Source organism: Vicugna pacos, chromosome 22, assembly GCF_048564905.1.
Source record: "Vicugna pacos chromosome 22, VicPac4, whole genome shotgun sequence".
In the NCBI taxonomy this organism is placed as follows: domain Eukaryota; kingdom Metazoa; phylum Chordata; class Mammalia; order Artiodactyla; family Camelidae; genus Vicugna; species Vicugna pacos.
The window spans coordinates 21764120-21881750 of NC_133008.1; the positions used below are offsets into that span (position 1 = coordinate 21764120).

General features: G+C 51.1%; 5 protein-coding genes across 19 annotated transcripts; 2 read left to right on the plus strand and 3 right to left on the minus strand.

Annotated features, from left to right (window-relative positions):
• The first annotated feature begins 3934 nt into the window (after positions 1-3934).
• JAK3 (Janus kinase 3) lies at positions 3935-18570 on the plus strand. Its single transcript, XM_006199068.4, has 24 exons — positions 3935-4025; positions 5951-6147; positions 6612-6735; positions 7086-7197; positions 7376-7521; positions 7896-8190; positions 8761-8883; positions 8977-9134; positions 9584-9695; positions 9907-10093; positions 10662-10789; positions 11020-11151; positions 11917-12001; positions 12630-12757; positions 13479-13611; positions 13691-13842; positions 13972-14122; positions 14749-14888; positions 14960-15149; positions 15619-15743; positions 16021-16193; positions 16622-16739; positions 17096-17206; positions 18134-18570. The coding sequence occupies exons 2-24, from the start codon at positions 5964-5966 to the stop codon at positions 18239-18241; spliced, it is 3315 nt and encodes a 1104-aa protein (XP_006199130.1). The 5' UTR covers positions 3935-4025; positions 5951-5963; the 3' UTR covers positions 18242-18570.
• Positions 18571-21676: 3106 nt separating this feature from the next.
• INSL3 (insulin like 3) lies at positions 21677-23315 on the plus strand. Its single transcript, XM_072947391.1, has 2 exons — positions 21677-21905; positions 22788-23315. Exons 1-2 carry the CDS (start codon positions 21716-21718, stop codon positions 22991-22993), a joined length of 396 nt encoding a protein of 131 aa, XP_072803492.1. The 5' UTR covers positions 21677-21715; the 3' UTR covers positions 22994-23315.
• A 2982-nt stretch (positions 23316-26297) lies between these two features.
• Positions 26298-41083, minus strand: B3GNT3 (UDP-GlcNAc:betaGal beta-1,3-N-acetylglucosaminyltransferase 3). Its single transcript, XM_006199069.4, has 4 exons — positions 40922-41083; positions 30247-30306; positions 28249-28892; positions 26298-26861 (listed from the first exon to the last, which is right to left on the minus strand). Exons 3-4 carry the CDS (start codon positions 28840-28842, stop codon positions 26310-26312), a joined length of 1146 nt encoding a protein of 381 aa, XP_006199131.2. The 5' UTR covers positions 28843-28892; positions 30247-30306; positions 40922-41083; the 3' UTR covers positions 26298-26309.
• Positions 41084-44769: 3686 nt separating this feature from the next.
• Positions 44770-71133, minus strand: FCHO1 (FCH and mu domain containing endocytic adaptor 1). 15 transcript variants are annotated; one of them, XM_072947401.1, is made up of 29 exons: positions 71063-71133; positions 66272-66316; positions 66008-66037; positions 65493-65567; positions 61418-61509; positions 60209-60283; positions 58917-59058; positions 57249-57401; positions 56931-57035; positions 55794-55892; positions 55604-55700; positions 54463-54507; positions 54269-54347; positions 53525-53549; positions 53091-53148; positions 52436-52614; positions 52329-52353; positions 51897-51948; positions 51242-51333; positions 50551-50826; positions 49065-49177; positions 48869-48956; positions 48611-48719; positions 47746-47901; positions 47287-47419; positions 46646-46845; positions 45971-46026; positions 45466-45630; positions 44770-45042 (listed from the first exon to the last, which is right to left on the minus strand). In XM_072947401.1, exons 4-29 carry the CDS (start codon positions 65517-65519, stop codon positions 45020-45022), a joined length of 2664 nt encoding a protein of 887 aa, XP_072803502.1. In that variant the 5' UTR covers positions 65520-65567; positions 66008-66037; positions 66272-66316; positions 71063-71133; the 3' UTR covers positions 44770-45019. The 15 variants fall into 15 exon arrangements, with proteins under 15 accessions (XP_072803502.1, XP_072803500.1, XP_072803499.1 ...); XM_072947399.1 differs by having other exon boundaries at positions 65493-65563; positions 65949-66037; XM_072947398.1 differs by having other exon boundaries at positions 65949-66037.
• An 8755-nt stretch (positions 71134-79888) lies between these two features.
• Positions 79889-101323, minus strand: MAP1S (microtubule associated protein 1S). Its single transcript, XM_072947403.1, has 7 exons — positions 101168-101323; positions 99824-99925; positions 98243-98325; positions 97286-97426; positions 94239-96594; positions 81091-81326; positions 79889-80131 (listed from the first exon to the last, which is right to left on the minus strand). Exons 1-7 carry the CDS (start codon positions 101286-101288, stop codon positions 79976-79978), a joined length of 3195 nt encoding a protein of 1064 aa, XP_072803504.1. The 5' UTR covers positions 101289-101323; the 3' UTR covers positions 79889-79975.
• Between the last annotated feature and the right edge of the window lie 16308 nt (positions 101324-117631).

Genomic DNA, 117631 nt, shown 5'->3' on the forward strand with positions numbered 1-117631 from the left:
CTGTAATCCTCAGTAAATCTTCTAATCTCCAGTTGCCTTGGTAGTGTCATCACCAGCCTTTTTTGGAGACAAACCCAGGGGACCGATCTTGGGGGCCAAGGCAGATGTGGCACCAACTTGTTGGCCATTCATATTTCTTCTTTGGTGAAGTGTCTATTCAAATCTGTTGCCCAATTTCTTATTGAGTCATTTGTCTTATATTATTGAGTTATAAGAATTATTTATATATTCTAGATACAAGTATTTTGTTTATTTAATATATGTATTGCAAATATTTTCTCCTGATCTGTGTCTTTTTAAAAAAATTTTTTTTGCAGGAGAGGTGATTAAGTTTATTTAATATATTTATGTACCATTATTTTTAATGGAGGTATGGGGATTGAACCCAGGACCTTGTGCATGCTAAGCACACACTCTACCACTGAGCTATATACTCCCCACCTCCAATCTGTATCTCACCTTTCTGTTTTCTCAGTGGTGTTATCTGAAGAGCACAATGATAAAGTCTAATTCATCAATGTTTTCCAGCTAAGATAACTTTGCCTACCGTAAGTTTGCAAAATTTTTCTACTATGGTTTTTTAAAATGTCTTATAGTTTTAGGTTTTGCATTCAGGTCTGTGATCGATTTTGAGTTAATTTTGTGTATGACGTGAAGTAAAGATTGATGTTAATTGCTTTCCATATGATGTCTAGTTGTTCCAACACTATCTGTTGAAAAGACTTTCCTTTCCTCCATTTAATTGTCTCAGTATCTGTGTCAAAAATCAACTGGCTATATTTATATGGGTCTATTACTCTAGTCTATTCTGTTTTGTTGATCCATCTTTTCATCAGTACCAAATTGTCTTGATTACTGTAACTCTGTAGTAAGCCTAGAAGTCAGGTAGAATAATTTCATCTTCTTTTTAAAAGTTACCCTGGCCCTTTTCAGTTCTATAGGAATTTTAAAGTCATTGACAGTTTCTACCCCCAAAAATTCTGCTGAATTTATATTGGAATTTCACTGAATCTATAGGTCAGAAGAAGAGAACTGATATCATAATACTATTGAGTTTTCCAATCCATGAACATGGTATATCTTCCTGTTTATTTAAATCTTGATAAATTTCTCTTAGCAGTATATGTAGCTTTTAGTGTAAAGATCTTAGACTTTTTTTGGTTGGATTTATTCCTAGGTATTTTATCTTTTTTGGTGCTGCTATAAATGGAATTTAATTTTTTTTCATTTTTCAATTGTTTTCTGCTATATATAAAAATTCAATTGATTTTTTAAGAAATTGGTGGATTGATTTAAAGAGAAGTACTGAGAACCATGCTATGCATGCACTCTACCACTGAACTATACCCTCCCCCCAAATGAATTTTATATATTAACTTTAAAAATTGAACTTGCTAAATTCATTTATTGGTTCTAGTAATTGTCACTGGATTCCCTTGGATTTTTTTTACATAAACAAAACATACTTTGTTTAGCATCTGCAGACAGGGACAAATTTACTTCCTCCTTTCCAATCTTTAAGCCTTTTTTTTCTTGCCTCATTACAATGGCCATGACCTCCAGAACAGTGTTGAATGGAAGAGGTGAGAATGGACATCGTTGTCTTTTCCCCAATCTCAGGAGGACACAATTCAGTCTTTTACATCAAGTATACTATTACTGGTAGATTTTTTTTTTTGGTAGGTTTTCCTTAGCAGATTGGGGAAGTTCCCATTTACACATGATTTCTAAGAATTTTTATCATGAATGAGTGTTGAATTTTGTCATTTCCTGCATCCATTAAAATAATCATATATTTTCACTGTACAGTTGATCTTTGAAGAACTCAGAGGTTAGGGGTGCTGACCCCTGTGCAGTCAAATATCTATGGATAACTTTACCGTAAGTCCTCCATATCTGAGGTTCTGCTGATTCAACCAACTGCAGATTGTGTAGTACATGTTTATCAAAAAATAATTGTGTATAAGTGGAACTTCATGATTCATATCTATGTTATTCAAGGGTCAACCCTACTTTTAATTTGCATTTCACCTGTTATGAGAAATGAGCATCTTTTTCTGGGTTTAAGAGCTATTTGTCCTTCATTTTTTTGTAATTTCTGGGTTCATATCCTGCTAAATCATTGGCATTTTCTTATTGTCTTCTAGGAACTGCTTATACAGTGAAGATATTTTATTCATGACACTAGTTTACCTTTGTTTCCAGTTTCATTTGTTTATTCTTTAACTGTGCTTATGGGCTTTTTGCCAGCAGGAAATTTTGGATGTTTGTATTATGAAGTTTCTAATTTATTCTTGGGCAAGCTCTGGGTTCTGCCGCCTGGAATCTCCTCATGGAGACTTCATATGCCGCTCTCTGGGGCTGACGGTGCCACCTTTGCCCTGACCCTGTTCTCCTCCTGCTCATTGTCAACAAACCACAGTTACAATGTCGATAGAGTTGTCAGGAGCCTAGAAACTCACTGTGGTTGCTGGAAGGCAGGAGCCTCTCTCTCAGGACCAGGGATGAGAGTACACAGTTACATTCCTCTCTGCTGAAGCCACCCAGGATATGAAAGAAAAATACTATGGCTAAGCCCCCATGCAGCACTTCCTGCCACAAGCCTGCTGTGACTCCCACTGTGCTGAGGACACAACCCATACCCCTTCCCTCCACCCACAAGTCCCTACTGCTGCCTCCAACCAAGTCTTAGCACACTGTGTCCCTGCCACCCTGCCCTTCTCAGGAATACTGTGACTTCATCGAGCGTCTCAGCCTTTGCCTGGGCTCTTCCTTTGCCAGAACTCCCCACATCTGCAGATCACTCTCTGGCTAATGCTACTTGTCCTTGGATTTCAACAGCAAAATCACTTCATCCAGGAAGCCCTCCCAGACTGAGCATCTCTGCTAGCAGCCTCCCCCAAGGGCCACTGAAACACTTATTGGATAATTATTTGTTGCCATCACTCCCACTAGATTGTCAGCTCCACCAGGCAGAGACTAGATCTGCTCTGTCCCCTGCTGTGTCCCCAGTGCCCTGCACAGAGGAGGTGCCCAATAAGTGTCTATGGGTGATTGAATTAAAGTCAACAAAATACCTACCAAAGCCATTTTTGTGCCAGGACTTGTGATGGGATTACAGAGATGAAAGCATCCTCTAAAATCTGTCCCCAAAGCTCTACTTTCTGGGGTTTGTATCCTACTAAGGACCTTGGCCCAGGTCTCACCTGGACAGTGCCCCCAGCTTCCTCCTCCACCCATGATAGCCTCAGGGGTGTAAAAAAAATCACCAATTGGACCGCCCTGTAATCCAGGCCCTACTGACTGCTCTGCTGTCCCCCTCACTTCTCACCTTGTCCAACTATGACTTCTGGTCCTTCAACAGCTCAACCTCACTCCCCAGTCAGGGCCTTTGCACTTGCGGTGGGTGCCCTCCACCAGGAGTCTTCTTTCTTTGTCCTGCTTCAAATCCCTGCTCGAAGGATTATGACTTCTGCACAAAGTCCCCCAACCTCACCACCCCTGGGCCCCAGTCTGTGCCTGTCCTGACACCTTCGTTTTCTTTATTATCTATAATGATTAATTGCCTCCCTACCAGACCAGATAGTGAGGTGAGCCTGAGGGTCGGTCTGCTTGATTTTTGCTCTTTCTAGGGCTGGCCTTAGGGCAAGGAGCACAGAAGGGGCCGTTATCATGCCATGGGTGGGTAAACTGAGGCCCTGGGACCTAGGCCCTTGCCAGGGTCCCACAAGAGTGAGCCTGGAGCTTTTTGAGACCCCAGGTGAGATCTGGGCTCTTCTCTGTGCTGTCACCCCTTCCCTTAGGTCTGGGATCTCCAGCAGCCTGTCTGAGCAGGGCTGCTGCTGCAGAGTCTTCCGGAACTTTCTGCCCCTCCCCGCCCTCGTCCCCCACACAGCCCTGACTTTCGGTAAGTGACAGCAGCTCAGGAAGCCAAGGGGCCCACACAGGAAGCAGCGAGTGGGACTTTCCTCCCCTGCTGCCCAGCTCTGCCCTCCCTCCGTTGGCCCAGGGTCCCCATCCCCAAGGTAAGAGCTGGTGGTGCCACATGGCTCTGGCCAGGGGTTGGGGGGAGACTGTGTGGATGGCTGCAGCTGGGGACAAAGGCAAGTTTGCCTTTCAGGCCTCCGAGGAAACCCGCCAGATGTGAGCTGGGATGGCTGGCTGTGTGGCCTCTGGCAAACCGCTCCCCTCTCTGGGTCTCAGCTTTGTCCTGCATAAAATGAGGCCTTGAATTCCCAGCTCCCCGGACTTGCGAGAATCATCGCACATGTGCCCAGGGCTTGAGGTCCCTGGGGAGACAGTTCCCAGCTCCCACCCTTCCAGCCCTCAGGCCAGAGAATAGGTTGACCATCCAGGCATGTGGGACTTTTGGTGTTAAAACAGGGGCATTTTTCTAGGCTCCAAAAACCACCTCTGACTTTTTTTGTTTTACTTTCGATATTTTAAAAATCATGTTTTTTAAAGTTTTGTATTAAACAAAAGACGTGCTGTGTGATTCCATTTATATAAAGGCGCAAAGACAAGATCAGGGCAACTGTCAGAAATAGGATGGTAGTTCCCTCTGTGGGGAGTGACGGGGTCCGCAGAACTCCTGGGGCTGGGAGTGTTTTGATTCCTGGTCTGGGACTTGGTGACACCAGAGGGGGAAAGTTCTCTTTTCCCCACACCCTCCCTCCCTGACAGTAACCCCCAAACCACTGTGCCAAGGGACCTTCCTGTCTGATGTAGCTGGTATTTATCAAGTGCTTGCTGGGACTATCACCAAGGATTTGTGCCACTCATTGTGAGTTAAATGAGTTGACAGCTTGGGCTGGGCTCAGCAAACAACCTTAGGGAAACAGGTAGGAATCAGCCCATTTTACAGCTGGAAAAGTTGCGTCCCAGTAGTGGGAGTCCTGCCCAGGTCACAAAGCCAGGATATAGTGGGGCTGGGATTTGAACCCAGAGCCTTGGGTTTTCACCTATCCCCAGTCCCAGGCTTATATTCTGGGCATGTTATAAATCTCATTAATGCTGTCCACCACCCCTACCCCAGTGTTATTTTGGAACATAGTCTTTTTTACCCAACATTCTCTTTATATCCTCTTCATTCAGATCAATTTAAGTGGATCTTGTCCATTTGTCCCCACTCCCACCCCGTTCCTCACAGGGTTCAAAGCCCAACTTCTTCCTCTACCCAGTCAGGGGTCCTAAGCTCTGGGGTCCTCCCGGGTGACTGAGATCTGGTAGTTGACTGGTGTGGAATGCCTGGGAATAAGGCTGGCGGTTTTCTCCCAGGGAGGGCTTCCTATTATAGGGACCTAATGGTGGGAGTGATGAAGGGAACAGAGGTGGGGGAGCAGGGGAAACAGACACAGAAATCCCTGTCGACTGAGTCATCAGTTTGGGTCTGCCTCCCTCAACGTGCATCACATCAGGTGCAAAAGCTTCCAGCTCCAGCCCCAGAAGTGCTTGAATCCCCCAGACCCACAGGGAGGGTTGGCCACCCCTAGCTTCTTAAACACCTTTATGCACAAGCCATCTGCTTTCTGGTCAGCAAATCCCTATATCTGTGATCGATTGCTCCTGCTTGTCTGGAGAAGGGGTTGGAGGAACTGGTATATGGGAAGGCTGGAGATTGACTGGAGATGTCTGCCCTGAGCACCATAATAGTCTGGGATGTGAGTTCCCACAAACTGGTGTGAATATATTCCACTCCCCAAGCACAGCCCTCATCTGGGGGGTTATGGCTCTTCACCCACCTTGCACTCATCTCCCTCTCTCTGTCTCTCTGCATTTCTGTCTTGCTCTTTCTCTGTGTGTGTTTTTGTCCCTCTCTCCTCCCTCCCTCTCTCTCTGACTTCACCCCTACCTCACCCACAAGCATCTCTGCCCCCTACTCCACTCCCAGAAACGTTGTAGTCTTATCCCCTCTGGCCGCAACTGAGATGCTGCCTCTTTCTGTGTCCAGGCAGGCTGCAATCATGGCACCTCCAAGTGAGGAGATGCCCCTGATCCCTCAGCGTTCCTGCAGCCTCTCCTCTTCAGAGGCTGGCGCCCTGCACGTGCTGCTGCCCCCTCGGGGCCCTGGACCCCCGCAGCGCCTATCCTTCTCTTTTGGGGACCACTCAGCTGAAGAGCTGTGTGTTCGAGCTGCTAAGGCCAGTGGTGAGTGGGTCCCTAGAAGGCTTGGCTGGAGGGAGGGGTAGGGCTGTGGGGAACCCAGATTGGGAGCTGAAATAGCTGCCAAGTGGAGTCAGCATTGGAGCTGGGGCTTTGAAAGATGAGTAAGAGTCTGGTAAGAGTGTGCACAGGCAACGATATATGCAAAGACTCAGAAGTGTGATGACATATTAGGGGAAACAGCTGGTCATCCCTCAAGGTAAACTGTACAGTGGAAAGAGATGTTCTAGGGAGAGGGGCCGGGAGCCCTGAGAAGCAGGCTGAGTACATGACTGGCTTCTCTCCTAAGGGCAATGAGGAGCCTTGGAATGGGTGTGAGAAGGGGTGGGACATGGTGTCAGAGCTGAAGGTGAGACAAAGCCTGTTGGGGCTGCATAGGGATGACATGGCAGCCCTGCAGGGGACAGAAGGGGAGACTTGGGTGGGAGCTGATGGAGGTGTCCCCTCAGGTATCCTGCCCGTGTACCACTCCCTCTTTGCTCTGGCCACGGAGGACCTATCCTGTTGGTTCCCCCCGAGCCACATCTTCTCCGTGGAAGACGTGGGCACCCAGGTCCTTGTCTACAGGCTCCGGTAGGAAGTGTCCCCCTACAACCCTCCAGATCCCTCAGCAGATGTGGATTAAATGATACCAGGAGGGCATGCCTTTTGTTGAGGGCTTAGGGAATGGGAGTTTAAAACAACAGTGACCCTACAATCACCATCTCCCTGAACCTCCTGGTGGGTACCCCAGGGAGGGTGTGATCATTGCTTATTTGACAGTTGAGGAAACTGAAGCCAGAGTGGGTGGGTCACTTGTCCAAGGTCACACAGTAAGTCAATGACCTATTCTGAGCTCTGTGAAGTCTTCGCAGTTTAGGCTCCCCCAAGCCACAACACCACCATATTCCCACTCTAAGGTTCTCCCCTCCCCACCCCCACAGCTTTTACTTCCCCAACTGGTTTGGGCTAGAAAAGTGCCACCGCTTTGGGCTACGAAAGGACTTAGCCTGCGCCATCCTTGACCTGCCAGTCCTGGAGCACCTATTTGCTCAGGTAGGGATCTGTGTGAGGTTCAGCCCAGGGGTGGAGGTCCACAGGGCTATATCAGGGCTCAGGATTGGGCAGCCTTGGCTGACCCTGCCTGTGGCAGCCCTGGGGTGGAGGTCAGCCCGGGGGTGGGGGTCTACAGAGCAACATCGGGGCTCATGGTTGGACTGTGACTGGCCCCCAGCACCGAAATGATCTGGTGAGCGGCTGCCTCCCAGTGGGCCTCAGCCTCAAGGAGCAGGGTGAGTGTCTCAGCTTGGCCGTGCTGGACCTGGCCCGCATGGCTCTCGAGCAGGCTCAGCGGCCCGAGGAGCTGCTGAAGACAATCAGGTGAGGGCTTCCAGGCTGTGGTATCGTCAGAGTCCACCTTGAGGCTCCCCATCTAGAAGCCTGCTGTGCACTCATGTGACCCAGACCCCTGCCAACCCAGCCCTACCCTCCTACCCACACTGAGGTTCCATCACCAGGCCTCCTGCAGCTAAAAGGCCTATGTGTGTCCCTGTCTGTCCTATGGACCTCAATGGCCCTTCCCACACTGAGGCCCCGCTCCCATGCGTGTCCCTGGGTGTGTCTCCGTGTGCACTTTGTGCCCCCCTATTGAGGCCATACACCGGCCCATGAACTAAAGCCTGGGTTGGTGTGCATCCCTGTCCTCCCTTCGGAGACCCCTCCCCATACTGAGGGCCCCCTACCCCGACTCGCAGCTACAAGGTCTGCCTGCCCCCCGGCCTGCGCGACCTGATCCAGGGCCTGAGTTTCGTGACACGAAAGCGTATCCGAAGGACAGTGCGCAGGGCCTTGCGCCGCGTGGCCGCCTGCCAGGCTGACAGGCATTCACTCATGGCCAAGTACATCATGGATCTCGAACGGCTGGACCCAGGCAGGGCCGCCGAGACCTTCCGCGTGGGCCTCCCCGGGACGGCTGGTGGTCAGGATGCGCCAGGGCTGCTCCGCGTGGCTGGTGGCAGCGGCATAGCCTGGAGCCCAGGAGAACAAGAGGTGCAAAGGCGGCGGGGGCGGGGCCAAGGGGAGGAGCACGGTAGTGGGCGGGGCTTGAGGGGCGGGGTCAAAGGGAGGACGACTGTGAGAGAGCTTGGGCCCGCCCCGCCACCCCCGGAGGAGTGAGGTGGGGCTGAGCCAGGTAGAAGAATGAAATAGGCTACTAGTTGGGTGGGCGGGGCTCAGGCCAGGGTCAACAGCAGGTGGAGGGGAGAGACAGGACTGAGGAAGGGCGGGGATCCTGACTGGACTAAGGGAAACCGCGAGATAAGGTGCAGCTAAGTGAGGGAGGGGCTCAGGGTTGGTGAGGGGGACCAGCCGAGAAGGAGGTGGGGTTTGGCAGGGGTGGGGCGGCAGATATTTGGGGCTGAGCAGGGGAGGGGTTGAAAAGGGCGGGACTGACAGAAAGGGTGAGGACTGGCTGGCAGGTAGTAGGAGAGGGATGTGGCTGGGTGAGGCTGAGAGGGTAGGGTCTCATGAGTATGGGTTGGTGGGGTCCAAGTTTCCAAGAGGGACTTTGGACTCGGGGTTGGGGGCGGGATCCCCAACCTCAGTCCTCCTCCTTCCCAGGTCCTTCAGCCCTTCTGCGACTTTCCAGAAATTGTGGATATCAGCATCAAGCAGGCCCCGCGCTTTGGCCCGGCTGGGGAGCACCGCCTGGTCACCGTCACCAGGACGGACAACCAGATCCTGGTGGGTGCTGGACGGCCCCCTACCTTACCCGAGGGCGGGGACGTGGGACTGTCACCCTTGGGCCACAGCGTGTGCTGACGCGGATCCCCTCAGGAGGCCGAGTTCCCGGGGCTGCCTGCCGCCTTGTCCTTCGTGGCACTCGTGGATGGCTACTTCAGGCTGACCACCGACTCCCGGCACTTCTTCTGCAAGGAGGTGGCGCCGCCGCGGCTGCTGGAGGAGGTGGCTGAGCAGTGCTATGGCCCCATCACGTAAGGACCCGACCCCACTGTGGCCAGACCCACCTGGGACTGAGTCTCGGTCAGTCCCCTTCTCTGCTCCTCTGTGTCCTCACCTCTTAGGAGCTCTGAACAAGGAGTCTAGTGCTTGAACAGCGCCAGGTGCATAGGTGATGCCCAATGAGGCTGGAGTCTCCTTTCTGCTGCTGGGGCAGCTGCTTCCCTCCCTTTGACTCCTCCAGGCTCCAGGACCATTTCCTGGGGATGCAAACGGTGCCTAGCTTCACCTACAGCCTGCTCTTTAATTCCCTAAGCAGAAGCCCCGACTTGTGGCTCATTTTATACATGGGAGGGAATGTTACCTGATGAGGGTCCCAGAGGTTCAGAGAAATCAGGATTAGCCCAGGTCTAGTTTGGTTTCTCTGCTTCCATCTTTCTTTCTCTGTCTTTGACTCTCAGTTCCCTCCCTCCTTTCCTCACAGCCTGGATTTTGCCATCAACAAACTCAAGACTGGGGGCTCGCTTCCCGGCTCCTACGTTCTCCGTCGCAGCCCCCAGGATTTTGACAGCTTCCTCCTAACTATCTGTGTCCAGGTCAGTCTACCACTAGGGGCCAAGAGGACAAAGGAGGGCTTCCTGGAGGAGGTGACATTTAAGCTGAAAACTGAAAGATGAATCAGCATGGCTTCCTGAAGAAGGGGAGGGAAAAGGCATTCCCAGTGGATGGAACAGCATATGCAAAGGCTTGGAGATTTTGAGGGGATGGTGCTACCCACTCCCACTCAAGGGCCACTCCTTTTTGCAGACCCCCCTGGGCCCTGATTACAAGGGCTGCCTCATTCGGTGTGACCCTTCGGGAACTTTATCCCTGGCTGGCCTTGGCCGTCCCCACAGCAGTCTTCGAGAGCTCCTGGCAGCCTGTTGGAATAGTGGGTTGCATGTGGATGGGATTGAGCTGAACCTCACCTTCTGCTGCACCCCCAGACCCAAAGGTGAGCCAGCCCTCTTCCTTGAGCTGAGTGATTGATCTGGGACCCTGCCTTCTGTGTCTGCCACAGCTCTTGTGTGGCAAGTGGGAGAGACTGCAGGTCAAGGTAGTTTAGTGGGGAAAAAGGGTGATTTGAGGCTGCTAGGATAGATGTTGCTTTCAGGCATGGCTAGATCCAGGCACAGTTGGACTAGCACTTAGTCTTTCTCCATCTCTTGCCTCTTCCTCTGGGTGAATTTTGCTCTCAGACAAATCCCCCTTGGATGGGACAACTTTGAGGTGTGAATTCTCCGGAGTCTCCCAGAATCCCTAGCAGGACTGACACCAGGCTGCCCACAGCATCACCTGGTCGTTTGCACCCCTGCAGGGTTCCTTCCCTCTCTGTCTCCCTCCCGCACCCCCTACTGCAACTTCCTGGAGTCTCCTTTCAAATAATGCACATGCTCCTGGGTCCTCATCTCAGTGGGGGAGAGGGGTCACAAGAGACACTCCACTGAGACAGGGAGTAAGCAAAGCTTTGAGGACCTTTTACCTCTGACCTCTGGTTTTCTTCCTCCACTCACTCCCCATAGAAAAATCCAACCTGATCGTGGTCCGGAGAGGTTGCAGCCTGCCCACGTCATGCCCTGTTCAGCCCCAATCTCAATGCCAGCTGAGTCAGATGACGTTTCACAAGATCCCTGCTGACAGCCTGGAGTGGGTAAGGAGCCCCAAGGAATGGAGGTCAGGGATACCTCAGTTGTGAGCCAGAGACCATGTCTACATCCATCTCTGCTGTGTGGCCTCAGGCATGTGACATAACCTCCTTATGCCTGTTTCATCATCTATAAAATGCGGCCAGTGCCTGTGCCTGGCTCGGGCCAGGGCCAGAAAACTGGATCCCATGGGAGCCCCCTTACTGGCTTCTCCTGTTTCCCCCTCACTTTCCAGCATGAGAATCTGGGTCACGGGTCTTTCACCAAGATTTACCGCGGCTGTCGACATGAGACCGTGGATGGGGAGGCCCGGGAGACAGAGGTGCTGCTCAAAGTGATGGATGCCAAGCATAAGAACTGCATGGAGGTGAGCAGGGTGGGGACCAGGCCTTCTGGGTTCAGAGAAATTTAAAAACACATGGGGTCTTAAAACAACAGACATGTAGCCATAGCATCTCCAAACCATGAACTATAGAAGGGTCAGGGAATTTAGATACAAATAGAAAGAGTACACCAAACAGAGAGAACAGCCGGTGCAAAGGTCCTGAGGCTGGGCCAAGCCTGGCATGTTGAAGGAACATCAGGGAGGCCAGTGGGTTGGAGAGGAGGGAGCAAAGGAGAAGAGAAGAATGATGTGGATGGAGGCATCAGCAGGGGCTGGGCAACACAGGGGAAGGTTTGAGCACTTCTCAAATCCCAAGTCTCCCACTCGTGTGAGAGACTCAAGGTAGGCTACAGTGAGGACTTCCAGCCTCCATCAGAAAACCAAGATACAGTGGGGAAGGTATAACTCAGTGGTAAAGTGCATGCTCAGCATGCATGAGATCCTGGGTTCAATCCCCAAAACCTCCATTAAAACAAACAAACAAACAAACAAACACCTTTCTGGCAAAAAAAAAAAACCATGATACAAAAAAATATGTACACAATGTAAACAAGGCTGCATCTGAAAAAGAAAAAAGAAAAACATCGTGATACAGAGTGCTGTGTGCATTAATGGTTAATTCTGGAGCCGAAGGAGGCGTGTGGCTAGGTCTCTTAAGGCAGGTTTGGTAGCAGCAAGTTTGGGGTCCTTGGCCTGACCCTGGGGTGGGAGGAACCCATGCATCTTCTCTCCCTCTCCCTTCCCCAGTCATTCCTGGAAGCAGCGAGCTTGATGAGCCAAGTGTCATACCAGCATCTTGTGTTGCTCCATGGCGTGTGCATGGCTGGAGACAGTGAGAAACACTTCCTATCCCCACCCCTGCCCTACCTCATTGAGCCTAAATTTGAGCCTATCTATGGCAGCAATAGCGCCCCCTGCTGGGGCTCCGTTCCAACCAAGGGCCACAGTATCTCTCTAAGCTTCCATTTCATCAGTGTAACTCAACAGCTCTTGGGAGCCCAGAATGTGGCAGGAGCTGGGTGCATTGAGTAGAATATGCCAGGCTGAGCAGAGTGATAAATGATCGTGTGTGGCGGGGGCAGCACAGGGCACAGTGGGTGGTCAGGGGCTGCTAACTCAGCTTGGAGGTCAAGCAACAGGATTCTGAGTAGGTGAGGATCAGTTCTAGGCTGGAAAGGCAAGCATAAGTTGGTGATAGGGAAGAGGGAGAAGAGAGATGTTCTAGGCAGAAACACAGAATGTGCGAAGGGCTGGAAGTGAGTTATAGAGAGAGATTGGTACCTTCTAGGAATATCAGACAAATAGTTTGGAGGTGGGAAGTGGGGTAAGGCTGGAGGGGCAAGGGAGGGAAAAGTCAGAGCTGAGAGTTCAAGTGACCCTTGAAGGTGGGATGCGGGCAGAGCCTGTTGAACACAAGTACAGTCCTGCCTCCTAACCCTCCCCCTCCCTACTGCCACCAGGCATCATGGTGCAGGAGTTTGTACACCTGGGAGCGCTGGACATGTATCTGCGCAAGAGTGGCCACCTGGTGCCTGCCAGCTGGAAGCTACAGGTGGTCAAACAGCTGGCCTATGCCCTCAACTATCTGGTGAGTCCTCCTCCTCTGCCTGCTCCACTCTCCATTCACAGAGCGGAGGGGAATTGAGAGTGGGCGCTGTAGTATGGATAGAAGTTTGGCAAGGCTGCAAGGCAGATGACGTTGGGCATTTTAGACTGAGAGAACAGCACATGTACAGGCTCAGAGATATAAGAGTAGAAGAAGGGAACAACTGGTCATCCATGGACATCAAGGGGAATAGTGAGAAATGAGGCTGGGCAGGGAGGAAGTCTTCTGAGAAGAAGGAACGCTGGACCTGGGACCTTGAAGACTGAGTAGGAGTTCATCAAAGGAAGAAAGGAAGGAGGGCATGTCAGGCCAAGGCAACAGCCTGGGCAAAGGCTGCAGCTTAGATGGTGGGTTGCATGTCCTGAGGTGCATCAGCTGGTTTACTTGGCAGGGAACCAGGGTAGAGGTGTGGGAGAGAGAAGCTCACATAAAAAGCAAACAAGGGCTGGATCTCAAAGGGCCTTGAATGCCAGGCTGAGGACCTTTGACTTTACCCTAAAACGACTGAGGAGCCATGGAGTGGGAGAGCACTGTTTTGAGAGAGGGAGGGCCACAGGGGGTGGACTGCCAACAGTCTAGGGAAGATTCTAAAGTATGGTCTGAGCAGTCCCAGGTGGGCTTTGAAGAATGTGTAGGAGTTCACCAGCCAGACTACTCATTCATCAACCCCTCCTTGGCATTTCCCTATGCCTGGCTCGCTTAGGAAGATAAAGGTCTCCCTCATGGCAATGTCTCAGCCCGGAAAGTGCTCCTGGCCCGGGAGGGGGCTGATGGGAACCCACCCTTCATCAAACTGAGTGACCCTGGTGTCAGCCCCACTGTGCTAAGTCTGGAGAGTAAGTGCGGAGGGGTGGAGGAGGGAGGGGCCTAGTGGGTCACGGAAGCGGATCCCTGACCCCATCCCTGCTCCCACAGTGCTCACTGACAGGATTCCCTGGGTGGCCCCTGAGTGTCTTCAGGAGGCCCGGACACTTGGCTTGGAAGCTGACAAGTGGGGCTTTGGTGCCACAGTCTGGGAGGTGTTCAGCGGTGTCATGATGCCCGTCAGTACCCTGGATCCGGCCAAGGTCAGAGCACCGGCACTGGCCTCAAGAGCCCTCATTTGATAGAAGGGTAGACTGAAGTCCAGCTTGGGGAGGATGGGTGGGTCTGAGGGGGCTTTCTGAGGGTGCACCAGCTCTTCCTCCTGCCCTCAGAAGCTCCAGTTTTACGAGGAACGACAGCAGCTGCCCGCCCCCAAGTGGATGGAGCTGGCCCTGCTGATCCAACAGTGCATGGCATACGAGCCGGGCCAGAGGCCCTCCTTCCGTGCTGTCATCCGTGACCTGAACAGCCTCATCACTTCAGGTGCCCACTGGCACTGGGTCAGGTGTGGGGCAGGGCAGCGCTAGCCTGTCATATTGGGCCCAGTAGGAGAAGAGTGAGGGTCGCATTCAGAACCTGCCTGAGTTGGAGTGGTTTGTGACTGCAACAGCACAAGCTTCAGCAACTCCTGTAATAAACAGGCCCCTCAGCTCAAGCTTGAACATAGTGGATATTTGGTTCTCATTTGGTGAGGGTGTCCAGGTTAATAGGATCCTTTCCCTTTGTAGCTTCACCCATCCCATGGCCTTAGGCCCCTGTTGGATCCTCTGTAGGCAGGAGACAGGTGGGAGACGGTCCCATTCTAGGTTTCCATGGGCCAGGCCTGAAGTGACACCCAGGATATCTCTCCCCTCCATCAGTCTGAGCTCAGTCATGTGACCACCCCTCATGGGGGAAACTCCCTTCTGTCTGTGTACAGCGTACGCACTATGTAAGAGGTCTGCCTTTGCCCAGGGGCACCTTTTCCAGCCCCCACAAATTACCTTTTGGCTTGCAGTGGCCCTGCCATAATGTACAGAAAGGGTAAGCATGCAGATTGAAGTCACACAGCAAGTCAGTTTAGGAGTGGGGGCCCAGTATGCTGTTCATTTACTGCTCGTGTCCTCCAGATTATGAGCTCCTCTCAGATCCCACACCTGGTGCCTTGGCACCCCGTGACGGGCTTTGGAATGGTGCCCAGCTCTATGCCTGCCAGGACCCTACCATCTTTGAGGAGAGACACCTCAAGTATATCTCACAGCTGGGCAAGGTGAGGTGGGCTGGCTTGGGGTGGGTGGGGTAGCACCCATGCACGTGAACACCAGCCCTGCTGTTCCCCAGGGCAACTTTGGCAGCGTGGAACTATGCCGCTACGACCCACTGGGCGACAACACAGGCGCCCTGGTGGCTGTGAAGCAGCTGCAGCACAGCGGGCCAGAACAGCAGAAGGACTTCCAGCGGGAGATCCAGATCCTCAAAGCCCTGCACAGCGACTTCATTGTCAAGTACCGAGGTGTCAGCTATGGTCCAGGTGAGCCACCTCCCAGGTAGGTGCTCTTCAAATCACATCCTCATCCTCCTCCAGTACCATTTTAGGGTGATTTGAGAATGTCAGCTGTGGTGCTACTGATGTCTCTTGTTCATCCAGATTCAGATCGCTTTGGGGTTGTCAATTTCCCTACCTGAAAAGTGGGTCATTTATAAGGTTTAAAAGAATCAATGCCTATAGGGGGAGGAGGATATAGCTCAGTGGTAGAGAATGTGCTTAGCATGCACAGGGTCCTGGGATCAGTCCCCAGTAAAAACATCAATGTATATAATAGAAGGTACTCAAAAGACATTAGCGATAAGTGTCATTGTTACCGTTCCCATTTTATAGAGAGTAATATTGAGGCCAGGAGGGACTCAAGGTCCCATTCTTAATAGGGAAGAATGGGGAGGGGGACAAGACAGAGTTAGGCCCTGTGGTGACTCCTCCTTTCCTCCCCCACCTCCTCTAGGCCGCCAGAGCCTGCGGCTGGTCATGGAGTACCTGCCCAGCGGCTGTCTGCGCGACTTCCTGCAGCGGCATCGCGCCCGCCTCGACGCTGGCCGCCTGCTCCTCTTTGCCTCGCAGATCTGCAAGGTGCCAGGCCGGCGTGAGAGGGCGGGGCGCCTGGGGACCTGAGGGGGCTGAGCTGGCCCAGGCTGAGCCTGGGCAGGGTCTTCATAGATTCGCTGGGAAGGCTGTGGTCTGGTTGGAAGTGGGGTTGAGTTAGGGCTAAGGTCAGGACTGGAGTGCAGGATGGATCACGGATAGAGTGAGACTTGGGGGTCTGGGTTGGGGCTGGTGTAGGATACCAGGTCAGGCTTGGGGCCCGGGCCCAGTCATCCTGGGGCCCATGCCCCATGCCTGCCCTCAGGGCATGGAGTACCTGGGCTCCCGCCGCTGCGTGCACCGCGACCTGGCAGCCCGTAACATCCTGGTGGAGAGCGAGACGCACGTCAAGATCGCAGACTTCGGCCTCGCCAAGCTTCTGCCCCTCGACAAAGACTACTACGTGGTCCGCGAGCCCGGCCAAAGTCCCATCTTCTGGTGGGCACTCCGCCCCGGCCCCACCCTGACCATTCCCTTCCTCACGATTACCCAGGCCCCTTCCCCTGCACCCACTTTCCTGGCCGAGCCCCTCCTCCCACTGCCCTGGGCCCACCCTGGCCACGCCCCGCCAACCCTGGCCCCTCCCCGCTGTACTGGCTTCGCCCCCCCCGCCCCCCAGTCCTGCCCTGCTCCGCCCCTTGGCACTGGTCCCTCCCTTCCTTCAAATGCACCGCTCATCCCTGATCCCGCCCAGGCCTCACTCTGGCCCAACCTGGTGTTGGAGAATCCTCTCAACCCACGGTCTGGGGAACTAGAGACCTCGGATCTGGGACTGACCATCTCACAGCCTCCACCTTGACCAGCTCCCCAGCCCAAGGCTGCCCCCTTTCCCGTCCTCTGCCCAAGACCTCCTCGTCCCCCTCCAGGTATGCCCCAGAGTCCCTCTCAGATAACATCTTCTCGCGCCAGTCGGATGTCTGGAGCTTCGGGGTCGTCCTGTATGAGCTCTTCACCTACAGTGACAAGAGCTGTAGCCCCTCAGCTGTGAGTTGGCAGCCCCGGATCTCCAACACCCTCCTTCCCACAACCCCTTCATGGCCAATCCCTGTCCTGTTTGTACCTGCGTCCATCTTTTGCTTAGGATCACCTGGTCCCAACCTTAGAAGGCCCAGTAGGACGTCTTTTCGCTCTGGCTGACCCCTCCTCCCACCACAGGCAGCACCCCCCCCACCCCAGTCCATCACAGAGACTCCTCCTCTTTTAACGAGGACACTGTCCCTCTCTGTGGGTGATTCCCCTCCTCCCTTCACTCTGGCTGACTCCCTCAATCACGGATGGGCCCTACTCCCTTCATCATGAATGGCTCGTCCCCCAACATGCATGCTCCCCCTTGGTCCCAGGAGTTCCTGCGGATGATGGGATGTGAGCGAGATGTCCCAGCCCTCTGCCGCCTCCTGGAGCTGCTGGCTGAGGGCCAGAGGCTGCCCGCACCTCCTGCCTGCCCTGGTGAGGTGAGCGCTGGAGGGCCTGCCTCAGTTTCCCACTCTGTAGATGCACTGGGGGTCTTGAGCGAGCCTGCTGGCCCCTCTGGTTCTCTTAACCACTGATGTCTCTTGGCTAAGAGCAGAGGCCAGGACATGAGGCTGAAGGAGATTCTGTCCTCTACTTTGTTGCTCTCTATTTGGCAAGTCACAAACACTTTCAGGGCCTAAGTTATCCTATCTCCAAAATGGGAGTAACTGCCTTATTGGATGGGAGAGGATCAGACTAGTTAATGCCTCTCCAGTGTTCAGTTCTGAGCCTGGCACACAGTCGGCGCTCAATAAATGTTTGTGGCCTGAGCGAATTAATTTATAAATGATCAACCACATGTCTGACACTTGCACAAAAGTTGTGATGATAAACTGTGAGAGTCACTATCATTTACTGAGCACTGATGGTATGGGGACCCAGCAGGGGACAGAACAGATACTACCCCTCCCCCACTATAGCTTGTAGAAGCTAACAAGAACATTCTGATGGTGCTCAATGTCTGGAAAGAGATGGAGGATGTGGTCAGGGAGGGCCTCCTAGAGGGGGTGATGCCTGAAAGAGGAAGAGGATCCTGCTCTTGGGGAAAGCTGAGAGAGGACATTCTCAGTGGAGAACACAGCAGGTGCAAAGGCTCTGAGGTGGGAATGAGCTTGGTGTATTTAAAAACTGAGATGGGTGCAAATATGGCTGCATGGAATGAGAGAGGAGGTGATGGAGGGAGATGGTGGAGGGAGGGAGATAGGGGAGGGGATGAGATTTTGTTCTAAGATCCATAGGGAACCATGGGAGGCTCTGGAGCAAGCAAGGAAGAGATGGAGTCTAATTTATATTTTAAAACAATTAACAGGAGTTATGTCCTTCCTACCACTCACATGTGACCCTGTTGTCTCTTCCCACCCCCTCAGGTTCATGAGCTCATGAAGCTATGCTGGGCCCCTAGCCCACAAGACCGGCCACCATTCAGTGCTCTGGGCCCCCAGCTGGATGCACTGTGGAGTGGAAGCCGGGGATAGTGTCCAGAGGCATGAGATTTTCGCCTTCCCTGCTTGTCTGGAGGGCGAACCCCATTCACCATCATTTTTATATCTCCTGCACACAGACCTCTGGGTTCTGGTCTCCATGGACTGGCTGTGTGACTTCGGGCAGGGAGCTGAACCTCTCTGGGTTTCCTGTTTCAGAGACTCCCTCATGGGGCAAATGACATTGCACTTAGGGGCTTGTAGAGCAAGAGTAGTCTTGTGGCCTTTGAAACTTGTAAAGATTCAAGACAGATGCAATGGTGGGGTCTACTGAGCTCCCCCCACCCCCGAATCAAGGAATAAATTTAAGCCTCTTTCATCTTCCCATCTTCTCATGGCTTGGCCCTGAGCTTCTTATCTCATTTCCAGAAGGAACATTATGTAGCTTTAAATATATGATCTCAGGCTTCTTTTCCCTCTTCCCTCTTTAGCTGGAGGAAGCCAAGGACAAGAGCAGCTGCCCTGGCTGAAATTCATTTTTGGGGGGAACCTGTGTGACTGGGATTGTGTAAGAGGCCAGAGAAGGCTGAGGTCCTGGTCGACCCTAACCGAACCTGAGTGTCCCAGGGCTTCAGTTTTTCTGCCTACACACTAGAGCCCTTTCTATCCTGACCAGAGGATCGCACAACTGATGACAATGGAGGCTGACAGAAACTTTTCAGCAGTTGAAGGAAGGAAAGGCAGTCTTGGTAGAGGGAACAGCATGGCGAGAGTAAGGAGGCTCTGAGTATACAGGTTAAGAGCTCAGGTGTTGGAGCCCATGGTTCTGCCACTTATTTGGTCTGTGATGGTGGGTGAGTTGTTTCTCCTCTCTGAGCCTCTGTTCCATCCTCTTACAATGGGCAATAGTGTTGGCCCTTCGGTGGTACAAAGTCAACTTCTGGAGGCTTGTGAAAAGGCATTTTGTGCAGGTTAAGCCCCCATTGCTTCTTCACACCTGCCAGCAATGCTTTTCTGCCACTTTTGCCTCTTTGGAAAACTTTTATTCACCTCTCAAAACCCCAGCTATCACCTCCCTGCAGCTCTCCCTGGGGTTCTCCCACAACTGCCAGCCAGCCCTGTACTTCCTTCTGACCCTTGGACAGGGGTGGGGTCTGCATTCAGCTCTGTCTCCTCTGACCTGGAGGCTCCTTGGGGGCTGGGTTGGGGTGGGCAGAGAGAGGACTCTGGAAGTGTTTGTTGAATGAATAAAGAAGTTCAGGGGTTGGAGGAGGGTATAGCTCAGTGGTAAAGTGTGTGCTTAGTATGCATGAGGTCTTGGGTTCAATTCTCCAGTACCTCCATTAAAAAGTAATAATAATAAATAAATAAACGAACCTAATTACCACCTCCCAAATAATAAAAATATAAAAAGAATAACAAATTTTAATGTTCAGTGGAAAGGATGGGTTGTTGCTGGACTTGGGCAGTGGGGATCCTTAGAGATGTGCAAGCCGGGAAGGAATGTGCTTATGGCTGGGGGAGAGAGATCCCTGGGGGCCACAGACCCCTCAGGGCAGGCTGGCAGCGGAGGGGCAGGAGGATGGGGTTTGAAGGACAGAAGCCCTCCCCCCAGCCCCAGCTGCTGGCCTTGGCTCAGTCCTGGGGAGCTGATTACAGGCTCTTCTTGGTGGGTGGAGGGAACAGGCTGCTCTCGGGGGGGTCAGAGGGCGAGGCTGGATTAGGAGGGCGAGGCCATGCAGCTGGGTCCAACATCAGTAGAGGCCAGGCTAGTCCCCTCCACATCTGCTGGAAAGATTAGGAGAGTGACAGAGACAGAGAGAGATAGAGAAGGAGAGAGAAAGGCCAAGACTCAGGGGGAGACAGGCAAGCAAGGGAGAGACAGAGATAGAGATCTCTGCGCCTACTCTCCTAGCCTAGGTAAAGCTGCCTGCTTTGGTGAAAGGGGGGCGGGATGGCTCTGGGCTCAAGCAAGAAAGGAGTTTTCAGCTCAGTGTCTCCCCTGAGTTGGGTTGAGTAACCGTCCTCTCTGCCTTAGTTTCCCTCCTTGGTAAAACAGGGTCATAAGGCTTCCTGGGCTCATACCCGGCAGATGCTGCACGATTGCAGCCGGCTTCATTCTGGGTCCCCCAGACCCTGCCCAGCCCAAGGAGGCCGATGTGGGAGAGGCAGAGCCGACCAACACGCCAGCCCCAGGGCATACCCAGCCTCTTGTGGTCTTGGGCAAGTGTGGCGTCCCCTCTCTGAGCTTCAATTTTCCTTCTTTGTACAATAATAAGGACAAGAAGATTCTGGGCTTCGTGTTTTTTTTTTAGCAGAGGTACCGGGGATTGAACCCAGGACCTTGTGCATGCTAAGCATGCTCTCTGCCACACTCTACCATTGAGCTAGACTCTCCCCCTGAAGACAACAAGATTCTGTAGTGTTTTTTGTTTTTGTTTGGGGGGAGGGAGGAGGTAATTAGGCTTATTTATTTTTTTATTTAATGGAGGTACTGGGGATTGAACCCAGGACCTCTTGCATGCTAGGCACACATTCTACCACTGAGCTATACCCCTACTCCTACAAGATTCTGAATGTCCCTGGTCTCAGCTGTCTGCCTGCCTGCCACCAGCATCCTGCGGAATGATTATTTCTCAGTTCATTTCTTTCACCTCTTTAAAATGGTTAAAAAAAAAAAAAGACTCCACAACCAGTGGTCCCCTGGGAGAGATGTGCCCAAGGAAGGAGGAGAAACCATGGTGGTTTTGCGCTCATTTCAGCCTTTCTATTATCAGTGTTGTGGCTGGATCAGCTCTTGGAGTTCTTATTACGACTGCAAGATGCCCTTCAGCAACAACCAACAGGAAACTTGGAGAAAATCAAAATGTATTACGTACAGGACGTGGAAATTAGACAGCACACCTGGGGCCATAGAACCAGGTCACAGGTAGACAGAGAGCATTATGGGCTTGGGGTCCTGCTTTTATTAGGGTCAAAAGTGAGGGCCTAGTGTCCCCAGACTCAATCTTTATTGGTGAACTTATTTAAGAAAAGTTTTTGGAGGGGAGGTAATTAGGTTTATACATTTATGTTTTAAATGGAGGTACTGGGGATTGAACCCAGGACCTCATGCATGCTAAGAATGCGCTCTACCACTGAGCTATAACCTGCCCCGCCACTGGGGAATTTAAATGTGAGAATGGGGATTTCAAACACAAGGAGAGGAAAAATCAAGTGGTGAGTTATGGAAATCAACCAAGATGTCTGAAACAAAGGCAGCTGAGTTGAAGAAGGTGGCCTGGCTCTGTGTAGTGACATTGGAGGGCCATCTTTGAAGCTAATGCCCCAGCAATCAAAGCTTAAGTCAGGTACTCCTTTTACAAGAAAGAGAAAACCCAGCATCAGGGGTTCCCTGACCCTGCCCTTGGCCTTGTCCCTGGGCCGATCTCCGAGAATGCTTTGTCCCTTCTCCAAGGCCCCCAGCTGGGGCGGGCTGGGCTCCTATAACAGGGGGATCCTCACTGGGGCCGGGTACCTCCCGCCGCCATGGACCCCCGCCGGCTCTCCTGGGCGCTGGTGCTGCTGGGCCCGGCCCTGGAGCTTGCCCTGGGCTCTGCGCCCGCCCAGGAGGCCCCCGAAAAGCTGTGCGGCCACCACTTCGTGCGCGCGCTGGTGCGGCTGTGCGGGGGCCCGCGCTGGTCCCCCGAGGACGGGCGACCTGTGGCTGGTGGCGACCGTGAGTGAGGGCGGGCGAGGACTGTGCTCTGGGGCCTCTGGGTGTGTTGGGGGTGGGTGCATGCGGGCGTAGATGGAGATTGGGGCAAGCGGGAGGGTCTGCATGTATGTTCGGGGGTCCACTTGCCAATTGCAGGGTGTGCGGTCCCCTGCCCTGGGGGAATCAGTGCGAGGCGAACCAGGCAGAATCTTAACAAGTGTACAGTTAGATCTTGTCTTTATTTACAATTTCAATATTTTGAGCATCACGAATTTTTGTGTTAATTTTGATTTTTAAATATTGCATTAAAACATAATTGATCTTGGTTGTTGAGGTTTTTTGGCGCCCCCTTAAACTGTGCACTGGAGGCCAGAGACTGGTTCTCCTCGCCCTAGTCCTGGCCCTGGTGCAGAGGGTATCAAACAGGTTTGTGCGCACGTCTGTCACACGCGTGTGTGTCCGGTGTGTGTGAGTCTGTGTGACACAGGTACAGATGGGTGTGCAGGGGCACACGTGGAGGGGATGTGAGGGTGTGTGCCTGCGTCTATGTGTGCCCACTGCCTGCACACGCTGCACATGTATGTTATGTGTCCCCTGTCCCACTGTCCCCTTACTATCTTCTGCTCTGTGAAGTGCCTGTGCGGTCTTATGCTGGGTGGCACATGGGAATGGCCATAGCTGGGGACTTGAGTGTGGGTGTGGGTGGAGAGTGCACACATCTGGACAGGGGATTCAATCCGTGCCTGCTATACAGTAGGTGCTTCATAAATGGTCAGTCTACTTATGTGCATGATGAGTGTTTGGTGGGTCACACAGCAGGGTGTGAGCTGCAGTTGTGTGTGCAGTGTATGTGTGGGGTCCTCTGGGGTACCCGCTCCATGCTGAATTCCTCCCTGTCCCCAGGTGAGCTGCTACGGTGGCTGGAAGGAAAACATCTCCTCCATGGGCTGGTGGCCAATGGGGACCCCATGCTGATACTCGCCTCACCGCCCCTGCCCCAGGCCTCTCACCATCACCACCACCGCCGGGCAGCTGCCACCAACCCTGCCCGCCACTGCTGCCTCAGTGGCTGTACCCGGCAAGACCTGCTGGCCCTCTGTCCCCACTGAACCCTTCTGGGGCGTGGCTTTGGAGGCACCTGAGACCTAAAGGAATCTGGTCTGGCAAGCTCCTGATGCCACATAACACCATGAAGCACCATGTCTGGGAGGAGGCTGTTGGTTACCTCTCAAAACAAGGTGCTCACCACCTCCCCCAGGCCACCTGTCCTCTCTGGGGCCAACTTGGAGGATCCTTGGGTTTTTGGAGACGCCAGATACCAAAGTTCAAACATTCTCACCTCAGAGGAGCCCCAAGTGCCCCACTCCCTTGCATTTGTTGACACCCCATTTGCTGTCTCCTCCATAGTAAATAAATAAGATGCCTGCAGAATCCAAAGCAACTTTTTGCATTTTCTCAAGACAACGGGACCAGCCACAGGCCACAGTCAGCCTTCACGTGGGACTGTCCTCCCGGCAGCCACAGACCCACCAACACTTACAGAAACTTAACAATTGGATGGTCATCACAATACAAAGTAGGGAAGCTGAGGTCTAGGGAGGTAGCTGCTTGCCAAGGTCAGACAAGGAGGGAATGGCCAAGTGCAGGATTTGAAGCCAAGTCTCTGTCATGATTCATGTGTCATAACCTCACTTAATGCCCACTTATCAGTAGACATACCACACAGCCGTCTGAATGAGTCACAGTAAATATTTATTCATCCAACTCTCACCATTCTTTTCACTTGCATCCTCCCTTCATCCTGAGATGGGAACTGGACATACGACCCTCTTGAAAAAAATGACAAGGCATTTGAAGACGTCATCTGTTCACATGTATATTAACTTTCCTAAGGCTTCTGTAAGCTCTGCCTCCACCTTCACGTCGTCTTCTTTCCTGTGCCTCTCTCTGTGTTCATTTCCTTCTTTTTAAATTTTATTTATTTTATTTTGGGGGGGAGTACTTAGGTTTTTATTTATTTTAACAGAAGGACTGGGGATTGAACCCAGGACCTCCTGCATGCTGAGAACACACTCTACCACTGAGCTATACTCTCCCCTCTCATTTCTGCCTCTTATAAAGATACTCTTATTGGATTCAGAGCCCACCTCAATCCAAGATGATCACATCTCCATCTCCACCTCAATCACATCTGCAAAGACCCTATTTCCAAATAAAGCCATATTCTGAGGTTCTGGGTGAACGTGAAATTTTGTGAGGCACTATTCAATCCAGTACAGCTGGGGAGAAGCACGCTCGCCCGAGGGCAATGGGGAGCCACAGACGGTGTGCAATCAGGGGCAGGATGAGTTCAGATCTACCTGGTAGAAACCCCTGCAGCCCCTGCCTCATCCAGATTTGCCTCCTCTTGCTTGGATGATGCCTCAGCCTCCACCATCCTTCCCAACAGTCCCCACAGGAGCCACAGGGCTTCTTTAAACTTAAAAATCAATCATGTCATTTCCTTGCTCCAAAGGTGCCATCACCTTCAAAATAATCCTGTCTCTCTTCACCCCAGCCCACAAAGCCCCACGTGGCTAGTTGCTGTGACCTCCTGTCCCCTCTTCCTGCATCTCCTCCTCACTCACCAAGCTCCAGCCACAGCCTCCTGGCTGCAATTTGAATGCTTCCAGATCATCCCACCTCAGGGCCTTGCCGTGCCCTCTGTCTAGAACATCCTTCTTCCACTTCTCCCCAAGGCCATAGCCTCCTCCTTCAGTCCCAGTCCCTTGACCTCCTGGCTAGCACTTGACCCGATCACTGTGTGTCTTCATTTTAATTCTCCTCAAAGCTCTTACCATTTATGGTAACTTCCTATTTGATAGTTCACAGGTTTGTTTCATCACAATAAGCTGAGTCAGTGCCCAGTGACCTTTCCCATGGGGCTAGGAGGAGGCGTACAGGGCAAGGTGTTTAGCACACAGTAGGTATACAATCAATACTGAAAGAAGGGAGGTAAGGAAGCGGATAGAGAACAACAGAATTGCTGTCTCAGCAGGAGAGGTGAGCCCGGTGAAGAGAGGGGAGGTGGGTGGTGGCTGGCGTGGGATTCAGAAGATGTCTTGCCAGAAGCAGGTGGGACCAGGCAGCCAGGAGCTGTTTCACCCCTGTGCCAATCTCTCTTGAGCCTGCCATCAGTCTTGGGAGAGGATGAGCTGGGGGCAATAGGGAGCCATGGAGGGTGTGTGAGCAGGGGAAGGATGATGTCAGACCTGCCTGATAGAAACTTTGATATCCCTTACTTTATCCATATCCTGTTTTCACTCCTGTGTATTTTCTTCTGGAAATGAGAATTTTATGGATAAATGTAGACTGATCTGTATTAAAACTTGTAAATCACTAAAAAAGAAAAAAAAGACCTCTAAGTCTTCACAAAACATTTTATTCCCTGAGGACCTACTCGCCATGCTCACTCTGACATCTGAGGTTCCCCTCGCCACTGCCCCAACGCCTGCGAAGCCTAAGTCTCAGGCACCTGTCTGATCCCAGGAGGGCTGGGGGTCAGGGGTTACCAGCTCACCTGGATCTCCTCAATCTGAAAGATACACTGGGGTGGGGGCCAGTCCTAGGTCCAGAGAGCTAAGGTCCCCCAAGTACTTGAATCTCCCTCTTTTCTGGGCACTGAGGTGAGTCTGTGCACATGCTCTGGCCCCAGTACTGTTCCCTGAATTCTTGGGGCACACATGTGTGGAGACTGGGTCCTGCCACGGACTACAGAAATTCTAAGCTCCGTAGCCTGAGACAGATAACTGCCCAGTGCTTCTACCATTTGAGCACTTGATGCCACAAGCAGGGAGGGGGCGGTCCTGTTCACAGCCCCTCTGGTGGCTCCTACCATCTGAGGGGTCCTAGACCTGGGAGGGAGGGAAAACAGAACCCCTCTTTCCCCAGCTGAAAAGTGCTTATCATTTCAGCTACACATGGACCCAGGAGTTCTCAATTGGCCTTGAACGTGGCCGGCACTCACTCACCATGGCAGGTTCACCACCAAGGAGAGGCTGGTCACTGCTTAGGGTCCAGCCCATGATCAAGGTCAGGGCTGGAAAGTGGGACATCGCCTGAAATGGAATGGACGCAGCAGCAGCAGCAGCAGCTGGGACCCTGGCAGAAGTGCGTCTGCCATTAGCTGCCAGGGAAAAAGACGACCCCTCCAGCTGAGAGTCTAGGGAGGATGATGGAACACAGCGTGGGTAGTACTAGGGGGCGGGGTTTGAAGGATGTGTAGGAATTTACCAGCCAGACAATTCACTCATCTAACCCTCCCTGGTGCTCTCCTAGGCCCCGCCCACTTAGGAGGACAAAGGTCTTAGCTTCCTGGGAGGAAGATGTTGCCCTTCTCATGGGGATGGAGACAAGAGCCTTGAGGCCTGGGGCCCTGACACCACCTCAGTAGATCTGTGTCCGCTTGCCACAGGTGAGGTTGGGCTGGCTCAGCGCATCCCACATAAGCAGCATCTCATAAGGCAAGAAGCGATGTACCAGCAGCAGCTCTCGGTAGAAGCAGGGGTCAAAGGAGGACAGGCGGCTGGAGGGGGCCTGAACGCCAGATGTGCGGATACCACTATGTGAAGCAGGCTGCAGGCCCTCCTGCTTCAGGCACATGCCCAGGAAGACATCATCAATGGGGAAGAGTTCGAGGGTGGGGGCAGCCCGGCGCAGGGCGGTGGCCGTGAAGCGGGACAACAGGAAGCCACCCCCCCCACAGTAGGGTGGGTAGTGTTCCTCCTTTGTCACCACCTTTGGCACATAGTACTTGCTCCAGGGAGACCGGATAGGGCCCACATCGTGGATCAGTTGTCCCACGAAGAGGTGGTGGTCGGGGTCATGGTCCTGCAGGTAGGAGACCATGTTGTCTGTGTGTGCAAAGACGTCATCATCTCCATTGAGCACGAAGCTGGCATTGGTGCACCGCGTCTCCTGCCACTGTAGGAAGAGCACCTGCAGGTGGGGTGGACAGGGTATGCAAGCATGATGCCTGGGATCATCAGTTTTGGGTCTCTGTTGGCCATCCCAGCCCAGTTAGACCAAGCAAGGCTAGCCCCACTCTGGGGTGGCCTTTGCAACTAATTGCCCCTCTATGCCTCGGTTTCCAATTTACTAGACAGGACTCATTGTAGGAACCGCTTCCAGGTGTTGGGGATCTACAGAGATGATGCTCCACAAAGCACCAAGAAGTGCTCAAAAATTGTTACATTTACATTTATTGCTATTCCTTCTGACTGCCTGGCCAAGCACTGCTGTTAAATAATTACTTATATGATTGTTATTTAACATCTACTTCCCCCACCAAATTCTGGGCTCCTCCTGCATGGGGGCTGTGTCTCTCCTCTGTGTCATCTTCCCAGGACTCAGGGTGGGGTCAACATTTCATAGGCACTGGATTCATATTTGTCAAGTTGACGTTATATCACATGCTTGTGTTTTGAGTTAAGAACAAGCCATGTTGGGAGGTGCTGAGCTCTCTGCTCACCTTGGCTTCATGACCTCTATAACTTTTGCTGCATGCAGAGCACTGTCCTCAGTGCCCACCCTATCTTGAATCCCTAATACAATTTTAGGAGGCAGGTGTGGTCCTCAACCCCTTTTACAGATGAGAAAGTAGAGGCTCTCCAGGGAAGGTGCCTTGAGCAAGGTTATACAACAGACAAGTTGTAACTCAAGGTCTTGAACCCAGACCTGTCTGTACTTACTATGAGCAGGAACCTGCACTGGCCCCTCAACTCTCGGCTCTACTCAGCTTGGCCCACTCCCACCTGGGTGGGTCCTTGGAGCCTTCACTTCCTCCTCTGTGAATGCACAGGATTCTCTACCTCTCATGGTTTCCTGTCCACCTACTGCACAGATCTGGGCCTCATGGGGAGACAGACCAGAACAAAGAAATAAAATGTCTGTTCAGTGCTCCCCTGCCCCCACCCCATTGCCAAAGTTATTTGAGCACTTGGCACTGGTTCAGGTGCCTTAGAAATAATCATCTCATGTAATCCACACAGCATCCTTCAGAGGTGGGTGGGTCAAACTAATATCCCCTTTCCCTGATGAGGAGACTGAGGCACAGAGACAAACAGCTAGTAAGAAGCAGAGCCTGGATTTGAATTCAGGTCATCAAGCCTTCGAGAACCAGGCTTGTAAGCTCCCACCACTCAGTCCCTTCTCCCTGCTCCTCCTAGAGGAAGAAGACTTCAGGTCACCATGAGGACAGTAGAGGGGACGGGGTGAGGTTGATGGGGGCTTCTGGTCCCCAGGGTCCCTAAGAGGAGGTGGTGGCAATTTGGGCAGGAAGCCTGGGTGGCCCCTATCAGGTTACCGCCCCCCACCCCGAGCCCACCTGCTTGAGCGTGAGGTTGAAGAATGAGTCATAGAAATCCCACTGCAGGATGTCACCATGGGTCTGCGCCTCTATGGCCAACAGCCGGTTGACCTTGCGGGCCTCCAGTGGGTTGGGGTCTGTGCCCACGAGGAAAATGCGGCGCAGCTGGACGCCGTGCACCTGGCGTTCGTGGCCCCACGTGCGCCGCACCAGCTCCCGGCGCTCGTAATTCCTGGGCGAGGACTTGATCACTAGCAGCAGGAAGACTGGCTGTGCACACTTGTCCGGCGGCACGTCCAGCAGCAGCTGGAAGTGGCGGCAGTGTTTGTACAGCAGGAAGTTGCGTATGTGCTGCGGCTGCCCCGCAAAGTCCTGCAGGGCCGCCATGGAGGTGTTGGCCAGGCAGGGGGCAGGTGGTGGGCGGGAGGGTGGCGAGGGCCAGACCAGAGCCATGGGGGTGACCGGCGGCGCAGACGGCGGCAGAGACAGTGGCTCCTTCAGGCCCAGGCAGGTGGGTGGTGACGTGTGCAGACTGAAGACGAGGAGGAGGATGAAGGCGCTCAGAGCCACAACCAGGCCCACCTCTACCCGCAGAGGCCGGAGATACCTCATCCTGGTCAGCGCAGGTTTGGGGTTGGTCTGCAGAGACCGCTGGGCAGCTCCTGCAGACAAACAGTCACTGAAGATGCCGGAAGCTGCCAGATGGGCCAAGCACTTTTCCTGAGCTATCTGGGACCCCAATACCTGGTGGCAGCTGTACAGTTGCTCTGGTTGGTAAAATATTGAAATTCATCCCCACAGATTACCCACCTGCACCTCCTCCAGGACCCCATATTGGCTCTGATGGTTGCCCAGGCCCTTCTGGGGTTCAATATTTACACAGAGAGCTGAGGCATGGTGATGCCTAGGTAAGCTCCCCAGATGCCATGTGCCTAGAATCCCTCCATCCAACCTGGTCTTCTTCCTGTCTGCCACCTCAGAGATGGCCCAGGAGCCTTCCTGAGGGAGACAGAGCACGCCCTTTTTAGCCATTGAGAGCTGCTGGCATCCTTCCAGCATCCCTTTTCTCCCGCCCCACCCACCCCCCCTCTGGGGGGTGGCGCTCTGAGCTTCTGGGATTCTGCTATAACCATCATTTATTCTTCCTGACTATTTTTAAGGGTCCTGTGAGCTGAGCATGAGCCCTGGCTCTTCACAGACCCCTCAGGCCCAGCATGTCTCAAAGATATCTTCCTTGGGAAACTCCTATTCATCCTTTAAAACCCATCTCAAATTACTGTCTCTGAGAAGCCCTCTTTGATCCCTCAGGAAGAGTCCTGTTTTCCTACTTGGCACCTCTAGCCCCACATCCCTCTCTGGCTCAGTCATGATTCCATGGGGGTATCTGAGTCTGACTTTTTCTTCCCAAGATTGAGGGCTTCTTGAGGATCCTGGCACTTTCCAGCATGAGACAGACACATGAGGGAAGCAGGGAGTGTGCAAATGAATTTATGAATAAAAGTACATTCATTAAGTTTCTCTCTGGCAAGCTCTTATTTATCCTTCAAAACCCTTCCTCTTAGAAGACTTCCTTTCCCATATCTAGGCAGAGCCCTTGGACTCCTGCCCAGATCCCTTTCACAGGTTTCCTTGGACTCCCTTAGTGTCCTTTTGTCTGGAAAAAGTGGTATCTGTGCTGTTTCCCAGCCTTAAATTTTAGGATCAATTTTCCAGTGCAGCATGAAAGTACCAGATTAGACCCAAGGCAGGACTTACCCATTCAGCAAACATTTATTGGCTTACCCCAGCGGGGTGCAGACTCTGGAGCCCAATTCCTGGATTTAAATCCTGACTCCATCACTCCCTGGTTGTGTGCCCTCCATACTCTGGGCCTCGGTTTCTTCAGCTTTAAAGGGGGCATCTGAACAATCCCCAACTCACTAGGTTGTGCAGATGTGAAGGGAGCTCCCAGCACCTAGTACCTAGTGGGCATTCGATGACTGTTTATTGAATGAATATGTGAACTTCAGCACTTACCTTAGATTGCCTCAGGGTGTCCGTGCTGGTCTGAGGTCTCCTTGTTCTCCCCGCTGGTATCTGAAACATGGTGGGGCAGTCAGTGGATTCTGGTAGGCCCCTCCAGCTCGAAGCAACCCCACCCAGCTATTGTCAGGGAAGAAGAAAAGAGTAGCTTCCCATTTCAGCAAACTAGTGCTGCTGTTGGGGACGGGGCCTCCTTTGCTGATCCATGAGGCCATTTCCCCATCACTGTTTCTGCACACTGCTTGGCCAAGGCCTCCCCAGTTAGGCATCTCCAGGAAGCAGGGCTCAGATCCCACTCTACAAGTTCTGCTGTGTGAACTTGGGAAAGAAGCTTGACCTCTCTGAGCTTCAAAGTAAACTGAGAAGTAAGTCTATGTAAGAGTACTGTTGGGATTTTAACCTCAAACATACTAGGCATGGTCCTGCCTCAGGATCTTTGCACAGGTTGTCTCCTCTGCCTGCTTTCCCATATTTCCACACAACTCCCTCCTTCATCTGCATCCTGTCTTTGTTCAAATATCCCCTTCTCAGGGAGACCTCCTCAGGATACACCATCTCACTGGCAGCCCTGATCTCCAATCTTAGCCCACTTTTTCTTTCTTCCACAGCACTTTTCACCTCCTAAAATACATGATAGAACTTAAAAAATGGACTGTTTCTCATCCAACTTCCCCACCAGAACACGAGCTCCATGCAGTTATCTCCAGCCCCCAGAACTGTGCTTGGAGCAAAGTAGGTGCTCAATATATGCGTTGAATGAATGAATGAATGAATGAATGCTGGAATATCACAGCATCTGAAAAACTACTGACTCTCAGAATGAATTTATACACTCATTCATTCAAGTCAATATTTATTGAGCTTCTGAGTGCCAGACACCTCCTGGGAGCTGGGGACACAGTGGCACACCGGCACGGGATACCTAAATGTCTCTGTCATGTTGGAACCCACACTCTTGAGGGGGAACAGACACTAAATGAAAATCTCAATGAAATGATGGGAGGAAACAAGGTCTGGTGGCAGGTGTGGATTTTGATGTCTGGTTGACATATTAAGCTGGGATACGAGTGGCATTGAGAAGCCACCATGGCTGAGGTCCAGGGAAAAGATCCCAGGTGGGGGAAAGAGCAGATGCAAAGGCCCTGAAGTGGGACTGAGCTGGTGGAGCCTGAGCAGCTGGGGACCCTGCCTGCAGGCAGCACGGAGCCTTTCTTGTTGCTGTGGCGTCCCTGGCTGCCAGCCTGGTGGGGGTGGACACTTTCTGGAGGACTAAGAGACGCAAAAAGGCAAATCACAATCTTGAGAGGAGACCGAACTGACAAATGTGATGCAGGGATGAACAGACTCCTAGAAGGACATTTTCCTGAAGAGGGGCCCGAGTCCAGGGTGGACCACAAGAAGGCACATTCCCAGGCAAACCTGGCAGATCCTTGAGCTCTAAGGTTGGGAAAGAACTCATGAGCTGCCACAGAAAGACCAAGTCACCAAAAAGGAAATCAGATTAGAAGTGTCACAGGTGACACTCGTGGCCAGAGACCCACAGATGCTGGAAGGCAAGAGTGTTCCTGGCACCCCAACTCCTGGCCAAGGGACACTCTCATTAAGATCCTGTGAAAATTTAAGGGGAGGATATAGCTCAGTGGTGGTGTGCACAGTTAGCATGCATGAGGTCCTGGGTTCAATCCCCAGTACCTCCATTAAAATGAATAAATAAACCTAATTACCCACCTCCCAGAAGTAAACAAATAAGTAAAAAATTTAAAACGTTAAAAAATAAGTTTAAAAAGTGAAACCTTTAAAAAAAAAGTACTTTGCAAAAAAGAAAAGAATTTGTGAAAATTTAGAGGGTGATTCACCCCCAACCCCCTCTGAAGTTAAGGGTCTGAATCAGTTTTCAGTCAGGAGTTATTCTGCTCCCAAGGGATAGCAGTGTCTGCAGACATTTTTGGCTGTACATGATTTGGGCAGAGTGGAGATATGGGACTGCTAATGGCAGCATCGAGTGTGTGGAGGCCAGGGATGCAGCTTAAATTAACATCCTAAATGTCACAGGATAACCCCACCACAGAGGATGACCCAGCCCCAAATGCTACATTGTCAAGATTGAGAAATCCTGGTTTAAACAAATACAGAAACCGGAATAGAGAACTCAGAAGGAGGAAGGATCAGAAGAAGAAGATCAGGGACTGAACAAAGAAGCTTGATACAGGTTTAGATAAATTCATCCTATGGAGCATTTATGAGATTTATTATTGTTTATTTCTATATTACTTCTCTATTTAGGAAACATTTATTAAATAATAGGACATCAAAGCTAAATGGCCAAGGATCAGTTTGCTGGGAATGTGTTTGTTAGTTCCAAACAAGAGCTCCAAAACAAAGCTATCTCAGCAAACAGGAAATTTACAACCCAGCCCAACCTGGGCACTGGGGAGGAAGACGGTGTGAGAAGAGGTAAAATGACTAACCAGCTCATATTACTAAAATCAGGGTGTCTGGGGTGGCCATTTGGTCTTAAATAATTCCATTAATGCCTGCTCTTTTCCTTGCATTTTCCTTCTTGTTTATTTGTAAGAACTCTTTGCATATGGAATGCCTGCTCTTTGTTGGCTACCTGCATTCCTGACTTCTTGCCAGGGCTCTGGTTTCTCTAAATGGAAGGATCTCACAGCAACTCCACCCTCCCAGCCCCCATGAGGTTCCTGACTGGGGTCTGAGAGCTTAAATATTGGGAGGCAGGGTGGTGATGGAAGCTCACTTCTCCCCCATCTACCAGACTTCTATGAAAGCATCCAAGATCCCTTTCCCTTTTCTATCCACCAAGGCCCCTGCTAACTCAGGGCCCCTTAAAACTTCAAGCAGGAAATTTCCCCAAACTCACAAGATCCCACAACCACACTAGTATAAGAAAGAATCTTTGGGTCCCACTTTCAGCCAGGCTGAGAGAACTGGGGATTCACTGGTCCGGGAAACCTTGCTGGGTGCCTCAGAGGGCTGCACCCCAGGTAGTCACCAACCTCTCCTTACAGGCCTTACCGTCTGAAGGGACTGGGACCCCATGCCTACTGTGGGAGAGGCTGGGGCTTAAGCGCTTGGCTTCGCCAGGGAGGGGATGCCTCTTGGCATTACTTCCTCCAAGCAACTGTGCAGCAACTCTGAGGCCTTTGCTGGTGGAGCTGGGTGGTTGATGAGAAGTTCTTCTTAGGCCTGCTTCTGATTCCCTGACCCCCACCCAAGATTCTGCCCTCTCCCTTCCCTAGTTCTCATTGTAAAATGGAACTACTGGGCTTGTGTAAGTCCAAATAGCTGCTCACTCTGAAGTTTGCAGAGTCTGAATAACTCTGGGGGAATCTCCACCTCCATTTTACAGATGAGGAGGTAGAGTTCAGAGAGTGGTCCCCAAAGTGACCGAGAGGCTGTCTCTCATTACCATAGAAACCCACATTGTCTCCAAATCCTTCAACCTGGAGAAGCGTCTCAGCGGCTCTTATCCCAAAACACACATATGAAAACTTTTCACTCATTCACTCAATCATTCAATCATTCATTCAACAAACAGGTTCTGGAGAAACTGAGAAGCCTCAATCCTGAGCCTGGCCCCCTAGAAGCCCTCAGTCTGGGGGAGACAAATCCAGACACCTGTGTGATCAGGGCTAGGCCAGAAGAAGACACAAGGATATTGAAGCTGAGGCTTTGAAGAATGCATATGAGTTTACCAAGGGGAGTTCAGGTAGAGAAGAGAGCAAATACAAAAGCAAGGAAGGGGAGTGGAAAGCAAGAGAGAGAAAGAAAACAAAGCCTATCCAAGGAATTGTGTGTAGTTTATTTTGCTGAAAAGCAGAATTTGGAGAGGGAGTGAGTTCTGAGGCTAGGGGGGTGGGGCCAGGCACTGTAAAGGCCTTGAACGCCAGACTGAGAAGTGGGGCTGTTTTCTGGGGGAAAGAGGGAGCCATGAAGGGTGTGGGAGCAGGGAGTAGAGAAGTCAGATTCCTTGTCGAATGTTCTGTCTTTGCTCTGAGTTAACCTTGGTGGGTTACTTCTCCTTGAGAGTCTGTTTCCTCTCAAGACGTGGAAGTGCTGAGAACACTCCCCTCCCTGCACACACACTCAATGGGTCACTTCTGACTGAGCAACAAAGGGTTTGTCATGCACTGACTATGCAGCGACAACCTTGGTGACCTTAACTCATTATCCTTTGGTGCCATCAGAGCCCCCACTTACAGAAAAGAATATTGAGGTTCAGCATAAAGCAGGATTGGAACCCCAAACTCCAATGGGTGGGGTCTGTCCACCCCCTAGTTTTCCACGATACAGAGTTGCGGGAGATTCCCCACCTGGACATCAGAGCCTTCCAGAATCTGCCACAAGGAACCATACACTAAACATCTGATGAAGGACAGAGAACCCCAGGGCCCAGGCTGGCCATCACTGCCCTGCTGGGCCATCCTGGGGTGAGGTGGGGTGGGGGAGATTGGTGAGTAAATCTACAAACATGCACGAATCCAACTGTTTAACCTGTTGCACTGACTCATGGGTCATAGAGTATTTACTGAGCACTTACTGGGGATGCAGCCATGGCCAAACCAGCCCCTCCCTTATGATAGTAATACATGATGTAATGATTAGTTTAGTAGCAACTGTGATAAATGCTGTTGAAGAAGGAGAGATCTGTGGCAGAGGAGGGACCTGACTGGCCTGGGGACATCCTGAAGGATGACAGGAAGTCACCTGAGCAGAGTCTTGGGGGAAGGGCGTCCTAGGCAGAGGGCACACTAAGTGCAAAGGCCCTAAGGCGGGTATTGAAGGGAGAGGAGGTGGTGTGGCTGGAGCAGAGGAAGAGGAGAGAGATGATGCCAGGGTTGCCAGATGATGCCAGGGAGAGGATTGGGAAATGGGGCAGACCATGAATAAGCTCTTATGTTGCAGGTGAGGAGCAATAAGGAGCTATGGAGAGTGTGTGAGCAGGGACAAGATTGATTTACGCTTTTTTTATTTTCAATTTTTTGGTTTGTTTTCAGGGGAGGGGATAATTAAGTTTATTTATTCATTTATTTTAATAGAGGTACTGGGGATTGAACCCAGGACCTCATGCATGCTAGGCATGCACTCTACCACTGAGCTATACCCTCCCTGACCCCTGATTTATGCTTTTAAGAAGTCCTCTGTGGTCATGGAAGGGGAAAGGATAATCAAGGCAGGAGTAGGGGCCAGGGCAGCGATAGGCAGAAGAATTTCGGGGCCTGGATAGGAGCTGGCTAGCGAAGGGCAGGAACATGGGTGAGTTCAGCAAATAGGTTGAAGGAAGTCATCCATGTTTACAGCCTGGATGTGGGGGATGGAGTAGGATGGACCAGGGAGAACAGAATGTGAGATGTCACTGAGCCTTTCACATGGGGACGTTATGGGGTAGCAAGTGACCTAACTGTGGTGTCTGGGTCTGGCAGGTAAACCAGGAAGGCCCATCAGGCATTTGATGGACGAGCACATCCATATATCGCTTGCACCTGGCAGGGCTTCCTCTGCATTCCTCCTTACCGACCATAGTGCCACTATGTCATAGCAGTGACATCTGGGCTGACTCTCAGGGCCCCTCACCCTGCACCCTGCAATACCAGCCAATCCTGTTCCGGGCTGTTTGCCCTCCATGCACTGTTGCAATTTCATTACTCAGTGCCTGTTTCCTCCAGTACACACAACAAAGCCACTTGTTTTCATTGGCTAAGACTGAAGAGCCTCCCCCTGGGGTTTGCTCAACTTCCTTCTCCCCCAGCCTCAATGACCTCTGCCCCCTCTTCTCCACTCCAGTCACACCAGCCTCTTCACAGGTACTTTAAACCCCCAGGCTCAGCCCTGCCACAGGGCCTTTGCACCTGCCATTCCATCCACCTGGGATGCCTTTCCCTCCTGCTCCTCCCTCTGGTTTTCCTTGATCATCAGGCCTCATCTCCTTAGAGGCCCCAATCTCACAGCTAAAACACCCCACCCAGGCTCTGCTATCCTCTGCTACTCCTACCACCATTGGACAAATCTCACTTCTCTCCTGTCCATCTTCCCCACCAGCCTAGAGCCCCAGAGGCGGGGCCCAGCGTCTTGTCCCCGACAGCTGTGTGGCCAGGTGACACTCACTGCTGTTTATTGCACAAGGGGAAAATGCTAATAATGACTCACATATTGGCTATTTCCTTATGCCTCACATCAGCGGCCACTGTTCCCTACCTGGAACCTTGTGGGCCTTGGAGGATGACGGTGATTCAGTCCTGATAAGGCAGCAAGCACATCCGTGGAGCCAAGAGGCATAGAATATTCTTGGTTCCACATATCCCTAATGTGCTAAAGAGCCAGATATTCACAGCACTGAAATATTCATGATGCATTTAATGAGCAAGAAGCGCTAAATGTTAGTGAAGTGCTAAATATTAATGATCTGCTAAATATGCAGGAGGTATTCAGTATTTATAATGTATGAAATAGTTGTAAGGCAACAATTAATAGTTGCAAGGCACATCTGTGATGCATGAATGAATGTTAACATTATCATGATGAATGTGATATGAACAAGCCACTAAACAGCCCTGAAGCATCAATAGACATGGTCACTGAATATTCATGATTTATTGCATATACACACATTACTAAACATTAATACATCATTGAATATTAATGAGACACTAGATGTACAGAAGGGGCTGACCACTTAGCAGAATTAATAAGGGACCCTGCCTGCTGGTGACAGTGCTCTGGTCCCCCATCCTCTACCTACAGCCCCAAGGGACAGCCAAGGCCTGGTAAGGCCCCAGGCATGTATGGCTCCAGGCATCTCTGTCCTCCTCATCTTGTTCTTGTCACTGTCCCTTGGGAGGCCAGGAAGGCACAGAGGCTGAGACACATGGGGAAGTGAGACTGTCACACAGTCCAGATGGCAAGGCTCCGCCTGCTAGCACCCTTGGGGCCTGGACCAGAACCCCGCTACTGCCCTGCACTAGTCCACACACAGTGGGAGCCCACCTGACACTGACTTGGAAGCCTCTGTCACATGATTCCCCATGTGACACCCTCAATTTCCAGATGAGGAAACTGAGGCTTGGAGAGGGTGAATCCTGGGTCCCTCTCCAGGCCTGTCAGACACACACCCACCTCCCCATCTCCCAACCACAGCCTCGGGGACCCACACGCCTGGGTGCCCCACAACCAGCCCAGCCGCTGGAACTCAGTTTCCGAATTCAGAAAATGAGAGCTCATTCCCCACTTCACCCTGCAGCCTTCAGGACAGAGAGAGATGATGGCCTGGGGGAAGGAAATCCTGGCTGCTGACCATCCGCCAACTCAGGGCAGGTAGCTGGGCTCCTATCCCCTCGCCTCAGCATTCTCGTCTGCAAAGCCGGCTGGTGTCAGCTGCTCACGGTTCACCGCCCCCCTGGTGCTAGATATCAGCTCCACTGCAGTCTTCAGTGCTCCTCCATGCCTCACCTACACTCAGCTGGGCTGTGGATGGGGATGGGGGCACGGAATATTCTGGGGCTGCCAAAAAGCAAGGCGAGGGGTAGGGGGTGACAGGAGAACCTCATTTGTGTGCATAATGGCCCAAGCCCTTGGAAAGGCTAGAGGACCATGCGGTGGCCTCCTCTCCAAGTCACAGATGTATGAAGCACCGCCAATGACGACCAGCAGTTACTGTTAACCACTCGCACACCTGCAACTGCTATGCGCTGAGCGTCTGGTTTGTGCCATGCCTTGATCTAGGTTCTGGGCACCCAGCCAAGATGATAGAGGGAAACCACAGTGGAGCTGATGGGCTCGTGCAGGACAGAGGCAGCAAATAAGCCAGTTTTCACCAGAGAAGGGCAAGTTCTGGGGTTGGAGATTCAACGACAAGGGAGAGTCGAGAGAGTGTGAACCACTGGCCTGCGGACGAGCCCCTGTGACTCTTACTGAGCCTCTCAAGGAGGCCCCCGGGTCCAGTTCCCAGGTGGGAAAGGTAGGCACAGGGAGGGAGCCCACCTACCAGGGAACAGGTGGCTGGGATTTGAGCCCTGAGCAGCTGGACTGGAGAGTGATCCCTCACCAGTTCACACCGGCTTGCCCCTTTTTATGAGGAGCATGAGGTACGTACGTAAACAGGGAAAGAAAAGAAGGAAAAGTCCAATAAAGATAATTTCTTAGAAGGGCTTATTATCGGCTGACCCTCCTTTAGTAAAACGATGTGTGCAAAAAGATTTTATGCAAACATACACCCAACATTTGCTTCAGTGAACCCCTGGGCGTGGAAGAAGTGTTGGGGGTGGGGGAAGGGTAACACACTCCTTTTAGACCCTCAAGTCCTCAGTTTCCAGGTCCCAGGGCTCGTACTGGATGACTCACTGGATGAGCCGAGCTTTCCCCACTGCAGAAACTTCCGAGGTCTGGGATGGGTCCAGGAAGGGATCTAGGGCTGGACATAGACCCCTGATTAAATGCCAGCCTGGCCACAGCTGAGCCTCAAAGGGCATCTCTTTCCTAGATGGGGAAATGAAGGCCGGGGGAGGCAGGCTGTGCATCACAGTTCAGCCTTGGACTCTTCCCGTGATCCTGGGCTGACTCAGGAAATTGGACCTCTGGGAAGCTCCTGGAGGACACCCATAACTTCAGCCTGGTCAGGCCTTGTACCACATTATTTTCTCTCATGCAAAGAGAAACCTCACTAATGACACCCAACGAGTCATGTAATCAAGATTAGAGTTAACACACCAGGTCATGTACAACCTTTCTACTAAGAGCTTACTTACACTCCACACTTGCAGAAACTGAGAGGTAGGGCTGTTTGCCTCATTGTTATGGCTAGGTAAACAGGCACACAGAGGCCAAGGAACTCATTCAAGAAAGGTCAAGTGGGAGCCCAATTCCTGCCTTTAACTACCCCCTTGGTGGGACCCCCTTCAGTTCGCCATGTTGGTAGTGAATTACCCATCATGGGGGTGGGCAATCAAGTGGAGCCAGACTCCCATCAGGCAGAGGGACCACAACGGGCATCCTTCCTGGCTCATAAGGAGTAGCGGGCAAGTTGTTGCCCACTCTGGGCCTCAGAGGCCAGTAGCAGGAAAAGATGATACTCGGTGATGGGTCCCTGGGCCAAGCCAGCTTGTCTAGAAATTCCTCAGGCTCTGGTCTGGAGCAGAGAAGGTTCAAGGTCCCTCCTTGGTTCCCCCACACCCACAGTACCTTGCAGGAATCAATCTCCTCACCCTGGGTGTGAGGGAGAGGGAAAGGGAGGGTGTCCAGTCTGGGCTGGGCAAACATGAGCTGTCACCTAGGCAGCTAAGAGAGGGAGGCCCAGTGACTTGACGCAGCGGCCACACCTCTTCCTCTGAATTCTTCAGCCTGGTGTGGTGGTCACCTTGGGAACTGACAGGGCAGCCAGAAGTGGTGGCACCCTATTTAAAAAAACAACTTTTTTTTAAGGAAAAATGAGGTGAGGGATATAGCTCAGTTGGTAGAGTGCATGGTAGCATGCACAAGGTACTTGGTTCGATCCCCAGTACCTCCATTAAAAAGAAAAGAAGTGGTGGTCCCAGGGTCAGCCTCAAAACCAGAGAACTCCCTCTAGGCCCTCAATCCCAGATCTGAGTGACAGGAGGCCCTGCCTGGGGCAAGGGCAGGGAAGGGGAGAGGAAGTGGGTCCTCAATTTTCCCATCTGCAAAGTGGCCATGAAAAAACAAATCTGACTCAGAGGGAAAGTTGGTCCAGAACCTGGGAAGGTGGCTAATGATGTAATTGTAATAATAATTATTATTAATATAATTAAGGTGATGGCAGACATTCTGTGGGCCCAAGTGAGTGAACGTCTGACATTTCACTTTCATCACAATTCCATACCATGAAGTCCATTTGACACATAACAAAACTGAAGCTCAGAGACCTAAAGCCACTTGCTTGAGGTTCCCCAGGGGCCAGAAGTGTCCCATCATAAAAGCTTTCACTGGCTAACACCTCAGACATTCTCACAAAAGCCAAGTCATTGTCCTCCCTCACAGAGGGGAAACTGAGGTGCATTCAGAGACCAGGAGCAACCAGAAGCAAGCCACACAGCCAGGCAATGGCTGAGCAGGAATCAGAATCCCAGGGGAATCCGTGAGCTGGGGTCCCCAGGCCAGACCCTGGCCCAGCCCCTGGCAGGGCTGGGGGTCAGCGGTGGTCCCCTCAAGAAACAATAATAAACCCAACCTGAGAACCCGGCTGCTGTTCCCAGACTCTGCCAATCGGCGCGCTAACAATCTCAAAGAGAACAGTAACAGTAATGGCCGGTGCAGACCAAGTGCCCGCCGCTCCTCAGTTCAGATCCCACCCTATCCTGGGAGAAGGGAGGGAGGCGGGGGTCCAGGGTCCTTCACTGTGTCCACGGCTGCAACGGGACAGTGCCCGGGATCAGAGATGCCACAGCCCCAGATGGCCTCGGTCTCCTCCCATTACCCAGGCGTGAGTGACCGAGCGCACCTTGGGATGCTGGCGACTACTATTACCGACAGGTGAGGGCGACGGAGTTACTGAGACCAGGGGCTCCAGGATCTCCCGGCCTCTTCAGGGTAAACGCGGCGGAGACCCGACCCAAGGGACCTACCAAGGCTTCGCTAGAGCCCCGACTCCCCCACCCCACAACAGGGTTCCGCCAGATCCTCACGGGCTCCCAGTACTCACCCTCAGGCAATTTTCCAGCCTTTGACCCCTTATACCTAACTCCTCTTGGCTCGCGAGCAGGAGGAAGAGTTTCACCTGAGCTCGAGCCCCCGCCCTTCCCGGCTTTGCTTCTTCCGCCCGCCCGCGTTCCCTCCCTCCCGCCGGGCCCCCGACTCGCCGCTGTGCCGAGTTTCTCGGGCTCTCCCGCCGGCCCCTCCCTTCTTCCTTCCCCGGCCCCGCCCCTTCCCCCTCGGGCCAGGTCGCGCCCCAGCGGACCGCTTCCACCCTCCCCTGCCTTTGTCCGGGCTCAGAACCACACCCGGGTCCCGCCCACTCTAGAGAGTGAGCTCCCCGCGGCTAGAGGTGTGCAAGTATCTCCTTCCTAACCCTGGCCCAGGGCCCCGTGCAGGGTTGGTCCAACGTGCGTTCCATGAAGACTGACAAGTTGGGCAGGGAGGCAGGTTGAACCCAGGGGCTCTTCAGGTCTTCAGGGAGTTCGAATATTCCAGAACCTGAAAATCTGTGCAGAGCCCCCAGAAATCCGAATGCCGTGAGCTGGCATTCGGAAAGTTGCAAGTCAGATTTGAAGATTGTTGGGGTTGGGGTTGGTGAAGATTCGAACCCGGTCAGGTCCGGGCTGCGTCTGAGTCTCTAGAAGTTTCTAGTTTTAACATGTTAGGGTCCGGAGCTCTGGGGTGGGCCGGGAGAGCCAGGTCCACAGGTGTGAGCCAAGTAATTGTTCAAGCCATGCCGTGCTTCCTCCCCCATCCCAATTTCTTCCCAAGGAGGAAAAGGGGCAGAACCTGGCTGTGCTTCAGTTTCCTCTTCTGCAAAGTGAAAGAATGAAGCCCCTGGCTTCTCTGGTTGGCAGAGATCTGGGGAGCAAGTTCAACTCTGAGTGTGTTTAAAGGGCAAAGACATTAAATGTCTGCATCAAATGGGGGCCCTCAGGCCTGAGAGGCGCTGTGCAGACGTCCGTGAACTTTGGAGTCCACTGAGGTCTTCTGGGTTTTAAGTTCCTCTTTTCCCCCCCGGGGCCCCCTAGGGTTTCCTGAGTTATGGGTCTCCCAAAGGAGCGGCAATCAAACGCTGTATCTGGTTGCTATGGCCCCACCCATTGGGTTGGCTTCAGGAAAGGGCCACTTCCTGTGTCACTACCCCTCTTCCCACAAAAGTGAGCAGGCCCTAATCCCGAGCTCAGGGTGGAGGAAGCATCTGGGGGACACTGGATGGCCCTGCTTGCAATGTGGAAACTGAGGTCCAATGGGTCAAAATTTCCAATCTCCAGAGTGACTCAAAGAGCTTCCAGGACAGATTTTGGAGATCAAGGGCCTGGGATCAATCCAGACTAGAATTCTATGACCCAGGAATTCCACTCCTAGGTATCTGCTCAAAAGAATTGAAGATAGGTGTTCAAACAAATCCTTGTACACCATATTCCCCAGCAGTGCTAGTCGCAATCACCAAAAGGTGGAAACAACCCAGAGGTCCATCAGCAGATGAGTGGATGAACAAAATGTGGTCCATCCCGAGGGGAGGGTCTAGCTCTGTGGTAGAGTGTGTGCTTAGCATGTATGAGGTCCTGGGTTCAATCCCCTGTACCTCCATTAAAAAATAAATAAACCTAATTGCCTCCCCCACCAACAACAAAGAAAGAATAAAATGTGGTCCATCCCTACAGTGGAATCTGATTCAGCCATAACAAGGAGTGAAGCTCTGACACACCCTACAATGGTGGAGGAACCCCCAAAATAAAATGTCATGATGAATGAAAGAAGCAAGACATGAGGGGCCATGTGACATGGGATCCCATTTAGGTGAATTGTCCAGAACAAGGAAATCCATAGAGTCAGAAAGCAGATTAGTGATCACCAGGAGCTGGTGGGAGTTGGAGAATGAGAGTGGGCTTCCTTTTGGGGTGATGGGAATGTTCTGGAACTAGACAGAGGTGATGGCTACACATTGTGAATGTGCTATATGCCACTGAATTGTTCACCTGAAACTTAATTTTCTGTTATGTGAATTTCACCTCAGTTGAAAAAAAATCCCTAACCCCCTTCACCTGCTGCGGGGTGGTCTCTGGATGGTTATGTAATTGCTTTGTGTCCCAAACTGAGGTTTTGGGGTCTGCCAGGTGTAGGAGAGGCCATGGTAAACCATCAAGTGACAGACTGCTTGCTTAGGGTTGGCCAGTTAAAGGGGCATCTCACCCTCCCTCCTGGGAGTCACCCTCCCCAGGAGGCCTGTGTCCCACCAGCTCTGGATGGTGGGACACTTAAGAGGCCACACCCCAAAATGCCATCGTTGTTTTAAACGTTGCCCAGTCTCACTTGTGACGCAAAGAAAGCAAATTAAAGCCACAGGAGGTGCCATTTCCCTGCCTCTTATCAGTTGGGCAAGAACTCAAACTCAGATTAAGGCTCCGAGCTGAGGAGGTGGTGGCCAGCAGACAGCGTCTCCTCTTACAGCGGCCCACGGCACAGAGAGGGCATCCTTAGCCACTTAGCCACGTAGGTCCAGCAAAGGGAGCAAGACGCTTGGAGGGATCAAAGCTGTTGAGAACGCACATGCGCAAAGACTAGGGATGGAGGGGATGATCCCATAGGCTCAGATGTTGGATTCCAGCTTCTTCATGGAGCTCACAGGGTCCCATAGGATGAGTGTGGGCTCTGATCTTGCAGCTGAGGAGCTGAAGGCCTGCCAGGGGAAGGACCCACTTTCACCGGCTCCAAAGTCCTGGCTGTTTGGGGCAGCAAAGTGCGGGTGCTGGTGCCGTCACTGCCTGAAATGCCCCCAGTTGGTGCAGCAAGTAACGCAGGCATTGTTGATCATGCCCTTGCTCTGCACTGGACACTCCCAAGATTGCTCCCAACTAGTGAATCCCCTGCCCCCATTTTACAGACGAGGAAACTGAGACATAGCTAGACCCCCACCCCCTTTTTGGAGGCCAGGGTGCGAGGATCAGCGCACACAGACCAAATCCTGCTTTCTGCTTCCTGAGCTCCATCTGGCCCTGGCTTGGTCCCTGGGATGTGCACGGCCTCAGGGTTAGGCCCCAAGGTCCCCACATGTCCACTGGGAGTCAGGACTTTCCACCAAGCTCAGACCTGCTCCCCACTACAGTATTCTGGTTACACCTGTCCTGGGCCCCCCTCAGGCCCCCCTATGCCCGCTTGCACCTGAGGTCCACCCTCCACCCCAGGCCCCCAATAAATAAAAGAATGCCAGCACTTCTGGAGTGCTTACTCTGTACCAGGTACTTTTTAAAGTGTGTGACCTCCTCACACCCACCCAGTGAAGTGGGTTACAGATGAAGCCTCAGGAGTTCAAGTCATTGGCTCAAAGTCACACAGCCACTGTTGGCCAAGCAGGCTCTAAACCCAGGCCTTCTGCCTTTCAAGAGCCATGTCCTGCTCACAGCCATGTCTCTTCTTCTTGGCATACAGTAGGTGCTCAGTCAATGTTTGTGGACTAATTGCTTTCTCATGGAACTCACAACTCACCATCCTTCTGCCTGGCATGCCCATACCCAGCCTGCAAATTCCTACTCAAACCTCAAAGCCCCATTTATAATGCTGTCTCCTTAGGAAGTCTTTCTGGCCCTCCTCTGGATTCCTCTAGTCCTTGTTCCCTTCTGCCAGCCGAGCTCTGAGGCCACAGGACTAGACTCCGTGGGGCTGGGGTTATCCATGTCTGACTTTTTCTCCCCCAGTATTGCCCTGCACAGCCTAGGTGAGGGTGCAGGTGGAGATGGAGGGGTAGGGATAAGGGACGCTAAGGATATTAGATCTCCCCTACCCACCCATCTTCTCTTCTTTTCCTTTCTGGCGATGTGAAGGAAACTTCCCAGAGCAGGAAAAGTCTTGTTATTTATTTTATTAGAAAATAGAGTGTTTATTCAAAGAACATTAAAAGGTCAAGGACCTTAGAGTTGGCGTGAGCAGGAGTGAATCTCAGGCTCAGCCAGACCGAGCATGGAGATCCTCTCCATGGAGTTGGGGCCTCAGGGGAGGCCAGGGTGGGGGACCCCTGGGTCCAGCAGGAGGGCAGGGAGCAGTCAGCGAGCACCAGGATGCAGTGCAGAGCTGGGGCCAGCGGTGCTGGTCGGCCTCTGCAGGCTCAACAGCTCACCAGGTACATCCCTGTGGGGGCAGGGCTGTGAGGACAGGAAGTGGGGACCCTTGCCCCTACCCTGGGATCCCCCAATCCTCCTCAGAACAGCCCAGTAATTCACTGTTCCTGCTGCCCTGTGGACCTCAACAGCCCCTGTGGGGGCAGGAGAAAAGGGTTGGGGTGAAGGTGGGGTGGGGCTTCCAGCTCTGTGCCTTGGATTCTTGCAAGGATGCCCTCCAGGGGACATTTCTTGACCCCTCCCATTGGGGCCCTGACCACCCCTCCCCACCTGTGCCCCGCCATCTTGGGTCTCCAGGCCCCAACACCCACCTATCCTCCCCACTCCCAAGTGCCTCCCCCAACCCCTGAACCCTGATAGAAGCAGGGAGTGGGGCTCGGAGCCCGCCATGGTCCTGGCTCCAGGGGTGCACAGCGGTAGAGCGGGGACGTACCTGTGGCGAACCTCCTCTTTACCAGTGACATGCGGTAGCCGTTGCCCACCAGCTCCAGGTCCACGCCGGACAGAGTGGCCCCCTCACTGGTGAACTGAGCGGCCACAGGGCTGGGTGTACTAGGCCCCGAGCATGGCTCCCAGCTGGCAGATAGGCGGCCAGAGCCTGGGGAGGCCTGAGGTCAGCTGTGCCCTGTCCCTGGCCCCAGTCCTGCTGTGACCTGGGCTCCTCCTTGGCCCTACACCTGAGCTCTTTGATCTGTGGCTCTGTGTGTTCCCTTTTCCTTTGACCCCTTGGGGCTATGTGTGGTTTGCCAATGAATCCTGCCTCAGAGCCTTTGCACCTCCTGTGCTCCGCCCCCCTCTCCTCCAGCTTTGTCAAAGCCCTTTCAAGCTTTCCTCCATGCCTACACTTCCCTACCCCCAGAACACCCCCAAGATTCCCCTAGTTTAAATAAACCTCTCCCACTTGAGACCCCCATCTCTCATGCATAACCATAACTCACCCCCTGCCTCAGACACATCCGGAAGCTTCCATAAGAACCGCTTCTCCTCCAGGTTCCTGGCGTCAAGAGAAGCTTGGTCAGGTCTTCCCCAGAAAGGACATTGGGAGCCCAGGGCCCCAGCTCAGTCAGTTCTCAGCTACATGACCCCAGCAAACCAGGTCCCCTCCCTTGCCTCAGTTTCCCTGCTTGTGAAACGGGAGTGGGGAATGAAGCAGTTGGTTTCTGAAGGCTCCACAGCCTTGCAGCACTGTTAGATGATGCATTGGGTCCTATAAGTCTGGCTTCTTCGTGGCAGGTTCTGCCTTTTGTACAAAACAAAGGCAGTGCTGTGCAGTGACTAAAAACCTGGGGCCACGAGTGGGCAGTTGGGTCCAAATCCTGGTGGGACCTCTGTGGGCCTCCAATCCCCTTCCATAAATGAGGATGATGATGGCTGGACCCCACCCCTTGAGGGATTGCTAAAAGCCCTGAGCCTTGTCAGTGTGTGCAGAGCACACAGAACAAGCCTGACATAGAAAGCTCTTGGTGTCATCATAACACCCTGAGCTCTAAGTAAGGTGATCCCACGGTGAATGGCCAGGCCTAGGATGGACCCTACAGTTGTGGCACCAAAGGGAGGTCTGCTAGATTCTAGGGGCGCTGCTGAGCCTCCCCTGGCCTCCTGCCCGCCCTCACCAGGTGGCAGCCGGCTGCAAGCGGACATTGGTCACAGGCTCCCCCACAGGCAGCAGGATCTGGACATTGGTGAGCGGCGTCGGCACGGCCGTGGCACCGGGCCGGTAGCTGTACTCCACCGAGACCTGAGTGAGGGCTGTCCCGCACTGCCAGTGGGCGCTCAGCTGCAGAGGCACTGACTGGAGACCTGGGCGGGAGAACTAGGGGGAGCAAGAACAGGAGAGAGGACATAGCTTGGGTCGTTCTGTCCTGCCAGACTGTGCACTATTCAACCACCCTGCCCCTGCCATGCCACCCTCCAGTCAACCAACCTGATTCTGCACTGCCAATGAAACGTTAAGAAGCTCTCTGAGGATGAGAGGCTGTATTACACCATGTCTCCAGCAGAGGGCAGGAGAGTGCCCCATTCTAACAAAGTCTTGTGGACAGATGTAAGGGCAGGGTCCTGGGATAGGGCCTCTTCTAATTTGCATAATGGGGCCTTCTGCACCAGTAGGGGCTTGGCCTTGCTACATTGTCCACCCTGCCTACCTCCTGCAGCTCGCCCAGCTCATCCCGCCTCCATTGCTGCTGCCTGCTTGCCCTTCCCCGGTCCCATCCCTCTCCCTGCCGCCTCTGCCCACCCCATACACCTGGCTCACCTGGTATCGCAGCAGCATTACATTGTAGTAGGAGGCGGCTGGATTTTGCTCTGCCTGGCGCTGCAGGGCCTCAGTCAGAGCTGCCATGTTGAGCCAGAAGTCTTTGGTCTCTGGGTCACTCTGGGAGGGGTCACTGCAGAGACCGGGAATAATCACCCCAACCCTCGGGAGATGCCTTCCCAAGGCCCCCAGCATCCCACCTACACCCAGGGCTTCCTAAAGATGCAGAGTCCCTGGCTTAACTTTGGGACCATTGAAAAATGGACCACCAGGGGAGTGGGCAGTGGGGTGGGAAGCAAAGGAGGGAAGGAAAGTGAGGTTCAGAGAGGGAGAGTGACTTGCCCAGGGTCACACAGCAAATCCTGGGGAGGCAGAAGAGGAATTCAGAGGTGGGGAGGTTCTGGCCCACACCAGCCTCTGGAACCCCTAACTCTGCCTGCCTACTTTCTCCAACAGTACCTGAAGAGCAGGTCAGCATTGGGCTGGAAGTGCTCGATGAGGGCTGTGTGCACGAGGCGGAAACTGAGGACGGGTGGGGGTGGGGTCCCGCTGAACACACGCACGATGCCGGCAGGGAAGGTCATGGTCAGCTCCCCAGTTACTCGAGCCAGGCAGCTGGGGTGGGGTTGAGGGAACTGGGCATTGGCTCAAGGCTGTGCCTGGCACTTCATCCTCCCTTCTCCTGGCTCTACTCCAGCCTGTGGCTCCGCAGGTCCCTCAGAATCAGCAAAGCTCTGACCATGCCCAGCATGCTTAGCCTCAACCTCCTCCCCTTATGTCCCTGCCTGGACAGCAATCCAGGCACCTGGAAGAATCCACTTTGGGCTGAGGAGGGCAAGAACACACCCTTCCCTGGTTCTCTTTTCCCCTCGACCACCAGGAAGCTCAATGTAAAACATTCAATTCTGTAACTTTCCTTAGCTTGGGGTTTGGGGTCTAAGACTCTCCTTCTCTTGGTGGTTTGATCTTAAGGTCGCTTCTGTTGGGCATTGCCCCTGGATTGTCCTTGACCCCTCAACTCACTCTTAACGCACCCCCTCCATGGCTCTGGCCTCTGATCTTGCTCCCTTCAGTTTGACGCCCACAGCAGCCTCAGGGAATTTCCTCTAAACCATGGCAACAATGCCAGCTCTGCTCAAATGCCCTCCATGGTTCCTACAGCCATCAGGCAGGCCTGGATGCTCAGCTCAGTGTCTGAGACTGTTCCATGGTAAAGAGGGTCATGAAATCTACCTGAAACCTGTCCTGCTGGAACCCAGATGCATAGCCCCCAGGGAGCCCTGTTTGCCTGTCACCATCTGCCCTGCATTCCCCCACTGTGTACCTGGGGCTGTGGCCACGGAAGTAGGCATGGACATACTCAGTGAAGGCGGTGGCTACAGGCAGGGCATCCTGGGAGCCCAGGACCACGGGGCTTGGGCCCCGGGAGACTCCTGGGGGTGACAAGGAAGGAATAGGGGACAGACAGAGTGAGCACAGGTCCCAGGCTCCAGAACCCACCCTTTGCCAACGTGGCCTCTGTTGTATCACTCAGCCACCCACCACTGGAGGTGAAACTGAGGCCCAGAGAGGGCCCACATACCATGTCCTGTCTGGGATGAGAAGCTGGGCCGTTCTGGGATACAGCTGGGGGCTGAAGAGCCCAAAGGGGAGGGGCTCAGGGAGCGAGACTAAAAAGGAAGGAGATAGGCCAGTCTGTGAACACCCCAACAGCAGTGCCCACTGCTGATCCTGGAGGGGACCCCCAGCCTGGCTCCTGCCCCTGCCCCTTGCCCTACCAGGTCCCCGTTGCTGCGCATGAGGGGACAGGATGTCTTCCTGGAGCGGGGTCTCCGGGGTGGGGCTGCCAGGCCCTCCCTGGCTGCAATGTCAGCAGGTACAGGCATCAAGTCTGAGGAATGAGCACGAGAACAGAGAGGGCTGAGATGCTGCCCTAGGCCTCTCAGATCTCCCAGGGGAGGACCTCAGCCCCACACTGGGAGTCAGGCTTATGTGGGGAGACCCCCTGACGATCAGAAGTCCTGGGGCTGCAGAGAAGGTGCTGGATAGGATTGCAGACACCATCTGCAACCCTGACTCTCCCAGACACCAGACTGATGCCTCAATAAGTGGTGGGCTCCCCGTCACTGGGGGCAAGCAAGGGCTGGATGCTCAGGGGACAGACACGCTAGAGGGGGATTTGGCAGAGGGCTTTTATCCAATATTCAGCAATTCCATGACCTACATCCTCTGGCCTGTGTCTGAGTTGCACCCTTTTAAATTAACAAAACATGGTGTAACACCTAAGTCCTCCTCCCTCTCCCGATTCTCTAGTGTCCCCGCTTTACTCCGTCTACAAATGTTTACTCACCCACCTCCCCTCCCACCTACACCCCAGGGTGTACTCTCTACCCCAGGGTTCTCAACAGGTTGGATCCTTCTCTGTGGTGAGGCCATCCTGTACACTGAAGGGTGTTGAACATCATCCCTGGCCTCCACCCCCCAGATGTCATGTGTACCTCCACCCCTCAAGTGGTGACAATCCAATATCTGTGATGACATTGCCAAGTGTCCCCTGGTGGGCAGAACTGACCCAGTTGAGAACCACAGTTCTATATGTAAAGCTCAGGCAAGTGGTTTACACTCGTGGTCTACACTCACTCCCCTGGGCCCTCCCTTGAGCCAGCTCCAACCAGGCTCTTTCTTTAACCAGGGATGGTCCCAAACATACGTGGTCACAGCGAGAGTCTACAATCCAAGCAGGCCCCACCCAGCCTCTGCTCATACTCCTCCCTCCCGTGGCTCTGATCTTGCTGGGGGTAAAACTCACATTTCTCCCTGGGACCACCAGGCCCTGCCTGGTCCTGTCTCCCTGCCGAGATATTCCCCCTCCTCTCCCTCCTCCGTCATCACTCTGTTCTAGCCACACCAGCTTTCTCGTTGTTCTTCAAAGGGCCTACCCTGCGTCCACCCCAGGGCCATTGCACTGGCTGTACCCTCTGCTGGGCACACCCTCCCCTCCATGGCCATATGGCTGCATTCTCATCTCCATCAAATCTCAGCTCAGATGTCCCCTCCTCGAGGAGGTCCTACACTTCTGAGTCTTAACGAGGCCTGCTTCCTCCTGCCTTGTTAAATATCTCATTGTCCCTGTGAGGGTGACGGTTTCTGCCTGCCTGGGTCCCGGCTGTATCCCCAGCACCCTGTTCAGGCTCTGGCCACGTAAGATGCTCTTTCCTCCCCCATGACTCAGATAACGCTCAGTATAGGGGCAGAGGCACTCACCTCCTCCAGCCACAGCCTCCAGCCTCCAGGGGCCCGGAGATGGAGCAAGGGGCTGTGGCGAGTCTGATGGTGGCAAGGGCTGTGTCCCTCTGGATTCTGGGGGCGGCGCCCTACAGGGAGGTGGGCTCTGTGGGGTGCCGGGGCGGGGGACCCAGGAATCCGGGGAGGGCCCAGGCACCGCGTGGGACGGTGAGTCCAGGCCGGAGTCCTCCACATTCTCGGGCGACGAGGAGGAAAAAGGCGAGGGGCTGGAGGTGAAGCCGAGGCTGCTGGAGCCTGGGGAAGGGAAGGGAAGCAGGGGCGCCGCTCCAGACCGCACTCACACGGAGTCCTGTCCATCCTCCCTCAGGCCACGCCCATGTCAAGGGAGGCCCGCCCCCATTCAAGGTCTTGCCCGCCCACCCCGCAGGCCGTGGCCTCCGGTTGCTTCCATCTCCACTTAATGTCTCGCCCATCCACTCACTGTTACCCCCGATTCCCACAAAAGCCGCATCTTCTCACCGGCTCCACCCATTCACACTGTGGCCCCGTTCACCGTCATATTGGCCTATAAAGGACCCCCACATCCTCCCTCCAGCCTGGACCACCATCCAGCCAGCCTGGGCTCCCTACCCCAGCCTCCTACCCTTGCGATGGCCCCACCCATCCTCCTACTGGCCACACCCATGCCCCTGAAGCCCCACCCCATCACCTGTAAAATCTTCGTGGTCAAAGGCGGACTCTAGCGGCGGCCCAAAGAGGTTCTTGGAAAACTGCTCATCCGATTGCAGCTTCTCTGCACAGCTGGCGACAGAGTGAACAGAGTGAACAGGTGGGTCGTTTTGTTTCCATGCCTCCTCTCATCTCAGGGTCTTTGCACATGTCGTTCTTGGGTCTTGAGCTCGGTCCCCTCAGCTCTCCCTACAGCCTCTTCAGGGCTCAGCTCAAAGTCCATCCGGCCTCCCCTGCTACCTTTCCACCACGGCCCCAGCCAGAATCGCCCGCTCCTACCTTCCATCACATTGCCTGCTTTAGTAATTCCTCACAGAACTTGGAAACATCGAATATTCTCTAATTTATTTACTCTTCTTAAAGTCTGAGTCACTAGAATGTGACTCTGAGGAGGATCTGTCATCGACCTCCAGAACTCAGAAGAGCAAAAGCACCCATCAGGCATTCAATAAATGTTCATCAAATTAATGACTAAATGGCCCCTCAAAAATGGCACACCCTTAACTTCCTGCCAGGGTAAAAGAAGGGGAGGCAGAGACATGGGGGAGGCAGTAAGGGAGGAGGAGAGAGGAGGTGGCAGGGACAGCCCCTACCTGCCCACTCATGGTGCAATGTCTCATCCCCGTTGAACCCACCTGCCGGCCCTTGGGGCAGATCGAGGCCTCTGTGGTTTCCCAGCAGTGTCCCCTACAAGAGATGTACCACCTTGAGCTTTCCCGTTGCCCTGCCTGCACCGGTCCCCACTCCACAGACCAGGAGACCAAGGCTTATAGCTGTCCAGCCAGCTGCCCAAGGTGACCAGCAAAGCAGGCAGAGAGGGATTCCAACCTGAACCAACCTGTCTGCAGGTTTTGGCTTCTTTCCTGGCCCTAGCTCTCTCTTTAGGCTCTTATTTAATTCTCATAATGACCCCATTTTATAAAAGGAGACTGAGAGTCAGAGTGGGTAAGCAGCCGGCCCTACGTTACACAGCAGAGCTGGGATTCGAACCCACACCCACACTCCAGGGCCAGCCTCCCTTCCACGGGTTCCTCGCCAAACTGAAGACCTCTTAAGAGGCTACTCACGTGAAGAATGGCGTTTCATGGTGCCCTATGGACAAAGGGATAGCATCAGGTCAGAGGGCATCTAGCCAGCCTCACCAGTCCCGGGGGCACCTCCCCTTACACCTCACCCCTGGGCCAGGAGGAAGGATGAGGCTGCCGGCCGTGGCCCTGAGCTGCGCCACAGCTGCCTCAGGGCTGCAGGCTGCGGCCCGGGGCGGGGCAGGCTTGATGTGCACGTAGAATTTGCGGGGCTCCTCGTCATCGAAATCAGAGTCGCTGGATGAGAAGCGGGAGGGCTCTGCTGTGCGTGCACCGTGGTCAAGGGGCCAAGTGGATCCCAACACGGGGTCTCCCTCTAGTCAGCCCTCAAATCCATCCCTTCCTGCCCTCTTCAAGGCGCTGCAAAATTCCATCTCTCACCCCTTGCCACCCTTGTCTTGGCATCATGTTTCTGCCTTTCCCCTCCCCCCAAAAGCCTTCGCATACACATGCTCTGCCCTAACTAGTAAACTTCTATTTAACTGCTAAAACCCAACACTGGTGACCTCTCCTTCAGGAGGCTTTCTTGGCTCCCTTCTCTGGGGTAACCCAACCCCCTCTCTCCCTCTTGCTCAGCCCTGACCCCACAGGGCAAGTGTCTGCATCTGAATCTTGTCTGGTCCACCCTGGAGGCTCCCCCCAGGATGTACACAGAGATGGTTGCTAACGGTGGGCGGATCATTGTGAACAGAGCTTTCTCCTTGCTGTGCCAACAACTGCCACTAGAGGGCGCCAGGAGGATATTGTTCTGGGTCACATCAGGCCGGACTGTGAAACCTTCTTCATCCACCTCTGGACACGTCTGGCAGGAACAAGTGGTAAGTTAGGCTCTCATGTACTGAACGTCCCATCTCACCCCACCAGGCTCCCCTCCTTCCTCTGGGCCTCTGACTCAGACTGAAAAACAACCCTGACGGCAATAACGATCTTCCCCCCAGGGTGTGGGCAGGTTCTTGGAGGAACAAAACATGCCACTGCCCATCCTGCAGGGCAAATTGAGGCTAAGTGGGGACGTTGACCCTTCCTATAAGGTCCATGGGAGCTTGTAGCCGAGGTGGGATTTGAACCTGGTCCCTAAGCTGTGCTATGTGTAGCCCCTTCAGCTCTAGGCTTGACTTCCAGACTTGGGGGGCCCCCTCCCACCTGCAGCTCAGTCTGGCCCCTCCCATGGTACTCACCCCAGAATCAGCCTCCAGGGAATCTCTGGGGATGGAGAAAGAGATGTCAGTGTCAGCTCCCCATCTCCTCTGGCCTTCCCCTCGGCCCCTAACACTGGACTCAGAACCTGGGGGCAACCCCGGGCTGCTACGTTGTCCTAAACCAGCCCTGCAGGTGGTTGGGCCTTGGGGCTTGCTTGGGGCTGGGGAGGCAGTGAATCTGGAGTTAGCCGAGTATAGTGGGGGGTGATTCTCAAACAGCTGGCAAGGGGAGGAACCCTAGAGCTAGTTTGAATGTAGAGGCTAAACTTGGCAGGGAAATAATGGGGCTAGCCTGGGCCAGGGGAATCCTGCGCTAGCCAGAGAAAAAACATGGACATGGAGAAGAATTTGGTACTGGTTTGGGCAGGGAGATTCTTGGGCTTGTCTTGGCAAAGTAAGAATTGCTTGGCTACATTAGGTGGGGAAACAGCCAGGCTAGCCTTGACAAAGAGAGAAATCCTGGGCCAGCCCAGGCAGGGGTAATCCTGGGTAGGTCTGAAACAGGCAGCCCCCAGTTTAGCCTTAGCAAAAGGAAGAATTCTGGACTAGCTTGGGCAGTGGTAATATTGAGCTAGTCTGGGACAGGTGTGCTCCTGGGCAAGCCTGAGTGGAGGGAATCTGGGGTGAGCCTGAAATAGGAATTCTCCTGGGCTACTCTAAGCAGGGGACTTCCAGGGATCCTGGGCTAGCCTGGGCCAGGGCTGGGTTGGGGTGCTTCCTCACACAGCTGCAGGTGGCTCCCTCTCCCGCCGGCTCAGTCCTGGGAGGCGAAAGGCCTTGGCTCCCCGTAAACGTTTCATGGCTGAGGACAGAGGAAGGGGGTGCAGCTGAGCCCTGGGGTTTGCCCTCTTCCCATTCAGATCTGCTTCCCTCATCCCTCTGGTCCAGCCTGGGCATCCAGGCCCAGACGTACTTGCCTTCCTGCAGGGCTGCCGCACTGTACGCCTCGAAGTCCAAAGGCCCTGAGACAGAAGATATTGAGAAACTCAGCTGGGCAGGAGGACTGGGCCTGGGAAGGGTAGCAATATACCCTTGGCCTCACAATAGCACCTAGATCTGAGCTCAAGGCCAGTCAGAGTCCGGGACATGAGCCAAGATGTTGAACCAGCCCCAGAGGCGGTCATGAGTGGGATGGGCCAAGGGTTCTGGTCCCACCTTGGACAGTTGCCACCTTGGGATGGACCAGAGGGGGTGATGCCTGAGTTACTTCTACTTCCAGCATTTCTGGGTGGAACTTTGGGTGGATCAGGGGACAGACCATAAGTCTGCAGTGGACTGTGCCTCAAGTGCAAGGATGAGGACCTGGGACTTTCTCCCAAGGGTGATGGGAAGCCATAGAGGTTATATGAGCAGGAGCAGGGCATGACAGATCTGGAGCCAGTGAAGGGCAAGAGTGGGGGCCCACACCAGGAGAAGTGTTCTGAGCCAGCAATGAGCTATAGAGACCCAAGGGAGAAAAGACAGACCCTTGTGGTTAACTCAACCTAGGGATGTCAAATATGTACCAGCATTTACTGAGTGCCTACTGTGTGCCAGGCACACACTCTGCCCTTTATCTGCATCAGATTACTGAGCATTTACAACACCATGAGGTGGGGGTTATTAGCATCCCCAATTTACAGATGAGGAAACTGAGACTCAGAGAAGGCATGACTGACATCCAAGGTCAAACTGTGAGCAACAAAGAAAAGACACAAACCCAGATGTGACCCTAAAAATCTTGCTCTCAACTCTTCTTTGACCCTGTATCTTGGACATTTTCAAATTAGTCTTTTGCTCAACAACCCTCAATGGCTCCCTTGGGCCCTTGGGGTAAAGTCTGAAAGGCTGAGCCTGGCATTCAAGACCCCTGTGGTATCTGGTGGTAAGAGATTTACGCATTAAGATCAGGCATCAAATCCTCTTCCTCTGTGGGCTGTTGAGTTAGATCTGTCATCAGCTCATTTTTCTGATGAGGAAAATGAGGCCCAGGAAGGTTCAGTCTCTTGCCTCTTGAGTTCTGTTTTTCCTCTGGCATTGTGGCTCCACAGCCCAACCTCTACAGATACCCCGACTCACCAGGCTTCTCCCGGCCTGTGCCCTTGCTCTCTGCAAACTTCCTCAGCAGCATCTCCACACTGACATTTTCTATGTTCTGCTTAAATTCCTCATGCACCTGGGCCAGGCAGATGGAGTGTGTAACCAGGCAGGGCCAGAGCCCTCTTGCCCGGCACCCACAGCCTTGTTCCCCACCCCTGACCCCACTCACCTGCCCAATCTGCACATGCGTGTCCTCCACTGAGTGGGCATAAGAGCCCAGCAGGGCCTTCATGTGCCGCAGATGGGCCTCCTCCATGGCTTGAAAGCGCTGAGGTGGGAGGGGAGGGGCAAATGGGAAGGTGAAGCCACAAAGAATGGCTATGTGACCCAGCCTGACCAATCAGAACCTTCCAACCCTCACTGGCCTCAGTGATTGACTTGGGGAAGAACCCCGGGACTTTTGCTGGAACTATAGGAAAAAAACACATCCATACCCTGAGTTAATGAGCTGGTGGATGCATGTGGGGGCTGCTTGTGGCTACTTTGCTATACACACACACACACACACACACACACACACACATACACAGAAAGGCATGTCTCCCTAGGATTAAAGCCCTCAGGGAGAAAAACAGACTTGAGAAGCAGAGAGGCATAACTTCCTGCCAACACCATTTGAGTACCTGGATCCAGCCATGCCTGATGCCCCTGCCCCCAAACTTTTCAGTTCCCTAAACTTATAAATCTCCTTGTCAGTTTGAATGAAGATTTCTATCACTTGCAACTTTCTATCACTGCAAAATCAGAAAAAAGTTCTGATTCTTAATCCTGAGATTCTAATCTACCTTTTGAACATTTGATGGACAGAGACCCAGAGAGCTGTTGTCAAAGGTTGCATAGCTGTGATAGATGGAGGCTGGACCAGGAATCCAGGCTTTTCAGCCACCATGACGTGTCAGGAGACCCTTAGCTTCTAAACCCTGCCCTGTCTTGTTCTAAAACCTCATCAATAATAATAGAAATAATAATAATATTTCATAGAGTGGATTCTATGCACCTGGTACTAGTCTGAAAACTTCACATATAGTGACTCATTTAATCTTCACAACAATTCTATCAGGCAGATATTATTACCGTCCCCATTTTACAGATGGGGAAACTAAGGCACAGAAATGGTTTGATTTTTGAAATAATAACAACATCAACGGCAATAACAATAGCTAACTGGCTCTAGAATTCTACAGCTTTAAGCCTGTGATTCTAAGGCTTCTGGGAGTCGGGGGTTTGGAAAGTTCTGGCTTGAGGCCCATAGCATCCTAGGCCCAAGAATGTGTAGGTCTCCAAGGTACAGATGCCCGGTTCTTACCAGAGCCGAGTCCAGCATCTTCTGCTCAAAGTCGGCACGGGCTGCGTTGTACTTCTCCACTGAACGCCGCAGGCTCTCTGCTGCCTTCTTGGTCTTGGTCTCTGCCTAGGAGGGACAGGGAGGGGATGGGGTTGGGAGGGGAACACTCAAGGCACTTTCCCTGGCCCCATCCTTAGCACATAAACTCCTTGGGGTGTCCAAGGTCATGGTTCCATAACATGTTTTCACTCTCCCATCAGGCAGCCCCGCCCACCATCGGCAAATTCCCCAGATGTGTGTGTGCCAGTGGTGGCTGGGGACCTGGAGCCCTGGACCCACCTTGTCCATCTCCTTCTGGCTGGTGCTCTCCCTCCGCAGCCGCTCCTGGTCCATGCAACGGTTCAGGTAGTTCTCGCGGGACTTGGGCAGGAGCTGGCTGACACCGGCAAGGACCTGCACCGCGTCCAGGGTGCCCACTGCTTCCTCTTTGCACTGTGAGGGTGGGGAAGGGGGCGCATGGGGGCCACCTGAAGCCCCTGATGGGGCGCAGGACCTAAGCAGATCCCAGGTGTACAGCGTGAAATTCCCAGCTTCCCAAACTTCTGAGGGATTCCAAGTCCTACAGAGTACTTTTTCTGAATATTCTATTAATTCCAAAATTTTAAGCTTTTAAAATAGGTAGTATCTACACATAATTCATATTTCAGAAAGTTTTAAGGGGTTAGCTCCGGTAACAACCTCCCACACTCTCATCTCCAGCCTTCCAGGACTCTACCTAGGAGTTTCCCATTATTACCAGGATACACCTGCAGAATAACTAGACAAGCAAATGTTCTTGTTTTTGTCCATTTTTAAATGACAAATGGCAACAGTCTGTTCAACTCGCTGCTTTTACCACTTAATAATCTATTCCCAAGACTTCCATATCAGCCCATAAAAAACTTTCTGTCCTCTAATTAAAAAATAATTGCAGAGGTAGGGAGAGTAATAGCTCAGTCACAGAGCACATGCTCAGCATGCACGAGGTCCTGGGTTCAATCCCCAGTACCTCCATTAAAAAAAGTGTAAATAATAATAATAATAATAATTGTGGTGAAACACACATAACATAAAATTTGCCACCTTAGCCATTTTTAAGTCTACAGTATTAAGTACTGCCAACTTCCCTTTCTAACAGGGGTTAAAAACTGCAGATTCTAGGGCCTTGTGAATGCAAAGCTTTGAATATTCTGGGATCCCGGGAGTCTCCTGTCTGAATCTTCCAGGATTCTAGGTTTGTTAAGAGTCTAGAAATGTCAAACAACGAGATCTGCAGCTCCTAGTGTGCTAGATCATGGTTTGGCAAACTTTTCTTGTAAAAGTTTCTGAGAGTAAATGGGTTCCACTCGTCCTGAACACTCAGCTCAGCCCTTGCAGCTGGAAAACCGCCACAGACAATACCTACGTGAATAGACGTGGCTGGGTGTCAACAGACCTTTATTTCTCAGCACTGAAATCTGAGTGTCATGCAATGTTCTTTTGATTTTTTTTCCTCAAACATTTAAAAATGTAGAAACTAGGGGGAGAGTATAGCTCAGTGGTGGAGAGTGTGCTTAGCATGCACGAGGTCCTGGGTTCAATCCCCGTTTTTTAATGGAGGTTTTTCCACCTCTGTTAAAAAAAAACAAACAAACAAAAACACCTAATTGCCTCCCCCCTAAAAATTTTTAAAAATTAAAAAAAAATTTTTTTTAACGTAGAAACCATCTTTAGCTCAAGGGCTGTACAAAAACAGGTAGGCTGGATGTGGCCTACGGGCTGTAGTTTGCAGACCGATGCTCTAGAATTTTCAGAGTCTGAAATTCAACAGTGTTCAGGCCTGTGAGATACTGGGTTTGCTGTCGTGGGATTAACAGAATTCTCAGAGGCACACACCAGGGGCTGGAGGTTCCAAGGCCCCAGAAGTGTTGGGACCTGGGGAGCTGCTGGGGTCCCCACCCAGCGGCCAGCTGCACGCACAGCACGCACCTTCTTGTGCGTCTTGAGCTGTTCGTCGCCGTAGCGGAGCACGTCCTTGATGAGGTCTTGCAGCTTCCGTGTCAGCTCCAGGTGACAGAGTGCTAGCTTGTCTGAGGAGACTCGGAAGACCTCCCAGAGTGGGGCGAAGGTTCTGGAAATGGGTAGGGTCACACCCTGGGCCCAGGAGGTCCAACCCCCCAGGGTCCCCTCAGACAGTATGACTGGCATTAGCTCAGGCACCTCATGTGTCCCAGGCCCCGCTAAGCATGAACATATATCAACTCATTGACTTCCCACTGCAATCGAAGGAGGCGGGTCTGTGGCAGATGGGGAAACTGAGGCACACGAGGCTCCATAACTCACCCCAGGCCCCTCAGCAAATGAACATAAGAGCTGGAATTTAAACCCAGGCTGAGGCCTCATAGTCTTCGCTCTGAACTCCAGGTCACACCTGATACTCATAGGCAGCTAAGTCTCAACCCGCCCAAACCAAGTTTGTGGGGCCTTCCCCCCTCAACAGAAGTCCCCTCTGGCCTCCCTGCTGCCTTCCCTCCTTGCTGCCTCTATTTCAGCCACCGACAGAACCTCCACCCCACGCAGGGAACTTTGCGATGCCAACAGGATCACATCTCATCCTTGTTTAAAAGTCACTTGTATGTCAGGTCCCTGTGGCCCCTTCCCCTCCATTTTCCCCCACCTCAACTCCATCTTGCCCAGGCCCTACAGCCATGCCAGCCTCTTTGCTCTTCCTTAAACATGCTTGGTGCATTGCTGCCTCAGGGCCTTTGCACTAGCCGAGCCACCTGCCTGGTTCTCTGTCCCCTAGACACACCCCCACCACCCGCCTCAGCTGATTCCTTCTCTTTATTGAGGTTTTGGCTCCAGAGATAGTGCCGAATCTCTAATGTTTCTATGTCATTCTCTTCCTAGCCCTTTTCACCCTGGGAAATAATTTAGTTCATGTTTGTGGTTAATATCTGTGTGTCACACATCCCATATACACACCATTTGAACATGGCATGAAGGTGACTGGAGGTTTTATCTGTCTTGATTGCCCCTGGGTCCCCTGATGCCTGGAACACAGTATGTGCTCAGTAAATACTTACTGAATGAATGAATGAACTAGTGAATGAATGAATGATCTATATATATTCCTCTGTCTGATTAGCCCCATGAGCAAGGGGATGACTCCCTGTTCCACATATCATGAGGCTGAAGAGATGTCCACTCAAGGGCAGGCTCTTGATGCCCCGAGGGCCACACCCCCTTGGCGACTCGTGCCCCACCCACAGCCCACTCACCCCATGGGGGTCCCATTGCTGGCCAGCTTGGAAAGTTTTGCCATCGCCTTCGAGTAGGTCTCCTCGATGGTGGCCCTGGGTAGAAGGATGCAGAAAGGATGGAGAAGGTTCTGGGCACACTTAGGAAAGGCCCCACACCCCTGGGCCTCGGTTTCCCCATCTCAAACATCTGAGCAGTGGCTCTCCGGGAGATGATACAGTCCCCTGGCAGGGGGATGTGCTTTGGAAATTCATGGGACAAGTTTTTATCTTTAAGTAATACATTTTACTAACAACAGTAGTAGTAGCAGCAGTAGCAGGTAAAAAAAAGTTGTTTTTTAAGCCAGGGCTGGGGGGTAGAGCTTAGCAAGCATGAGGTTCCAGATTCAATCCCTAGTACCTCCATTAAAAAGAATTTTTAAGCACATACTATATATGCTTTATATGCTTTTTCTCATTTAATTGTAGATGACAAACTCATAATTCCTTTTTTCCTCTAGACAAACACCACTAAATGCCTACCTAATATCACCTCACATCTTTATCCCAATAGAACCTCAAATTTGTTTGGGGTAGCAATGTACCCAGTTAAAACCAGTTACCTACTGGGGCAATTTTTGGATAGAGGCACCCATGGGGTACCATAGACAATCACTATCCAGGGTCTGAAGGCCCATAAAATAAAGAGTTGTCCCTGTCCTGTATGGCTGAGACAGGTCCCATGTGACCGCCACAAAGAGAAAAACCTGGTTAATAATCCTTGGACTCTGCCTGGATTTAACGGGTGTTCAGCTGCTGAGTGGCTGGGAAGCAGAGGCTGCCTTGCAATTTGAGTTTATTATGTTTTCTGGGACATTGGAGCATTTACATGCTGAAATGTAGATGATTTCATCATACATATATTTTTTTAAAAATCATACTCAGGACTCGAGATTTGAGTTTTCAAAATTTTCCTTGTAAGTAGGTCAGATTATCGTCTTTTCAGGAGAGGCGTTAGCAGCCTGGTGATTATTGTTTAAAATGGGGCATGAGGCTGACATTGTTCAGAACTGTTGGTTTGGAGGGTCTTCAAGCCCGTCTGGTTCCTGGAGACCCAAGGGATCTGGACCCTGCCGGGCAGGGTGTGATGTGGTGGTAAGGTGGGATGGGCAAGGGGAAAATTGGAGCCACCAGGTGGCTGTGTGGACTGTGGGGCGTGGCCAAGGGGTGGGTGGGGCTCGGGGACCTCACCTCTCCCGGATGAAGTCCGCCAGCTCCTTGGTGGAGATGGGCCCCTGCTTCACACTGTGGTACAGGACCTCAAAGCCTTGGTTTTTCTCTCCCTGCGGGGAATAGGGGTAGAGACTGAGAAAGAGGATGGAGAGGACATCAAGGTTGCCTACCAACAGAGGAGAGCCCCAGGAGCTAACCTGCAGAAGTCCATCCTCTTGGCTATAGGGATTGGTTCAGGCCTGAGCCAATCAGCCTAATGCATTTCCCCCAATCACCAGAATTAGTTCATGGGCCTTAATTTAACCCAATCAGAAAGAAGCCTAGGATTTTTGTCCTATAGTTGAGAGAGAGACAGTCTCATGCACTGGTTGTCTCTCTCTGTCACTATCTTTCTGTCTTTGTGTGTGTGTGTCTCTATGTGTATCTCTCTGCCTCTGTTTCTTTCTCTGTCAGTCTCTTCCCCTCTGTTTTTCTCTGTTTGTGTCTTCCCATAAATGAGGAATTATGTGATCACAGGAGATATTAGAAACTAAGTGGAAATCATGAAATTTGGAAAGAAGCTGAACCTGAGAGAGTCCGAATAAAAAGCATGTTGAGTAGAGTTGCTGGCTCAAACCAACCCTGAAGGCCACACTACCATACAACTTTTCAATTTTATTAAGCAATGTGACCTTTGTTGCTTAAATCACTGTAGTTGTCGCTTTTCTGTTTTCTTCAACATAGACACTCCCTCTCTGAGAACCCCACAAAGCAGGATGTGGGTCTGACGCCTCTCTCAGGACCCAGCAATGTCCAGTACAGGGCAGCGGCACAGAACGGGCATTTGAGTTTGTTGACTAGATGAACAAAAGTTATTTTGCTGTTACCTGGTACTGGTAGGAACAGAGCCTCCACCCTGGTGCCTGCTGATACCTCACACAAAACCTCTTTCCTCCTAGTGCTGGGGTCACCCTGGTAGGGGAGGCCAGGGCTGTGCTGTGTGATCCAGACCAGTCACTGTCCCTTTCTGAACCTGTAGTGGCTCCTTGTTAAGGTGGGGGCAGGGAGTCATCTATCCCTCATATGACGGTGAAGTAAATACCACGATGATCCATGTCAGGGTCCCCTAAAGCCCCAGCCGGATCCTGTCACATGTGAAGGGAAACATGTCTGAACACTGGGCTGTCAGTTAAAAAGGACATCAACTGGGTTTGGAGGAAAGTAGGAAACATTTTAGCACCAAATGGGGCCTTGTAATTAGGACTGAAAGAGGAAGCTCATGGAGGGATCCAATATTACTTATTTCCCAGCACAAATCACTGAAGCAATCTTTTGGGTAGCACTTCACAAGCCCTCCAGAAAGGATGGTTTCCTCCATCCTCTTTCAAACTGTAGGGTTCACCTTCCTAGTTACCTGGAAGTTCGAAAACCAAAGCCAGAAGTCACTGCCAGCTCAGCCCTCTTGCTGCACAAATGGAGAAAAAGAGGCCAAGACTGGGGCAGACCAAGGACAGCCTCAAGCCCAAATGTCCCAACAGATACTCCTCACTCTAGAATCATCGATGGCTCCCTATTGTCCATCAGCTGCTGAAGCCCAAAGTCTTTAGCCTGGAATTGCCTTTCCAACTTCACCTCCCAGCTTCCTCTTGGCCTCACCAGCAAAAGAGCCAACAGTGCAGAGACACACTGCGCCTTCCCACCACCGTATCTGTGCTGGGGGTGTTGCTGTCACCTGGCCCACTAGCCTGCATCCCTTTCAACCCACCAAATTCTTCCACCTCTCAAGGATCACTGCCAGACCCACCTCCTTCAGGAATCTTCTCAGACCCCCACTTCCTTAAAATTCACTGTTGATCCCTCCAGCTTCCCAGGAATATATTCTCTCTCTTCTCATGTCTAGAGTTGGATTTTCAAGGCTCAAGTGTCAAATCCTCCTTTTATGCACTAGGTCACTCTGGGACACTGACTTTACTCTCTGGGCCTCAGTTTCCTCATCTGACAAATGGTGACAATGACAGTGCTCACCTCCTCCCAAAGATCTTTGTGAGATGAGGCTGGTACAGGACACGGGGCCTCCTGCACATAGGGGTGAGGGCTCAGCAAACAGCCCCAGCAGCCCCCCACCCACCCTGTACAGGGGATCCTCGGGTGAGGCTGCACCAGGCACCGCCGCCCAGGCCAGCATCTGGAGCTGACTCAGAGCCAACTGCTGGCCTGTTTCCCAGACCTGGCAAAGCCCCCAGCAGTGTCTGACTCCCTTGGGCTGGGCTGGCAGCTGAGGGTCCTGGGAGGGGCTGTCTCGGGCCTGTGTCTCCTATCAGAATCTCTGGACTCCAATCTTGCTTCCATATCAGCCCCAGAGAGATCTTTCTAAGACAGCTGATCATATTCCTCTCCTGCTCACACCTCCCCCATGGCTCCCCAGTGCCCTCTGTGCCTCCAGCCCTGCCTTGGTCCAACAAGACTGGGGTATCCCTGTCTGGCTTATCTCCCCTGACTGGAGCCTCCTTCAGGCCAGTCAGGGCCCCAGTGTCACCCAACAAAGAGCCACCAATACTGACAATAGATTAAAAGAAACTGATGAAAAGAAATGGATATTCCAGGGGTACTCCCTGAGTCCTGGGGAAGCAGAAATTTCATCCCCCTTTCCCAAATGGGAAATTGAGGCTTTGAGATGCAAAGTCACTTGCCCAAGGGCCACCAGCAGAGAGAGCCCAATGCAAATTCCAAACTCAAAGCTCTTATCCACTGTGCACCAGGTTATCTTTGGAGGGGTGGGGGTGGGAGGGGGTGGCTTCTATTTTCTCTTTCCTGGTCTGAATTTTCTGCAGTGAGCTCGCATGCCTCATGCTATTAAAAAGAATTTAAAATAAATGTAAGTACCTCATGCTATTAAGAGAAATTTAAAATAAATGTAAGTACCACTTTCAGGGTTCCAAAATGTGAGCAACAACTGATCCGCAAATGATCAACCTCCTTACATGGAAGTGCCAATAGGGCCTCAGAAAGGGGCAGCCCCTCAATGGGGTCACACAGCCATTCAGAGGTAAATCCAGGGACCCTTGGAAAGGAGGTGGAGGTCAGGCCCTCCCTACCCCTTGCAGGTGGCAAGGGGCTGAGGCCCCTTTAAGAAGGCAAGTGCTAGTAAGAGGAGCCCCAGCTGGGGAGGGAGAAAGGCCTGTTGCCAGGGGCAACCAGATGCCTAGCAACGGGCTTCCTCTCTGCAAGCTCTGGGCCTGCAACTGAGGAAGGGGGTTTCTGCCCTGGTCCTTCCCTTATCCTGTTCACATATCCTCTGTGGCTCCCCATTAGCCTGGCCCTACAGAAGTCCTTGTGCCCTAAACTGGCTACCCAGAGTCACACCTCTGGATTTTTTCCCAGGCTGTTCCCCTGCCTGGAATACCTTTCAGACATCCTGAAACATCAGTCTTCAAAGCCCGTGTGTTTTGGCTCCTCCTCTGGACACACCCAAGGCTGGGCTCAGCCCTGACCCTGCAGGGCTGAAGGTGTCTGACTAGCCTGTGTCCCCCAGACTGGGGACTCCTCAGGGTAAAGTCTGGGATGGAGTCTCTTGGGTACCCCGGTATCTCCCAGAGCTAGCAGTGGGTGGGGTGGTGGTGACAGGGAGGGAGGGAGTGAATGAAGGAAAACATGTCTGTCTCACTTGTCCCTTGGGTCACAGACTGTGGTCCGCAGCCTGGAGGGCAGACAGGTAAGGGGTCTCCAGGGTCAAGTTAAGAAAACCCCTCAACTCTCCAGAATGGGAAAGATGTGGAAATTCCCTGGCTAGAGTGATCCTGGATCCTAGAAGTTCAGTCTGGCCCTGGGTTTGAGCCCTGACTCTGCACTTTCTCACTGGGCAACTTCAGGTGAGATTTCTACTCTGGGCCTCAGTCTCCCTGTTCAAGCTGTGACTTGCCCAAGGTCACAAAGCCTGTGAGGTCTGGAGATATAGATTCAAACCCAGCCTGACTCTTCCCACTTTAACTTCTACCCTCTGCAGGATCTCCATCTGCCCAAGATTGCCCACAAGCCACCAGGTCCCTCTATCTGCATAAAAGCCCCCACAGCCCTTCTGGGAGCCCCCACCAAAATAAGGGTAGATCTTACTTACCCAAAAATGCTCCCCAAAATACGACATTCTGATGGCCTCTGTGGAAACCCCCAAAGGCTCCTGTTCAGTGCCTGTCTGAAGAGAAAAGCAAGTTTGGGCTGTAGTCACAGACAGCTTGGGCCTGAGGAGGGGAAATTCCAACTGTCCTCCTTGTGGAGGAAGGAGAAAGAAGATGGAGGTGGAACCAAAAGCCCCAAGGCTGGGAGTATGCCAGGGCCCCTGAGATGACTCAGATTTGGATACAGATGCCCCCAGTCTGGGGTCAGAGCTGGACTAGATGGAGAGATAGGAGCTGGGAGAGCCGAGACTAGAGGAAGGGGCATGGGAGTTGGGGTTTTTAAGTGTGAATAGGAGTTCACAGTCGGGGTACAGGTGCTGGATGAGCCCCAGCCTGGGTAAAAAACTCAGATGGAAAAACTGAGCCCCCCACCCCACCACCAAGGGGAAGCCACTTGCCAAGGTCACACAGCCAGGAAGTGCCAGTGGATTTGCACTCAGGCCAGCTGAGTCCTGACCTGAGCACTCAGCTCCACACTGGGCAGCTCCTGTGGGAAAAGGGTCTGGTGAGAGATGGCCACTGGGACTGTGATCAGCCACATGGGAGTTGGGGTCCCCACAGTGTCCCCAAGTGTCCCTCGGGGTCTCCTGAATCCATCTGCAACAGTCCCCATGTCATGCACACTCCTGAGACGGAAAGCTCACCCTTCACTGTGGTGACCCAGCTGACACTGGTACTAGCATGAGTCCCAACCCTGCCTCCTGGAAGCCAGTGTGTTCACCTGGTGTCTGAGTCACTGTCCAGCTCTGTGCCTCTGTTTCCCCATCTGCAAAATAAGAAGGAATGCCTAGAAGGGGTCCTGCTGGGCCAAGCCACCAGCCGAAGGAGGGACACTTGGTGTCCTTGGCACATTCTCGAGGTTGGGCTTGTCACTGGAGCCCACAGGCCTCATCCATAATTCATGACCCTGCAGGCAACTCAACAGCAGCTGGGAGCCCAGGAGGCACCCTAGCAGCAGGGATGGGGCTGGAGACCGCAGGATGGGAAAGCTCCCCAGGCCTCACCAGGAAAGGACCGAGCAAGGAACTTGGACAAGGCTGCCCCTCACTGAGTCTCAGTTTTCTAATCTTGAAAGTGTTTAATTTGCCCCATTATCATCTAGCCCCTGGTCCCTTGCCTTCTGTAAGTCACCCAGCACCCACCATGTGCCACCTGGCTAGGACAGAGCCAGGGTCCATGCGATGATTCAACCCTGAGCCTGATCCCTGAGTAGCCCCCAGTTTAGAAGAACAGAGCTGAACACAGATACCTAGTCCTGCAGGGTTAGGGCTAGACCAAATGGAGGAACAAGGACTGGAGGAACCTGGACTAAAGGAGGGGCATGGGAGTTGGGGTTTTAAAGCATGAATAGAAGTTCACCAGGCAAACAATTATTTGATTCAACAAACATTCCCAACCACCACCCTGTGCTCAGCAGTGCTGGGGCCCCAGAGTAATTTCAGCCCTTGGTGTAGCTCCTGAGGAAACCCACTCTAGCTGGGGGCATGCTAAGCTGATATCCCAAGGTGGGAAAAGCCCTAAATTCTTAGTTTCTGGCTATGACCTAAACCCTGAACATCTCCAAATCCCTTGGAGCTATGCTAACTGATATGGGAACCACTAGTCCCGTGTGGCAACTTACTTGTAAACTTGGTAAAATGAAATACAATTAAACCCCAAGTTCTTCAGTTGTGCCAGCCTTGTTTTCAGGGCTCAGAAGCCAGATGGGACTGGTGGCCACAGTACTAGCCAGCACAGATAAAGTTCTGCTAGACAGTGCCGCTGTAGAGGATTCTAGCAGCTAGCAGGCCCAAGTTCCCCAGAAACCAAGAATCTTGTTACTGCTTTCACAACTCCCATTAGATCACCCCTCCCCTGAGTGCCAGTGTGTGTGCAGCACTGTGCCCAACTCATCACTGGTACCAGTTCATTTAAACTTCACAACCACAGTGTGGTTGCTCAATCACAACCTTAAAGATGAGGAAATTGAGGCCTCCCTGTCCCCTGGTCACTATGATTTTGTCCCCAACTTGTCTGCCAAAGAACTTCTGTCGGGACTACCAGATGTGGCTCTGGGGCTCTGCATTCCCACTACCACCTTGCCACCTGTCCCACTGCTCAGAGCCGGGATGAGGGGGCAGGGTGGCAAAGCAAACGGTGGCCCTGCGCAGGGCCCCGCCTGGCCCAGGAAGTGACAGCTACTGCTTCTCCCCAAAACCTGGACCAGGTAGAAGGGCCTCCCTTCTGTTGCTGAGGGGGGCCAAGGAGGAGCAATAGGGACCTACTGATTAGGGCTCAAACTTACCGGACAGCAAGTGGGACCAAACCCCTGTCAGACGGGGGCGGGCACCAGGAGATAGCCACGTGGCCCCTGCCACTTCCGTTAGCACCAAGCAGAGGCCTGTGTGCCTGGGGGACAGGAAGCTCATCCGCCCCGCCCACCGCCCAACCGCCACCTCACCTTCCCCGTAGACCAGCCCCCATGGGACCTTCCTGGAACCACGCAGGCCATGTGTGGGTAAACTGAGGCCTCTGCAGCTGAGGCCCCCAGCTGGGGCTTCTATCACCAAGCAAATTATCTTGACAATTGTGAAATAACAGCACCCACAAATTGAGCACCAGCCCTGGGCTAAACATTCCACATTTTCCCATTCTGAGGTGGGTCAATGATGTCTGTTTCACTAGGGGGGGAACCTGAGACTCAGAGAGTCCACGTGCCCAAGCTTCCACAGCCCATGATGGGAGCCCCAAGACTCGAACACAGGGCCTCATTAGGACTTTCATAGTCCTGAGGCACTTTTGCTTTCATGAGCCCCTTCCATCACTAAAAAAAAAAAAAAAAAAAAAAGAATTTAAACTATGTTTTACAACTGCATTTGTCATAGAGATGATGATATGTTAATACCATATATTAAATGTTTTTCTTTGATCCTCAAAGCTTGTTTTTTTTCCTTATGATTTTAAAAGAAGTTAAGACACCTTTATGGACTCCTAAAAGGATTGTGCCTGAGACACGGGGGTCATTGCATCTGATGGAGAGGTCAGCTCAAACCCAGGTCTCCCAGCCTCCGTAGCGCCAGGGCAAAACCCAGAGATGGACAGGGACTTGTCCAAGGTCACACAGTGTGACCCAGATGTCCTATCCTGTGGCTGCTGGAAGTGAGGGAAAGAGTCCTTTCCAGGGGTGTCTGATACAAGCTAGAGATCCAGCCTCCTCAGCACCAATTCCCAAAACACTGGGGCTTTGTGCTGGTCCGGCATTCGAGCAGGTCCAGGAGCAGATAAAACACGACAAGAACCAAGTCAGCAAAGAAGGCAGGACTTCTGCTCCTGATGGGTCATCTGGAGCCCCTGACTCTCACTGGGTCACCTTGGGCTGCCCCTGACCTCTCTGGGCATCCAGGGTCCTGTGAAACAGGATCTGTTATTTTGCCCCCTTACCCCCACCCTTGGACTCCAGACTGTTCACAGTTGGGCCAATTTGGTATTTTTCTCTTTCTTTCCAGTGATCAGCCTCTTGACTATGCTGTTTCAAGGACCAGCTCTGTCATGCGCTTCCTCTTCTCTAGGGCCGGCCACCAGGGCTGTGACCATTTACACAATCTGGCTTGATTCTCACAGTGGCACTTGGATGCAGTGTCTCATCTCAGCCATCACCCGTAATGAGGCAACTTAGGCACCAGCCCCATGTCCCACGGTGACTGAGCTGTCGAACGACATCTGACCTCATGCTCAGGAATTTTTCAGTCCTTCCCCACTGGTCTCCTCCCTCTCCATCACTTCACCTATTGATCATCAACTGTGTACCTGACTACTGAGCTCTGGAGACACAGCAGATAACACCCTTGCAGACTTTCCCCTCTCCTACCCCTGCCCCAACCTGGGTCAGCTGTGACCCCATTTATGCTCACTAATACTGTAACTAGTATTATAATTACAATATTGTAGTAATATAATATTGTATGATAATGATTATAGTATCATAGTGATAATGTCTGCATTTACAGATATCAAATGCTCCCGTTCTCCCAGTCTGCTCTGATCTTCCAAGGGGGGATTCAGCCCATTTCACAGAAGAACACACCAAGGGACAGGAGGAATAAAGCCACACACAGGAGAGCTGGATTTCAGCCTGGGAGTGTTGGACTCCCAGCCCCACCACAGGGATGGAGCTCCCAAGAACAGGGGATAGACTGGCCCAGCGCCTCCCACCTCCTCCTGCCCAGGATCCCGCCCAGGAACTGGCTTGTCCTTAGCGTGGGTGAAGGTATGTGGGTCAGGGTGTGCCCAGGGCCCCTATTCTGATGATAGCAGCTTGGTAATACATTTTATTGTCTGGCAGAGCAGCCCTCTTCAGCAATGGCAGAGTGTGACCATCAACCCATTATGCAGTGCAGTAAACTGAGGCCAGCAAGGCTTATGAGGGAAGGATCTCCAAACCCATTGGTCTCTCACCCTCAACCACTGACATCTTAAGCAAAAGGGTGGAGTCACAATCTGGCAAAAGATGGGGTGGGTGGGTTTCAGAATCTGTAGAATACAGGCACCAAAGCCTCAATCCCATTAAAACAAAACAAAAACAAGACTCAGGGAGGTCTGTAACCTGCCCAAGGTCACCAGTGAGGCAGGTCCATCTGAAGCCACCTCTTGGTCCCCACTGCAGTTGGGGCAGGTGAATTCTGGGATCCAAGGCAGATGGAGGGGCTGCCCACCTCCCAACCCTCCTCCGCACCCCACTCGCAATCAGCCTCCAGCGAGATCCTAATTTACCTCGATTTATTTTAATCCCTGGGAACAGATGCTCACTACCCACCCCCACTGAAGCAAGGACCACCCCCAAGTCCATGCTCCAGACTCTTCTAGGCCTGGCCTGGCCAGTCCCTGCCAGGCAAGAGACCTACCTCACATTGACCTCCTCCACAGAATTCCGACCTTGGGGTCCCTGAAGAGGATACCAGTGAAACTCTCCCCCCGTCCCATCCTTGTGGTAGGGGGCTGGGATAGGATACTCTAGAAGAGGGGCCAGGGGACCCTAAGCTTCTCAACCAGGCCTAGATAGGGGTTCACGGCAGAGAAAAGGGGAAGGGGGTTCTCGTCTCGTCCCCGGGGGTCTGCAGGCCGGAGCTGGGAAGAGGGAAATTGGGAGGTGGTCTCCACTTCAGCTTTCCTGGGTCCCAGGCTGGAAGGAGAGCGGCGCCCCCATCTTTGCAGCCCCCAAATCTAGACGCAGATCCAGGCTTAGAATAAAGGGATTTGGGGAGGGGTCTCGCTTCATAGTCGCTCCACTGCACGCTCCAGCTGTAGGCCAGGAGATGGCGGATTTGGGAGAGGTCTCTATCTCCCTTCGTGGACCCCCTATTATCACTGGGGGTTGGCTGGGACGCCCACCGCGCAGCCCCCCGCCCCCTGTTCGCCATCCCTCACGCCCCGCCGCGCCTTTGACCCCCGGGACCGGCGGGGCTGCCGGGCGCGGTGCGCATGGGAGGCTGCGCGAGCCAGGGGGTTTCGAGGGTGTCTCGGGGACAGCACTCACCTTCCGAGCTCCAGCCGAGCCCCGCGCCCGCCGCCACCTGCGGCTCGGTCGCTGACACCCGAGCCCGTCCCTCCCCTCCCTTCCCTCCGCGGCTGCGGCGCTGCCGCCAGCTGGCTCCGCCCCCCGGGCGTGGCCGAGATAGTCCCCACCTCCCGCGGCGGCCTGGGAGGCAGGGGCGGGCTCTGAGTGCGCGCGGCCGCCCATTGGGAAATTTAGGCGGCCTGCTCCGCCAGCCCAGCGCGCTGGTTGGCTGAGTCGGAGAAGCGGCTCCTTTTTTAATCTCTCCTGGCTCCACTACCCGCAATTATTTGCATAATTTAAAGCGATAGGCCCCGCTCCTTCCACCAGAGACCGGGTGGGAAGGGTGACTACAGTTTATTGAGCTCCCAGTGTGTGTCAGGCGCCGAGAAGGACTCATTTGATTTCCCCCTACAAGCCTGTGAGAAGGACATTATTGATCCTCGTTTTACAATTGGGGAAACTGAGGCTCAGAGAAGGCTCCTGGAGGCCACACAGCAAATCCACAGACTTATGAGGGCAGTCTCAGGATCTGGCCCCAGGAGTGGGGAGAACTACCCTTAAGAATGTTGTCATGTCACAAATCTGAAGGGCCCCCGTCGCCTTCAGCTGAGTCCTCGTATAATGAGATTTATACAGCGCCTGCTGGTCCTCCATTCAACCCTTCATTCAAATACCCGTATGATCTGACTGCCCCCAAGCTTACTCCCCCACCAGCCTCCCTGGCTTAGAAAGGCAGCTCAAGAGTGTGGCCAGAGGCCTGGGAGTCTCTGAGAGCCTTCTCTTCCCTTCATTATTCATGTTGGTTCTCCTGGCCCTAAGTCTCTGAAACACCCCCAATTTGCTCATTTTTCTGTACCCTGCGGTGGCCTGAGCCCAGGCCCAGTCATCTCCAGCCTGGATGCTGCCTGGGCTTCCTACTTGGGCCTCTTGTTGCCTCCATCTCTGCCCTAGACAATCCCTATTCTCCATGGCAACTATAGGTTGCAATTTTTTAAAATAAACTTCTTATTATAAAGCAATTTTTTGATTTACAGAATTATTGTGAAGATAATACAGAGGGTCCCTGTGTAACCCATACCCAATTTTCCCTATTACTAACATCTTACATTAATATGGTACATTTGTCACAGTTAGTGAACCAATCGATATTGAAATACTATTCTTAACTAAAATACATACATTATTCAGATTTCCACTGTTTCCCCTAATGTCTGTTTTCTGTCCCAAGATCCACATTACATTGAGTCATCATGTCTCTTCAGCCTCCACTGGGCTAAGAGAGTGTCTCAGACTTTCTTGATTTTGATGACCTTGACAGTTTTGAAGAGAACTGGTCAGACGTTTCATAGGCTGCCCCTCAATTGGGATTAAAAAAAAATTTTTTTTAAATTGAACTCTACTTGACATATAACATGGTGTCAAGTTAATGTGTAAACATGTTGATTTGATACATTTGTAATATGATACATTATAATATGATTGCCACAATTGGAATTTGTCTGAATTTTTTTCTCTGAGTTAGAATGAGGTGATGGGTTTGGAGAGGATCAGAGGTGAAATTCCCTTCTCATCACACCGTGCCCAGACCACATGCTCTCAATGTGAATTTTCACTGTGATGCCGAGATCACCTAAGGTCTGAGGTAGTGTCTGTCAGGACTGTAAAGTTACTCTTGTCCCCCTTTTCCTGCTGTACCTTGTGGAAGAAGTCTCTTTGCACAGCCCACATCTAAGGGATAAGGAATCACTCTCCCCCTCCTCGAGGGCAAAAATTATTTGGAATTCCTCTGATGAGAAATAGATCTCTTCTCCCCATTTCTTTTTCTATTCAATCATTCATATCAATGTGGACTCATGGATATTTATTTTACACTTTGGGTTATAATCCAATACTACTTAATTGATTTTCTTGCTCCAGTTCCAGCTTCAGCCACGGGAAGCTTATTCAATTGGCTCTCGTGTCCTTCTGACACGCCCCCCCATCTGCCACATCCTCTTTTTTCTTTCTTTCTTTCTTGCTTTTTTTTGTTGTTGTTGTTCTTGTTCTTGTTCTTGTTGACGTATAATCAGTTACAATGTGTCAATTTCTGGTGTACAACACAATGTCCCTGTCATGCATATATACATATATTCATTTTCATATTCTTTTTCGTTAAAAGCTATTACAAGATATTGACTATGGTTCCCTATACTAGTCAGAAGAAATTTGGTTTTTATCTGTTTTTATATATGGTGGTTAACATTTGCAAACCTCAAACACCCAAATTTATCCCTTCCCACCCCCCTTTCCCCGGTAACTATAAGATTTTTTACTATGTCTGCAAGTCTGTTTCTTTTGTAGATGAGATCATTAGTGTCTTCTTTTTTCTTCTTTTTCTTGGGTTTTTTTTGTTTGTTTGTTTGTTTTGTTTTAACACTTCCCTTACTTCGTCACTGCAAAATGCTCCAAGCTCATCTGGTATATTTCCTGCCCCAGTCCTAGTATCAGCCAAGGAGCAGCCCTGGTGCCTTTCTTTGGAGAATAATAGAAACCAAGATCTGAGCAGTAGGTCCCACTGGTCACTACTGGGGTGTTGCTTCTAGGCCCTCTCAGCTGACACAGCAAGGACATATACGTGTGTATACTAACCTGTGTCTGTACACAGATCTATATTTTCATCTGTAACCATATCTATTTGAGGTTAAACATGGGTTCATGCAGTTGTCTCCGCATGCAATCCATTACTAACTGGATCCTCCTAGCCTCCCTCCTTGACTGTCTGTAATCTCCCAACAGTGAAAAACCTAGCTCCCACCATCCACTCTCCATTTACTTCATTATTCCATTCAGGGGTGCAGGTATAGTGGCTTCAGGATGTGAATTTTTACCCACAGAGGGGTTTTCAAACAGAAACTGATCACCTACCTCTTCAGCTCCAAATTCTCCCCAGCAGCCTCAGTAAAGACCACACCCCATCCCCCTGTGCAGCCTGGCCATGCCCTCCTTGGGGCAGTCCCACCCAATCAGTCCCAACTCAGGACCTTTGCACCTGCTGTTCCTTCCGCCTGGAGTGCTCTCCTCCCAGCTTCCCATCTGACTGGTAACTTAGCTTTCATTTCCTACATGAAAGCTCTGGTCTGGCTTCATTACAGCCCAGTGCTGAACCCCCAGGGCTGAGGCGTTATGTTAGTCTTGGCCCTCTTCCCCTCCGTGGGCTGGCACCACCCATACCAGCCAGATGGGGTCTGAACTGCATTTATACCCTCATACACGCCTCCCTTAAGCCTGGGCCAGGGGCAAGGTGGGGAAGGGCCAGGGGCAAGGTGGGGAAGGGACAGGGGTAATTCTTGTTTTATAGGCAAGGGGACTGAGGCTGGTGGACAAGAGGCTACTCTCTGAAGTCACACAGTGGACATGTCAGAGGCAGGGCTTAACAGCTGCACTGGTGCTGAAATTCTCACCTGCCCTGCCCTTGGATCCCCAAAGATACTGTGGGGATGGGGAGGACAGGATGCAGAACAGGACTGTCTGGCCTTGGAAAAGGAAACTTGAGGGGTCCAGTCACCACCAACACAGCTCAAGGATACCTAGAGGTTCAGGCCAATTTTCTTCTTTCCAAGATTGGGTGTGGGGTGGGGTGGGGGTCCAGAGTGTTGTTACCTTCCCAAGGACACATTCCCAGTGCTGCCAAGCTGGGATATAACCAACATTTCTTGAGCACCTACTATGTGCCAGGGAGGGTAAAGGCACATACTGTGTGGGATTTGTCCTTGTCCGAGAAACAGCCCAGGTTATGGACTAGAAGGAAGCAAAAGAGGGTGACTTACTGGTAGACAGGGTGGCATTTTAAAGGGAGTCAGTCAGGAAGAACAGAAAGAGGGCCTAGGCTGGGGGTGGGGACCAGAGGGAAAGCAGGGAGGGCTTCCTGGAGAAAGGGCTCTAGTTGGTTGGCTAGGAAGATGAGAGGTTTTGTGCTGCTCTTTCCGGGAGAGGCTATCCCTCCCTCCTCTATCACAGCCTCCCAAGAGCCCACATCAGTCCAGAAAAGTGCCCTGGCCACGCTCCACTAGGGACCCGGTCTCCCTCAGCCCCACCCGGTATCGCCTCCAGAACCTCAATCGAACCTGGCCTGCTCGCAGCACCCCAGCTTGGCTCCGCCTCCCCGGCCCCACCCCCAGCCCTTGGAAGGGGAAGTCCCGACTACTCAGTAAGGTATCCAAGCAGCTACAGCTTTACCAGTCCCAACTTTACCAGTCTCCTTTCGGTTCCTCTAAAAGACCAAGACTGCCTGTGCGGGTCCCTCCGCCCACCATGCTCTCCCTCATTCCCTAGTGTGGCTTAATTCTTTCCATACTCATGAAGCTCTCTCCCATCCCCAGGCGTGTGGGGCTCCTGTGGCACCCCATGCCACCCACCACACCCCACAGCGTGGGTGGTTGTCCCCGCCTATGTGTCTGGCTCCCCTACTTGACACTGTTTGCCCCGTGAGGGGAGCATCCAATATTTGTTGACTGATGGATGGCTGGATGGTGGCATTCCAGGGAGGGAACACCAGCGGATGCAAAGGCCTGGAGGCGTGATCTGGTTGTTGAAGCAACACGAGAAACCAGGGGGCGGATCAGGCTCAGGGTGAGTATCTGGGAGGGGCTGCCGACGAGCAGGCGGCACAGAGAGTGGGTGCCCGGGCCAAGATCAGTACACCTGGCTCCTGCCACATGCTTGGGGGTCCCCAGGTGCTTCCGTGGCTACCGCCCAGATATTTTTAGTGCGTGCTCCTTAGAGGCTGGGCCAGACAGCTGTCAGGAGGGATTGGGGGAGAGGGAGGAAAACAGACAGACAGAGGAAAGAGAAGACGACGAGGGGGTGAGGAACTCCAGGCCCCAGACTGTTCTAGCAGGTAGATGGGAAAGAGTCAAGAGTAATACCCTAGACCAGGAGTTGGCAAACGACAGCCCAAAAACCAAATCCAGCCCACTAGCCTGTTTCTGTAAGTGAAGTTTTTTTGGAATACAGCTATTTTCGCTCGTTCTGCTGCAACAGCAGAGTTGAGGTCTGGACAGGCTGTGTGGCCGACAACACCAAAAAACAAACAAACTATCTGGTTTTTTACAGAAAAATCTTGCCAACCTCCTTCCAGGAGAAAAATCTTTGGGAGGAGGACTTGTCGGTAGTTATTCATTGATTGTCACCGCTATTTCTGATTCTCCTCCTTCCAGATGCAAGAGAGGAGTGTACCTTGCAACGCCTGAACTAGGCAGTCATGTGACTTGCTCTGGCCAATGAAATGAGGGTGCAAGTGGCACATAGCTTTCTGGTGGAAGCCTTAGGAGCTGGTGCCTGATTTGCCATGTCCCTTTCTCCTGTCCTGCCACCTCTGCCACCTGATGTTCTAGGTGGTGGAAGTTCTGTCACGATGGGCTGCTGAGTGAGGGCTATGAGAAAGACGGCAACATCATAAATCTAAAGGGCAGGGAAAGACCACCAAGTATTGAGGGCCAAAGCCCAGACCCTTACCCCCCCCATAAACCCCCACAATTGACTAAAATAAAAATATGAAGTGGAGCTCTTTCTAGGAATGTAAGGATAAATCAGTGTTAAAAAAAAGCCTATTAATAGGTAAAAAAACATAAACATTTCCCCCTAGTGGTTCTTAACTTTCTTTATTTTGAGGCCTCTATTAGGTGCACGTAAGTTTGGAACTGTGAAGTAAAAGTTTTGATATTCCTTATTTCTATTAATATACCAAAAATATAACCTTATTAATATGGGCATATCAGCTTTAATTTTTTTCTTTAGTATTTGTCAGGTTTGTTTTTTCCCATCCTTCACTTTCAAATTTTCAGTATCTTCATATTTAGATGTTTCTTGTAAACAGCATAAAATACGAATTAAAATAAATAGTCTGACAATCTTTTGTCTTTTAACTGGAGTTCTGGTCCATTTACATTTATTTAAATTACTGGCAAATGAATATGTATTTCCATTATCTTATTCTGTGCTTTCTAATTGTATCTCCTTCCCAATGGAAGCATTATTTCAGGTTATTTCTTTTTCCCCCTGTACTAATTTGGAAGTTATAAACTAGTTCTAGTCTTCCAGTATTTACTGAAACTATTAATATTCCTACTCTGCTGAACTAAGTAACATATTACTCTCCCCTCAAACAATACAAAGATTTAAAAACCTCTACTCCACTCAGCTCTTATTTATTTGCCATTGTTGCCTAAATTTAATTTACCTTTTAATCCTACATATTGGACATTATAATTCTTGTTAATGAGGGTGATATTTTTTTAATTTTCTTTTTCTGTGGGGGGTAGGTAATTAGGTTTATTTATTTAAATGGAGGTAGTGGGGATTGAACCCTGGACCTTGAACATGCTAAGCATGCACTCTACCACTGAATTACAGCTTCCCCCAGGGTGATGTTTCTTTAGCTGCACCCATGTATTTCCCACATTTTTTGCTGTTTCCTTCTGCAAGTCAGCCCTTCCACCTGGATCACATTTTTCTGCCTGAAAAAATTCTCTCAGAATTTCATTCAATGGGGTCTTCATTTCTCTCTCATCCTCCAAAGACATTTCTGTTGGGTGAGAACGTCTGGTTTGCTATTTTTTTTCTGTTTGAAGATGGTACCCCACTGTCCCTGACTTTCACGTTACGGGGCTGAGGAGCTGACTCTCAGTCTGCCGTTTTCCCTTTTCTTGTTGACTTTGGTTTTCTGTATTTTCAGTTATCTTTTCATACATCCTGCTTGGGATTTGGTTGGCTTTCTGAATATTGGTGAATTGATGCCTTTCATTAGTTCTAGAAAATTCTCCATCATCATCCCCTTCAGAGTCTGCCTCTGTTCACTCTCTTCTGCATTTAACCTCCTTTTTCTCTTCCCATATTTGGGAAATTAACTCAGTTTCATTTCCCAGTTCACCAATTTTCTTTCCAGCGATCTCAAATCCACTGTTGACCCAATCCAATTATTTGCTTTTTATTTTCTCTTAGTTCTAGTTGGCTTTTCTACAGATATTACTCTCTCTTGTTCTTTGTTCACATTTCAGGATTAAATACAGCAAAGACATCAGGATTAAAGATACCAGGTCTTTGCTGTTGGCATTGACAGGCTGTGAGTTTTGATGCTGGCTCATATCCCCTGGGATGTGATTGGAGGAATTTTTAAAGACTGAGGTTGAAGGTTCTTGCAGCAGAGCCCCAGGGTCACCACCATCCTGGACTACTTTAAAGCATGTCATCCACCCAAGTTTGCTTTCTATTCTTGAGAAGATCTTATTTTGAGTTCTACTTCTTGCTTTGAGGCCTTCACTTACCAGACACACCCTCTTGAAGGTCCATGAAAACGGAAGACCAAACCTGCCTTGTCTAACACAAAAGCTGCTTCCGTCCTGGGGCTTCTGTCTGCACTGACGTTGTGGCCTCTGACTGTTCCTTACTTTCTGGCTGCTCATTGATATGTTAGTCAAAACTGAACTCAACTTTACCCAGTAATTTTCGTTGTTTTTATTGGGAATCTAGCTCACTACCTGATTAGAAGCAGAGGCTGACAGCATTTCTTATGCATGTGTTCAGACCCCAACCCCCCACCCCCGTGGAGATGCTAGAACTCCAAGAGGAATGAGCGTGTAAAAACAACTTTTTATGAATGAAAAAAGTAAAATTAAGGAGAAAGAACCTGCCTGATGAGCTATGCCAATGAAATCAATAAGGAGATGACCAGAAAGGTTGGTGATGGATTAGAACAGATTTGGAAACAAACAATGCATGTGGCATCTTATTCAGGGAGAAGGAGTGTTTCAAATCTGAGAATCATAAAAAATAAAATGTTTGCAGCAAAACCGCTCATAAACAAAACTGAAAGGTAAATTTGGGAAAAAATTTACAACACAAAAGTTTATTAATGGTTAAGATGGTAAATTTTATGTTATGCGTTTTAAAAATTTTAACAAGTTTGTTGTCCCTATTGAAAAAAATATTATGATGTATGAATGAGCAAAAGACAAGCATCTAATAAAAAAAACTGAACCAGCCAATGAAAAATAAATACAAGAAAACTTCCAGAAATAAAATGAAAACAAGGAGACAGCACCTGTACTCAACAGTTTGCCCAAGATGAAAAATCAGGGTGATGTGGCCTCACGTACAAACAGTATCTTATCCTGCGATCCTGAACCAAGAAGTCCATCCTTATGGGAAAAGGCGGGTAGGTATTGGGGGCTAGGACTTGGTTGCATGTTTTTTAAGGTCACCATTCAACCCTGTACAAATGGCATCTTAATGAAAATGTTATCTAGATGTTTCTGTATGTGCAGGACATAGAGATCAGGGAGAGGGTTCATAAGGAAATTAATGTTTTATAACCTTAAGGTTCAGATTGCTTTTTAAGACTTTTCTGTGGAGTGAGACTTTCCTGCCATGAGTGCCGATTATCTCTAGGAACAGAAGGTAACTTTTGTTTAATGGCTTTGGATCATAGAGACTGGGGTTCAGATCTCACCTCAGCCACCAACTGGTTTGTGTGGCCAGGGTCTGGCAGCTGCCCTCCCAGTCTATAAAGCGGGCCCCTTAGGTGGCTAGGTTGGGCTGGAAGGCCGTGGTCAGCAGTGAGCTCCACTGGCCACAGGTCATTACTTAAGAGGCACTGCCTCCCCTGGTCCCGGGTTTTCCCATCTGGGACCTAGAGGCCAGAGAGTGCCTGACCTGGGGGCCACTGGGGATTCTGCAGAGCCTGTCCCCCTAGAACTGAGAACCCACATGGCAGCAATGATGGGCCTGGGTGCTAAGTCTCCCGCCAGCAGAAGGAACTGAGGCCACAGCTGAGCGGAGTACCTGGTTTATTTCCATCGCAGGTGAATCTCAGGACAGTGGCAGACTCTGGGCAGAGGGGCGGGGTTGGAGGCGGGGCTAGAACTCCACCTTGCAGGCAGGGAAGGCCTCGTCCTGCATGGACACGGTGCTGTTGCTGCCCAGCACCGTGATGCCCAGCGCCTGGTGCCGGGCATGTGTCTCCTCGTACCACTCATGCATCACCACTGAGTCGAAGGTGGGGATCAGGGTCACCTGTGGGTGGGACAGATGGACCAACGGTGAGGGGCAGCACCCTCTTCCCTCCCGCCCCAGCCCTATGGCCGCTGAGGCCCCTCTTCTCTGACCACCTTTGCTCTGCCTCCATTCTCTCTCGCTTGGATGTCTGTAGCCGCTGCCAGCCAGTCCTTGAAGTCCCTTCTCTTTCCCACAGCCCCCAAGGACCCTTCTACAATCCAGGAGACCAGACTACTCCTCTGTGAATTCCTCTCCATGCTTCCACCCACCCTCCACCACCACCCTCTCCCACTTTCACCCCCCAGGCCTCCCTCCAGCTCCTTGAATGCACCAAGCTTGCTCCCCACTTCGGCCTCTGCCTGTGCTGTGCCCTCGGCCCGGGACTCTCCCTCCCAGCTGCTCCGGAAACTGTGTGCCAGGCCAGGTGTCACACACTCAACCCCTGAGTGGGCAGCCAGGTACCTGGAGACTCCTACCTAAACTCGCCTCCCCCTTCAAGGTTCTACTTCAAAGCTTCCTGTGGAAATGACGCCAACCCTTGGGGCCAATTCTCAACTTTCTCAGCTGCATAGACACCACACACACTCCCTGTTTCCTCCTGGCCAATCCTCATAATGTTGGGGAGGTTAAGGGGCAGAGGTCAGGGGAGGTGATCAAACCAGCCCCATCCACGCCCTCATCCAGGTTTGCGCAGACACACAAGGAAGTGGATGTAACAGGAACGTAGTCCTGAGGGCTGGGAGGGACTCTGGCATTTGGCCTCACTGCCCCATGGCCATGGGGACATGGCTTAGTCTCTCTGAGCTCCGCTCCCTCCTCTGATGTGGGTGAAGGTCACTTCGACCTCACAGGACTGTGCGGGTTTAACAGGAAGACATCAGGAAGCATTGACCCCACCCTGTGCCAAGAGCTTAGGCAATGTCCCCCTGCCATCTGCTGCCCTCAGGACTGTCCTGAGGCCCCCGCTGGTCACTCACCTGGAGGTCCCGGTCCCACTGCTGCTTGCCAGCCAGGAGCGCATCTAGGACGGCCCGCATGCCCTCCTCCTTGTGCTGGTCCTGGCCACTGATGACGTAGCAGAGCGCACGCACCCGCCGGAAGAACTCCTCGTCCACCAGGCGGGCACTGCCCCCGCTGGGCAGGTAGGCCAGGTCGAGGTACACAGGGGAGCCGGGTGGGGCTGCTGACCCTCCTGGCCGACTGCCAGCTGACCCTGTGGGCAACAGGGATGGGGTCAGTCATGAGCTCCAGGGACAGGAAAGGGGCTGAGACCCAGGGCCCGAGATGAGGCTCCCAGCTCCACCTGCACCCCTCTTGAGTGGCTCCCTCCCTGGCAGAGGTCTGATCTCACCGTTTTATGGTTGACAAGCCCTCCCTGTGAGCGGCAGTTACTCAATGAACCCTGCAAACACCCTGGCCAACCCCTCAGTGCCTGGATCCTTCCTGGCTAGTCCCTGGACACAGACACCCCCAGGGCCTGTGGGAGGGGGCAACCAACAAGGACTTCCTGGAAGAGGGAGTTTTGGAGGTTGAGCCCCTAAAGCAGCAGTACCTGGAATGCTCTGCTGCTTCAGCAGCATCCATCTGTTCGATTACTCAAGGGGCATTTATCAGGTGTTTATCAAACCCTCCTGGGCACCATAGCCTAGGGACATGGCAGTGACTAGAACAAAAATTCCTGCCCTTAAGGGTGATGGGGAGCCAGAGTGGGTGTGGGAAGGACAGAGTTGCAAGTGGGAGAAGCAGGATGGGGCAGCCTGGATGGAGATAGGGCAGCTGCTCTCCAGGCCTTGTCAAGGGGGACAAGGCCACCACTCCTGGGCCAGGGAACTCATCAACTGATGGGAGGACAGAGCTGGGTCTTGGGCACAGGAAACCCTCCAGATGTTTGGCATCTTATGCTCATAAACACTACCCAGACCAGGATATAGCACCAGGGGGCATTTGCAGAATGAATGAAACCCCCAGCTTTGGGCAAGTAGCATCTCTTGCTCATAACTGGGGACGGTGGCATCAGGGATCCTGAGCGGAGCCTCAGGAAGGGAAAGCCACCATGGCTGTGGAAAGCAAGAGGGAGACAGGAGCAGCAGAAGGACAATAGCAAAGAGAAGATGAGGGGAACGTGGGCAGAAGCCGTGGGGCGCGAGGACAGGGGTAGAGTGGGACTGGCAAGCGACGGCAACCGCCTGCTTTTGTAAATATACACAGTTTTCCTAGAACACCCATTCGGGTACTTACTGAGCTGCTTTTGTGCTACAACAACTAGCTGAGTAGCTGGGACAGAGACCCTCTGGCCTGCAAAGCTGAAAATGTTTACCCCCTGGCCCTTTAAGACAGGCTTTGCTGACACTAGAATGGATGGTTGGTTTATTAGAATTAGTGGGAGCAGGAGACCCCCGAGTGGCCAAGACTGTGGCCTTTGGAAAGAGGCCAAATGCCCCGGCAGGATAGGGCCTCAGAACACCCCCAGCCTCCAGGTGCCAGCCTTGTCCGTGGGCTCTGGGGGACCCCCCTCTATCTCCCTGCCACTGTGCTGGGAACCCCTGACCCACCAAAGAACATAGGAGCCCGTCAGGCTTCTCCCTTGGAATCTGCCCAGGAAAGATGAGAGGTGGCGGCTCGGGGAGGGGGATAGAGGTGGCGCTGAGCTAGAAGACAATCAAGAAACCAGGAGTGGAGGACAGGCCACGCGAGGAGAGAAGTTGGAGATGTCTGTCAAATCTGGAGGGCAGAGCCTCTCCAAGCAACTAGAATAGGGCCCAGCCCTGGGCAAGCGCTCAGTGAACACAAGCTAAAGTTATGATTAGTCATGGCTGTCACTGCTTTCTCGCCATCCCTTCCTTGGTAAGTTTGAATATGCGCTGACGCAGGGACTGCCGAGTACTGGAACGTGTTGACTGTGAGCTAAGACAAGCTGGGAGTGCAAAGCACTACATCCCAAGATGTAGTGTGGAAAAGAGAAAAGGGGACTATCTAGTAATTTTTCATGTTGGTTACATGCTGCTGGGTTTCTACCAAACATTTAAAAAACTAATACCAAGCCTTCTCAAAATTTTCCAAAAAACTAAAGAACAGGAAATACTTCCCAACTCATTCTATGAGGCCAACATTGCCGATACCAAGGTCAGACAAAGACACTATGACAAAAGAAAACTAGTGACCAATAACTTTTATGAATATTGATGCAAAAATTCTTCACAAAATACTAGCAAACCAAATTCAGCAGATCATAAGGATCATACACCATGACCAAGTGGGATTTATTTCTGGGATGCAGGGATGGTTCAACATACAAAAATCAATCGATGTAACATACCATATTAACAGAATGAAGGAAAAAAAACACATGATCATCTCAATTGATGCAGAAAAGGCATTTGACAAAATTCAACACTCTTACATCATAAACATACTCAACAAAGTAGGAATAGAAGGAAAATATCTCAACATAATAAAAACCATATATGGAAAAACCCACAGATCATACCATAATTAATGGAGGAAGACTGAAAGCTTTTCCTCTAAGATCAGGAACAAGGCCAAGATACCTGTTTTAGCTACTTCTGATCAACAAAGTACTGGAAATTCTAGCCAGAGCAATTAGGCTAGAAAAAGAAACAAAAGGCATCTACATTAGAAAGGAATAAGTAAAGTTCTCTCTGTTCACAAATGATACAATGTTATGTGCAGAAAATGCTAACGATTCCACACACACAAAAAACCTATTAGAACTAATAGATGAATTTGGTGAAATATTTGTATACAGAAACTACAAAACACTGCTGAAAGAAACTAAAGAGGACATAAATTAATGGAAAGCTATCCCATATTCATGGATTGGAAGACCTAATATTGTTAAGATGCCAATACTACCCAAAGTGTTTCTACAGATTCAATGCAATTTCTATCAAAATTCTCAATGAATTTTTTTCTGCAGGTGTAGAATAATACATTCTAAAACTCATATGGAATCTCATAGGATCCCAAATGGCCAAGGCAATCTTGAAAAAGACAACAAAGGTGGAGGACCCACATATCCTGATTACTACAAAACTACAGTAATCAAGGCAATATGGTACTGGTATCAAGACAGACATATAGATCAATGGAACATAATAGAGAGCCCAGAAATAAACCGTCACGTATATGGTCAAATGATTTTTGACAAGGGTGCCAAGAACATTTAATGGGGGAAAGGGCAGTCTTTCAGCAAATGGTCCTGGGAAACTGGATATCCACATGCAAAAGAATGAAGTTCAATGCTTATTTAGCACCATACCCAAAAATTAACTCAAAATTGATCAAAGAGCAAAATATAAGAGTTAAACCTACAAAATTCTTAGAAGAAAACGTAAGGCAAAAGCTTCATGACACTGGATTTGGCAATGACACCAAAAAGCACCAGCAACAAAAAACAGACAAACTGGATTTTATGAAAAACTAAACTTTTGTGCATCAAAAGACACTAACAACAGAGTAAAAAAGGCAACCCACAGAATGGGAAAAATATTTGGAAATTGTATATCTGATAAGATATAGAGAGACAATACACAGAGAACTCTCAGAACCTAACCACAAAAAGACAAATAACCTGACTCAAAAATGGGCAAAGGACAGTCCCACAAAGATACACAAATATCTAAGAAGCACATGGAAAAGTGATCAATATGCCCACACTGTACAGCCATGTGGCTTATGCTATACACCTGCTTGCCCCTTTCTGGGGAGTCTGGAATTTTGGTGTATGCAATACTGTGATTTATAAGAAATCTATATACAGTTGGGTCATTCACAGATGTATTTGGTCTTCATCCACAGTTCCTATCTCACAGCTCCCCAAACCCTTGGATTTCCTGATCAGTAAGAGCAATGGAAGCATCTTCTGTTATAATATTTGGTTTCCTGGCCTCAGTTCCAGAAACTACTTCAGGGCCATAAAAGTGAAATAGGTGTCTTGTTATTCATAACAAGCCCTTTCCATCACAACTAGGTTTATGTTAATGAAGGTGACTTTGAATCCCATCCCAGGGTGGGAGCTAGTTGCCATGTGATTAGAAGGTTGGAACTTTCAGTCCTGCCCTCTTCCTCCCCAGTCTCTGGGGAGAGGAGAGGGCTGAGGTTGAATCAGTCGCCACTGGCCAATGATTCGGTCAATTATGACTGTAATGAAGCCTCCATAAAAGCCCCAAAGGAGAGCTTTTTGGCCCTTTTTCAAAGCTTCCACATCTGGGGACCAGAACACTTCTGCGTGCCACTGTGTGGGGCCCCAAGCTCCACAAGGACATCAGATCCCTTGTTCAGGACCTCATCCTATGCATCTCTTCATCTGTTTGTTGATTTGTATTCTTTAGTGTCATTTTATAATAATTGGTAATCTAGTGAGTAAATTGGTCTTCCTGAATTCTGTGAGCTGTGCTAGCAAATTAATCAAAGCCAAGACAGGGGTCATGGGAACCTCTTATTTATAACCAGTCAGTCGGAAGCATAGGTAACAAATTTGACTTGCAATGGCATCCTCAGTTGCAAGGTGTCGTTCAGAACCTCCAGTTTATAGCCAGTTGGTCAGAAGCACAAGTAGAAACCTGGGCTGTGACTGGTATCTGAAGAGGAAGGTGGTCTTGTGGGACTGAGCCCTTTACCTGTGGAATGTGATTCTATCTCCAGGTAGATAGTGTCAGAATTGAACTGAATTCTTAGACACCCTGAAAGTGTCCAAGAAGCTCCTCTACCCCTCAACACACACACACACACACACACACACACACAATGGAATTGGGTCCAGGAACCCTTTTTGGTTGGTGTCAGGCGTGGGATTTGTTAGAATGGTCCTGGTTTATGGAAACATGTGTTTTTTGAAGAGAAAGATAAAAGGGCGGACAATGAGGAAACTGACTCATGGATGGTTACCTGGTCACCCATAGTAAGAAACTGCAGCTGTGATATGATCAGTTACTAAAGGTAAAAGTTACCAGTGGAATGTAGAAATGGTAGTAGACCCAACTTCCAATGAGTTGGTTCATTGGATATATAAGAAGTGTCAAGTAATAAGCAGCATGCTACATATACAGTTTCCTGGCTATTGTTTCCTGTAATACCCTAAATGAAAGTTTAAAAAAGTGCTTGTTTGGGCCTTGATGCTGAACCAATTTCAGATTTGGGTCAATCTAGGCTTTGGCCATTAGCCTCAAAACTGCCCAGAAAGAGGGAAATTAGGCAGGGGCAAAAGGAAGTACCTCTAAGATTTCTGGTCACCAAGAAGGCAGTGAATATAGGGAGAGGGCAAAAGCATGAAACAACCAAAAGCAGGGGCTACAGTATGAAGAAACTGACTCATTTTGTGGATTAGTACCATCAGTTTCCTGAAGACCCTTTACCAAAACGGACTGCAAGAGTAACCAATTTGGAGGCTGTGGCTTTGGTTTTGAATGCTGCAGGGCAAAAGAGCGTGTTTGGGTTGACGTAGGACCTGCAGCTCCCTGCTGAACAATCAGCGACGGCTGTGTGTGATCCAGACACCCAGGAGGTTATCGTCAAAGGAACAGCCAGCCTGATGGACTGGACAAAAGCCACTGGAAAGTTTATCCTGTGGAGGAGGACTACCCGACTCCCACTATGAATGCCAGATAAAGTGGCTGAGATGCTTCCTAGGCAAGCCATGTGGGGTTGGTTTTGAGGTAACTGGGACATTCACCCACTGAACATGCCCATTACTCAGGTTATGGTAAATGCTGTGATGAAGGGAATCCCTGTTGCATGGGACACCCCCATGTAACTTTACTGCCACAAAACTGAACAATAGTTCAAGAAGCCTCATCAGATCTGCTGTCTCAGCTTCCCCTGTGGGTCTTACTGACACCAAAAACATTACAGAAAGAGACTCACAGACAGAGAAAACAAACTAAACTTATGGTTACCAAAGGGGAAAGGGGCCAGGGGAGGGATAAATTGGGAGTTTGGGATTAGCAGATACAAACCAATATATACAGAATAGATAGACAACGAGGTCCTACCATACAGCACAGGGAGCTATATTCAATAGCTTGTAGTAATCTATAGTGAAAAAGAGTATGAAAAAGAATATATAACTGAATCACTACGCTGTACACCAGAAACTAACACAACACTGTAAATCAACTATACTTCCAAAGAAAGAAGGAAAGAAAGAAAGGAAGGAAGGAAGGAAGGAAGGAAGGAAGGAAGGAAGGAAGCAGGGACAAAGGGGAGAGAAAGGGACTCGACACAGCAGAGTGGAACTCCTCAGACTGCTGTTGAAACATGGCATGAATAAAGCTGACATTGACAGAGTTGAAACAGGTGTCGACTTAGAACTATTAAAAGGCCCCAAACAAGTCCACTCTATTTATTTATCTATTTATTTGGAGGAGTTTAAAAACCTGGAAAGCAAAGGTTACAAAGAGAAACCTGACCAGGAATCCCCTGGGGTGATGATCAGGAAGATTAATCAAGATAAAGACTGAAGTAGAGGCCAGGGTCTTCTGGCCCCACCCCCAGGCAGGGACCCAGACATATGCACATGTGTGGATAAAACAGCCAGGAGAGGAGAGGAAACTTTCCTGGAACTCCTTGATACAGGAACCCAAAGCACTGTGATTCCAACACCTGTTGGTGAAGTCTTAGCAGGACCTAAGGTTAGACTGGGAGGAACTGTAAATGCAAATACAGTTGGGAGCAAGGTGAAATTTGGATGAAAACTGGGATGTTTATGAACAGATTTGTGTGAGGTGGTCAGATCTCCTTTACCTGAACATATTCTTGGGATGGGTACTATGTCTGGGGATTGCTACCCCTACTTCATATTGTAAAGCAGAGGCATGTAAGTCCGCCCTCCAGCTAACTGCCTAGGACAGGTGGCTAACTTGGAGCAATCTAGAACGCCTGGTAGACAAAAAGACACCCACTTTAATTCATGATATACTAGAAGCTGGAGTGCTGGTACCAAGGGGTTTGCAGTATGATAGTCCTGTGTGGCGGAGGGTTCATGGAGACTGAACAGTAGCCTATCAAGGCTCAAATTAAGTTGTACAGCCCATGGGCTCAGCAGTTCCGGACGTGGTTTCAATGCAAGGCGGCTACAGAAAACGCGAGGCGGCTGCTACTCCCCATCTCAGAAAAGAGCCAGCAGCAGCTGGCCTTCATGTGGGATGGATCCCAATTTACTTTTCCTGTGCTGCCGCAGGGGTATCTGAACTCACGGGCTTACTGTCACAATTTGGTCACAAGGGAAGGGACGTGACGTGGGTCTCCAGTGTCACAATAAATTGCATTGATGGTGTTATGATGGTAGTGGAAATGGAAGAACAGGCTGGGACTGATTTGAATTCAACGGTGACGCACATGACCACAGCGCGGGGTTGGGGGCAGTTTAGTAAATCCAGCAAAGGTCCTTGGGCCTGCCCAGACAGTCAAATTCTTAGGAAGAACCTGGGCAGGAGCCACCTGGGATCTTCCACAGAGACTAAAAATAAACTGCTGTCGCTACCCAGGCCCCGATCAAACAAGCAGCCCAGCGTTTGGTTGGCTTGGATTTCGGAGCATGCGTATTCCACATCTGGGAACACTGCTAGCTCCCACCTCTAAGACTACCTGAAAGAAAGCTGTATCTGAGTGGGGACCTGAATAAGGCAGTGTCTGAATTACAAAGGGAAGCAGACCTCTCAATGCCTTTGGGCCCTTATGACTCCGACTCCGACTTGATTTTGGGAGTGTCTGCCATCATCCTCTGCAGACTGGAGTTTATGGCAAAAGACCAGGAGTACCTCCCAGCAGTGACCACTGGGATTTGGGGCCAGAAGATTCCAAGATGCTGCTGCCCGTACAGTATTTGAGAGACAATTATTAGCCTGCAATTGGGCATTAACTGGAATTGCTTCAATGACTGATGGACATTAATTAATCATGAAACCTGAGATACCCACAATGCCTTGGGTGATGTCAGAGAAACCCTCTAATAAGGAAGGCAACACCCAGAAGAGTTTCAGAGTAAAACGGAAATGGTTCATACAGGAGCATGCTGCCAGGGGAAAGCAGGGAGATGCCTGCTGTATCATGATCAGGTAGCCTCTTTTCCTCTAGAACCGACTTTGGAGCCCCCTGAGGAGCTGCTGGAACAGACTGGCACGTGGACGTGCCCTGTGAACATCTCTCAACTGAACAACAAACTGCTGCTTGCTTTACAAAGGGCAGTTTCAAGATGAATGGACAATATGCCGTTTGGAAAGCAACCACATTAAGACTGGCGGATGCAAGACTGACTGAAGAAGGCAAGAACTGATCCGCTGAGTGGCCTGAACTGCACGCCGTTTTCCCAGCAGTGGTGGAAGAAATTGAGCAACAGTAAAAGCCCTTATGTTTGCGGTTTGACCGACTCATGGGCCACAGCCCGTGGCCTGGCCATATGGTCAGGTGGCTGGGCAATGGAAATCTGGACTATTAAAAGGGCGCCTGCAAGGGGCACAGCCCTATGGAAATCACTCTGGGAATTTAAGAGGTGCCTTAAAGCAGGACATGTCCATGCCCATCAGAAGAACCCCTTCCAGGTTTGGAAGGTGACTGAACCACCAAGCGGATCTTTTGGTGTGCTCCCTGAGGTGGCCATGGATCAGGGTCTGTGAATGACTGGACGTTGGGGAGGGGTGCAGCAATGCAGGGCGGGTGGCTAAACCCAGATATATTTGTCTGGCAGCCTGCAAGGCACAAAAGGCCAATAAGAACCGTCAACAAGAGAGAGAAACCACAGATGGCGATGGGGGAAACTCCCCGGGGGCAAGGCCTGGCCCAGAGCTGACAAGCGGATTACACTGGACCCATGCCAGTGGCCCCCGGGGTGGGATGAGGTGAGCACTATGAACGAGTCCTAACAGGAACAGACAGTCCGGGCTGGGTTTTCATACCTGATAGTAGATGCAAACGCTCAAGACAGTATTACGGGACTGGAACAGAAAACACCGTGACCATTTGAGCCACTGAGTTGTAATTCTTCGGACCGAGGGACACACTTTACAGCCCATATCGTCCAACAGTGGGCCAAGAGACCACACACCAGATGTGCTGTATTATCACCCTCAGAATGATGGTTTACTAGAAAATCGGAATGGGTGGCTGCCATGTTTGCTGTCTAAAATAGGGGGGAAGATAAAGCCATGAGAGGTGGGCTTAAACGCCTTCACAAGTGTGTGCTCATGCTTGACATCAGGGGGTTAAGGGGGGTCCCCACCGGATAGGTTCCTCCCCTTTTCTGGGGGATGTGGGGAAGTGGGGGTGGGGGAGGATGCTGACGCAACTGTCATTCTTCCCCACGTCACAGCAACTTTCTTTTTCCCTACTTGATGCAGTGGTCCCAGGACCAGGGATGCAAGTGTGGGTGCCAGAAGCAGGGATGACTCCTAAACCAGAAACGGGAACCACACCTTTAAATCTTCATGTCAGAGTTCCTAAGGGCCTGATGGAGGTGGGGCCTTCAGCCCTCAGGCAAAGCTGGGGCCACCAGTGAGTGCTGCTGTGCTGCCTGTGGTTCTGTACCCGCGTAACCCCACTCTACACGGGTGGCAGTGGACAGAGGGGGAGGCACTCGCTAGCCTGGTTTGCTGCCAGCCGTCTGGACCAGCACAGTGGCTGAACCTCCTGTCCCCGTCCAAGGGTGGAAAAGTTTGGGTAAAGATAAATGACAAGTGGAGAGAAGGAGAAATAATAGCTGAGGGTAAAGTGATGAATAAGTGGGTTATGCAACGAGGGAAATCCAACATTTTATTAATAGCTGGAGAGAGGCTCAGAGCAAGAGAATAATTCAATCTCTCAGCAGAAGCACACCAGATGCCCGGCAGGGTGAAGCTAGTTTGCTGAAGCCAGCCCTGCTTTGGGGACCTGACAAGACTGAATAGGCAGCCTGCTGATCTGAGCGGCATCACTCTAGGAGACATTCTGGTCTTAAGATATATTGATGAACAGGACCAACTGTTAATGACTAAATGGAATTCTGGTGATTCCAGCAATGTGCCTGGATCTTCTGACTCCTAGTTTTCAGGCTACATCTACTACCAAGGATATCATTTGGGGAGGAATTTCCAAGAACTGCTCCCTACTAAGACTTCAAACTATGTGGTGCGGGGCTCTGAGCTGACAGATCTATGTAATCACCGTGTAATTCTCAATCTTGATGACCAGGGAGAGGTAAATTAGGAATTTGGGATAGGCAGATACAACCTACTATATAAGAAATAGATAAAAAACAAAATCCATGGTGCATTCAACAACACTGGCCCCAAGACAGAAAAGAGCCTTAGGGGACATCAGTGCTAAATCTAGGTATCCTAGGACAAGTTGGATTCGCTCTTAATGAGCAGCAACATTCACTAGAAAAAGATTAACTGGAATAGGCAGATTAGAGGGAGGTCTCATCCAGGAAGGCAAAGGATGGGAGTCAGTCTGGAAAGAGAATGAGGTTTTAGCAAAGTGGGTCAGGCAGACTCAGCCAATAATGCTGGACGGGCTAGAACCCAGTGCTGGGAAGGGGCCTGTTCTCTGACCTAAAAAGGCCTCTCAACAAAATAGTATTTTGTATTAAAATAAATACAAACAGAGGCTGAAGTGGCCCCCCAATCCTAGCTGCTGAGGCTCAGGGGCACCCACACCTATGTTACGGCCCTTCAAGCTTAAGGAAACTCTCTGGGAGGATCTGTGGTTTACAAAGATGGACCCTGACTGCTCTCACCCCCAGTAAAGCTAGAAATAAAACATATCCTGTGGTCCAGTTAACAGGGACAGGAATATTCTAAATACCATTCATGTCTTCCCCGAGGGAGGTGGGCCCTGCTAAACAACACATGATGGAAACCAGACTCCACACAAGCCTGTGAGCTGAGACTGGGTGAGTGGCTTTGTCTTTGGTGACCTTGGAATCTGGAGCTAACTGACTCATGGCCAATTGTCACGACCCTTGTCCTTAATAATATCTGTCATATGTGCAAAGGCAGATTTTTCTGGGAAGGAAAAGTGAACATCTCTGTAGTTCTGATTTGCTCTGTAATCAAACTGAATTGTACCGTGACCATATTTCAATATGGTGTAACCCTGGAGTTGGTAAGATTCAACTACTTTAGGTAAATAAGTCTTGTGATAATGCTGACAGTGATGATCAGATGCATTGGGAGACTAAGTTAAGCCTCCTCTGGATGTAATACACATGGAAAAGGACTGGCCCAAGGAGCAACTGGATCGAGCGAATCACCAGCTGATTTCTGTGCTAAATAGCTCTGCACAAGTTTACCGCAAGTCCAAGTAGCAAATGACGTGTTTTTTTAAATTGATCCCTACCCAACACTGGCTTCTCCAAATGTTAGGCCTACTGGTGTTGGTACATCGGCAGGGGGCGGATAGGGATTAGGTTTGTTTATTTTTCAATGGGCGCTATCGGGGATTGAACACAGGACCTCATGCATGCCAGGCATGCGCTCTACCACTGAGCTGGACCCTCCCCGCAGTGTGGGTATACTATTGCTGTATCTGTTCTGTAACTGCTGTCCCATACACAGCTGCTGGGGTAGGTATGACTGTTTTGCCGTAAGGGATCTGTGTTCAAAGACCAGGGGGTGGACTGTGATATTGTGATTTATAAAAAATATATACACTTGGTCATTCTCAGACGTATTTGGTCTTCATCCACAATTCCTGGCTTACAGCTCCCCAAACCCTTGGAATTTTCTGCTCAGTGAGAGCAAAGGCAACATCTTGTTACATTTGGTCTCTTGTCCTCATTTCCAGAAAACACTTCGGGGCCAAAAAGGTGAAATGGGTGTCTTGTTATGATTCATAACAACCCTTTCCATCACAACTGGATTTATGTTAATGAAGGTGACCTTGGATCCCATCCCAAGGTGGGAGCTGGTTGCCAGGAGAACCAACCATGTGATTAGAGGGTTGGAACTTTCAGTTCTGCCCCCTGATTTCCAGGGAGGGGAAGAGGAGTTTGAGGTTGAATCAGTCACCATTGGTCTATCATTTAGTCAATCATGACTGCGTAATGAAGCCTTCATAAAAGCCCCAGAGGACAGCTTTTTGGCCCCTTTTCAGAGAGTTTCCACATCAGGGAAACAGAACACTTCTGTGTGCCACCGTGCAGGGCCTCAAGTCCCACAAGGACATCAGATCTCGTTTGGGACCTCACCCTATGTATCTCTTCATCTGTTTGTTGATTCGTATCCTTTAAGAGCCTTTTATAATACATAAGTAATCTAGTGAGTAAACAGGTTTTCCTGAGTTCTGTCATCTGCTCTGGCAAATTAACCGGACCCAAGGAGGGGGTCATGGGAACCTCTGATTTACAGCCATTTGGTCAGAAGCACCTGGACTTGTGACTGGCATCTGAAGTTGAGGGTGCTTGTGGGATGGAGCCCTTTACCTGTGGAACACGGGTCTATCTCTAGATAGTGTCAGAATTGAAGGGAATTGTAGGACACCCAGCTAGTGTCCAAGAACTGGATCCAGGAACCCTTTTCAGCGTACGTGTCAGGCAGAGGCTGCCTGCATGATCAGCCCCAACAGAAACCCTGGGTTCTGAGGTTCTAAGGAGTTTCCTTGGTGGACGGCACTTCACACGGGTCAGCAGAGCTCGTAGCTCAGAGAATGAAGCACATGGTGTGTAACTCCACTAGGAGAGGGCTCCAGAAGCTCGTGCCTGGTTTCCCTGGGACTCCCCCCTTGTCTTTTCCCTTCACTGATTCTACTCTGTATCCTTTTGTTGTAATAAATTTCAGCCATGAGTCTGACTCTACACCGAGGTCTCCTAGGCAATCCTGGAACCTGGGGGTGGTCTTGGGAACCTGGACACAAATGCATTCAATAAAATATACCATTAAAACTAGTTTTACCTGTTTCTGCTTAAGGTGACTACTGGAAAATTCAGGATGCTGGTTGTGCTCAAGTTCCATTGACAGTACTACTTGAGCACTTGGAATTATAAATGCTTAAAACAGTCAGGTCAGAGCTTCCATTTTATAGGAGAAAACTGAGGCCCAGAAAGGGTGGCGGGTGTGGCTGAGACCACATAGCAAGTAGGGAACAGGACTCAGGCAGGTAACCCACTGCAGGACTCCAGCCCCCAGGTACTTACCTGATGGACCCCGAGTGGTCATCTTCGGGACTGAGGCCTTTCTGGACAGGGGTGTCCGACTTCCTCTGTCACTGGGCTCGCTCCGGGTGCTGAGTGGCCGACTGGCCCGGTCCCCACTGGTCAGCCCCTTGGTTTTGGCAGTGGTCACTGAAGTGGCTTTGGGGGCAGCAGTGCCGGGGTTGGGGCGGCTGAGGGGCTTCCGGGTACGGCCGAGGCCCTCTCTCAGCCGGGCCTGCTCAGGAGGCAGCATCTCAGGGTCCACCATGCAGATACTAGGTGGGGTGGGCAGCGGTGGGGGGATCTTGAGGGGGTCAGGCAGTGGGTCACGGCGAGGGACCCCAAAGCCCTCTGTATCCTCATCTGAGTCCGCAGTGCCGGGGGCAGCTGGCAGGGGGTCTGAGTCAGACAGGGTGGGCAGGGACTCACTAACAGATGTGGGTGGTGTCTCCTCGGCCCCTGGAGCACTCGCCCGCTCCTGGGACCGGGCACTGCTGTCATTGGAGCTGCCAGGGGACGAGGGTGCTGGAGCCATGGGGACGGCCTTGCGGTGCTCAAACTCACAGGGTGACACCAGACACAGGTCCACGTCGTGCGGGGAGGCTGAGCGCCGCACCCGGGGGCCACAGAGTGGGAGGCTCAGCCCGGCTTCACTCGCAGTGGCAGGCGGTGGCGGGAGCACTTGCTCAAAGGAGACAGACAGAGACTCATCCACCTCTGTGGAGTGCGGGGAGCCCACCTCGGCAGGCAGCGAGGGCGTGGTCACTGTAGGGGACGCATCCGGCCCGGTCTCTCCACCCCGCAGCGGGCTCAGTGACAGTGGCCCACTGCTCTCAGCTGGGCCCTGGTGGGCTCCGGCGGGTGAGGGCGTGCATGGCTGGGGGGTGCTGGCGGCCAAGAGTAGCTCCAGGGTCTTCTCCTCCAAGCTGCCACCCTCTTCCCCAGCTGGGCTCAGCCCCAGCTCCAGGCTGCTCTCCTGGCTGGGTGTGGCCAGCAGCTGGGAGGCTGGAGAGCCACAGGCCTCTGTGGAGGGGCTGGCCTCTCCACAACGGAAGCTGGGGGGGCTGTGGGGCCCATTCTCTGTTGGTGGGACACCCAGGCGGGGTGTGTTCGGTTCTTTGCGGGGCTTGGGAGCCACCAGGGCACCTGCCTTCTTGCTGCTGACCACAGCAGGGGCCGTCCGGCGCACTTCCCGGGGCTGGGTCCGAGTGGTGTTCGGCTTGGGGTCTTTTTTTACCTCCCGGAGGTGCTTGGCTTCTTTCTCAGCCCTACGAGGGGCCTCAGCTCGTGGCGGCTCCTTCCGGGTCACCCCAGGGCGCTCTTGGGCAGACCTGGAGGGCGCTGCCAATCGACCCTCTTTCCTCAAGCTGTCCCGGGAGCCCACGCTCTCCTTGCTCTCGGCTCGCCGAGGCCCCATCAGGTCCTGGGGGGTCACCACAGGCTCCCGCAAGAATCCCAGGTGCTGTAGGCGGACCAGGCCATCCAGGAGGCGGGCAGGCGGCGTGCAGCCAGGGAACAGCACACGCACCACCTTCTCAGCGGGGCCCGCGGGGTGCCACACCAGCAGGGCGCACACGGAGGCCAGCGTGTGGTCGGCAGTGGCCGAAGGCGGGTGCAGCACGTACATGTCCAACCGGCCCACGCCCATCTTCTGGAAGAGCACGGTGGGCTCGGCTGGCAGTGGCCCCCGGTTCAGGGGCAGGGGCGTGATGCCCAGCCGGGCCAGGAGGCTCAGGGCCAGCTCCGCCTCATCCTCGCCGCGCACCAACCGTGAGGCAGCTGCCCGGGCATTGAGGAACACGACACCCAGGTTAGGGGAGATCAGCCTGCGCAGCCTGTCATCCCCGGAGCCCCCGCCAGCGGCTGCCTCCTCACGCTCTGCCAGCTTGCGCCGCAGCAGGCTGTTTAGGCCAGGGAGGCTGTCCGCACCCGCGTGGGTCACCAGCACAGCGTCCACCCGGTCCAGGTGCCGCACCAGTTTCCAGAAGCTCGACTTAGGGTTAGAGCCACCATTGACCAGCACGGTGAAGCCGTTGACGGCAAAAAAGGCAGCATCGCCGAGGCCACCAGGAAAAATGTAGCAGCAGGGCCGGGCAAGCCTGAGGAAGCCCACAGAGGCCGGAGGCTCAAGCAGCTCAAAGGGGGATGGTGGCTCCAGTGACTCGGCCACATACTCCAGGAACTCACGCAGGCCCTCAGCAGCTGGCAGCTGCACTGGAGGGTTCAGCCGCAGCTGGAGCACGCCCTGGAGGCCGGGCACTTCGGATGTCAGCTGGGCCCAGTCACCAAAGGTTGGGCAGGTGATGGTGAGCTTGGCTGGGCTGGCAGGTGGGGGTGTGGAGGCCAGGAGATCCCGGATCTATAGAGAGGGGGATGGTTAAGGGGTCACCTGCAGCCAGGCAACACCCAGCCCCTTGGGAAAACTAAGTGAGAACATCTCTGTTCTGCCTTCTGGGGCTAGAAGGGCCCTTTGCCTGCCCTTGTCACCCTCAGGACAAAACCCAGCCTTCCTCACAGTCCAGGAGGGCCTACTGTCCTGCTTCACCACCTGTCCCCCTTCCACTCATCCTACCCTCTCTCACTCTCCCTGCCCCAGGGCCTTTGCACTTGGTATTTTCACCTCCTAGAGAACAGCTCCTTCCAGGGAGGACTTCTATTAGTACCCACCCCCAACTCTGTGTACTGGCTCTTATCTTGCCATCACTACATCACTCACTACAATGTAAAAACATGGTCTGCCAGAGTTTTCTGCTTATCTACCCTATCCAGACTAAGGGATCCAAAAGGGGCCCCATCCAATTCTGTCCAAGATGGGAACTAGAATCTGGGGTGCCACTTGAGGCCTCTGAGACCTCTGGGTCTAAAGGTGCAGCCTCAAACCAAAGTGGGTGATGGGACTGGGCCCTGACAACAGGAGGAACACATGTTACCACCATCATTCCACAGAAGAGGAGGGGATGATGCTCGGGGGAACAGTGGGTTGCTGGGCCATTACAGCCCAGTGGGGATGAGGCAGGATTCAGAGGCAGGATGGGGAGGGGAAGGCTTACCTCTTTGTCCCCTAGGACCTGGAGGAAGTGGCGGGGTGAGAAGCCCCCTGTCTGGAGCAGCAGCTCCCCTGTCTCCTCCAGGCAGGGCCCAGCCAGCACCAGCAGCTTGTGAGAGGCAGGATCCAGCAGGAGGTTTCGGAGCTGAGGGAGGGGGAGAGTTTTCAAAGCTGTATTCCATGCAGTGAGATAGCTGACCCCCCACTTTGGGGGTAGTCCCCAGCCGCAAATCTGCATATAACCACCCCACTCCTGTCCCCACAATGGCCAGGCCAGTGCTAAACTAGAAGCTGGGATTATAGCCTGTGGACCTCCTTCTGGGCCCTGCCTGCACTCCTCCCCCCCAAATCCTGCTCATTCTACAAAGCCCAGCTCTAGTGCCCCCTCCACTTGGAAGTCCTGTATACCCTTTCTGGGCTCCCTCAAGCCCACCTCTCCCTCTGGCCCAGTCCCGACACCATGGGGAGGAGGGTACTGTGTCTGGCTCTGTCTCCTCCAGAGCCCCACCCAGGGAGCAAACAGGAGCATCTCTGATCAGAGAAATTGACCTGGACAAGGGTCTCTAGAGGGGTGTCTGGGGGCTCTATCTTGTTTCTCTTTCTCATGGAAAATTGGGAGAAGAGTGCAGATGTCCACAAGCTAGAAGTATTAAGAAGTCAATTCAGACAACTGCTGGGCCCCAGCCAGAAGGAACGCACAGGACGCAAATATCGGTCAGATCCTGCCCTCTTGCCTCCAGACTGTCCCTATCCCGTTCCTTCCTCCCCAACTCCCACCTTTTTTGATGCCACCCGCTCCCATCATCAGCTCTGAGGGAATAAATTGAGGCTGGAGCCATTGGGTGGGGGGGTGTCCAGAAGAGCATTTCAAGCAGTATGAAGTCAGGGATATAGGAGGTGAGGACAGAGGATGGCATCAGTCCCCGAAGCCTGCTCCCTGCAAAAGCCTACCCTCCCCTACCTCGTCACACAGGGATTTGTCTGATGGATTCAGGAGGACCAGCGTCTCCAGGGTGTCTCCACGGTGGTGCAGGCTCCGCTGGCCTATGGGGAAACCAGGCCCTGTGAGTTTAGGGCTGAGCCACGTGTGTGTGGGTCAGGCTGTCCTGGGGCCGAACCCTGCCCCACTGTGTGACCCCACGCAGCCACAAGCCTGTCTAGGACTTGGTTTCTCAGGAACCCCAGCCAGGGAGGTCATCCAGGGACAAACATGCCTGTGGTAGGGCCACAGGTCAGGATGAGGCCATAACAGGAAACCTGCCTTGGCAGCCCTGGAAACAGCCGTGACAACAGGCCTCTGCTGCATGCAGGGCCCAATTTTCAGCCCTGTGGGGGAGGCCACTGTCACCCTCATTTTATAGTCAAGGAGCCTGAGCCCAGGGAGGGCCAAGGAGGATTCACCAGGAAAAGGGCATAGCATGGGCAAGGGCCCTGAGGCAGGACTAAGCTCGGGGTGTCTGAGGATCAGGAGGTGGCAGGTGGGGCTGGAGCAAGGGGCTGCATGAGGGAGCCGAGGGCAGGGAGGTCTCACGGGCCACAGAGAGGGCAGTGGGGATGATTCTGGGAGCCTGACCCTGGTCTGTTCCCCAGAGCCCAGATATGTTTCAAACACAGAGCACCAGACCCTGAGTCTGGAGAGGCAAGGACCCTCCATGGCTGGTTACCCTTTATCCATTTATCACATACTTTTTATCATGTGTGGATGCTGACCCATTCAGGTGGAGAAACTAAGGCACAGAGAGAGGAAGCGGCTGCCAAGATCACTCAGAACAGGATTTCCAGCTTCCCCCTACTCCCCCGCCAATTCAGTGAGGGTCAGGAAGCTACCCAGAACCGATGGGACAATGAGGCAAGGTGACGGACACTTCCTTCCCCTCTGGCAGCAGCCAGGAGGTGACTCAACAGGCTGGCTGAGACAGGGGGAGCTGCAGGCAACACCCAGGCCCCACCCAGCAGCTGCTCAGTTCACCCCAGTCATCCAAAAATCCCCTGGGAGCCATGAGCAGTATGGGGCTGGCCCACGAATCCCAACCCCTTCCTTGATCCTGCCTTCTCAGATCCCCATCTACTGAGCATCTACTGTACAGGAATCACAGCCACGAACCAGACACAGCTTCTGCCTCACCAAGCCCATGCTCCACTCTCCAGTCCCGCTCAGCAGTCCCTCACTTTCCAAATGTCCTGTCCCTTTGCCTGGGGCTCTTCCCTCCACCCTCCACACCAACCGCAGCTGCTTCTCATCCAAAAGGACCCTCCTCAGAGGTCTCCCTGTCCCCTCCACCCCACCTCAGCTGCCTCATCTGTAAAATGGGGACAATAACACAAATTCTTGCCTTGTGGGTTGTTGACGACTGAGGGAGTTAGTGCTGGCTCAGGGCCTGCCCCTCCTCTGTACTCAGTAGATCGCAGCTGTATGATTAGTGTTGCTGTTTACAGTCATCCCCGAACCCCATGCCTGGTTCACAGCTGGCACTCAGAGAACACATGCCCAATGAATGAGCAGAAGGGGTGCAGCTACAGCAGGTGGGGTCCCTAACCTCACCTTTCACGATGTTGGAGAAGGTGGCTGAGTGTCGGGACACGAAGACTTTGAGCTGCTCATCGAGGCTGCAGACACCAGGGTCAATGTCCCAAGACCGGATGCCTGGTGAGGAGGGCAGGGGAAACAAGGAAGGAGCTCAGCTGGACTCCCCAGCTCCCAGAATACTTCACTAACTAGCATCTGGCAGGTGGGGGCCGCCACAGCCCCCTCCCCTCAACCTGCCTCTGCACAAGACAGCCTAGAGCCTCAGAACCACCCAACGTGCCTTTGGAGCTCATTGCTTCTACCGTCTGGGAACCCAAAGCATAACTCAGGCATTTTATAGAGAAGACACATGACATTAGTAAGAAAGCCCTGCCTCCTAAATAGTCATCTCCTTCCCTCATTATCCTCCTCACCCCCAGGTACAGTTCCCACCTCAGAGAAAGCTTTGCACAAACTGTTCCCATTGCCCGGAGGCACTTCTCCCTGCCTCCCCACCCTTCAGGTCCTCTCAGCTCTGTATCCTTCTGAGCACTCCTGAACCATTTGAGTTTAAAATTTGTTTCGTCTCCTTACTCACTATGGGTCAGCCTCTCCAAGCGCCCACCCCCACCAAAGACCACTAGCCTTGTGAGGGCACAGCTGAGCCTGCGGGTGGTCCCCACCCCATCTCTGCCCTGTGGGGTAACAGTCCCCAGCCACGTGAACCGAAATGGGTGCTGCCACCCCATTTTACAGGCCATGGACAGCAGGCCCTGCCAATCTGAGAGATGGGGAATGAATGAATGCCTTCCAACCACGGTGTGGGGTGCACAAGGCCCGCTGGGCCCACCGTGCCAAGCGGTTGCAGGTGAACCTTGCAGGTGCATCTATGACTCACCTTCCCAGCTGCCAAATCCCCTGGGCACCTGGGCCGCACCCTCCCACAGCCCAATTAGCAGTTCTTCATGGAGCAATGGAAAGTGGGCCCCGGGGCTCCAGGTCCAGCCTCCCTATCGCTGCTCCTCCCTCCAGAACGTCCAGGCTGCTAAGACTCGGGGATTCGGGGCGGGCCCGGAGGGTAGGAAGCGGAGCCGTTGCCCGTGTTGCCCAATCGCGTGGGTCCCAAAATCCGGGCCCATGTCCCTTCCCTGGTCTGCACCCTGTTCGGGGCGGAGCACCCCAGCCCGAGCCCGAACGCCGCTTCCTCCGCCGGCGCCTACGTCCACTGCCTGCGACATGTGCCTAAGGGTAAGGAGACTGGGTCCCTGGGCCCCCAGGATCAGCCGCCCCCCGCCCCCGCCGCTCCATCCCCCCGGCTCTCAGGCCGAGATGCGCGGCTGCGCCTGCCTCCCAGACCCCGCGTCTCTGGGCCAACCGGACCTCGTTCGAGCTCCTCCAGCACGTAGGCTAGCAGCCCCGGGCAGCCGCACTCGCCGCCCACCACAAGCAGCAGCGAGCTGGGAGTCTCCGCCGCCCCGGGCCCTTCCACTGCCGCCGCCATCTTCGCACCGCCCTGACGCTCCGAGCGCCCGCCCTGCTGTCCCCGCCCCTTAAAGGGGCCGGACCGGAAGGGCTGAAGACCCCGCCCGGAAGCCCCTCCTCTTTATGTGCATCCTCCCGCCCTTTGAGGTGATGGGAGATGGGCATACCCGCATGGAGAGGTTGATGGAGTCTTGGGTCGCCGTTTTGGGCATCCCTACCAAATGACCACTGATTCACTCATTCATTCACTCATTTATTCATTCTTTCATTCAACAAGCTCTGATTGCATGACTACTACATGCCAATCGGAGTCTCTGCCCTCTGGAAACTCACATCACATCACAATGGGCCCAATCAGAACCAGGTCCGAGATGGCCCCAGTTCCTTAGATCAGGGCTTAAACAGAGAAAAGAAGGGTATCTTTGAGGGCTTTGAGGGATGTAGGATTTTGCCAGGTGTGGTGATGGGGCAAGGACATGTGAGGCATAAGTTAGAGCAAATGCAAAGTATTAGAGGTAGAAAAGTACATGTGAATTTGGGACACATTCCAGAGCACTCTGGGCCTGGAGCAGGGCACATTTATTCTGCACCTCCTGTATGCCAGGTGTTTTACTCCATTAGCTCATTGAATACATGCATAAACCTATGAAGTCGTCACTGTTACTATGGTCATTACAGAGGAATGAAGAGGAAACAGACTTGGAGAGATGAAGTCACCAAGCCCATAAAGAGACAGAGCAGAGATACAAATCTTGGTGGATCTCATTCCAGATCCAGCCTGTGGCAGACACAGACTGCCTGGCTCACATGTGCACCCCTCCCTTTCCAATCACATTTAGCCCTTTTTACACATAGTGGCCACTACTTGAAAAATCATGTTGCATCAAACTTTATGGCAGTTGCCCATACCCAGGAAGGGCTGGGCTATCTCCCCCTAGGAGTGAGGTATATAAAACAAATCAATACAAATGAAAGGATCCAGGAAGCAGGATCAGCCTCCCACTGCCCTTCATTATCTGTTCAGCCCAACTTCCTCCCTGGTCAGTGTGCAACAGTTGCTTGCCACGTGCTGTCTAACATCTAATGTTTGAGTGCTCCACTTCCTCTCTGTCTTTTTGACCCTGGCATCCTTCCTCTATCCCAGTCCCTCCCTCTTGGCTCCCTTCCCTATTTCCTGGCTGCCTGTGATTTCTTCTATTATTGCTCTGATAATGGAAGTGGGAGCGTCTGTGTCAGGTTCTATCTCCTCCACCAGGAAAGGAGACGGTTGGAGGCCAGACCAGGCTGAGGTCTCTCTGGGGTCCTGGCCTTTTGCGTTTAGGCATCTGGAAAGTGAGTGATAAAGGGCTGTGGAATGCGTGAAAAACTCACCCATCCACCATTCATTCATTCATTCATATGTACTTACTGATTGGATCAGGACTGGAACCCAGGACCTTATGCATAAAGTCTATGCTCTTTCTTCTTCCCAATGCTATGAGTTATGATTGTCAATGTTCATTCTAGTTGGCCTTAAAGGGCCCTGAAGTGCCAAGATGTGTCTCTACCAGGGAGTCTGGGAGCTGATGTTCTGAGTGTTCTGGAGTCCTGAGGTTTCCTGTCCTCAGTCTGGGGTCTTTGGTGTGGAGAGTGTGGGAAGCATTTCCCAAGAGATAAAGAAGCATCTGGGGACCATTTCTGAAATCCCAGGCATCAGACCCTGGTCATTGCCCTCCTGACTTTATCCACACCTGGCCTGTTTGCAACTCATCTGCCCCAGAGGGGTCAGGTGATGGCATTTGTGGGGAAAAGAGAACCCTCAGCTCTCAGGACTGCTGGATGCTCTTGTCTTCTTCCTGTGGCAATTCTTTTTTCTTTTAAACATATTTGTTGAGATTTAACATGGGCATGGTCAGATTCATGCATGCCAGGAGTGAAGGCTGGTAGAGGTGATAACCCTTGGGTTGGGATCAAGGAAATCCCCAACCTCTGCCAGTTCCTTGGACCTTCTAGTTGACTCTGCCCTCCCTCAAGGTGACTACTACCTTAACCTCCATCACTCAAGGTGAGTTTTAGTTGATTTGGAACTTCACAGAAATAAGATCAACAGCAGGTGTCTATTCTTGGCTCTGGATTCTCTTGCTCCTCATATTGTTCAGAGCAGTCTCTTGTTCCTTTTCATGGCTATATAGTATTCCAGTGTGCCCTTTTGTTTTCTTTTTAAATTGTGGTAAAATAAATCTAACATATTACTTACCATTTTAACCATTTTGAAGTGTATAATTCAATGATATTTAGGACATTCAGGATGTTGCACGACCCTCACTAGTATCTAGCTCCAGAATAGTTAGAAGAACACCCCATGCCCATTAGCAGTCACTCCTATTTCCCTCCCTCCCAGCCACTGGAAACCACTAATCTGCTTTGTGTCCCTATGGATTTGCCTGTTTAGGACATTTCAGACAATATGTGGCCATTGCTACCTGGCTTCCTTCACTCAGCATAAAGTTTTCAAGCTGCATCCACGTTGTATCGTGTATGACCACTTTATCCCTATGTGTGGATCTACTGCATTTTGACGGTCCATTCATCTGTTGTTGATGTTTGGGTTGTTGCTACCTTTTTGCTATTGTGAATAGCGCTGCCGTGAACATGCATGTGCAAGATTTTGTTGAGCAGCTTTTGATGCTTTTGGGTCTATACCTAGGAGTGGAATTGCTGGGTCATAGGGTAAGTCTACATTTAGCTTTTGATGAACTTCCAGGCTGTTTTCCATAGCAGCTATAACATTTTACCTTCCCACTGATAGTGTTCCAATATCTCCACATCCTTGCAAACACTTGGTGTCTTTTCCTTTCTTATAACCGTTAGGTACGAATTTGCCACTATTTGTCCACTTTACCTGTTAATGGACATTTGGGTTATTTCCATTTTGGGACTACAGTGGATAAAGCTGTTTTGAACCTTTTTGTATGTGTCTCCTGGTGAACATACCCTTTTTACCCCCAGGGTTGGAATGGTATAGTCATGTGATAAGTAATGGCCAGGCTGTTTTCTCAAGTGGTCCATGAGAGAGGGAGTGCCACCCCATGTGGCACTTAGTTTTCAGCCATTTTAATATTTGCCTTTCTCTCCTTCTTCCCCAGCTGGCTCACCAACCCTGGTCATCACATTCATTAAGCACTTGTGTTAATAATATTCTAATTCTGGGTGCTGGGAGATGAACAAAGCTACTGATTCTGGGTGCAAATCACTCTCAGTCTGGGACAGGAGGGATCCTGAGGACCATACACTTTGTATGTCAGTTTATTTCATTCTTGCAACAAGTTGGGGCACAGGCTCTGAGTAATCTCATTTAATAAAAGGGGAAGGGAGATCTGGAGAGTCAAGGGACAGATTCAATGTTCAGCATCCAGCTGATATGTGAACCAGGATATGTGACTCCAAACCCTGCAACAGGCATTCATTCATTCATTCATTCATTCATTTTTTTCATTCATCCATTCAGTAAACACTTCCTGCCAACTTTCCTGTGCCCCCTAGAGGACTCAGTCCTAGTTCCCAAGGAGACCCTAGTCTGCAGGAGGAAGAGCCGCTGGCCACAGATGGAGTGGAGTCAGGGCTGGGGTAGAAGGTGGACCTGGAGCTGGAAGAATCAGGAGTGGGGGAATGAAGGTTTTGTGTAGGGAGACAGGGAAGGTGTCCTGAAAAAAGGGACATTGAGTGGGGGTAGGTAATAGCTCAGTAGTAGAGCACCTGCCTAGCTTGCAGGAGGTCCTGGGTTCAACACTCACACCTCCATTAAATAAAGAAATAAATAAATAAGTAAATCTTTTTAAAAACAGGGGGACATTGAGGCTGGGATTTTGAAGAATGCATAGGAGTTCATCAAGCAGATGATGTATTCATTAATTTGACAAACACCCTCAGCCAAATCCTCTGTGCTAACCTCACCCCAGCCTGGTCCCAAGTAGTCCCTAGGCTGGGGGAGACAGAACGAGACAGGACTTCCCAAAGAGTCATGGATGGGCAGGAAGGAGAGGTTGGGGCTGGAGGCACTCCAGATGGAGGAACATAGAAATTCTTCAGAGGACCAGCAGAGGTCTCTGGAGAGGAGGATATGGCTCCAATTTGCTCCCCCAGAGCAGAAAGAGCTGGTGCTGAATGTTTTTGCTTTGAACTATATTGCTTAGGTTCAATGAGGCCCAGACAACATGATTCTGCCTCAAAGAGATGCTTGGACCTGCTTCAAGCCACCTCCCAGCAATGGAGCCTCAGTTTTCCTGGGTGAGGTCTGTGGAAGGAAAAACATATCCACTTACCCATGAGCCTTGTATTATGGTAGTAATAGAGAAGGACTTCAAATTGTTGCCTGTTTGTGGAGGTCTACACATTTGAGGTAAACAGGGATCTGTGCATGGAACAGAGATGTATCAACCTGACCTGAAAAGATCTAGGAGGACTTTCTGGGGGAAATAGCTTTTGAGTCAGGGCCTGAGCACAAGTATGGGACAGCAAAAGGAAGAGCACATGGAGAAGGAAGAGCATCTCCTGTGGGGGAAGCAACATATGCAAAGGCCCTGAGGCCAGAATAAGCTGTGTGTGTTCCAAGACTAAAGAAGACCATGCGTGGCTGGCTGGTGTGACAGGGAGATGCAGAGGAGTGGAGCCAGGGAGGTTGGTGGGGGTTGGACTAGGCAGGTTCACCGGAAAGGGTGTGAGTTTTTACTCTGAGGACTATGGGAGCCATGGAAAGCGTGGGAGCAGAGGGGACATGAAAAGTGAACTGTAAAAAGGACAATGAACTGGTTTTAAACATTTGACAAGATTAACATGTAACTACCCATCCCATTTTACAGGTGGGGAAACAGAGGACTGCAGAGAGTAAGTCATATGCCCAGTATCACATAGACATCATGTGACAGACCCACGATTTGAATCCACGTGCCCTCAGTTTTAGGGGCTGGGCTCTTTCAGCACCATGCTATGGGGCAGAAACAAAAGAGGGATCTGGGAGCAGCCTGACCAAGGTGGGAACCCGCTTCCAATCAGTTTATTCCATAAAATCACCATGATGTGGTATGGGGGTGGGAGTGGAAGAGAGAGGCTGCATCTTGTTTATAATCCAGTCCTCTCTGGGTAGGGAATCTCACAGCCCCTCCTCATATCCCCTAGTTAGTGTGAAGATGCCCCCCAGAAATGATTGTTCTCGCTCCTCTCCTCTTGCCAGCTCAGGGTTCTGCCAAGCTCCAACCCCATGGTTTATTAGACAAGATGGCCCACTTTGGACACTTAACAGTGGCTCAGGATATGAATTTTCCCTTCCCCTCTTGGGCCACTCCAAACCCCACCTCAGGGCAGGTCCTAGATAGAGTGCAGGAAGGGAAGGAGTGACAAGCTGGAATGGCTTGGGTCTCTGGGAGCTGCAGAGGACCATGAAGTAGAGCCACAAACCACCATTGAACACATACTGTGCTCATCCTCAGAAATAACCTGCATCCCTTACCTCCTCCGTTCCACACACGTGTATTAAGTGCCAGGCCAGTAGCAAGTGAATCTCATCCTGCCCTTAGGAACTTTTAGCTCAGTGCTCCCTAGAATGTTACCAAACTGAACTCAGGTCTCCTTGCCTGACATGAAACAAAATCAATCTACTGATAATAGGTTGTGGTTAAGGAAAGTACGGTGTTTATTTGCAGGGTACCAAGCAAGGAGAACAGACAATGAATGCTCAAAAGACCCAAACTCCCTAATGTTGTCCAGGAAAGGGTTTTTAAAGGCAGCATTAGGGGGTGAGGGTCACAGGGTGTGTGATCAGCCCGTGGACATTTTTCTGATTCATCGATGGTGAGGTAACAGGGTGATTTTCAGGAATCTCAATCTCACAGTCTTCTGGCTGCTACCAGTTTAGGGTCTATATGTCCATGGTCAGCAGTTTCCATCTGGTGGGCTCTTGGTTTCTGTAAAAACACCTTAAAAATGTGGGTGAGAAGGTTATCCATATCCCTCAAGGAGTTCTGTGACTTTTATATCTGACCTATTATTTAAGTTATTATTACTTTTCCTGCTTGATTGCTTTTCCTTTGTACCTGCTTTTCCACTTCTCTAATCACTAACTTCTTGAGTCTGCTTTTGGAACTTGAGGAAGGTCTAGGAAACTAAAGCTTTTTCTATAAGCAAGAAACGGAACACAGGGGTCTGTCACTGGTAAGGCCCCATAGGGGCCAGTTCAGTTTCAAGAGGGCAGAGGGCTCCCTAATCTTTGACACCAGATTCATTCATTAAGTTTTCCAGTTGACATATATTTATTGAGCGCCTATTATACGTAGGCAATGGGGAGACAATGTTTTCTGAGACCCCCGGCTTGGCTTCTGGTTGGAAAATAGGCGAGGAAACCGACGAGAAAACTGGTATGAGAACACAAGATGCCGAGGGCCCAAAGGGCAGTCTCCATTCTGCCTTGGGGATCAGGGAAGGTTTCCCAGAGGAGGGGACGTTTCCGCTGAGTGCGAAAGAGAAAGCAGCTTTTACAGGAGAAGAGAGAGGAAGAGATGTTTCTGGCAGTGGGAACAGTTAGCGCGTGAAAAGCCTTCAGGCGAGGAGTGTCAGAGGAACTAAAGACATCTAGGGAAGTCCAGTCTGGAGGAGGATGCAAGAGGAGAAGGGAAGATCGGGAGCCAATCACCATGCAAGAAGTGCCTTGTGGGCAGAGCTTTCGATGTGCGCCCTCTCATTGGCTGCCAGCTGTCGTGTGAAGGACGGCCATAGCGATTACACCCGCCGTGGTCCAATCAGCGGCGGCCACCGGGGCGTGGTCGGGGCGGAGCTGCATCATCGAGGTCCAGAGAGGGAGGGAACCGGCCTTGAGTGACTTGCAGTCGCTGGAGGAAGGCGGGGATTGGAGGGGACCGAGATGAGTCCCAACCCGGTTTCCCACCTCCGTCGAGATCTGGACCCCCAGGCTACGCCGCGTCCTCACATCCAGACCCGAACTAAGTCAAATGGTCGCCATTGTATCCGCATCTCCGGTCCCACTAATGACGCTGCCGTGAAACACAGGCTGAGGACAACACAGGGGTCAAGGGTGCAGACCCCAAGTCTGGTGGAGTCCAAATCCCAGCTGTGTCCTCCAGCTCTTTGATCCCTCTGTGCCTCTGTTTCCCCATTACTTGAACCCGCATCATAACAGCCCCGCCTATTAGGGACGGCATTGGGATTAAACAAATTAAAACACACGGAACAGGAACCAGCCCCTGCACGTGCTAAGCGCTCACCCGTAATTTATCATTTTGCTCTGGAAATTGGCCACAGGCAGCTCTCCAGAGTAGAGAGCTGGAGGCGATCTACCTGGGTTCCTCCCAGGGAGAGCACTGCAAATCCAGGCCTGTTTCCAGGTGCATATATATTTTTTTAAGTCCAATAAAGTTGACATAATTAAACATCAATTCATTTGGACTTTGCAGTTCCCCTTTTACATTCTGGAGCCATAGTGTGTATGCATGTGGGTCTCAAACATTTTCATAGGGCTCTGGCATTCTTGGGACCCCAGGGCACGGTAGTGGGTGGGGGAGGCTGACACAGCCCGGCCTGACAGTGCCGTAGTTGTAGTCCTAGAGGCATAAGAGACTGAAGCCCTGGCTTTGAACTGTGCCTCATACTGCCTGGGCAGTTTGGGCAAATGCTATGGCATCTCTGATTGTCTTCCTACCTGTCAAAAATCACATCACTGAAGCCCCTTTGTCCAGTGTTCTCAGACCTCCCCCAGGCTGAGTGCGAGTCCATGGGATCTCCAGCCAGTCTCGGGTAGGGAAGCAGGACACGGAGGGGTGGCATGAATGAGGGTGCAGCTAGGAGTTGGGGCACGTCAAGGGGCTTGGCTAGGGCAGTGGTGACAGCAAGGGCCTGGAGGCTGGAGAGGAGAGGCTGGGGATTTGGGGGGCCCTCTGCCAAGCTGGACCCAGACCCAGTGGTGGACGACCCTCACAAGCTCTTGGAATTCTCACTTTGGGCATAGAACCACATCCGCTCCCAGAGTCACTTCTTCATGCCTCAGTTTTCTTCATCTGTAAAATGGAAATAATTGTACACATCTGGGGAGATGTAAGGTAAACAAGAAAAGCTCAAAAATTGTTGAGAGGGAGCCCTCACTTTTTTTTAAACTATCATTTTAGGGGGTTTGGGAGTGTAGTGGTTAAGGGCCCAAGCTGGACTGCTGGGATCTGCCACTTACCTGCAATGTGACCTTGGGTATATGACTTAAAATTTTCGTTCTCAGTTTCTTGCCTATAAAATTAATTATGGGGATTAAACGAGTGAATATTTGTAGAGTTATGCGCAGCGCCTGGCACACTGCAGGCACTTGCTAAATAAATTAACTCCCCTCTAGATGGTCCCTGGCTCTAGGTGATCCCCAGCCTTAGGATCGCCCATTGGCCCAGCGCTACCCCCTGCTGGTCACTCTGGGGACTTTGGGTTGAGCCCCGCCTCTGAGGCCGGAGCCCAACCGGCCACCTCATCTGAATCAGCCGCATTTCTTTGCCCCCTCGAGGCCTCATCATCTTGAACAATCCAATCGCTCTCTTTTATTATCAACCCTCCCCAGGCCAGTCCAATCCCTTCACTTCCTCTAGTTAGTCTCGCCCTACAGCGTTGTAGGTCAGGGCTGGGAACTCAAAAGGAATCAGCGCTGACCTTGTCCCATTGGTTCTCTAGGAAAAAAGGGTTTTTTTTGTTTTAATTTCCATGTTAAAGGAGATAAACCAAGATTGCCCTCATCAATTTCTCTTAGTCACTGCCAGCCTGAGAGCCACAAGTAGGTCCATTGGAAGGTCCAGCCTCAGAACATTTGCACTTGTGCTCTCTGCTAGGAACTCCCTTCATCCAAGTCCCATCATGCTTGGCGAGACCTCCTCACTCTTAAGCTTCCCCTCTTCCAGGAAGTCTTTCCCAACATCCCAATCTGACCCCCTTTCCCCCTTAGTCATCTCCCTTACTTTGTCCCAGCTTTTACCTTAGAGATTGGGTTCTGTTGCCCCACATCCTCCTCCCAGACTCCAGGTAGGACCCCAACCTTGGACGTTGCATGGAAATGCCTGTGGATCCAGGCTGTGTTTGTTGAGGGAGTAAATGACTACGTGAAGATCTGTGTTGCAGAAACAGCCTATTGTAAGAGTTGGTCCAGCCTCACTTCATATCCCAGCCTTGTCTCCCCAGTCTCTCAGTCTTCCTATCCATAAAATGAGCAGAGTATTGCACCCATCTCAGGTTGCAGACGATTAAGAGAAATAGCATATGGCAGGCACATAGCACATTGCCAAGTACACTGTAGGCCTTCAGGAATCACGTAAGTACTCTTCCCTCCAGTTATGAGAACCTCAGGCACAGGATTCATGTCCTACTTCGTCTGCTTCAGTACTCTCCCATCCCCCACCCTGCCCTAGTACCCAGGGCAAGGTCATTGACAACAGAACTGTCGGTGGGGTGGGGAGAAGATGAGAGTGTCCCAAGGACTCTGAATTCCATGTTCCCCACACATACCATTGCTTGCTATTCTGATAACAGGGACTGGAGTCAGAGATAGATAGACATGTGGAGGATGGACCCCTGGGTTTGATGTCTTGATTTTGGTCCTGGAAGCCAGGTGGCCCTTTACCGTCTGTCTACACTCTGGCCCCAAGTGGCTATACCCCATCTCATGTTGATGTCTATCCTGTTTGTATCACCAGCCCAACCTCTCCCCTGAGCTCCAACTCAAATGTGCAACTGTACTGGGTATTCTTATTGGGTGCCTTGTGAGCATCTCACATTTAGCAAGTTTCCCACCCTGAGATCTGCTTCTCCATCAGCATGGTGGAAGGCTCCGCCATCACCCAGCTGGCCAGGCCCCAAACTCTGGACCATTCTTGTCACATTCTTGACTCCACGTGTCCAGTCCATTTGTTGGTCCTCTAGGCTCAGACTCCAGAATGAACCCAAACCTCCCCAATACTCCCATGAGCCCAGCAATCTCATGTCTGGATGCTGCCCTGGACTTCTGCCACCTATACTCCTGCCCTGACCATCCCTGCTCTCCTAGGCAGTATCAGAGGGATTCTTAAAATTATAAATCAGATCATGTCCTTCCTCAGCTCAAAGCCTTCCCATGGCTGCCCACTGGCCTTTGAGTTAAGCCCACAATCCTCCTTGCGGCCAGGAGACCTCACAGGGACTGTACTCCAGCCCACAATCTCCTCCCTCCCTCCCTTCCTCTGACTTGTACTGACTCATTCACACTTATGGAATACCTATTGTGTGCTGACATCATTCTCAGCACAGGGTGGGTAGGTGGCCACCTCACTGACCATTGAAGTTGGGGCATCAGAGAGGGGTCTAGGGTTGTGGGGTTCATGGGTGAGGAAGGGACCTCCGTAGCTACAAGATGCTCATGGAGCCTTGGGTCCTGCTGGACCTATGTCCAGCCCCACAGGATCCCATCTCTCCCTCTCATTCACAGTTTCCCTCTCTTAGTGTCTTTCTCTGTATCTCAGACCCCTCTCGATATCCTTCAGTCTCCTCACAGCCCCCGATCATCTCCCCTCTCTCTCACTCTGCTTGCGCCACACCAGCCTCCTTGATATTCCTCCAACCAACCAGACACAATCTCACCTCAGGGCCTTTGCACCTGCTCTGCCCTCTGTCTTGAATGCCCCTCCCCCAGATCTCCCCATGCCTGGCTACTTCTCCTCCCTTGGGTCTCAGCTCATGGCTTGCCTCTTCCAGGACTCTCTCAGTGACCCTCTCCTCCACCATTTCTCTCTATCGTGGGACCCATCCTGTTTTCCTCATAATTTTCTTTGATTTTCTCTGTGCATGCTTATTTGTTTCCAACTCTCATGCTAGGGACCATGTCACTTGTTGGAACCTGTTGACGGGAGCAGTTCCCAGCATCCAGATGGTGCCAACAAATGTTTTGCAGAACAAATTGATTGACAGCTGATTCATATCTGTCTCCTCCATGGAGCTTCAGACAGTGTCAGAAATATGAGATGTATCCACTAAGGACTGGGAATTTATTTGAAAACCAAGCAGTGTGACCCTGAGTTGGGGCTTTAGAAGAAGCTCCATTTATTCCTCATTAAACAGCTGAGCTCAGGTGGGGAAGGTATAGCTCGGTGGTAGAGCTCATGCTTAGTATGCACGAGGTCCTGGGTTCAATCCCCAGTACCTCTATTAAATAAATAAACAAACCTAAATTACCTCCCCCACTCCCCCCAAAAAAGCTGAGCTTAGCAGATGCTGTGGAGGAGGAACTTTCTCATTCAAAGCCCAAAAGTATCCATAACTGCTTTTGGCACAGGGAATTTGCAAGTTTTAATAAGAGCAGGGCCCCTGGGGATGGCCAGGAACTCAGATGACAGGGAGGGATGTGTGTGTGTGTGTGTGTGTGTGTGTGTGTGGTGTTTTTCACCAGTCTGTGCACTGTCTCGCATCATCCCTCTTTGAGTAATTTTTCTCTGAGGATGTCATAGGATGGTGGAGAGAATGAGACATCAGAAGCCAAGAGAGAAGAGAGACAGAAAGAGAGAGAGTCTGAGAGTTTGCAAAAGACGTGTATGGAGATGCATAGTGAGGAGAGTCAGGGAAAGAGGGAACTTCAGAGGAGAGAGAGCAAGAGGAAGACAGCATGGCGTAATTAAATGGAGGGATGAGATAGCTCAAATAAATAGCTTTGGAATGAGCCAAGCTGTTGGTGGAGCAAAATGGGACACTGGGGCTGAAAATTAATTGGATCTGAGTGATCAATTTATCAGGGACTTTGGCAGAAGGAAGGAAATGGGGTGCGAATAAGAGAGAGATAGAACAAGAGAGACCAATGATATCAAATATATTGAGAGAATGTAATTCACACGAACGGATTAAAGGTGAAAAGTTACAGAGTTGTCCCAATTGATGCAGGAAGTGCATTTGCTAAAATTCACCACTCGTTCATGATAAAAGAAAAACATGTTAACCACTGAAAATAAAAGTGGACCTCCTTCACTTGATTTTCTATTAAAAACCTACAGCAGATACATTTAATGGTGAATGTTGAAATGTTTTCTTTAAGATGAGGAACAAGGCAAGAATTCCTGTTACCATGGTGTCTGAGATTATACTGAAGTCCCTGGCTTGTGCTGTAGGGTAGGAAAAAGAAATGAAAGGCCAACATACTGGAAAGAAAGAAATGAAAATGTTTTCATTTACAGATGGCATTGTGTACAGTGGAAACCCTGATGAATCTGCAGCTCTAATGATTGGATTTACGAAAGGTCAAGAGAGCTTGTTAGATGCTAGAACCAATTGTATTTTACACTCCTGCAACTAACAGGTAAAAAATGCAATCTGAAAAGACCATTTATTCATAGCATCAAACATACAAAGCATCTAGAAATAAATCTAAAAAACAAAGACTTGCAAGATTTATGGAGTGGGGGAGGGTATAGCTCAGTAGTAGAGTGCTTGCTTGGCATGCACGAGGTCCTGGGTTCAATCCTCAGTACCTCCATTAAAGAAATAAATAAATAAACCTAACTACCTCCTGCTCCCTCCAAAAAAAACAAGATATATGGAGAAAACTTTCAGCTTCATTTGTCAAAAACAAATAAATGGAGAGGTTCATTGTATTCACACTCTGGAAGAGTCAAAATAAGAAAAGATGTTGGTTTTCCCTCTCTTTGGTTTATAGGTTCAAAGCAATTCCAATCAAAGTCCCAACAGGGTTTCTCAGTGGAACTCAACAACCTGAGAAAAAAATGAAGAATAACCCAGATATTCCTGAAGATGAGAGAGGGGGCTCATAATAATAATAATTAGCAAGGACTGGTATAAAAGGATAGATGGTCTCAGGCCAGAAGAGAGAGCCAGAACAAATCCTCAAGTAGGACAGAAATCCTGCAGTACAGCCTACATTATGGTTGGTCTGTGTCCACTATTAAGTCCACACATGTACAAAAACTTGCTTTGTGGCAGTTTCATTAAAGGTTGTTGGGATGATTGACTATCCACATGGAAGAAGTATGTAATTGGACTTTATCTCACTCCACACTCCCAAATCAGTTCCTCCAAGAGAGGTCGACTTGACTATAAATGATTAAAGTCTAAAAATGTAGAAGATGCTATGAGAATATATGATGCTGGAGCAGGAAATAATTCCTTAAACAAGACACGGTGGGCATTCATCACAAGAAAAAAATCTGTAACTATGTATGGTAATGGATGTTAACCAGACTTACTATGGTGAAAGTTTCAAAATATATACAAATATCAAATCATTATGTTGTGCACCTGAAACTAATAGAATGTTGCATGTCAATTATGCCTCAAAAAATAAAAGGCCACAGTGTGCGTACTGCAAACTGATTGATCAAGTTGAAGAACTTAAAATTAAATTAATAGATACGGAAAGCAGATTAGTTGTTGCTGGGGCAGTGGTGAGGAGGAATGAGGAGTGACTACTAATGGGGATAGTGTTTTCTTTTGCGGTGGTGGAAATGTTTAAAGATAGAAGTGGTGGTTGTACAACCCTGTGAATATACTAAATGTCACCAAATTGCACACTTTAAAATATATAAATGGTAAATTTTGTTATATGTGTTTTCAGCAATAAGAAAAAGGAATTTAAAATTAAGAGCTTCTCAGAAACTCCTGCTCAGGAGGTGAATTTCCTCCCCATGAGGGTGGGCTGGGCTTAGTGATTTGCTTACAAACAACACAGAAGGGAAAGGGAAAAATAATAACTTGACATGGATAAACTTGGGAGACAGCACCTTACTCAGGTCATCAAAATTAACATCCTCTGTGATGTCACATGGACATCAGGGACCTCTAGTATGAGGAGGAGGGAACCTCATCTCTGCGATCTTCCTCCCAAGCCCCATAACCCCAGCCTAATAATGAGAAAACATCAGATAAACCCAAATCAAGTGATTTTCTACAAAATACCTAGCTGGTACTCTTCAAAAGTATCAAGATTGTGAAAATCAAGGAAAGATTAAGAAACTCACAGAGAAGGAGACCAAGGAGATAAGATAATTAAATACAATACAGGATCCTGGATTGGATCCTGGACTAGAAAGAAAATGTTAGTGGGAAAACTGGAGAAATATAAAGTCTGCAATTTAAGTAATAGTAAGGGCCAATGTTAGTGTTTTAATTTTGACATATGTACCCTGTAACCATGTGTAAGATGTTAACATTAGGGGAAGCCTAGTGAAGGATAGATATATAAGAATGCTTTCTGCCTTTTATAACTCTGTACCTCTGTAACTTTTTTGTACATCTAAAATTTTTCCAAAATAAAAGTTTTTTTTTAATTAAGCACTTCTGGTATGGAGATTCCTCAAAAAACTGAAAATAGACTTATCATATGATCCAGCAATTCCACTTTTGGATATATAGCCACAGGGAACTTAAATGCAAAAAAATACAGGCATCCCAATGTTCATAGCAGCACTATATAATAGCTAAGTCATGGAAGCAACCTAAGTGTCCATTGGCAGATGACTGGATAAAGATTTTGTGGTATATTTACACAATGGAATACTATTCTGCCATAAAAGGAATAAAATAATGCCATTTGCAGCAACATGGATGGACCTGGAGAATGTCATTCTAAGTGAAAAAAGCCAGAAAGAGAAAGAAAAATACTACATGATATCACTTATACGTGGAAGCTAAAAAAAAAAAAGGACACTATGAATTCATCTATAAAACAGAAACAGACTCACAGACTTAGTAAATAAACATGGTTACCCAGGAAATGGGGTGGGAAGGGATAAATTTGGTAGTTTGATATTTACAAGTGTTAGCCACTATACAGAAAAATATATTTTAAAAAACTTTTTCTTTATAGCACAGGGAACTATGTTCAATATCTTGTAATAACCTCTAATGGAAAAAACATGTAAACAAATATATGCATGACTGGGATATTGTGCTGTACACCAGAGACTGACACATTGTAACTGATTGTACTTCAATTTTTAAAAATGAATAAATAAAATTAAGCACTTTTGTTCAGAGAATGACACCATGAATAGATTGAAAACAAACCACAAAATTGGAGATTTTTACAACACATGAAACCAACAAAGGGTTTGTATCTAACATGGATAAATAGCTATATAAATCAATAGAAAATGACAGTCACATTGTTCAAAAATGGATAAAAGACTAAAAGGCACTTCACCCTAAGAAGAAACCTAAAAATTACATAAAGTGTTCCATCTCATGAGCAATCAGGAAGCTAATCAAAACCAAAACCAAAAATACCCTCTCCCCTTTGGCACAATTCAAAAACCTGGAAAATTCAAAGTACTGGCAAGGAAATGGAGCAGCTGAATGCTTATGTAAATTGCTGAGGCCAAGTCAAAAAAACAGTTGATATAATTTCATGGAGCTGAGCATGTAGGTGTCCTATGATCCAGTCATTACTACTCATGTATATTAGCCTGTATTTCTTAGAATGGTTATAAAAGCCTTGTTTATAATTCCTGAATGGAAACAATTATAAAGTCCGCCAACTGGAAAATAAATAATCAAATATGTACTAATTCAAAGGAACACTATACAGCAGTGAAAAATACATGCATTACAGCTAACCACAGAAACTCCGATTAGTATCAGTAGAATCATGTTGAGCAAACAAAACAAGTTAAAAGAATGTGAAGGTTTTATTCTAGATTATGTAAAGTTCAAAACCACACAAAACTAAACAATGTTTTGTTTGCTGATAAGTATGTGGTAAAATTGTAACGAAAAGTAAGGCAATGAAAAACAAAATTTGGGGTAGTTCTTCCTTCAGAGGGAAAGGACAATAGATTGGGAAGGGACAGTGGCCTACAGGGTGTTCCACTATGATGGCAATGTTTTTCACTCAAGCCTGTCATCACTGCTCCTTATTCCTTACTATGGTTAATTGATAGGTGATAAAAAAATTTTAAAGCAATGAAAATCACAATGGTTAACATTATACATTACTATTCCAAGTGCTTTCAGATGTTAATTTATGTAATATCTCCTACAACTCTGTGAGGCAGGTCCTATTATCTCTGTTTTACAGATAGGGAACCTGAGGCAGAGTGGTCACATGACTTGCCCAAAGTCATGCCTGTGATTAGAGGCAGAGTTAGGTTTTGGACACAGGCCTCCCTTGTAACTAACTCCATATATGGCTTGTGTTTATGAGACTCTGCGTGTGTGCTGGGGGCAGGGGACTCTGTGGGGCTCAGCCTCTGGGACTGTTCTAGGTACTGGAGATATACAGTGAACAGGTTTGTAGGACATCAGCTCACATGGAACTGCCTGGTTAGATGTACAAGGAGGCGTAGTGAGCAGAGCTGTGTTGGGGTCAGGGCCCAACCAGAG

Excerpts from the sequence above, each read along its gene's own strand:
- JAK3 (XM_006199068.4), top strand. The coding sequence starts at position 5,964 with ATGGCACCTCCAAGTGAGGAGATGCCCCTGATCCCTCAGCGTTCCTGC. Across the intron at positions 7,522-7,895 it reads GAGCTGCTGAAGACAATCAG|CTACAAGGTCTGCCTGCCCC; the intron begins GTGAGGGCTTCC and ends CCCGACTCGCAG. Across the intron at positions 16,740-17,095 it reads AGAGCTGTAGCCCCTCAGCT|GAGTTCCTGCGGATGATGGG; the intron begins GTGAGTTGGCAG and ends CCTTGGTCCCAG.
- INSL3 (XM_072947391.1), top strand. The coding sequence starts at position 21,716 with ATGGACCCCCGCCGGCTCTCCTGGGCGCTGGTGCTGCTGGGCCCGGCC. Across the intron at positions 21,906-22,787 it reads ACCTGTGGCTGGTGGCGACC|GTGAGCTGCTACGGTGGCTG; the intron begins GTGAGTGAGGGC and ends CCCTGTCCCCAG.
- B3GNT3 (XM_006199069.4), bottom strand. The coding sequence starts at position 28,842 with ATGAGGTATCTCCGGCCTCTGCGGGTAGAGGTGGGCCTGGTTGTGGCT. Across the intron at positions 26,862-28,248 it reads TCAACCTCACGCTCAAGCAG|GTGCTCTTCCTACAGTGGCA; the intron begins GTGGGCTCGGGG and ends CCCCACCTGCAG.
- FCHO1 (XM_072947392.1), bottom strand. The coding sequence starts at position 65,519 with ATGTCGTATTTTGGGGAGCATTTTTGG. Across the intron at positions 57,402-58,916 it reads AGCTCAAGACGCACAAGAAG|TGCAAAGAGGAAGCAGTGGG; the intron begins GTGCGTGCTGTG and ends CCACCCTCACAG. Across the intron at positions 47,902-48,610 it reads TTCCGTGGCCACAGCCCCAG|CTGCCTGGCTCGAGTAACTG; the intron begins GTACACAGTGGG and ends ACCCCACCCCAG.
- MAP1S (XM_072947403.1), bottom strand. The coding sequence starts at position 101,288 with ATGGCGGCGGCAGTGGAAGGGCCCGGGGCGGCGGAGACTCCCAGCTCG. Across the intron at positions 96,595-97,285 it reads AGGTCCTAGGGGACAAAGAG|ATCCGGGATCTCCTGGCCTC; the intron begins GTAAGCCTTCCC and ends CCCTCTCTATAG. Across the intron at positions 80,132-81,090 it reads AGTGGGACCGGGACCTCCAG|GTGACCCTGATCCCCACCTT; the intron begins GTGAGTGACCAG and ends TCCCACCCACAG.